Source organism: Leuciscus leuciscus, assembly GCF_965113295.1.
Source record: "Leuciscus leuciscus genome assembly, chromosome: 10".
Taxonomy (NCBI): Eukaryota; Metazoa; Chordata; class Actinopteri; order Cypriniformes; family Leuciscidae; genus Leuciscus; species Leuciscus leuciscus.
Window position 1 is genome coordinate 4876677 of NC_138734.1, and position 144179 is coordinate 5020855.

General features: G+C 38.3%; 1 protein-coding gene and 1 long non-coding RNA gene across 2 annotated transcripts; one reads left to right on the forward strand and one right to left on the reverse strand.

The window, feature by feature from the left end:
• Positions 1-26084: 26084 nt before the first annotated feature.
• On the reverse strand, positions 26085-32188 carry LOC309507878. Its single transcript, XR_014209273.1, has 2 exons — positions 32051-32188; positions 26085-29573 (listed from the first exon to the last, which is right to left on the reverse strand). It is a non-coding gene; the product is annotated as an uncharacterized lncRNA (long non-coding RNA).
• clmpb (CXADR like membrane protein b) lies at positions 32156-117913 on the forward strand. The gene is made up of 7 exons (XM_082182264.1): positions 32156-32634; positions 94437-94594; positions 101300-101495; positions 104255-104422; positions 106746-106868; positions 109928-110069; positions 111205-117913. Exons 1-7 carry the CDS (start codon positions 32604-32606, stop codon positions 111542-111544), a joined length of 1158 nt encoding a protein of 385 aa, XP_082038390.1. The 5' UTR covers positions 32156-32603; the 3' UTR covers positions 111545-117913.
• The last annotated feature ends 26266 nt before the right edge of the window (positions 117914-144179 follow it).

The following is a 144179-nucleotide window of genomic DNA, read 5'->3' on the forward strand; positions in this document are numbered from 1 at the left end:
CACGATCATATGTAAATTGCATGAGCTTATTACATTCATTAGACCAAAAGATCTGAAAAATCCCATACATTTACCCACCCATAGACCCTCCCCTCGAAGAACGGACAGAAGTGGTTGAAAGTGGACAAAAGAGACGGATTAAAACACCAGGTGTAAACGGGTATGTCTCCCTCGTCTACTTTTGATCCGATCGGCCAAAACGGATCTGAATACCAGGTGTAAAAAGGGCCTTAGATTCAAAATAACTATTTTGTTTAGACATTTATGGTTCTTTTTGGCATCGAGGGAGCTTAACAGCTGATGGTCACTATTCGTTGTATGGAAAAGAGCTGTGTGAACTTTCTGCTACATCTTTAGTGTCCCATACTGTCATCCAGGTTTAGATGAGTAAATGATAATAGAATTTATATTCCCAGGTGAACTGTTCTGCAATAACACCACAAGCTTGAGCAGTGTGTTCTGGAAGCAACACGGCTGCTAACAAGGTGAATCACACTGAAACATTCATGGAATGCAAACATTTATGTCCACAGACATAAATCAAAGTGTTCTTTCTGTCTGTATCTCAGTCTCTCTGTCATTAAAGCTCTCTTCTTTGCTCATTACGGCATGAGGAGATTCAGTAGAGGCCTTGTTAAAGGCAGGAGATGTCGGCTGTGAGCCGAGCCCCAGGCGTGAGTTAGTGCGCTGTGTGTTTGCTCTGGCCGTGAGCTCTGTGTATTTACTAATATTAGTGGAAGTGCTGGAGGCAGAAGAAAGAGAGGCCAGGGAGGGCAGCTATTTTTACTAGTCAGTCTGTGCCTTGTTCCTGGCCAGTCCCTGCCCACGCGTGGCCATGTGTGCGCTCACCTAGTGGTGCTGCATACAGTGCAGGGCAAAACTCCTTCTCTTTCTGTCTCTATTGCTTTGTGTCTGTCTGTCCACTGCCTATCCTTCCACCTCTATCACTTCTGCAGTCATTTAATGACTGAAAAATTGACTGATTTTTACAGATTTTTACACATTCTGATGAAAATGTGAGTGGTGCTTGCCTATGCAGAAGTTACTGCCACGGTATTGTGGGAGGTTGCAACCCAATCTCATGGCAATTTGTACGTATTGTACGAGGTGGCTAATTCATATGAATTCATATCTCACTAGTATGAATTCGTAAAATTTTTGCTAAATCGTACATATTTTACGAGTTGCCCAATTTGTATGAATTCGTACGAATGACCTACCCCTGACCCCGCCCTACCCATCACTGGGGTTTAGACAAATCGTATGAGTGAGGTCGTATGAATTTGTAAGAATTTGCCAACTTTTAATCACTCGTACAAATTCGTACAAATTAGTCGTGAGATAGCGTTGGTGGTTGCCAGGGTTTTTAATAAATTAAAATATATAAATATATTTCATAAATATATTTATTTTTTCAGTATGAATAAACAAGTTACCATACACACAACAAATTGGATATTTCCATGAATATTAGATGATATTGATAACAGGGTTGTTATTGTTAACAAAAACTTCAACTAAAACCATAAAAAAATCATTTGTGAAAAAAAATAAAAAAATGGTAACACATTATTTTACTGTGTCCTTGTTGCATATGTTATATGTACTTACCATAGTAATAACAGTAAATTATGCATAATTACATGCAACTAACCCTCAACCAAGTCCTAATCATACCCTAAGCCTATAGTAAGTTAATTAATATTACTCAGTACTTAAATGTATAATTACACTGTAATAATGACACCATAAAATAAAGTGTAAAAACTTAAAAGAAAATGTTAGAAGGAAAAAGCTTATTTCAGATGACAAGTCACATTTTCATTCTCATTTTCATGAAGTGTAATACTTCGGTTAAAGGGTTTTGTTGGAATTCTTAATGCTAAATATGAGCAATAGTGGTGCTTTCTAAAAATATATACATGTGAAAAAAAAGCCTGAAGTTACTGCCTTGTGCCTGGAGCTATTTTAAGACTTTTGCTCTATGTGCTTGAATTGGGCTGAGGTTTGCGAAACAAATGAATGCCGCTGCTCAGCCTTTAAATAGCTTCTTGCAAGACCTATGCAAAAACAAATCCATTCATACAGTCAATGATGTATAGTCCTCATTGACATTGCAGTGGTAATGCAGGGGCGTGATGTTTCCTTCTCTGGGCTGGAGGAGATGAGTGTGTGAGAGTGTGTGTGAGTGTGTGAGAGTGTGTGTGTATCAGGACTTCAGAGAGGGGAAATAACACAGTCTCTGCTCTCTTTTCATTTTAACATCATTTCTCTCTATAACTGCTATCCAGCAGCGAACACCTCCTCTCGCCACTCTGTCATTTCTTTCCTTTCCTTTCCTTTCCTTTCCCATCCCTCCTTCCTTCCTTTCTTCTGTTTCTTTTTCCCTTTCTTACTTTTCCTTATTACTTCCTTTTTCCTTCCATTTTCTTTCCTCTTTCTTTATTATATTCGTTCCATTTCCTTTCCTTTTCTTCCTCCTTTCTGTTTCCCTTTCTTACTTTTTCTTTATTTCTCTATTTTTCCCTTCCATTTCCATTTCCCTTTTTCTTTTACCATGTCTTTATTTTTCCCTCCTTCATTCCTTCCGTTTCCTTCCTTCCTTCCTTCCTTCCTTCCTTCCTTCCTTCCTTCCTTCCTTCCTTCCTTCCTTCCTTCCTTCCTTCCTTCCTTCCTTCCTTCCTTCCTTCCTTCCTTCCTTCCCTTTACCGTGTCTTCCTTTTTCCTTTTTACCTCCTTCCTTCCTTCTGTTTCCTTTTTCCTTCCTTCCTTCCTTCCTTCCTTCCTTCCTTCCTTCCTTCCTTCCTTCCTTCCTTCCTTCCTTCCTTCCTTCCTTCCTTCCTTCCTTCCTTCCTTCCTTCCTTCCTTCCACCATGTCTCCCTTTTCTTTTTACCTCCTTCATTCCTTCTCTTTCCATTTCCATTCCTTCCTTACTTCTTTCCATTTCTTTCTTTCTTTCTTTCTTTCTTTCTTTCTTTCTTTCTTTCTTTCTTTTTCTTTCTCTTTTCTCTTTCTTTTTCTTTTCTTTCTTTCTTTCTTTCTTTCTTTCTTTCTTTCTTTCTTTCTTTCTTTCTTTCTTTCTTTCTTTCTTTCTTTCTTTCTTTCTCTGACCTCCACATTTGTTTCTTCTCCTCTTTGCTAGGCCTGATTTCATTCATTCATGCTTGTAGTAGTTCTGTGTGTCCTTTTCATTCATCTCCTTTACCTTCTCCTCTTTTGTTTTCACAGCAACCTCTGAGTTCCCACACTGTTTTTCCTCTCTCCTTTCATTCTTCAGCCTCAAAAATGACTCATCTTTCAATAGAATTTCATCAATACATGCTTCGGCTCGTGGAGATGTCCTGTGCATAATCTTGCTTCAGTATCCCGACTACAGGTGTTGCTGGACCATATCTTACATCTCAACCCCCCTAAATCTGTGGAAGTATTTCTCATTAAATTATGTGATCATGTGACCTCTTGTCACCTTTGATGAAAAAAGTGACTGCATTAAGCTAATATAAATTCAACAGCATACCCTATGTCTACATAAGACGCAGAGCCTCACCAAAACGCCCTTTTGCACGCTGTTATAGCAGGCTGTCATCCAATGATGATTCCGTTAATTAGTAATGTACCTAATTTAAACATAAAATATCCAGCGTGCTACTGCTGGACTTCAGCACAACAGCAGCAATTAAAGCACCAGCTAAACTATGAGCTCTGGTATAATTGTTCTTCAGTAAGTCAGTTATTTTTAGTACTCTGACATGTACAATTATACTTTGCATATGTCATTTTCTCTGTTGTTTTGATGAAGGGCTGGAGGTCACCCTGCCAAACATGAGCATCTGTGAAGTTAGCTGTGTTGTCAAGGCTACAGCATGTGGCGTGTCAGCCTGTTGCGTGAACATCCTGTTCCCTCTTTCTTATTTCAAAGCTAGCTCAGCTTGGGATCAATCAGGTGGGTGTATATATAGCACATTTTGGCTATATCTGAAGTAAATGAACTAGCAATATTTAACTATGTATGCATCTAATGCACTTTTGGCAGCAGATTATAGGACACCACAACCTTGGCATGCAACTATTGGTTACCGCCTACAATTACCTCACCTCACCTTTTGCATCCACAACTTTGATGCACTCACGGCTTGCTCCACTTCACTGTCAATCCCACAATCCCTCCATAAGCCTGGAGCTCATCTCCCATAGAGAACGAATTGGAAACGGCTGCTCATGCTTTCCTCACTCTGCATCAATGGACACATACTGTTAGAGGCACTAACAAACCTTTTCCTTCACGAAACCTAGAGCATGTATTGTTCGAACACAATCAGTGGCTGCTGATGTGTCATTGGCACGATGGAGTGTACGGCTCTCTCATCCAGAGTGTTGGACCCTGTGTGTTCTCCTGTAGAGCGCCTGCAGTCGGTGATCACTCACGCTCTTCAGCCAGGCTGGAGGGAGACCGCATTGCTGGCACAAGGCCAGTACTCACCTACTGTAGCAGCGTTTGTGGAAGTGTGTGTGTGCCAGGTGAACAGGAGGCTGCATTGATATAGAAAATCTGCAACGAGTAACGGCTGTGTATGAAAATGATCTTTGCTTGTAAACAGATCACTTTTTGAATTTTTCTGTCACTTATACAATAGTTTGGAATCATTAATATTCTTTTATGTTTTTGAATGAAATTTCTTATACTCACAAATGTATCAAAAATAGAGTTAATAATGTGAAATATTATTACAATTTAAAATATATATTTTATATTTTGAAAATTTAATGTATCCCTGTGATGCTTCGTTATCGTTATTCCAGTCTTCAGCATCATATGATCCTTCAAAAATCATTGTAATATGCGGTTTTGCTGCTCAAGAAATACTTATTATTGTTATTATTATCATTATTATTATAGATTATTATCAATATTGAAAACAGCTTCTACAGGATTCTTTTATGAGTAAAACATTCAAAAGAACAGCATTTTTTTAAATAGAAATATTTTGTAACTGTTTTCAACATATTTATATATATATATATATAATTATTATTATTATTATTATTATTTATATGCATGACCATACGATACACATACACTATACCATACATTAAAGAACATGACAAATAAACAAATCTACACAAAAACAAATACACTTAACTGTAAGCTCACATTATTTAGCATCTTAAAGTCATTTAACATCTGATTTATCCGCACCTTGGATTATATGCATTATAATTTAATGTTTCATGATCATCTGTCCAGGAACTTTAGAAAAGGGCTCCATATTTATTTATTTTTTTTCAAAAGCATGCAGTCATTTTATTTCTAAGTGAGGCAGTCATTTCAAAATTATAATATTAAGAAATGTTTCTTGAGTAGTAAATCAGCAATAAGATTTCTGAAGGATCATGTGACACTGAAGGACTGGAGTAATGATGCTGAAAAGTCAGCTACGCCATTACATTTTATATTACAATATAAAACAGTTCATTTATATTGTAAAAACTTTTCAAAATATTACTGTTTGTGATCAAATGCAGCCTTTGGTGAGCATAAGAGACTTCTTTCAAAACATTTAAAATATCTTAATGATTTCAAATATGTGACTGGTAGTGTATTCAGCAAAAACAAATACTCAATTTATGATGTTATAAACAATTCATGCACAGTTCATTGAGCCTGCTATTGAAACAAAATCCCCAAAGTAGTAATTACTCACTTGCAAGAAATAGTTTCTCTTATCCCAATATATAAAGTTTTAGAGTATACATGACAAACCCCACGAAGCAGAGCGTCTGAGAACAGCCCTGCTTTCCTCTGATGTGAATAATGAGCAAAGAGACGGCAAGCGTTTAATGAGAGTGCTCTGCTCTCGTAACGCTCTATGTCTGCTGGCATGCGGAGATGTCATTTGTATTTTATGAAACCCAAGTGTGAATGTCTGAGAGTGGCTGATGGAGTTTTTGGCTCAGCGGGCTCAACGAAGGCCTCTTACTGAGTGGCATAACTAGGATGCCATCCTGGGGTGGGCAGCTAAAGTCAATATCAGCAGAAACTGGGCAGGGAAAGCAGTTTTGATGTTTAAGTTGTACAAAACAAAGTCACGGTGCCAAAAGGTAGTATTTTTGGGCCATTGAGAGCCATTCAAAAATCAGGTTCAAATGAGTTCAAGTTAAAAGCACAAGGTGTGTGTTTGTGGAGTGGCTTTGAATGCGGCCCAACCAATCAGAATCAAGAACCAGAACTATCTTTTTTATAAAGCATATTTTATTTATTAAAGTGATTCATTGGATTATCCAGGCATTACCCTGTGGTTATTCAAATATAAATCTAAAGAAATCAATTAATTTCCAGCAAAAATACTTAAATCTTGATGTATGTATGCTTTATGTAGTATAAATATGGCCGGTCAGATCTTCAAATTATCCTCGAACAGCCTTTTATTCAGTAAAGATTCAGACCCACGATAACAACTTTGCAATTCAGATAAGGGCTGCTTCATAACAGGCTGTTATTTTCATTTTCTTTGGAAAATTGTGAGAAGCATTAAAGTAGAACAAGACTTAGCTCTTACAACAGTTCCTCAAAGAGCGCTCTCAGATCCCAGCAGGAGAGCTCCACTTAAATGAGTGCTGAATTTCAGCCTGCAAGCTCTTCTCTCTCCATCGCATGTCTTTAGAGGCTCTTGCCTCGATTTATGCAGCCCAAAGCGCTATCCTGCCCAGTCCTCTCTTCCCTACTTAGCAACCAGGCTGCTATTGTCAAAATCCTTACCTGTTTGATTGGAAAACATGCCTGCAAAGTCGACATGTTCACCTCTTATGGGCAAAGAGCCACAATAGCTGTCACAGCTGTTGGATTTCAGTTTTATAAAAAGAGAGTGGTGAAATGCATTAAGCTTCATCTAGATGGGGAGAAAAAGAAGTCAAGTCATGAAAGTTCAGAGACGTTATGGGTGAAATGCAGGATAAGAGAGAAAACAAGAAAAAAGACTGATGCATTAAGAGAAATAGAAGGTAAAAGATGGAGGAATTAAATCAGAATGGCATCTGAGCCGACATGAGGGGACGCCGTGGACTGGAGGGATTTGATTTACCCCTCCATCCTGCCAAACGCCAGAAGTATTGCTGTTAAACGTCCAAAATTCCTTACAGAAGAAGAAAATCTATGGAGATATCTTTATTTACTTTGGTGATAAATGATACTGGTTCCAGAACCGATAGTCGGGAAAAAAAAAGAGGCAGACTTGTGTTTGAGATAAACGGTTATAATCCGAAGTAGGATTAACGATAGTGTTTTTCTCCCATCTGATAGGCAATCCACATGTTCTCTGTTCACAGAGTGCTGTCGAATATGTATATCACAGAAATCTGACACGTTTAGGATGGCACTCGTGTGGCGAATGAGCTCGGAAGACCGAAGACTGCCATTATCATTCAACCGACATCAAATAATACCGTCTGAGCTATTTTCCAGCACAAAGCCTTTGAAACAACCAATTACATGCACATTATCTGTCAACTGATTCACATTCAAGTGTCACAAATTGTTCATATGCGCCCTTATCTCTGGGTATAATCTGTATGCGGTCTCCAGGAGAGTCTGTGAGCGAGGGCGGATTTATTGATTTTTTTTTTTTGGTTTTAATGTGTGAGTGCTGGAAGCCTGTGGGGAGACTCTGGACTCTCGGCGTAATCTACACACGGCTGCTGAGAATGTTAAATAGCGAACCTTGAAAATCTTTTTTGCCTGGAAAGACCCAGCAACCTTTGGTATTTCCACAAAAAGCCATTCTTTCCTCTTTTAATTGTCTGTTGACTGCGCTTTCAGAGACTGTGAGGAGGAATTCATGGCTCCTTGAATCCCAGACTAGAGGAAATCTATTTTTAGCTCACTGGCTGTTACTTCACAAGAATAAGCTCAGCATACAAAGGGATTGCGAAGCATCGGCTCTGCTGTACGTTCATTAGGAGCAAATGTAAAGCGTATAATCTTCTATATCATATGCTGCAGGGCCGTCTAATGAGTCTCTGCAGTTGTGTGAGTGTTTGAAGATAAAGTATCTTTTAATCCTGTTGAGGTTTTGATGGACTGTCTCTTTTCTTTTGTCAAAGAAATGCCCTTGCTTGGCTTAACTCTTTACATTCTTTATTACACTGTAAAATAAATCAGTTAAAAAACAGATACGTTTATACTTAGTTCGTTAAGTTTATGGACAGTCCCTTATAAAACTACACAATGCAAAGTGTAATTCAAAATGTGGGTAAACACCTGTGAAAAATCAATATGGAAAATTCCTTTGGGTCGTATTTTTTAATGACTTTACCTGGGGCATTTAAACGGCTACTTGAAAAAGAATAAATGTAGGGAGGGACGTGATTGTGCCTGTGGGGAATTGATTGGATGGTTGTGGTTTGCTATTGGTGGATCTCATGTGAGTGACAGGTTGCCCCGCCCTCGTCATCAGAGAAGAGAAGAGATGCTGCAAGAGGGATTGAAAGTTATTTTGATCACGATTACGAAGATTACGAGGCACATGCCTTTAATAAAACATAATGTGCATGGATAAATCATTTATTATAAATACTGCATTATAAAAAATAAACAATAAAAAAAACAAGAATTGTCCATTTTGATTTAATTGTGAATCGATTTTCCAAACATTCCTTCTGTCCACCATTGGTCAGATAAAAATAATTGTACCTGTGTTGTCTCTTCCTTGTTTCCTGATGATGTCATCTGTGTTGGTCTGCGATTGAGAAAGTAGATAATTCAGAGATGTTCTTATAATTGGGAGAAACCGGGTCTCCATGGCTCTAGCATTGGAGAAACTGCAAATGTCAACTTGGTTCACATAACCCATATTACATCATAGCCTTGATGTCATTAAATTGAATTAGAAGTGCCATAAACTGAATTCTGTGCATGTTTTTCATGGTTTTCTAGTGAAAGGCACATAGTGCACAATATGGAGGAGGAGGGAACGCCAGAAAAGGCTCCGGGAAGCCATCCAGAGCAGCAGAAATAACTGTGTGACATACAGTACACTGTTTGATTTATTTTTTTGTTGTTGTTTTGAATAATGAATAATGAATACATTTCTGTCATGAGTCAACATTTCTGTCAACACTCTCAGAGTGTTTGGGATGGTAATGGGTATGACAATAGGCTTGTTCGAATTCATACAGCACAGCTCAGACCGATCGGCGGCTGACTTGAAGCAGTGCATGCTGGTTAGAAATTTTGTCCGACTTGAGACAGCAGCGACGCCACATGACTGTGACGTTTGCCATCAAAGTACCGTGAGAGCGATACCGCTCCGGGTGTATGCGCTCAGAAAAAGCGCATGTCAGAACTGAATGAAATGTTTAACCGGCAAAGCTTTATAGCAAATGCGAATAAGTGCAGTTTCCCGTGAATGTAACTTTACCGCTGCATTAACATTTATTTATTTATTTATTTATTTATTTATTTATTTACTTATACAGGTAAGTTGTGATGTGAATGTTTGCCGAGTTGTACAGTTACAGGTCACGATCAGGCTATATGGTCGGACCATAGTTTGGGGGCCCCCTAGTGGCGGCAGGGCCCTAAGTAGCCTCTTAGTTCGCTTACAGGGAGGGCCGACTCTGTGTACAATATAGCGTACATGAATTGCAGATCTATACAGGTGGAGCGTTTCTGACAGCATGCTGCAACTGCTAAGGCAAATGATAACCAAGTATTTGAAGGTTGAGCAGTGAGTTCCTTGGACTCAACGAGGACACATTCAATTTATCAAAAGTGACAGTAAAGACATTTATAATCACGGTTCTTTTAAACTTCTATTAATCAAAGAATCCTGAAAAATCCAAGAATCCTAGGTTTCCACATAAATATGAAGTAGCTATTTTCAAAATCAATAATAATGATAAATGTTTCTTGAGCAGCAAATCAGCATATTAGAATGATTTCTGAAGGATCATGTGACACTGAAGACTGGAGTAATGATGCTGAAAATTCAGCTTTGATCACAGGAATAAATTCAAATTTACTTGAACGTATTCAAATATATATATTTTATTATTATTATTGTAATAATATTTCACAATATTACAGTTTTTCTGCATTTTTAATCAAATAAATGCAGCCTTGGTGAGCAGAAGAGACTTCTTTCAAAAATGTTTAAAAAAAACTCTATAACAGTATTGCATATATATTTTTTCTTAAACATTGGATAATAATGAGGATGTAAATAATATTAAGAACTATTCTTTGTAACTATACATATGTGCTTTGTCAGAATTGGTGTGTAGTACATGGATATAATTATATAAATATATAATTATCGTAATTATTAAATAACAAACAAGAATCAACACATGTGAACCTTTTTTTATTTTCAAATATTATGTTTTAGTATAAGTATCTTTGTGCAAAATTGTGCAGTATTATTTAGAAATGTTTCCCCCAACCAAACTATTTGTATTTACAAGACTACAAATATGTAAAGGCATGAAGAGAGCAAATTTACTAATGCCGGACATTGAGTCTGTGGTTACGTTTTTCATATTTGAGAGGGAGAAATTAAACTATGAATGGCTTCTGATTTTGTCTTAAGGCAGGACAAGCACCAATAGTTTAACATTTAAAAAAAAAAAAAAATCACTTCACCTTTAATTAATACTCTATTCGCTTTAAAAACTGCATGCATGTAGCGCTCAATTTAGCCTCTTTCAGACAATTATTATTTAATGTAATATTATTTAGCCTATTTAATATAGCCTAAAAACCCATGATACATTACAACATACAATGTTCCCTCTATTGATGAGATGAGAGAAAATGATGACATTTCTCCTGTTGGAATTATGAGGTGAGCAAAGGTGAACCTCACAGTTATCTGTAAATTCTGCGTGACCGTGAGCCTTTACACACGGAGATATGAGTCGTCTCATCTTCTTCACTTCTTTAAATTGAAAGCTGGCCCTTTTGCCCGGCTCATCACACTGCCTTTGTGCACGGGGTCGAAACTCTCAGAAATGCAATCTCACCTTTAACCTTGGTGATTCTGATGGTTAAGAGACAGCAGTAAAGAAAAGTGCTGTCTGTGCTAGTTTAAGCGAGAAAGCGGCGACATGGACAGGTGATTTCCAGTGACCCCAGAGAAAAGCTCCAGGGCAGAGTACTGCCGTCCACACTGTCCCCTTCAGGTGAATCATATGAGGAAACCCCTTGTGACCTCAAATAACAACTCTGCTAGTTTTCTTCAGTTTCAGTCATGGGCTTTGCCAAGTTTGAGTTTCTTATTTGAAGCCATAAATTACACGAGTGCTTCTTAGGTTTTGTTGACTGGACTGAACCGCCTGGCTAGTGTGTAAATCACAGGCATCTTATTCTGTGGTCAAGGCTGAATGGTTCATTTAGCCATTTGATTCATGACGTGACTGATAAACCAAAGCGATTGGTTGTGCTTGAGTTTGCCCTCCGATGCTGACTTGTTGATTTAGAAGCCTTTCCATCCTCCTGCAATCCCACATACTTCACTCTTAAAAAAAGGTTCTTTATTGGCATCTATAGGGAGGAACGTTTTCATAGTTCCTATAACTATTGGTGGAAGTTCCCTCTTTCTGGCATGTTCGCACCACAGCAAAAAAAAAACTGTTGAACGAACTTGATTAAATTAAGGAAAACTTTTCCACGAAAATGAATGACATTTTTCCAACAAAATCTAATTTGTTTGAAATGATTTATTGTAATCTTGTTGTATGAACTTAAATTAATTTAGTCATTCTTGCTAGATCAAGTTTTGTCAGGTTGACTACATTTAATTTTTGCCCCTGCCTAAAATCACCAACATTATAATTTTAGCTGATTTGACTTTCAGTCATTTCCAATGATAAGAGCTACTAGTGTTCAGTTTAATTAAAACCACTTTTTACAGAGTAATATTGAATATTACTTATGCAGGTCTGCAAAAGAGGTTTAATGCATGTATAGAGTATACTGAGTGCCCACAGCCCTAAACTAAACACAGTCGCCACTCTTCTGCATAATGGTAACCACAAAATTCAAAAACATTACAGAAATACCTCTAAGTTTCTAACATAACTGAATATGAAACACTAACATTAACTAACAACATCTTTCCATTTACAGAAAAAACACATAAAATAACACTTTAATCCCTAAATTTACCCTCCTAATGCAGTCCCTTGCAGAGCATGCTGGGAACTACAGATCCACTGCCCAGTTAGTTGTCAATAAAAATTATTCATGTAGTTTTCACACAAATTAATTAAGTAAACTTCAGTTTTAAATATATTAGGTTGATTGAACACAATTAAATTAAGTTGTGACAAAATATTAAACAATTGTGTTACTTTTGCTTATTTTAATTAATTAAATTTAACAAGAGGCAAAAATTCATTTTTTGAGTGTGGGAAGGATTTTAGTTATAGAAACGCCTTTTGGGGGGACTAAATTAGTTCTACCCTAGCACAATAGGAACTCCCAGTGCCATAAGTGTATGATGACTGGCCGAATGTATATGCGAAACACCGGGACCAGCCATTTTTTAAAAGCTTTACATAACTTACACCACGAATAGCTGAACCGGCGCAGAAGTCCGGGCACTTCTTAACCTTTACCCTACGGAGGAAATCGCCTCGGTTACGACTGTAACCTCGGTTCCCTGAAGAGGGAACGAGCGTTGCGTCGAAAAGCTGACGCTATGGGAACGCTTTGCGTGATGACGTCTTGAAGCACATGTAAAATCAGTCCAATGGTGTGGCGGAACGTCAGAGGCGGGTGACGTCACGTACCAGGAAGCTATAAAAGCCGGCCCGAAACAGAAAACGAAAGCTTCGTAAAGTCTGAAGTCGCGCTGACAGGCATGAAGGAGATATGGCAAGGCGACGCAACGCTCGTTCCCTCTTCAGGGAACCGAGGTTACAGTCGTAACCGAGGCGTTCCCTTTCAAGGGAACTCCCGTTGCGTCGAAAAGCTGACGCTATGGGAACGTCTATACCAACGCCTCCATAGCTACAAATGTCTGTCCTGTGTGTAATCATGTGAGCAGCACTAAGAAGACAAAACATGAGACCCTAGAGTAGAGTCTAAATCCAGAGAGTAGAACCTGACGAAGGTGTGCGGTGAGGACCAGCCTGCCGCATCACAGACGTCCTGTAACGATACTCCTGATATAAGGGCCTTAGAGGCCGCCATACTCCTAGTAGAGAGCGACCGGACAGCCAAAGGAGAAGGCTGTCCAGCCGCCTCATAAGCCAGTGAGATAGTCTCAACCACCCACTTGCTCATCCTTTGCTTAGACACTGGACCTCCCTTGTTAGGGGAGCAAAAGTCACTTTTACGCCACAGGGCAGCTCTGTGGACATACGCGTCTAACGCCCGAACAGGGCAAAGCAAATTATTCGCCTCCTGGTCCGATTTCGAAAGGGAGGAGGACCTCCAAGTGCCACGAAGGAAACGAGATACCAAGGGGTCTTTCCCCACAGACATTCCACCCAAAGGACTGTGGTAAGCACCTATGGCCGCCACATAGACCTTTAAAGTGGACGGGGTCAGACCTGCAGTGAACCGTTCCTGCAGGAACTCCAGCACTGTACCAATTGGGCAGTGGACTGGGTCCAACCGACGGTCACTACACCAAGAAGTGAATACTCTCCACTTCAGGGCATAAAGTTTCCTCGTGGAGGGAGCTCTGGACTGTAGAATGGTCTCAACAACCTCGGTTGAGAGACCTGACTCTATGAGCTGGGCCCCCTCAGAGGCCAAGCCCACAGGTTCCACAGTTCTGGCCGAGGGTGAAATATCGAGCCCTCTGCCTGGGACAGAAGGTCCCTCCTGACGGGTAACTCCAGAGGATGCCCGTCGAGGAGGGACACAAGATCGGGAAACCATACTCTGCCCGGCCAGCGCGGGGCTATAAAAAGCAGGCAAACCCGGTCCCTGCGAACTCTTTCCAGAACTCCCGGGAGCAGAGCAACTGGGGGAAAGGCGTACAGACGTAGCCTCGGCCACGTCTGTACCATAGCATCCAGTCCCAGAGGAGCTGGATGCGTGAAGGAGAACCAAAGTGGACAGTGAGACGTCTCTCGAGACGCAAACAGATCCACTTATAATTTCCATATCAGCTCCACCACCTCGGGGGTGGAGCCACCATTCCCCGGGCCTCGGCCCCTGTCTCGACAGAGTGTCTGCTCCTATATTCTGGACCCCGGGGATGTAGGCTGCCTTGAGTGACAGCAACTTCCCCTGGGACCACAAGAGGATATGGCATGCCAGCGCAAACCCCCTTGATATAGGCGACTACCGACGTGTTGTCCGTATGTACTACACATGGTGTCCCCTGAGACCTGTGATAAAGCTCCTCAGAGCCCGGAAGACAGCTAACATCTCTAGGCTATAGAATGCCAGGAACGATGATGGTCTTCCCACAGACCTTGAGATGAGCGACCCTCAGGATCGCTCCCCAACCCGTGAGGGAAGCATCCGTCGTTAGCAGTTTGCGACGACAAGGAGCTCCCAGCACTGGGCCCTGGGACAGGAACCAAGGTTTCTTCCACATAACCAAGGCACGTAGGCATCACCGCGTGACCTTGATTGTGCGAAATGGGTTGCCCCTCGGGGAAAAACCCTCTGGTCCTGAGCCACCACTGCAGGGGCCTCATGTGCAGCAGTCCAAAAGGTATCCCGTTGGAAGCTGCTGCCATGAGACCCAACAGTCTCTGGAACTGTTTGACAGTGAGTAGCTGGCCTAGCTTTACACTTCTCACAGCTGCCAGGATGGAATCGAAGCGTGGCGATGACAGGCGCGCCTGCATCGACACTGAATCCCAAACCACGCCTAAAAAAGTGGTCCTCTAAAATGGAGAAAGCACACTCTTCTTGGCGTTCAGCCGTAACCCCAACTCTTTCATATGGGCGAGAACAACATCTCGATGTTGAACCGCCATCTAATGCGACTGAGCTAAAATCAACCAATCGTCGATGTAGTTCGTGATGCGAATACCCCGGAGGCGCAGAGGCGCCAGAGCTGCATCCACGCATTTGGTGAAAGTGCGGGGTGATAAAGCTAGGCCGAATGGAAGAACTCGATATTGGTATGCTTTGCCCCCGAAAGCAAACCTCAGGAACTCCCAATGACACGGACGGATGGAAATATGCGTCCTTGAGGTCTATCGTGACAAACCAGTCCTCGGACCTGATCTGTGGCACGATTTGTCTCAAGGTTAACATTTTGAACTTGAGCTGCATGTACTCGTACAGAACTCGAAGATCTAAAATGGGACGCAATCCCCCGTCCTTTTTTGGAACTATGAAGTACCGGTTGTAAAACCCGGTTTCCCTATTGGAGGGGGGTACATATTCTATGGCCCCTTTCTCTAACAGAGTGTTTACTTCCTGTTCCATAACCAGAACCTGCTCGGGGCCCACCACTGTGGGCAGGACCCCCATAAACTGCGGTGGGCGTTAATAGAATTGTATCTAATACCCTTTTTCCACGGTCTGCAGGACCCAACGAGAAACATTTGACAGTAGCTTCCACGCTGTCAAAGATTCTACTAGAGGTACCAGTCTCTCGAGACTGGTTTCTGGATTTTGTTGCTGTTGAGTAGTCGGTTCGTCGCCCTGTAACGGCGCACCGGCAGGGAACGACCAAACAGACTGCTCCAGCACCCTCCTCAGAGGGGGCGGGCATCCCGAGGCCACTACGTTTCCGGGTGGACCTTGAGATATGTGCTCGCCGGAGACCGCTGCGCCCTGTAACACCGGAGGCGGCAGGGTTGGCAGAACGGTCCCCTGAGGGCACCGAAGAGAGACGGCACCGTATTTTTCTCCTGCTGTTGAGTAGTCGGTTCGTCGCCCTGTAACGGCGCACCGGCAGGGAACGACCAAACAGACTGCTCTAGCACCCTCCTCAGAGGGGGCGGGCATCCCGAGGCCACTACGTTTCCGGGTGGACCTTGAGATATGTGCTCGCCGGAGACCGCTGCGCTCTGTAACACCAGAGGTGGCAGGGTTGGCAGAACGGTCCCCTGAGGGCACCGAAGAGAGACGGGCACCGTGAAAAGAGGTGTTAACCGCTCTGCTTCGGGGGGACTACCCTCATTTGTCCTGAGCCCTCAGACATCAGGACTTTTTCCCAGCAGCCTTCTTGGCGGTAATAACGGTCCGCAGATCCGTTTTACCCCTCGAAGACTGCTGGGTTTGAGAGCGCCCTCCGTGTCCCCGAGATTTTTGTGGGGGAGCACGAGAGGACACACTCTGTTTTTGAGTGGCACGATGTTCAGCGCTCTTTTTAGAGGAGTGAGGCTGCTCCCGCTCAGCAGCCTCAATGAAAGAACGGCGGGGGAGAAGTTTTTGTAATGCAGCTGCCTGTTTAGCAGCTTCCTGAGATTTAGCTACCGCACTGTTTACTGCATCACCAAATAAACCAACAGTGGAAACCGGAGCATCTAAGAGAACGTGCTTTTCTTTCTCTTTTATATCGCTCAAATTGAGCCACAGATGCCTCTCAGTGGCCACCAGGGCTGCCATAGACCGCCCGATTGATTTAGCGGTCTCCTTGGTGGCCCTGAGAGACAGATCTGTGGCTCTGCGTAGTTCAGCCACTGTGTCAGGACCAATTCCCCCGCCCTCCTCTAAATCCCCCAATAATTCTGCCTGATAGGCTTGCATAATAGACATCGTATGCAGACACGCTGCAGCTTGACCAGCGGCTGCATACGATTTATGAACCAGAGATGATGTGAATTTTACTGGCTTAGAGGGAAGTGAAGGAGCTTTCAGGGAAGATGCCGTTGCTGGAGAGAGATAGCTCGCAAGCGTCTCCTCCACCTTCGGCATCTCCCCATAACCATATTCTTTATATTTGTGAATGGAAGAATAGTGGGATGTTTGTGGTGCATACACTCTGTATGAAACCGGTTTTCCCCACGATTTCGACACCTCGGTGTGGAGATCGGGGAAAAACGGAAGGCTTCTTCGCTGAGGCTGTGTACGAGATGGCAGGAAGCGTTCGTCGAGCTTACTTTTCGAACGAACGTCCTGCCTATCCTCTGGCCACTCAATAGATAGTCTGTCAACTGCTCTAGTAATAACATCGAGCAGTTCCTCAAACGCATGAGACTGAGGTGGCGAATCCTCAGACTCAGCTTCAATACTCACAACATCCAACTCCTCAGAGCTGGACAGTTGCAGTATTGGTGCCTCCATCGGGGGGGAAGAAACCGCAGCGCGTGCTTCCACACCCTGATGAGAGGCACTGGATCTATCAGAAGGATGTTGAGATAAGGCAGAGCCCGTCTCAACATCCACTGATAGATCCATTTGCGAACCCCAGGTCTGTGATTGCCGCCGTGCCTCGGCAGCGGCGGGACCCGAGCCCTGGGGAACGCGATCGGGATCGGATCACGATCGCGGGATCGCGATCGTGAACCGAGCCAAGCGGGATCGGAGCGAACGCAATGGAAGCGCGTCGCAATGCACACAGTCACCACCCTCGAGTGCTGACTGGGCATGCTCCTCACCCAAACAAACAACACAAAGAGTGTGAGTATCACCTCCCGTTAAATAACGCGGGCAGGGATGGACACACACTCTAAACTGCTGCTTGCTCGCCATACTGAATATATATATATAATATAGACAGACAACACCAAATAACAAGGACAGATTCAACACAGAGCGCAACTGAAGACTCAGAAAGCTTTCGTTTTCTGTTTCGGGCCGGCTTTTATAGCTTCCTGGTACGTGACGTCACCCGCCTCTGACGTTCCGCCACACCATTGGACTGATTTTACATGTGCTTCAAGACGTCATCACGCAAAGCGTTCCCATAGCGTCAGCTTTTCGACGCAACGGGAGTTCCCTTGAAAGGGAACCAATGCAACTTTAAAGTGGCCAAGCAAAACACGATTAGGCCAATGTATTTCTGCTCAGCTAGCGACATTGCTCATCAACCACACGGAAAACGCTATAATTTTTTTGATATACCGTTTACTTTGTTTTGTTTTTAACAGTTCTTTCTAATAACATGTTAGATAGGACTGTTAAATGGATCGGAAACGAATGAAAATGGAGAATGGGAACGCCGTTTGCCCAGACTCTGGCATTGTCAGCGCTGTCAAAATAAAAGTCCCGCACAACAACCGTGGCTGCGTTTCCCAAAAGCATCGTTAGCCAAATACAGTCGCTTGTTCTGATGAATTGTGTTGTTAATGATGGAAATTGCGACCATAGTTGGCTTTGGGAAATGCCCCCCAGAGCGGCAGGGTGTGAGTAATGGACTGTGTCACTTATATAGGCGGTGTAAATGCAACCAGGAAAATCTAGGGCTCTAGGGGAACATTTTGTTCTCTGGCCATCTGCCCTAGTTCCTATGACGGAGTTCCTATAACTACCTGGTGTGAAAGCCCCTTATGGTTCCATGAAGAACCTTTAACATTTTATAGCACAAAAGGTTCTTAAGAAGGTTATTTAGATTATTAAAATGTTCTTCACACAAAGAAAATATATTTTAAGAACTGTTCACAGAAAGGCTCTTTGGGGAACTGAAAATGCTTCTGTGGAATCACCTTTATTTTTAAGAGTGTTCAGAAAATAAGGTACATTCACTACATCCTATGAGAAGGATTTTAGTCATTTCAAATCTAGGTATGATCAAGTTGTTTTTACTAGATGCCATTTAGGTCATTCAAGATTCACACATGGTTATTTATTAAAAGGTGAATAACCACCATCATGCCTTCCGTGTCAAACTCCAATGACAGTTAAAAATATTTGATTGGATGTTTAAATTATGTATATATATATATATATATATATATATATATATATATATATATATATATATATATATATATCAATATATATATATATATATATATATATATATATATATATATATATATATATATATATATATTGATATATATTGATATATATATATATAAAAAAAGTATCATTCACCTGTAAGAATTGTTGTCTTATATAGGTTTTTTTCTTTTTTTTTTTCTTTTTTAGTATCTGTAAGACTTTTGTTATTTACTTTGTTCCCTCCATGAAGATAGCCTTGCTGCTAACATGACATAAAAAAATATGAAATACATAAAAAGGGCGGTAATCACAGCTGTCTGTGATTCAAAGATTATGACATTTTAATTAACATAAGCAGAGTTGCTCTCATCAGTAAACGTATTCATAAAGGACAGAAATGCTTTATAACTGAAAGAGGATTTGGGAGAATTCTTATCAACACACCAGCTAAGGAATCAATGTGTTCAATTTGCATCTAAATCCAAGGCTAATCAACTAATTAATTTAGTCATTCATTTGGTTCAATAAACTAGCCTAAGCTGTACAGTCAGTCGCTGCTGCTGCTCAAAAGTTATCTTAGGAATAAAAAGCTTCCAGTTTCCCAATTACCCTCATACACTCGGTTTATTTGCATGGGGTTGAGGTTTTAGGTTTCGCAACCTGCACTAAAAAAAATATTTCGCCCGAAATTTAAGACCCATTTTGTTTACATAATTTTAACATAAACAAACTAATAAACGTACTAATAAACTGAACATGGTTAAAATATGACCAGCTGTGAAATAAATACTATATATACATATGATATATATCTTTCTTGAGTGTTGTTTACATTTATTAATTTAACAGAGGCTTTTATCCAAAGAGACTTACAATAATACAATAATACAGGGATACAACAAGCAATTCATCTAAAGAGGCAAGTGCTGTTAATACAAAGATTCAGCAATCCTTCAGAATAGTTCAAGCTATGAGGGCTATAAGAATATATATATATATTAACTTTGTATTCAGCAGGCTGCAGTTAAGGGCTCACAGAAGAGATAAGTTCAAGCTGTTTCTTGAAAATGGTCAGGGATTCGGCTGTACGGATAGTGTTGGGAAGATTATTCCACCAGCAAGGAACCGTGAACGAAAACATTATTGGCTGTGATTCTTTTAATTGCGAATGAACTCCCAACAGGACATCCCCAGAGGCGCGCCGGGACGGGGAGAGCACTGGTTTGAGTCTGGTCAGGGTTGGAGTTGGGAGTTGATGGCGAGATCTTCCACTGAGGCTGTAACTCAATTTAGCCACAATCTCAGTTGATCTCATCTTATTAGTGTCTCTGTAGTCTCAGTACGCTGAAGCACTCTGTTCACCATCAGGTACTGTAGAAGGAATGTAAAGAGAGCGAAAACATGACGGTGGAGGAGAAGATGCTCATGAACTACAAGAATGTTCAAATAATTCAATTTCAAATAGGATGTGGATATCACTTTATGAATAATGGGAAGGAGACATAGTGCATAAATTGAATATAATGTAACTGTTTGATAAACACGAATAATAAAATGAGTACAATATATATATATATATATATATATATATATATATATATATATATATATATATATATATATATATATATATATTATACAATATTTAAGTTACTGTAACAGAAGTTGCTTCTTTAGCCTCTGTTAACCTATTAACCTTTTAATAATACCACGATTTTTAACAGTAACCACAGCCATACTTTGTGCAGACACACTTTTTGAGAAGAGTAAGAATATGGATTTGGTATTAATATACTGTTGAATATAATCTGTAGCTGCTGCATCTGTTGAAAGCACACGGTCTTGATCACAACCTTTAAGCTGTTCTGTTACTCACAGTAAAGTATCTTCATTTACAGTACATCAGAAACAAAGACAACATCCACATTTTGTTTGGCATTGGTTTTCTGTTTGATAGTTTTTGTCCTCATGCTTCATTAGCTGGGCTTTCCTTTCCTTTCCTTTCCTTTCCTTTCCTTTCCTTTCCTTTCCTTTCCTTTCCTTTCCTTTCCTTTCCTTTCCTTTCCTTTCCTATCATTTCCTTTCCTTTCCTGTCATTTCCTTTCCTTTCCTTTCCTTTCCTTTCCTTTCCTTTCCTTTCCTTTCCTTTCCTCTCCTTTCCTTTCCTTTCCTTTCCTTTCCTTTCCTCTCCTCTCCTCTCCTGTCCTGTCCTTTCCTTCCCTTTCCTTTCCTTTCCTTTCCTTTCCTTTCCTTTCCTTTCCTTTCCTTTCCTTTCCTTTCAATTCTGTTCCTCTCCTCTCCTCTCCTCTCCTCTCCTCTCATGTCCTTTCTTTTCCTCTCCTTTCCTGTCCTTTCATTTCATTTCCCCTCCTTTCCTTTGCTTTCCTTTCCTTTCATGTCATTTCCTGTTTTTTCTTTCCTTTCCTTTCCTTTCATTTCCTTTCCTTTCCTTTCCTTTCCTTTCCTTTCCTTTCCTTTCCTTTCCTTTCCTTTCCTTTCCTTTCCTTTTCTTTTCTTTTCTTTTCTTTTCTTTTCTTTTCTTTCCTTTCCTTTCCTTTCCTTTCCTTTCCTCTCCTCTCCTCTCCTCTCCTCTCCTCTCCTCTCCTCTCCTTTCCTTTCCTCTCCTCTCCTTTCCTTTTTATTTCCTTTCCTTTCCATCATCATTTCTTCCAGCCTCTTGGACTCTTTCTCTCTCTTCATGTAGTAATGGGAATTGGTCCAGAATAAAAGGTAATGAAAGCACAAGGTGGACTTTGATGTCAATGTGTCTTTCTTAGAATTGATCTGACATTTCCAGTCCCACACTCAAAGTCAGATTTTAAGCCGATGATCATCTATAAAAATGTTGATATATTGCATATATAATTTTAATTTTGGACCCTGCAGCTTGACATTACCTCAACATACATTTTGGGTCATACAATCTTTCTCTTTACTAAATTAAGTAGACTGATAGACAGACCCTTTCCAAAAAATTAGAATATCATGGAAAAGTTTATTTATTTCCATAATTCCATTCAAAATGTTAAACTTCCATAGATTATAGATTCAGGGCCCACAACTTAAACAATTTCAAGTATTTAGTTGTTTATTTGTACATAATTTGGGCTTCCAGCTCATAAAACCCACGAAAACAGGATTTCAAAAAATTTGAATATTACATGAAATCACACAGTAATTACACAGTGATACCATGGTCATTGAACCAGGTTCTGGTTATTTTGTTATTTTGTTTTGGTTGTGGGCAGGTGCAAATCCTGCTGGAAAATAAAGTCAGCATCTCCATAAAGCTTGTCTGCTGAAGGAAGCATGAAGTGCTCTGGAAATGTCCTGGTAGACGGCTGCGTTGAGTGGACAGCGCAGTGGACCAACACCAGCCGATGACATGGCTCCCCAAACCAACACAGACTGTGGAAACTTCACACTGGACTTCAAGCATCTTGGATTGTGTGCCTCTCCATTCTTCCTCCAGACTCTGGGACCTTGGTCTCCAAATGAAATGCAAAATTTGCTCTCATCAGAAAAGAGGACTTTGGTCCACTGTGCTTTATTAAATCCAGAGTCAACGCAGCCGTCTACTAGGACATTTCCAGAGCACTTCATGCTTCCTTCAGCAGACAAGTTTATGGAGATGCTGACTTCATTTTCCAGCAGGATTTGCACCTGCCCACACTGCCAAAATAACCAAAACCTGGTTCAATGACCATGGTATTACTGTGTAATTACTGTGTGATTTCATGTAATATTCAAATTTTTTGAAATCCTGTTTTCGTGGGTTTTATGAGCTGGAAGCCCAAATTATGTACAAATAAACAACTAAATACTTGAAATTGTTTAAGTTGTGGGCCCTGAATCTATAATCTATGGAAGTTTAACGTTTTGAATGGAATTATGGAAATAAATAAACTTTTCCATGATATTCACATTTTTTGGAAAGGGTCTGTATATAAAATGATACAGGTGATGATTTTATATTAAAAGGTGCTAGATGCAAATGTGCAGTGACCCAGACCCTTCTCTATTAAAATGAATAGGAATGCTCTTTACTGATCCATAAACAAACAAAATGATGTGGATCAATAAGCCATGTGGCTACCGAGGCCTTGAGCCGCTGTCCATAAATCTCAGAAGGCCACCCGTTCATTAAATTATAAAAGATCCATGAGCCGTGAAATTCTGAGGCCGAAATATGCCAGTGGTGCCTAAAAATAGACTTCTACAGACTTTTCCGTCCGTATTGTTTCTTCAGAAGCCTTTTATCTTTGTCTCAGTCCCAGAGGTCACCGAAGACATGCGTTCTCCTTCCCTCAGTGCAAATGTGTCTCTTTTCGTTTTCTTGTCAGAATAATGCTCACACGTCTATGAAAGATGTCACGGAGAGAGGTGTGTGCGTGCTTGAGGAGACAGAAAGTCTTCGCAGCGGCACGACCGGCTACTGACGGTATACTCGCATCTCACAATTAGCATCATGAAGCCGCTTGTGGCATGTAAGGAAAAAGGGCTCGAAACTAAAATAGATTTTTCTTTTTTTTTAAATCATTCCCTTTGCACTTAGGAAAGATTATATTTTCATGCGTGGAAAGAGTTCCCAAATATTACTTACTCATGAAGAGGTCTTCTTCTAAACATTAACACAAAAACGTACCCTCACAAGTCATTGCTTGTATGTTAAATCAGAAAGCAATTGACTCACTCTCCCTTTTTAGATAGACAGAAGGCCAGAGTCATTGTTTAGTGCTGCAATGTGGCACATTGTATTCCAAACCAATCAGTTTTAGAAAGCTCTTTCCACCCGGATGAGTTTTTGGGACCTGCGATATAAATATCAACCATCTGTGTGACCATCTGCATTCAGATGCTACATCAAGTGCAAAGGCCAAGCCACCCAACACCCGCATATTGGTCCTCCATTTTGAGGCCTGAACTATTTTCATAGTCTCTGTTCCTGCTTTTCCTTGAGGCAGGATAATCCAAGACTTATTGGTTTTTATTCGACTGCACTTTAAGACATCATACCTGGTGCTGAGTCCCATCTATACGTCCAGTGAGAGTGCAAATAGTTTTGTAACTCAACAAAATGGAAATACAATAATCCATACAAATTCTGAAGATACAATCTAAATCCAAATTTGATAGTCACAGATTCAAATCAGCTAAGTACATGCTAAAATGGCAAGTATACAAAGTTAAAAGTGATTGTGTCAGTACTGTTTATCTGGTACAAAAACACTAATATTCCCTAATTTTCAATTAGGAATCTAAACCTGAAAACTGAAAACATGGCAAATAGAACCATTTAAATGCAGAAATGAAGTAAAATACCTTGGAAGGAATTCTAGTTGTAACTAACACTCTGGTGCTGCTCGCATGGCTACTTCAATAAAATGAATGTTTTAGTTCAATAATGTTTTTTATTTAATATTTTGTATTTTTAAGGGGATTTTATGGTGATATTTTTTAGCATAGATCTGAAAATGAAATTTCCAACTTAAACTCTCCAACTTAAAAAACATAAATATTGTAGTAGTTTGCAGTTTAGTTTCATTTTAAAGAAGACACATGGCAGATTATTGCTGAAGTTAAAAAAAGAAACACACAAAAAAGTTATAGGCGTTTCAGTGCATTATTATGACAAATACATAAAAATAGAATTTTTTAATTTAAATGAATGAATATATTTTCCAAAACATGTAAAACTGTGAGAAAATCAAAGCCATAAATCTAAACAAGTTGTGTTCCAATTTTGAGGTTGATATCTCAAAATATGACCTTTCAGTAAGATTTAGTTTTTTGGCGCAGTACCAAACGCTTCCACTAGATGAAATTTGCTTCACATTCGTTTTTAATGTGCTCATTTTTTACCTCGAACAGTACAAGTGTGACTATTTTTTCGGGACCATTTAACCTTGACAAAGTAGATGGAGTAACTTTTCTGTATTTACGGTTATGACAAAACACGCATGGATGAGTGACATATGTGCGCATTTTCCAGTGAAAAATATCCCGCTATAACACCTATAACAGGCTTACCATAGTAAATCAGGGTAAGACAAAAACATGTTTTGGAAGAAGGATTGATGATGTATTGACTCATTATTTACGTTTTGTTAATTTTGAATAACAAAAGTTGCGTAGTGTACCTTTAATTTTTTTTTTTTTACTTCCCAATGCTACTTATGAGTATGTTCGCATATACTGTATATGATGGCATATTTAGTTTGTAACTGTGAAAGCTATAAAATATCAGCAGCTACTTTCATGTACCATTGCAAAAAAATGTCTATGTTTATTTTCTATGTAATTAAATATTTATTAAAACATTGACTTCTTACAAAGACGTATTAAACATTGGTGTTCCACAGAAAAAAAGAAAAAAGAAAAAAAAGCACACAGGTTTGGAATGATGTCAGGGGGAATAATTTATTTGTTATTTTTTTCAGTTTTTTAGGTGAACTATGTCTTTAAGAAAGCAGGAGAGCTACTTCTAGACTACATCTACTAGATTTGAAAACTGATTTTTGCTAAATATCTCACCATTCACTGATTCGTCCAGGTAGCACTCCCTCAACATTGTATGTTTAGACTAAACGCGACTGCTCTCATGTTATGCCAGGACAGCAAATGCGAGTGTATAACTGTCATCTTTGCAGGACTGTGATATGAAGAGTGTGCAAAGTAACAGATTTTAGCAACAGTGTGAAAGTGAAAAGCACATAACAGGCACAATACCGGTATACACATGAATATCTATGGGTTCAGTGTGTGTCACATGACTAAACTTATGTCATCGTTTTTAAATACCTTAGTTTTCACAGTCCACACTACAACACGAAAACTGCGTTTTCAGATTTATCCACTTTGGAGAGCGTTTTCAAAAAACTTAAAATGTTATCTCAGTGTGGACGGAAGGCCAAAACGGAGAGAAAAGATGCGTTTTTAAACGGAAACGTATTAGTGTGGACAAGACGCTTAGAGAGTTACTCCTAAACACTGACGCCTTAAAGGGTTAGTTCACCCAAAAATGAAAATTCTGTCAGTAATTACTCACCCTCATGTTGTTCCAACCGCGTAAGACCTTCGTTCATCTTCGGAACACAAATTAAAATATTTTTGATGAAATCTGAGAGCTGATCACTTCTCCATAGGCTGCTAGGTGTCCCAAACTTGCTGGCCCAGAAAAGTTATTAAAGAGATCGTTAATATAGTCCAAGTGACTACAGTGGCTCAATCTTAAGTATATCAAGCGACGAGAATACTTTTTGTGCGCAAAAACAAACAAAAATAACGACTTTATTCCACTATTAATTTCCTTCTCTCTGGGCCTCTAGTTGGTTCACGTAGTGTTTTTGCGCAGCGCGTCTGTGTTACACGTCACCACGTAGGCTCACTATTGGCCGACGCTGGTCATGTGTGTAATGCGTGATGACGTATAACACAGACGCGCAGCGCAAAAACACTACGAGGCCCAGAGAGAAGGAAATGAATAGTGGAATAAAGTCGTTATTTTTGTTTGTTTTTGCGCACAAAAAGTATTCTCGTCGCTTGATATACTTAAGATTGAGCCACTAGTCACTTGGACTATATTAACGATCTCTTTAATAACTTTTCTGGGCCAGCAAGTTTGGGCCACCTAGCAGTCTATGGAGAAGTGATCAGCTCTCAGATTTCATCAAAAATATCTTAATTTGTGTTCCGAAGATGAACGAAGGTCTTACGCGGTTGGAACAACATGAGGGTGAGTAATTACTGACAGAATTTTCATTTTTGGGTGAACTAACCCTTTAAAGGCACAGGACTCCATAGGAAATGAAATAATAGTACTAAATGTTAACAAATAGTTCAAAAAAGTTGTGTTGAAAGTAACTACTGAACAAAATGTTTGATTTGCTAATGAGAGAGTGTCCTTGGGTCTGTCACTGTTAGAACAAATTCACTGTATGTCTGTAGTCCTGTAGGGAAATGAGAGAACAGAAATGAGCTTCTTATTCCTTACAGCTTAAACAAAATGAAAGGGAACTTCACAGAATACATCACAGACTGCTTTCTTCCAACAAAACTTTCTTTCCTTCCTATGTGATTAAGAAGATGGAAAACAATTTCCCTTGCAGACCATAATAAATCCTTTCCAAAAAATAAAAAAGTCCCCTGTGACAAGAGCTTAAAAATAGCCTCCGGTGTTCAGTTCATGTTAAATAAGGATGCAGATGTAGATGCCGAAATAGATACTTGTGATATGTGATGATCCTTCGATCCTTCTAGCAGTTATTCTACTGATAATGGCCAGATGAAAGACAATCCTGAGAAGAACTGAAGGCAAGGTCAAAATTAACCTAGTATGTGTTTATGTGGGTGCATACAAACTCTATCTATGTATTCACTCGTGCGGGCCAGATGAGGAAGTTCAGGCCTCTTGCAGTTCTGGTAAGTTGATTTGAGAGGTCAGTGCTTCTTTATGAGTCTTGAGACATGCACACCGCTGTATTCTTCTCTCTATTCAGCTTGTTTGCCTGTCTCAGCCTGTTCTTGCTCAAACCTTCCATCTCAATTCTCATAGAAACAGAATAAATAAATCACCAGCCCAAAGTGCCGTGAAGGGAATGTGGTAGTGTGGGATGCAAACGTTTCTTGTCTCGTCACATTCAGTTATAAATAGGCTTGGGTATCATTTTAATTTTACCGATTCCGATTTTGATTCTGCTTATTGATTCCAATTCTTATTGATTCCTAATTTCGATTCCATTAAGGTAAAAAAAAAAAAAAAAAATTGATATCATTCACATTTAATCTTATTGCAAAACATTTAATTGTAGCTGACTATCATGAACAAAAATCAACAGGCTAAGAACACTTACATAAGGAACTTTTGCCTGTGGTTTTAAAATACCATAGAAAAAGAACTAGCCTAACTAATATAAATTTCAAGCGTTATTAAAGACAAGTAAACACCCAGTAATTAAAAAAGGACAAATAAAAACTAGCAATCGCAACAAATAGATTCAACTAAACAAAGATATACAATTGAGATAAACAGTGTTTTAAGATTTTCAGGTATTCAGGTACATAAACTGTAATCAAATGTTTTTGCCTGGAGACGGGCCTCGGGGGAGCTTCCAGGACTATGTGGAGTGGGTGCTTGTCCACAATGGTTCCCCTTTACCATCATGGAGAGTGAGGAGAAAACCAGCATGCCAGCCACAGCCACCTTTCCAGTAAGGAAAATTCCTGAGTCTGTTCCAGTGAGAGAAATTCACCAGTCAATTCCAGTGAGAGAAATTCACCAGTCTGCACCAGTTAGAGAAATTCACTAGTCTGTACCAGTGGGAGAAATATGGCTGCTATATGTCTCCAGCCATCGTGGCCGAGCCTAGTGTCAAGTCTACAGAGAAAAATCCTTCATGGTCCCCTGAGCTACCTGCACCGCCCAGGGCCCCTGAACTGCCGGCTCCGCCCTGGAGGCTTCCTGTTCTACTAAGCCACGGCCTCGTCAGCCTCCAGGATGTATTATGGCGCGAGGACTCATTGTCACTTTTTGAGTTTGTTTCTGATCTGTTTTCCTGTTCTGTCAAGTCAACTCACCTTTGTTTATATAGCGCTTTTTACAATACAGATTGTTTCAAAGCAGCTTTACAGTGATGACTGGAAAATAATGCAATAAAGTTTGTTTCTGCTGTACAGCAGATCTAGAAGAAAATAGCGTCATAGTCCAGCTTAAAGGTGAACTAAGTAACTTTTTTTACCTTAACTGAACAGCTTCGGAGTCATTGGAATGGTTATATTACTTATTTTGGGTTGAATGGTGGTCGTTTCGCACCCCCCTGGTGCCCGTGAGCGGAAAATACGCACTTGCAACTTTGAGCCGGCGGGCCGCCGGCCGCTGCGTCAGGAAGTCTCGCGTGATATCAGGTCTCGCGATGTAAACAATTGCTTTACGGCCAAAAGAAATCTGCTAAAATGCTGTCATTATTGCGCTCCCTCACGCTGTCCGAACCCGAATGAAGAAGACGTTTTAAAGAATGTCCCATCTGCTTTGATGTCGTTGATCTATAGCCTCTAGTGTCTGAGAATCACAAACAAGTTTTTACAACAGTGTTGTCAAATGTCTATTCCGAAGCTGTGGGGGGAGCTCTAGAGAGAAACCTGCGAGCAAAAAGCGAGAATACAGCGAAGAAATCCCGAAGCTACTGAGTGCTGCTTTAAGTAAGTGATGGTTCATTTCTGTAGTAAAAAAGTTAATTAATTAATTTAGTTCATTTATCTATACAGCCGCTCTGGCGAAAACAGTGATGTCATCATCCAGGTCAGTTCAGTTCTCATACAATGGTGTCAATGCAGGCAGATTAATAATATTGTTGAATATTAAGTGTCCCCAACTTAGCAAGCCAAAAGCTAAAGGTGACAATGGCAAGGAACCAAAACAGAATGGAGAAAAAAACCTTGGGAGAAACCAGGCTCAGTCGGGGGGCCAGTTCTTCTCTGGCCTGAACGAACAGTGTATGATTATGATTCAGGCTGCATTACTGGTCAGAAGTCAGATTGGATCAGAATATTCAGAATATTTATCCAGTTGGTTGAAGACGTCATCACGCCGGTATGGAGACTTTGTTGTTGAGGTTTGTTGAGGATCAGTAGAACTGGCTGTTGTGTCGATGAGGCCTTCACAGTGGAGAGTCTAGTTGACACAATCTCTGCTGACACTTCAGAAATGCGTTGTGGTCGTGTCTAGGCGCAGGTCCACCATCTGATCCGGATACGGCCTGATACGGCTGACTGCAGTTGGGATAAACAGAGAGACTAATATTAGCGTAGATGCCATTCTTCTTATGATGTAATGAGTACATCGGGTGTTATAGGAAGTGTTCCCGGTTTCGGTTGACCTAGTTTATGCAGCCTAACAATCATTTAACGGATTTCAATAATATAAATTTATAATTTTCTATGTGTATGCCAGGATAAAGCGATGTGTGTTTAGTCTAATTTTAAACTGACAGAGTGTGTCTGCTCCTCGAACAGTGCTAGGAAGACTTTTCCAAAGTTTAGGTGCTTAATAGGAAAAGGATCTACTGCCTGCAGTTGATTTTGATATTCTAGGTATTATCAACTGGCCATAATTTTGAGATTGCAATAGACATAACGGACTATAATGCGTTAAGAGCTTGCTCAAGCACTGGGGAGCTCAACCATTTAGTGCTTTATAAGCAATCAGCAATATTTTAAAATGTATACAATGTTTAATGGGAGAACCGGGATAATATAGTCATACTTCCTGGTTCTAGTAAGAACGTAGTGGCTGCATTTTGGACCAGCTGGAGATTGTTTATTAAGCATGCAGGACAACCACCCAGTAGAGCAACCACCCAGTAGAGCATTACAATAATCTAGCCTTAAGGTCATGAACCCATTAACTAACTGTTCCGCATTTGACATTGTGAGCATATGTCGTAATTTAGATATATTTTTAAGATGGAAGAATGCGATTTTACAGATGCTAGAAACATGGCTTTCAAATGAAAGATTGGTATCAAAGAGAACATCCAGGTTCCTAACTGACGACGAAAACTTGGAAGAACATCAATCAAGTCTTAGAAAGTATTCAAGGTTACTACGTGCTGAGGTGTTTTGTCCAATAATTAAAAACTCTGTTTTATCAGAATGAAGTAGTAAATTACTAATCATCCAATTTTTTATATCAGTTATGCATTCTGTTAATTTTGTGAATTGATACGTTTCGTCAGGGTGCGAAGAAATATAGAACAGAGTAAAATCAGCATAACAGTGAAAACTAACGCCATGCTTCCTAATTATATCTCCCAAGAGTAGCATGTACAGCAACGGTGAAAAGCAACGGTCCTAGTACTGAGCCTTGCAGTACTCCATTCTGAATTTGTGATCGGTATGACATCTCTTCCTTTACTGCTACAAACTGATAACGGTCCGATACGTATGATTTAAATCATGCTAATGCAATACTGTGAATGTCTGTGTTTCTTTGTTAGCTTTCTAGTTTGCTAATTAGTTCTGTCCTTTGCCTGTTTGTTTCTATGGTTACCGATTTGATTTGAGTTTCAGTTCAGAAGTGTCTCGTTAATTAGTCTCATTAGTTCCTCATTTTGCTGTGTATTTAAACCCTGTGCGTCTTTCAGTTTATTGTCAGTTCTACGTTATTACTGCGTTGGTTATTCTGTTCATGTTCCTGTTATTCCTGAGTGTTTCGTGAAGATTTGAGTTTGTTCCTGAAATTAAAGTTAAAGCTGCTGCAACTTATATGCTGGAAACAACGCTGACAGATACTCTGTGCTTCTAAAAATAAAGTAATATAAAATGTTATACTATACTATTTCAAAAAGCTGATGTTGCTAATTATGACCAAATTATTCATGAAGATTCATAACATGATTGGAGTGAATTCTATATGTAGCATCTTCGTGGAAAATCTCCATTAGCAACGAAATGATCAACTATATTTCATAATTAGGAGGAGGCTGAAGATGGAATAGCAATTAAGTAAGAAATTAAGTATTAAGTAATCATTTAGTAGACATGCATTTATGCATTTATGCACTTATGCACTTATCCACACCATTGATTAAAAACAGACAAAGTATTTTTTAGGAAAAACAACCTAAAACATTTTAGGTAACACTTCATTTTACATTTTACTATAGTAATTACAAGCAACTAACCCTAAACCCCAACCCATATTTGATTAATATTACTCACTTAAATGTATAATTACACTGTAACAAGGACACAATAAACAGTGTAATCATATTTATTGTATTATATTGATACATTATATTCAAATCTATTATAATATATTCCGTGTAACCTGCCAAAGTTAATATTTTTGTTGTTGTTGTTGCACATGATATTTGATATTTGGAAAAACTGTACAATATGGTTTAAATTAAATGAGTTCTAGTAACAGTATAATATTTATTCTAATTGTATTATATAAATACACAGCCATTTAACAGTAATTTTCCAAATATTGTTATTATTCATTAATTATTTATTATTATTTTATTAATTCATATTATTATCACACTTTTATTACATAGGATACGTATAATGCACTATATTATAAAACATCGTTGATTTTGCAAGATCCTTTTATAGCATATACCTGTACTATAGGGCCTATATTGTGAAGCAACAACAACAAAAAATACTCACGCACATGAAATATTAAGAATGACGTGTCGTGTATGCAGTAACACTATTGTTTGTTAACATACTGTTCTTACACTGTGGCTTTTTGCATCCGCTTCCATCAGAGCACATGTGCTCTGCCCCTCTCCATCCAGACAGTGCGAGACTAGTAACTTCAGACTGTAGAGGTCTCCATCCTTCAGCATCCACGCGCTGTGCATTCTTCTGCATCGGCCACAGACTCAGAGAGAAAGAGAGAAAGAGAGAGAGGGAGGGACGGACAGAGAGAGAGAGAGAGAGAGAGAGAGGGAGAGGGGACACCGCGTAACGGCAACCTGAGACGCGTGTCCTCCCTCAGTGCGAACGGGAACTTAGATGATTTGATGGTGAAACCGATGGAAACGTGGAGATGATGTTCCAGTCCTTGATGATGGATTCGTCTTTCAGCATGTCCAGCTATGCTGTCCTTGTGCTCGTCTCCTAATAGACAGCTGATTCATTTCTCTCCTCAAGTACTTCTCCTTTACTACAGCTTTTGTGATTGAACACTTGAGACGGCGTGAAGAACAGTGAAGGAAGCGGGGCGCATTGTTCATTTTTTTCAATTATCATTATTATAAAGGACTTCCAGCTCATACGGGATTCGTGATGTCTGCAACATACCGCTCCTTGTTCCTTTGTAAGTAAACTGAGTTATTTATTCCTTTAGAGTATGGCATGCGGTTTCATTTTTTGAAATCTAACCTTGTGTTTTAATTTGTCCGATATCGTTAGTAACATATTATTCACCTTCATCCATGTCAAATAAGTTTGAGCAGTGTTTAACCTATAAGCAAATTTGTTAATCTAAAACAAATTTAACCTATAAGCTTTACAGAATAGTCAGAAGTCCTGTTCATAACAAGACCCCCACCCAGTGGAGTAAATCAAATCCAGATGCTTTTGGTTTTTGGGTTCTGATGAGTTACACCCTTCAGACAGACAACTCTTGAAAATAAGGGTTCCAAAACCAAAAGTTCCATGGATAACTTTTAATTCACTAGTTCTTTAGAAATCCATCATGTTCTGGTGCTTTAATGAACCCAGAAACCAAAATGCTGATCCAAAAACCTAGTAATGAAATCTCAAGGTCTGAACCAGGTTAGAACCCAGAAAGGGCATACATTTTTTTTTATATATTTTTTTAATTTATTTTAAAAGAGGATTTTATGACGAACTTGAGGATCTTTATTTTTATTTATTTTTAAATATTATTCCATCACTGTGTTTGTGTCTGAGACCCCAATAGCATTAGTATAATGGGAGATACAGTTGGCTACAATGTGCATTTATGGAAACATTAAATAATAATGCATGCTATGCATCATCCAAATACAAAACAAATGTTAGCATTTGTTAGTAATTACATTTGGGCTACGGCACTAAATTGAACGTTCTTTGCAGAGCGGAACAAAGACAGGACACGCCGCCCAATCCAGATCTCTTAATTTGTTGTGACATCTGATGGCAAAAAATAGATCCTCATGTTAAACGTCCAGTGATGAGCCGGTGGCGCGAGCCGCTGCTGTCCGGTGGGCATGGGGGTCTCGCGTGTCTGCGTGTGCTGGAGGATGTGTGAAAGCATGCATGCATCCATGGGTCACATTGGGAGTCCTCCACCGTCTCGCGCGCGGTTCATTGTCCGATTCTCGGGCGGCACGCACGCACGTTTGTAACGGGAGTTTAGTGTGCGTGACCCATCGTTTATTATAATCACTGCGCCAAACTTTGTCCCATCTTTCGTGTCCTCTGCGCGAATATATGATGCAGTATGAAAGCGGTGTGTGTTGAGTCTAGTGACTGGCTATTGTGCTCTCTAAATATGATAAGCTGTATTAAAATTCCTCGCGCATTCTCCGTGGCGTGTTGAGAAGGTCAACGCTGCTGTAACACCCGCGACAGAAGCTTCAGCTTGCCGAAAACATCTCCTCACACTATTATTTCATATCAGCATAATTCATGCTTTCATTGTTTCTCAGAGGTTTCAGTAAAGTGTTTGGGTCCTGCCAATATTCCTCAGAAATTAGTTTGTTTTGAAATTCTCTTACACAGGCTACCATAAAGAGTTCGTTAAAAAAAGAAAAGAAAAGAAAAATGGTTGGCTAACATACAAAAATACCAAACTATTGTTTTGGCCAACTATTAACAAATGTTAATAAATAGTTCAACCTTTGGGTTCAGATCTACTTTCATTTTATACTTGAAAGATAGCGTTGGTTTAAATGTTACCCAGTAGGCTATGTTTGTATTTGCTTTTTTACTCTAAACTTTAAACTATACAGCAAAATATAATGTTACAGCTAACATATCTGTCTTATAGGAATATAAAATGTCTGGTAACACTTTACATAAGTGTCCCTGACTTAATTTGCAATTAATTGCATACTTAATATGAAATGATTGCTATAGCCTAGTAATTAGTTAGCCTTTATTTACATTTGAAATGTTTAATATCTACACTGCAATGTAAAGTGTTACCAATGCATTGCTTATAGCACTGAAACTGTAACCCACACACCTATGGGATGCTGCTACTTGGTGTAATCCCATTATATGGTAATGGAAAGATGGCAAGAGAAGACAGAGAGTGTTTTACATGCGCCCTGACACGTGCATCAGATCATGGGAAATATTTTTTTTAATGTAAAGAATAAAATCCTTCATGTTTGCATGTTTGCATTTGCTTCAAATTAAGTAAGATGGTTATATCTAAAATATACAGATATACAAATTCAAACTAATAATTTCTAAGCATAATTATCTATTTAAATGCAATATGAAGGGATAGAATCCCGTTTCACTTTGAGCACTCTTGAAATATTGATTTATCAATCAGGTTACTGCATTTTAAAGGTCATGATTATTAGCTATTGTTTGTCCTATGATTTTTTATTTATTTATTTTTCTTTAGGCATTGAATGAGCCTTAATTATTTTCAGACATATTATTAGATCATTTTAATGTGTTGTTTGGTTAATGATTATCTACTTGGTCTGTGTTGTGAGAGAGGAATGGATTGAGAACTGGCACTGTGCTTGTAGTAGATCCCATTGGCTTCTGCATTAAATTAGTTTAATGAAATAGCCTTGTAGTGTCATTATAAGTACATTTCTTCAAGATTGTATAACTCCATTAATGAAAAAAAAAGCTTAATAACTGGTATGTTTGGCGTGTAGAGCTCATTTCATTGCTGAATATCCTCAATGATAGAGTGAATCAATGTTGCATAATGGAGTAATTTCCATTTCATTTGATTTGATGCTTTCGAAGATCTTACATTACTTAAGTGTAGCACCCTGGAGGAAAGTAATATTTATTTAAAAGTCTTTTTGCAAAAATGTGCTGCTGCTACTCTCTGGAAATGAGCTAAAAAAGGAAAATAGCAACCAAACTGTGCAGAAATCATGATAATAGTCTAACCCCTCTTAGTCCGACTGAATTGGATGGAAAATGTTAAATGGGAAGTCTGGGAAGTAATAACAGATTGTAATTTACTTGTCAGGAATGTAATGGAACCATAATAAAGAACTTTCTCCATGTCACGTGATTAACGCTAATCCAACATCGAGACTCCATGACGTTCACACTGTCAGTTCTGGGGATTGACAACCGCATTTACTTACAGGTGTGAGTCTCGAAAAGTCCCAAATACTGTCTAAATGAACATAGGAGTCAAGCCCGTATTCTCTTACCAGTAACTATATTGACAGTGACCATATCAAAGATGGCGACGTCCATAAAACGTAAACGTTTTTATCATTTTTGATATGACAAGTCCAATCAAGCCACGAGTTCATCCCATAAATCTTCATCAGCAGCTTTTATATGAGGGTGGAAAACTGACGGGAGCAGCTCTGGTGTGGAACAGTGACTGGATATAAAACGTTCAGATGCAATATCTCCGTCACTGTAAGTTAGCGAAAGCAAAAACACGCACAAAAACACGCAACACACGGTAGACATACTGTACGTTTGTGCAGTGCAGAGCGACTCTTTTGCAGTGTATGACGTGACAGACAACTAGTTGTCCTGTCCGGTTCCATTCACACAGCGCAGGTTTTCTGAGAATGCAGTTGTGAGTCCTGAAAAAATGGTGTGGGTTTGGTTATAGAATGCGGTTGTCATTCCCGTAAATAACTGAACTGTGTGTGAACGTAACCATATTAAGGACTCAAATACAGGACGGATGAAACCTATGCCTCTTTTTACAAGATGTAATATAAGTCTCAGTTGTCCCCATGGATGCGTCTGTGAAGTTTCAGCTCAAATTACCCCACAGATAATTTATTATATCATGTTGTAAATGGCCATTTTTTAATGGAAGGAAAAACATGCTGTTGTCGTGGATGTGTCTTTAAATGCAAATGAGCTGCTGCTCCCCGCCCCGCTTTCCAGAAGAGGGCGGAGCCTTTACAGCTCGTGCCTCAGATACTCTGCCAAAAACTAAAACATCTGTTTGGTTTTGATTATCATCTCTATCGCAGTCATGCTCACGTGACATGGCAGTTCTTCATCATCATGAAAGTGTATTATCTGCATGTGTTTCAAAGCCATATCAGTCTAAACTTCTGACATAAGATTTTCTGAGCACACACATCCGAAACACGCACAGTTCTCTTTCACGTGTTATTGTGCTGTCAAATGCACACAAGGATATGTCAAACAAAGTTCATATAAACACAGTCGGTTGTGTCTGTCAACATAAACAGCAAGTAAAGAAATCACATGTGTATATTAGAGTTTCTACTGCTGTTTATGCCGTTAATATGAATTAAACAATAAAAGAAAAACAGAAAATCACTCACTGCTCTTGATTGAATATCTTTAGTAGCTTTAATAATAAGAATACATTTCTTACTTGAATGCTGCTGTTAAATGCTCTGGCGAGGAGATAAACATGACAGACTGTGTACAGCTCACTGTGGGCGGGGTTTATGCTAATAAGGTGGAGTCCTTTTAGCAGTCGTGGGAGGGGCCTGTGTAATGTGAGGTCACAAAAGGTAGAAATGCAAATGGCTTGTTTTGAGACACTGCTTATGATTTATGGGAATTAAAAAAAAGAGGAGGGGGTGGATTTTTACCAGTAAAGGGTGGTTGTGTACACACTGCCAACACACATGTATGTGCAAACACCATGTAAAAATGAATTTTGCATAATAGGTCCCCTTTTAGGACTCAAATACAGGACTGGATTCTGTTGCTGTGTGAACGTGGCCTGACCACTAGAAATGTGACTTTTTTCACAATGCAGTGAATGAATGCAGTCATCAGCCTACTGTTTTGGAAATCAGGTTGCCATTAGTTACGCTAACACGAAAAAGTGTTAAATAAAGTAACTCGTTTTCTCATCCTGTGCTATATTTGGCTGATAACCACAGGCAGTAAGAAGATCTCTCATATCTGAAAATGACAGGACACTGCAGACCCAGAGGTTTTAAAATGACAGCTCGATGCGCACGCCCCTGAATCACAGGAAATGTGCACAGAATGAATAAGCATGCGAAACACTTACAAACTTTTACGATTAAATGCTGCGTAGTGATGAGATCTTTAGCATTTTAATGTTTTTTTACCATTTTAATACATTTTTCTTCTAAACATGGTCAAACTGAACGCTCTTATGATGTATAATACATTTTAAGAGGATTGTTGTTGTTTTTTGCAATAAATATTTATGAGAAAACTTTTGCAGACTTTAATTTAGTATGTGCAGATTGCAGAATGATTTGAGTGTGTCCGAGTGGCTGAAATTTTCATCTGGAGATTTGGATTTTTTTTGGTTTTTTTTGCCTTGTTTACTGAAGCTCAGATGTTTGGTTAGGCAACATAAATAGCATTGCAATTTTCCCGAAGTGGTTTGGGTGTCTGGCTCTGCAGTGACATAAACATTCCTGACGTTTTCCATCAGGATATCATCCAAATCAAGTCTATCTGCATTTAGGGCCTCACAAAAACACAGTGCTCCAGGTCTAACCTATGTTTTTCCTCCTTGTCTTGGCCATTGGATATTCTTTTTTGCCATGGGATAATACGACAGGTCTCTACATTAAGGACTCGTCTTTGAGCTTCTAGTTAGCTGGTGCAGTGCTGTTTTAACAACCTTCTCCTGAAAGACAGTGTGCTTGTTTCTTGCTGCAGCACATCTGAGGTGACATTGTCTCAACTCTGTACTGAAATTCAATATTCTCCCTGTGCTGTCACGCAGCCGCTCCTCACAGAGCAGATAAACAGCTTGAAGAGTTCTCCAGATGTGTTATTCTACTCGTTTGGCCTTGAGGAACATGTGGTGCTGTTTCTTTTTGTAAATATGCTGTGACTCAGCCTGTGGGAGGTGCTTTATCTATGTGATTGATGTTGTTTTAATGGTTGTGTGTGTCATTTAAGTCAAAATATGTCAAAAATGATTTACAGTATAAAATATATAAAAGTTTCTTGGGGTCGGTAAGATTTTTTTAATGTTTGCATTCATTTGATCAAAAACAGTAAAAACAGTAATATTGTGAAATATTATTACAATTTGAAATAATTGTTTTCTAATTTGCTATATTTTAAAATGTAATGTATTCCTGTGATGCAAAGCTGAATTTTCTGCATCATTACTCCAGTCTTCAGTGTCACATGACCCTTCAGAAATCATTCTAATATGATGATTTGCTGCTCTCGAAACATTCAATATTATTATCAATGTGGGATTTTTTTTTTTTTCAGGATCCTTTGATGAATACAAAGTTAACAGAAGGAACTCAATTTGAAATATAAATCTTTTTGTAACATTATAAATGTCTTTACTGTCACTTTTGGTCAATTTAATGCATCCTTGCTGAATAAAAGTTAATTTCTTTTGACCCCAAACTTTTGAACATTAGTGGGTATATATATACATATATAATTGTTTGGGACAGAACTACATCTGTTTGTCCAACCAATTGTGGGTGTATAAAGAAATATCATTCATTAATAAAAAATAAATAATAATAAAATACAAATAAAAAGTCATATTCATACAAGGAGATATTTGTTTCATCATTCCTGGCATTTCACCCCCCCCCTTCCCTCAGCTGCTGTCTCATGTCTATAGACTATAAGAAAATGTTAGCTGTATTTGTCTTAAATATAAAAATAAAACTCTTAACTATGAAGAAAAATGTAATGTTTGCAACAATGAAAAAAAATCAAAGGAACCCACAGTAAACACCAGGCCACGTTTGAGTCGTTCTCTAGCCTATAAATCTCAGACTCTTTTGACTCCCTTGGCTAAATTACTCCCAGATTACTTTGGAGCCGCTCAACAGGAACTGCCTATTTTCCTTTACGGCTAACCTTTGACAGATGTTCATGAATGGTCTGGTTTGACAATAATTCAATCCAGCTGCTTCGTTTTGTAGCAAAGCCCGGCTCGCTTACATAAGTCATTGGTCACGAGCGGCCCCCGCCCCTCACTTAGCCCTGATACACAGGTTTTGGCTTCTAGAATTGCACGGCCCAACAGGATTTTGCTAATCGCCACCTCCATGCTTATTTGCAAGAGAAAGAATAGAGGATTGTGTGCATTATTTGATGCAGTAAATAACTATGAAAGTCAATGGTGCAAGGGCAGTTACTTTTTTCCTGATTCCTGGAAGTACTCTGTTTGTAGGGAGTGTAAACAGTTTGATGAGGGTCCTCAATGAGGAGCTGAGATTAGCGCAATGATAAACAATATAGCCAGAAGAATTGCCAATGAACCAAACAATGAACACTGGGGAGAGAAGGCGTGTAATATAGGCTACATATGCAATACTATATGTTTACTATAATATACCCATGAGTATTCATGTAAATATAAATGTATTCTTATCCTATTATTAATTGAATTAATATAAATGATCGTATTTGAAAGCGCTAAACACAGTGACAAAGTCTGTTGCGGTGTTTAACATGACAATAAATGTTATATTATCGGTGTCTTTTATCTTATTTAACCATAATCACGATAGTTGGATTAAGTTTTGTGTCTTGTGCACTTTATACTCATGAACAGTCTCATACAAACTACACCTATAGGCCTTATGTGCCGGAGAAACGAGCTCGCAGACATCTTTAGAATTATGTCTTTGACCTTCCGTTTTTTCGGTAGCTCTGTATATTTCAATGGCCGCTATGGTGAAGTGGATTTGTAATGTTTGTAATGTAATGTTCATTGTAATGTTTGAAGTGGATGTCATAACAAATGTCAGCTAGTATTTTAAAACAAACGGTTGATTTATAAATTCATAAGATCTTACCGTCATGCTGTGGAAATACAAACCGGAAGACAGAACGACGAGCACGGAGCTGAAAAGGGGCGGGGCTACATAATGTCTATAGGCCTCAATAATGATAATAATCATCATCATCATAATAATAATAATAATAACAATACTGGAGCCTCATCTCCTTTTCATTGCCCTTTCTTTTACTCAAACTACTCAAGTTGGAGTGCTGTGAAATGACTGGTAAATTTCCCTCTCCACTTCATGTGAAGTGATGTTGTTTCCCTATTCCCGTTGTCGTTTGCAGTGTCCTTCGAACTGAACGCTCCCTTCAGACTGGAATCTCAATTAAAATCGTCATGAAACTAAAGTCGCAACAGTTTTTCCTTCCCTATTATGATGTATATCAAAGTTAAACGGATTCTCAAACAAGAATACATGTAGGGCAGGACTTAATTTTGTCCATGGGGAATCATTGGATTGTTGTGGTTTGCTATTGGTGGATCTCATGTGAGTGACAGGTTGCCCCGCCCTCACTCCTGTAAACACAGGCTAATCAGAGAAGAGAAGATATCGCAGTCGAGTATCGTGTCCAGTTTATGTAAAGAAACAATGCTATCAGTGTGTACAGTTATTCCTTAGTGAATTCCCCCTTTTGTGTCCGCATGTATTCTCTTTCTTAAAACATCCAGAAAGAGCAAATAAGAACAGTGTCTCAGCTTTTGCATCATGTTGATAGCAGTGATTTCATCATGGATGTATACTGACTGAACACTCCCCGCCTGAGCCAGAGGCTTTGCTTACTTCCTCTCGAGAAAGGAAACAGTACCTCAGTGAAACCATGCAGCATGGATGAGGCTGGCGTGCTTGTCTATTCTGAGCTCAAGCAGCTTTTGATCTAGACTTTTTGGGGGGAGGGAGGGAAGCAGGTATATTTCCATTTTCAGTGAGGAGCAGTGATCTGTCTATTCAGAGAGACAAAAAATAAATAAATAACCCGATTGCTCTGAAAAAAGAAAAAGAAAAAAAAAAGCATATCTTATCAAATTTTGAAGAGTGTACATGAGGATCATAGATATTAAAGTAAGTGTTTGCTCAGGAAAGAATACCCAGGAGATAACCTGCTCTATTCTGAGAGTTTCAGCTTTGTTGATCCGCCGAGGCGGTTTTGTTGGAGTTAGAGAAATGGGTTTGACTAGAGCTGTGATGGCAAATGTTCTTGGGTGTTGTCACCAGTCACCAGATCACATACTATCACGAACATGATAGTTTTACCACAATTTCTCAATGATTGAGTGATGATTTTCAGTCTTTAAATGAACCTTCTTGTATCTTTTGCACCCTCTGTCCAGCTGCGAGCTCAGATAAAACTTTTCAGAGAGTGTCCTGGCCGCTCTTTTCCATACAAGGTAAATAAATGTCAATGTCAAGCTCCAAATATGACAAAAAACAACATGTAGTTATCTTACAAGTTACTCATAATCACAGTGAACCGGAAGTTGCGACTGACTTCAGTTTTGTGACGTATTTTGTGAGTGGAAAATAGAGGGTGTGGCTTGTTTTTTTGTTTTTTTTTCCACTGGGAATTGATTGGATCTAGAAAAGTTGGCATTCTACTTTCTTTCCAGGAAGGGGAATTACATTTTCAAATTTTGATCAAAGATAAAAAAATATATATATATATATATATATATATATATATATATATATATATATATATATATATATATATATATATATATATATAAGACTAGTAATGTGCACTCACAAAGTTAATATGGACAAAATTCTGATTTCATGCTGACTTTAATTAGATAATCCAGTATTTAAGTAAAAAAAATATTGAAAATCTTCCCATCTTCTGTGTCTGTGTCTTTTGCATACATTTAAGAATGACATGTCAATATGCATGCACCAAGTTCTTTGTTCCTAATGACAAATTGACTTAATTTGATGTCAAAATGATGTTTCTTTTAAAACACTGATGGATGGTGGCATTTTCAGGGTGTGTGGTTATCTTTTAGAATTGTGTATTCTTTTATTAAGCTTTTATTTCCTACTTTGATCTGATTTCATGCAGCAGTTGTTTGGCATTCGTAGGCATAATGTGTTTTTGCACTGATGCCCTGTACTAATTTACATTTCTCTTTGTTTCATCTGCTGCTTCCCACTGTGCTTTTGTATTTATTTTCTGATAAGATTGCATGCACCTGCAGTGGTGTCTGATGCAATGATGCAATGTCTTCCAAATGAGTTGTTCCTCTTTCTTTTTTTTTTTTTTGCTGCATTGTTCAACAAGTTTTTTGTATATCCATCCAAATCCACTGATAATTGCTATCCGAGAGCCGTGAAATCAGAATTTGACAGTCTAAAGAGGTTGCTTATGTTTTGATTGCTTAATGTTTTCATAGCCAATGCACAGAATGCCTCAAAGCAAGATATTCTATTACAGCAGGAAGGGATGTTTCATCGTTAGGCAGGAAAGCATCTTCTGTCTCCCACCAGGAATTCATTAGCATGCGACTCCTGCTTTGTTTCCATTGGTTTGACAGGCAGCTGTAATTGAATTGAATTGATTATAGATAGATAAATATCTTCTCCACTGCAGACGCATGTTTCTCCATGCGGAGCGCGGCCTTTAGACTCTTTTTTGCTTGTATCTTTTTCTCTTTGTTCTGGGAAAGGCTGGAGACTGAATGTGAGGGGAAATGTTCCACGTCGCTCTATTTAGACACCTGCTGTTCCTTGCAATTTGAAACAGTCTATTAGCTCTGCTAGCAGGCCACTCCATTTGCTGTTTTGTTTGCTCTAGGGTCTCACTTCATTTCCATCGTTCTAGCCAAAATCTCCTCCACCTCACTTTTGCTCATCCTTGACCACATTGTTTCTATCTGCTGGTCCACAGGGTTGCTCCGAACAACAGCCAATTCAGGTATGATCTGTTGAAAGGAAGCATTTGAGTCATTCCATGTCCAAACCATTCAAAATGAATGAGGAATTTATTATTTTATTATCTCATGTGATGAGAGTGTATTATTCTTTAAAGGGGTGGTATAATGCCATTTTCACAAGATGTAAAATAAGTCTCTGATGTCCCCAGAGTGTGTATGTGAAGTTTTAGCTGAAAATACCCCACAGATATTTTTATATAGCATGTTAAAATTGTCACTTTTTGAGGGTGAGCAAAAACGTACCGTTTTGTGCCTGTCCCTTTAAATGCAAATGAGCTGCTGCTCCCGGCACAGGGGGCGGAGCTTCAAGAGTTTGTACTTACACAGACATGCACTGAAAATTTCAAAAACCTTTAGCCTTTTATGTTCAAACCGGAGTCAGACAAGGATGGAGAGACTCTAAGTGACAACATGTACTGTAGAAGCAACAGGACATTTCTGAATGGTTATTTGATGAATTTATGTAGCTTATGTGTAGATATCTTCTAGTCATTGATTAGCATATTCTGTCTTGATAATCTATAAATCGTGTTCAGGGGGCGGGGTTTATGTAAATTTTAGGGTTGGCGATGTCACTAACCCTGGAGGAATGTTGTGTAGTCTCTACCAGCCGTTTGTTGAAGTCCTTAAAAAGCTATTTCTTTAAAAGAAAATATGTCCCTTTGCTTTGAACTTTGAGTGTTGTAACTTTGCAGATGTTGTTTATGCTCAAACAGCAACATTACACACTAACTAAAGTTAGAAAAGTGGAATCATAATCAACCACCCCTTTAAGTATTTTAAGAGTAATGCAGGTGTGGGGAGTAACTAAAGTAAGTCAGTAGTAAGTCAGTTCTTACAGAAATGTAGGCTACTTCAAAAATCACATTGCAAAGTGGAAAAGGAATGTGTTTCATGGAATGACTCATTTGTTGTTGGCGGGTACTTTGTTTTACCTCTGAAAGGTCATTAATTAGTGGAACGGAACGGCACAAACGGAATATGATTGCAACGATCGGTTATTGAGCTGATTGATGAGATGCAGGCCAGGACTGAGGATTTCACAATGCTGTTTTCTAAACTTAGTTAAGTTGATGTTTTTACTTCCAAGATGATGACTGTTATATTCACAGTTCCCTTAATGGACCTTTATGAATTTAGAGACAGACATTATAAATGAGACAGACTTTAATGTTATTTCATATAATCGCCAGTGTTCATACTTTCTGAGGTTTGATAATTAAATGAATGCAAACTGGATTTCATTCATATGTGTTTCTTTTAGACAAGTTCTTCATAATTTACTCATAAATGAGTCCCAGCTGTTTGGCTTATTTATCTCTATCATTTTTCCCTGGTAAAAGTTGTCGCTATTCCAGTTTAGTTTTAAAAAGGAATTTGTTTTATATGATTGGCTCTAGTATTTTGAATCTGTTTGTTTTAACTTATGGATGTTTCTGAATATGATATTTTGCATTGTGTCCATCAAGTTCCAAACAGGAAATAATTAAATGAGATCAATTATATTTGATTTGTAGTTAACTTTATATATTATATATACTCTTTTATTTGTCACTTATATAAAAGTATTCAAAATATAATATACAGTTTTGGCCATAAACCAAATACAGTAGTGGCCAAAAGGAAAATGGACATCTTCTCCCTTTATTCAACTACTATTGAAAATGTGTCAAAGATTTTGTAAGCATGTTGCAAAGTTGTGCTTGGAGTCAAGTGTGTTATTTGTGATAACGCAATGAAACATGACAAATTGTGCTGACATGATGTTTGGCCAGGCTGTCACAAAAAGAAGTAATGAGCACAAGTAAAAATCTGTAGCTGTAGCTTGCATTTTTTGCCAATTTTAGTGTTTTGTTCTTCCCTCATATTTAAAATATATGAAAAAAAATACAACATATTTTGATGGATGGTCACTTTTTTGTTCCTCCAAGTTAAATGGATTTTATTTGGAGAAATCTGGAGAGCTCCTAAATGGTACTTGTACAAGGAAGTAATAGGCTTGGGTGATGAATGGCTTAATTATCAGGCCTCAATGTCAGACATTTCGTTCTTCATACTAGAGCAAAAACATTGCATAAAGGAGTATCGCTGATCAATCGCAAGCCTGTCTGCAATTAACTCCCTAATGCGCCTGATTACACCGACTCCAGCGCGCCCGTTTAACTAAGTGCCTCAACCTTTTAAACGGCCAGCCGCTGCACACACTCACTGTTTGCACTCTAGATTAAGCCCCTTGTCCAGGAGCTTTCACCTTGAAAATACGGTTTTGTGCACTACTCTGCTGTAAAAAGCACTCACCTTCCTTCTTTATTCTTCGACAATGGTTTCAGAACAGATGGCGTACCCACCGTCATTTTTTTTACGAGTCGTTAGACTTGACTTGTTGATGAAATGGAAACCTTCCGCTACCCAGCTAATGCAGAAGTGTATCTTTACAGTTTAATATATCTTCCGTGTCCTTGCACACCAGGTGCAGGAAGCGCTATATAGCCGACAGCACCTCTGTATATTACACAGCACCTGATGGAGGTGATGTCGGGAGGACTTCGCTGTTAGTGTCTAAAACACAGCAGATTTACTTAGAGATGCAGCCAAAGCCTTTGGCTGTTACTCTGTTTGGTTGAAACATGCACACTCCCACATTGAGACCTTGAGACTGGGTCTGCGTATGGCATAACAAGCTTACCGCACCTCAGGGATCAAACATTAAAGCCGTCCTCTTCCTGAATCCCAGCCTGCAGCCATATTCCTCTGTACATGCTTAATTGTTTAGTCATTTTCGCCTCCCTTGCGTCTCTTTACAGCTGATTATTTATGATTTTCATGTAGGAAAGCTGTCTCCTTAAAAGTAGAAAACAGTACATTTTCAGAGGGAGCTATGCTTGGACCGGATGGAAAATAAGCAGTGCAGTTTTGCGAGTCGGAAATTCTAAAAATGCATAAATGTATTTGCACACAGTGGGTCTCGTTCACTATTAATTGCACACAGGGGTTCTTACAGTATGTGAGCAGAAGATATTCTCTTGGAACAGGTGCGTACGCACATTGAATCTTGGCCTTCTTTTAATGTTGATGAATCCAGATTATTCTAAATGCCGGTGCGGTAATCTCCATATAAAGGCTTTCCACACAAACTCTCCTGTTCAGCCATTTGTCACTCTCTGCAAACATTTCCTTACACTGTCTAAAGCTGTACTCTCGCCTAGACTACACATAAATAACTGCATTTTTTTGTTGTTGTTGAAACTTTTCCCAGATCCAGATGTGCTTTGCTAAAATGTTATATTAAATGTAAAATGATATATATATACACTCCAAGGCAAAAAAAAAAAAAAAAAAAATGGACCAAGCTGAAAATGGCTAAACACTAAGCTTTTCATTGCCATAAATTATTGGTCAGGTAATTAGCAACAATTCAAATGAACTACTTAAAAATCCATTGCTGTCTCAGAAAAACATCAAAAATAGAATGAAGTTTTGGGCTGAAAATGGGAAGTTTGATTCAGAGTGGTTCAGCAGAGTTGTGTGGAAACACGAGTTGCATGGTGATACTCCAGAGCGGTGTCTTCGAAAATCTGGAGAGAAATATAATAATAAATGCCTCTCTACCACAGTAAAGCATGGATGAAGAGGTGTCATTGCGTGAGGAGCCTTTTTAGCTGCTGGTATTGGAGTTGTCACTGTGAAAAGTCTTTCAGTGCTTTGGAATTCAGCAGAATATTGCAGAATGACTTGTTGCCCACAATTGAAAAGTTATCTAAATATGAATGGTGTTATTTTCCAACAAGACAATGCTCCAGTCCAAATTGCAAATACAACCGAGAAGTGACTTGAGATCAAGTCCATCAGGCTCATATTTTGGTTGGTCAGATATAGGATGTAGAGTATTCTGATTTGGCTTGATTTGTTAGTCTTGGTCCAAAGAGACTTGGTGGGGTGGAAAATGGCTGTGTTTGCAAAATGAGGCTTTCAGAATAATTAAAACCCGGGCGAGGACTGCAGTAGACCTTAAACAATGCTTTACAGCTTCAGTAAACAGTCTTATTGACTCTGACTTTTTGATATATTGCAACATATGGAGCACCAGTGCCAGCTTTATTATTTTCAGCTCCTCGGGAGTCCATACATCTGTTAACTCATAGTTTCCCTGGTCTTTGTTTGCTCTTAGGATCTTGCCTATTGCCTATTGCCTTGATTATTCAAAACCAACACATTGTGATGTGAAAGGGCATGTGATCTCTTAGTCGGTTAACCTTTCCTCTTGGATGCTCTTTTGACATTGAGCAATGTGGTGGATTCAGCTCTTCACCAGGCTCTGTGCTAATGAGGCAATTAAATCCCTGGTGTCGTGGTGCAGAGGGCTGGGAATGAGGGAGGAAAGGGAGTGTGCTGTCTCAGCAAAGACCAGCCCAGAGCGATGCTAAATTCCATCTGAATGCAGAAGCGGAGCCCTGCTGGGTGCTATGCGGTCCCGTCACATGTCAACGTAGAGTACTTGAATTGAATCGTGCTAAAAATTCAAATCCGTCTAATGGTTTGCCGTTTTCCTTTTTCTTCTGAAATGTCCAGGCTTATTGCAATGAGATCTGATTGTTAGTCTGAGAAAAAGCCCTGGTTAGCATGCAAATGATAATATGATGGCTTATAAACTTCAAATCTCAGACCTGCTAGAAGATAAAGCAGGTTAGAAAACATAGGAAGAGGGATACCATTTCCTTGGGATGACTTTTTCCAGTAAGCAACCACCCAGAACACCATGAAACCGCATTTAAATACAATCAGAGCACTGACAACTACCAAAAGGGCCAAGCTCCACTCACAATCTAATTTAGAAAATGTAGTTGACCAATATTAGCTCACACAAGTAAATGAAGATTTTCAACAGCAAACAAGATTGGCACAATTTGGTTGGTGCCGCTTTGCATGTTTTTTTGCTGATTGACTAAGGTAGTTGCTAGTTAAGGGTGAAGTATATAAGTGTGTTTACACCGTTTTCAACTGAAAACAGAAAACTTTGTATGCGTTTCGGCTGTTCATTTACATGACAATTGCAAGGGGGCCTGGAAACGTGTCTTGAAGTGCAAGTTTTCAAAATGATGCCTTTACCGTCTCCATGTAAACAACAAAAACGTGAATGTGTAAAAACGGTGACATCATGCGCATGCGTAGTGCATGTTCACGCATGTATTATGTGTTCATAGGTTGCTAGTTGACAAAGTGGCATCGCCAACTACTGGCCTGGAATGCATAATACAGCCTTTTTAGGCTACGTCTTCATTATTTCGGACACATTTGAAAACGGCGTTTTCGTTTATAAACACTCTCCGTCCACACAAGCGTTTTCGGACGTTTCATTGTGGATGAGAAACCTTTGAAAAACGCCTGAAAACGCTAAATTCACCTTTACTGCGCATGCGTAAAACCCCATAAAAGATCACTGATATGATTCAGATGGAACAATAAATAATGAACTTATCACGCAATTCTTCTGACAGGATAATTTTATTTAGTAAAATATCTCACCATTCACTGATGCGGTCCAGGTCGCACGCAGACACCATATGTTTGGTCTAAAACGCAACTGCTGTCATGTATTGCCGCAGGACAGCAAATGTGAGTAAATTCTGTCATCTTTGCAGGACTGTGATATGAAGTGTGCAATGTAGAATATTTATGAGTGTGCAATGTAGAATATTTTTAGCAACAGTGTGAAAGTGAAAAGCACATAACAGGCACAATACTGATATAAACATGAATATCTATTGGTACAATATGCGTCACATGACTAACTTTACGTCATCGTTTTTAAATACCACCAGTTTCACAGTCCACACTACAACGTGAAAACGGCGTTTTCAAATGTATCCACTTTGGAGTGCGTTTTCAAAAAGCTTCGTTTTCATTAATAAAAATGCCGTCTCAGTGTAGACGGAGGGACAAAACGGAGAGAAAAATATACATTTTCAAACGAAAACATATTAGTGTGGACATGGCCTTAGTCATGAACGGGGATCGTTTTGACAACGTTGTCGTCTGTTTTTAGTACATCGTTTTCGTGGAAACATACCCTAAGATTATGTTCAAATAGATTCACTTAACCCAGTTTACTACTATTTGTTTGCCATTCTTAGGTTTATCACCCACAAATGTGTAAACATCGAGTTCCCCAGGCACCATCAAAACATTGAGAGGGTCAATCTCTTTTCAGCTCAACCATTGCAAGCATTTGGGGCGTGGCTACTGTAGCAGGCGGAGCCAGGGAGTGTTTAGCCGATGTGGGACCATGGCTGATGCGTAACATGGGAAAAGACATTCAGTTTCAGTTCAGAAGTGCAAGCCAAAATTTGCTGCATTTAGACCTTCTAGACATGAACATGAAAATTAGCCTACTTTTAAGTGTTTGTGAGGTTTGACTTCGGTTGAAGCAAACTCCCATGCACTTTTGATTTTGGCGCCACCCTGAGAGATCGTGAACGGGATTTGTGGGAATAAAAAATAAAAAAATAGGTTTGATTGTCAAGTCACCTTTATTTATAAAGTGATTTATACAAAACATATTTTTTTCAAAGCAGCTTTACAGTAATAAACAGGAAAATAACGATCCATCCTGCAAACTTCATCAAATATTGTATCAGACAAATTCTATTTCTGCCGTAAAGCAGCTTAACAGAAGATAATAGTGTCATTATACCTATATAAAGACCTAGATCTGTCAAAAGTCACCGGGTGATGCAAAATGAAGCCTTTTGTGTCACCCAGTGAACTTTTGCTGGCAAATAAACAGGGATTTCTGGGTGCAGGTAACACATCATTGACATAATTTACAAATACGACCAACAATACAAAGCTGGTTGAAAATTAGCAAACTTATCCTTTAAGCTAGGTATGAAACTTAGTGGACACTAGCATCCAAAACATTGCTGGTAAATAGCTATGCTAGTATATTTGGTAGACTAACTGGTGACAACTTGCTTAGTAATGTAGTTTAAACAATTCCCATAGGCACTGAGCATCACAGTTGGTGTTTGTCTGCCGAAGCCAGTTCAGCACAGCATCTCCTCTGCCTGATTGCTGTCCTTGGGTCTGTGTGTATTCTGCTATTTAGGAGCGTTTGACCCAGGCAAACACAGCCGAAGCATCTAGGAAGTGGTCAGTGAGCCCTCCGCTCCTCGAGGAAAGTGTTTACCTTTCCTTCCCGCTACCTACATGACTTATTCATAGCACAGTGCGAGCCACTACACTTCAGAAAGAAAGCGTATGCCCATGTAAACCGCAGCGTCTGCAGTGGGCAGGGGAAGCTATTTTTTTTTGAATTTCATCTTTTGTTACTCACCTCATTCTGACCTCTACAGCACTTTAGCTCCTTGACAGAAGTATTGCAGGGCAGTTTCTCTCCCATCTGGCCTGATATTATTCATAGTTTGATTCTGATTGTTTACGCCGCGTCGCAAGTTGAGAATTGTGGAAATAAAGTGCCTCCTTTTGTGCAATTTAATTAGAGTGACAACAATTAGCTGCTAGCAGTGCGGTTCACTGTAATGTTACGCCATGACGGGGTTCGCATTAGGGCACCAGGCTAATGTGTTTAAAGCAGACACAATTAAAACGAACGCGCCGACTGATAACGACAGGCTTACAGCTACTCTGAAGGAATTACAGAGTATAGCTGTCTGTCTTATAATGTGCAGCTTATCCGACAGATTTGCTGGCAGAAATGAATGGCTGGTGTGGCGTATGTTTAGGCAGCGTCTCGTGCTGAGTGATGCAGAGCACGACTCATTATCGCCATACAGGTGGGGTCTGGACAGTACGCCGCGGGACAACCTGTCAAGAAACGACAGAATTGTTGTCTGTCTCGCATGTCACAAGACTGTGTTGTGATATAGTGTCTCTGCAGACAGTCTCTAGTGGGTAAATTACTTGATATACATTTTTGAATCTGGATCTAATGTTGTTTTAAAGTATTTTTGCATTCTTTATTTATTTTTTATTCAGATTATGTCAGCATAATCTTTCATTATTCTTTATTAGGAAGAAAATAGTTTATTGAAACTACTTCACGGCATAACATTTGAAAGAGTTTTGTTTCTGCAAAAGTTTCCACAAAGTCATATGGTGCAACCAATATGCAGAAAAAAAAACAGGAAGGCTCTGTAGTCAATAAATCTCTTATACATCAGATAATTTAACATTATGTGACAAGGTAAGGTTAGTTCTGGTTGTAAAACAACATGTTGTGAGACTCTCCAAAAAAGTATATTTATGAATTAATAATTAATTATTTAACTTAGAAAATATATTTAACAAACTTGTTTATATATATATATAATTAGATAAGATGTGAACACTCGCGTGTATTTAATGTGTGGGGGAAGTGTTGATCTTTTTTACTTGATGGTTGCTCCAAATTTAAACTTTTATTGAAAAGGATATAAATGTTTTTTTAAAGCCACACAAAACCGAAAATAAATACAAAGAGTACATTTCTACAGTGGAAAAATGTCCATCTAATTCAACGTAAATATTTAAGGATAATCAATAGGGATGTCTCGAGTCGATCTCAAGGATCGGTATCTGGGCCACTTACGCATTTTTTAACTGACCCGTATCGGCTATCCTAAGCCCTATCCTTTATTTTACGTCAGCTGTCATGCCAGTGTCGTGCAGTAGGTGGCGGTATGCACTTTCAAGTAGGTTTGCCAACAGCCATTAAAGGTAAAAGAAGAAGAGTGAGAACCAATGAAGTCTGATGTAGCGCGTCACACACGTTCCAGCTTCTGTATTTAGCATATATGATATGCACGGTTGAAACGAATCATTCGAAATCTGCCGTCAGACTATCTGAGATGTACTTGCCATAATGCTTTGCTAAGGGTTGCGTCTTGCTTTTGACTTGACCGAAAGACTGGCATTCTGACACCGCAAGCTTCATGCTGTCTAACCTTAAATCCAGTTGCTATATTATTATTATTCTGATTATTGTATATATAAAATGCAAGCTTATATCAGTAGTCCCATATTCATAATTGTGACCATTGTTATATTGGAATTATGCTATAGTTATAGATGCTCCTTTTTACATTTGAGCTCCTGAGAAACTCTCTGCACATCCCTGTATACATTGGATGGATTTTAATAACTTTAATGTGCAAATACCGTATCGGAAAGTAAAAAAAGTATCGGATCAGGACTCAGTATCGGCAGATATTCAATATTCAATGACTTGAATTGGATCAGGGGAACAACAAACTTGATCGAGACATCCCTAATAATCAAATTTGCTGCAAATTTTATACGTTAAAATTTTAAAGTAATTTTAACTTATTTTTTAAAATCTTGTCTTGATGAATCTCATGTAACTTAATGTTTACTAAATGTAAATAAAAAATTTTTTTACAGTGTAAGATCTTAGAACAGTTGCTATTGAGACATTTCTTTATCAAGAGCACTCTTATTTTTCAATGACACACTTCAGTCTCAGTGTGCACCTGTTTCGGGGGCAATAAGAAAACATTTCATTTAACTGAAGCTGCTTTGCTCTGAAAGAACTGTATAATTAGCTTTTGTCTGTTTCCTCAGACCCATGCTAGGCAACGAACTCATCCTTGGTTGCCTGTAGCATCTCATGTATGGTGTGTATTGATCTTTGGATCATGTGACCTGAATCAATACCCAGAAATCACTGCCCTGTATTCAGTGACAGAGAGAGGACGGAAAGGCGGTCTGGCTTCTAAAGGTCAGCTTTGGGGCGCAAGGACGGGTCCTTGAAAGTGCTCTGGTTTGCAGCGGCTGAGCACATCAATTCTATCATGGCAAGAGGAAGGTCATCCTTCCAGCACGGATGTATTTATGGCCCTGTAGGGCATACGGGGAAGCTATTCCCTCTAGAGTTTCACAGAAACATCCGACGCCATGCCAAGGTTCTGGTGTGTAGCGTGGCTGTGTTGGCCTGTTTCATTACAAACGACTTGAATTGAAGTTGAAGTGCCTTGGAGAGTTAGATGTACTGTATGTCTGGCTTTAACAGTGTAAGACATTACTTGCTCTTTGGGTATGTCAAGACCTGACTTTGGAGTCTCGGCAGTAATGAGTGATTGACATGTGCTTGTTAGCAAGATCTAACAATCAACTGGAAGATGGATCGACAACATGGCACCTTTTTAGCTGGAGCATCAGTTACAGACACATTGAGGCATGAAGGGGATGGGAATATTGACCAGCTGGTTACCGCTCTACACTTCTGCCTGGAAGCATTGAATTCATTCTAACAACAGCATCCTCACGGTTGTGGGGAAGTAACATCGCTAACGTGTCCTTTTGAAGTCAACGTGAAGGAAAATGAGACACATTTAATGTCATCCTAATGCATTTTCTTTTGTGTTGGACAATTCCATCAAAATGTAGTAACTAGCTCGTCTTCTAAATCGACTGTCCTCCGTAGGTCGCACAGGTACAGTAAATGGTTAATGTTAACCAACAGCCAAACAGATATTTAGCCTATGTTTTAGGTCCCAATCTGGTATAAAAAAATAATAATGGGCAAATTTACATTTATACATTTAAGTATTTTATATTGTTAGTAATATTAAAAGATAAACATTTACTAGACTGATATACTCAAATAATTCATACATAATTGTTTTAATTGTGTTAAAGTGTATCAAATACACGACAAAAACCACAGAGCTTTGATCATAAAACTAAAAAATTAAATATCATCTTACAGACATGGAAGATATAGAGTGACGACTGATATTTATACCCATTTTCTCTAAGTATAGTCTGCCATACTGTTATACAGATATCATTTACACTACAAGATATTCAAATTGCATCTTACTTTTTGGTCATATAATTAACAACAACTGCACCAAATGGCATATTTTTGTTCAGTTTTGGCTTCTGAATAAAATTGAGTTTTTTTTGTTTTTTTTTATCCTAGAGTATGAGCTGCATATTCTCACAAACATAACACCGTGTCCTAACCAGACTCGATGCCGTGATATGCAATAAAAGGTATCTTTTTTAGAAACGGTTTCTATTTTTCTGCGACGTTGAGGCTGGAACAACAACATACAAAGTATGACAATGATAATCAGTACTGGCACAGTAATGTGAGTTTTTATATATAATTTTGGATATTTGAATATCAACAATGGATAATTCACCTCAGATCCTGAAAATAAACAAGAACGTTCAAACGGCTTGTCGCTGGGATCTTACCGCATTGCTTCTGGTCAGGACACGGTGTAAGTGCCATGAAAAAAAAACACATTTGCAAACATTTTCTTTTATATTTTGTCTGAAGGTTCTGAAGCTGTTCCATTTAAAAAAAAAATCTATATTTTTATGACTATAATTTCATACGTAAGACTTGAAATGGTTAACTCGAATGTCTTTCCTTCAGTGCCATTGAACCTCACCTTGTATTATTCCCTGGCATTTTATTCTATATTTAATCACTTCCCACTATTGATTCAGAAGGATATTCCTGCAGCATAGAGAAAAGCATTTAACCCATCGTGTCCGGCAGGCAGACATTTTGATTTAGCAATCGACGCATTATCATGTGAACTCATTAGCATGCATTGACCACAGGGCGAGCACATTGGGTTTTCAAAGCCTCTATTCATTTTTCGCTCTCTTTCTCATTTTTGAACTAGTTTCTGCTTATCACAGGTGCTTTTGGAGGTCGTTCGTGGATTTAGCAGCAAATCATTACCTTCCTGTGAATTGATTGGTAGAAAGACCTCATCATGAGGAGTCCCATGTGTACATGTGTGTTGTGGCAGGAAGGACACAGTTAAATTAAGGGATTGCTGTAGTTTGCCCTTTACAGGCTCCCGTGCTCAATGACTGCAGGGTTTCGGGTCTGACCTGATCCCCCCGTGTACTTAACACATCATGCCGTGGCGAATACCTGTCATTTCAAGGGTGCCACTCTTCAAAATATCCACATTAACACTCCTGTGACCCTCACAAACACACACACACACTATTCTATCACACTCCTCACTCCATCAATCTGAAGGGACAGCCCCGATTCACTCTCTGAATTGGTATTGTTCCCTTTGACTTACACCTGTGTGAGGAAACGTTTCCATCATCCCATTTTCGTGATCTGGAACATGCGGCCGCCTCTCTTTCACTCCCGCTGTGTGTGATACGTGCTGCTGCAGGGGGCTGAGCAATGAAAATGATGATGATGGATCCTCATAATCCAGAGTCCTGCCTACCAGAGCAGCTCACGTGGAGGAAAACAGGTAACACAGAGTCAAGGCTGTGTGCAGTTATACGTGATCACACACACACACACACTGTAATTCTGATAATTTGATCAGAAAAATTAGTCGGTACAAAGAAAATGACTATCTGAAAAGTTTTGTGCGTTTGTGTATGAAAAGATCTGTGCAATGTTTCAGATTAGGGAAGGGCAATATATCTAAATATCTAATATATTTGCTCTTTACTTTATTGTCCTCGAAGGGCAATTTGTTATGTAGATGGCAGTATACATACAGTAAATGTATAGCAACACAACACACTGTAACACAAGTCATTTAAAAACAAGATCGATACAGGATTAAAAGTATTCTTATATCTATTTGATCTCTGATATGACTGAAAGGGGGACTATCAGTCTTGGGTTTTCTTCTGGGAACGAACATCTCACAATATTCCTCATTTAAATAATTCCCACCCAAGGCATACACAGAAAAGTGGGCGGGGCTTGGTTGAGCTGCGTCATTAGTGTGTTGAAACTCTCGGTTATGGTAAGGGTTGTGACATTTCTGAAACACGCTCAAAGCGGTTGACCGATCACAACACACTGGTCCAGCCAACCAATCAGAGCACATTGTGGTTTTCAGAAGAAGGGGCTTCATAGAGACAGGAGCTAAACAGAGTGTTACTGACTGGGAAGAGGGGGAAGCTGCAACAATGTCAAATATGGAAAAAATAATGTGTTTTTTGAACATTCATGCATGGAAACCTATACTAGTAGAGCCCGAAAACTAAGTACTAGTACTTTGTAAAAGGACATAATAGGCCCCCTTTCAATAAGCCTTAAAGAAACTAATCATTGCAATATTAAATATGTTGCTTAAATTTATATCAAATTACTGTGAAAATATCCTAAGTATATCATATATTGCCCAGCTTTAGTTCTTGTGTGTTTGTAAATATGTGATTGCAGGCAGTGTGGTAACCTTGGGATGTCACGTTCCCCACAACCAATGTGTGAATCAGCAAGACCCAGTCGCTGGAGAGAAGCGTGTGTGTGTGTGTGTGTGTGTGTGTGTGTGTGTGTGTGTGTGTGTGTGTGTGTGTGTGTGTGTGTGTGTGTGTGTGTGTGTGTGTGTGTGTGTGTGTGTGTGTGTGTGTGTGTGTGTGTGTGTGTGTGGGCACGTACAGGTGCATGATATGAAATTCACTCCTCCTGTCTCAGATGGGATGGGTGGGCCAAGGTCAGTGCTAGTTTCTGAATGCTCAATGCCCTTTCCTCTTCACACTGTCCAGAGGAGACACACTGTAGGGGATGGAGACAGAAAATGAGGCAAAGGAATGAAAATATAAACAGATCTGTCCATCTATCTATCTGTCTATCTGTCTATCTATCTATCTATCTATCTATCTATCTATCTATCTATCATGAAGTCCTTCTTATACCCCCTTTATCTCTTTCTTTCTGACCTCTCTGTCTCATCAACCCTAAAATTTTCCATGTAAGCGGTAAAACAGCTTATTGGTCATAGATGCGTCGTTAAAATCCTGGCCTTCACCAATTTTATTACTTCTGCTCAGAATTCAACCTCAAGTCAAGTATACACTTCCTGGTTTAACCACACATGCACATTTATAAATTTTCTCTCACCCACCCTCTTGCTACACAAAAGATCTGAATTGATCTGGATTCAATTGCACAGTTGTGTTTAGTTCGCCAGGGGAGTAACTTCAGAAGACTTCCTTCCTGCCGATGAATCAATACTAGAGAGCTTCGCCAAGGTTCGAGAAGCTATGAATTTCCCAGGCTTTCCCCTGATCCGCACACACGTCTGAACGCTAATGCGGCTGACTTTTTGTACATGTTGAAACAGCTTCAAGAATAAATAATGCACACATTTTTCTTCAGTGAGTTCTCCCTTCCAGACGTAAGAGGCTCCAATGTTTCAGTCATGTGTAACAAAGGGGTGAATAACACATGCCATTGGCTTATCGAGAAACTCAGTAATCTTTTTTTATGGGGTGGCATATGTCACTTCATTCGATAATCCACAATGCACTTAAAGTATAGAGGTCATGATACGAGCTGGAGGATCAGTGTTTTAATCCACCCGCTCTGTCAGTCATCTTTCTCCACCGAAAAAATTTCACTAGTATAGAAATGTAAGGAAAAAATGCCCATCTCAGGAACACCAGCATGTTTTATATCAATGTTCTACACCAGGGGTTCCAAAACTTTTAAATTTTGCCTAATAGTCAAATGACAAGTAGGAAAACAGAAATATTTTGCCATTACAAAAACTACTGTCAGGATTTACTAAATCACACGCAGTGAGAAATTAGCGATGAAAAGGCGAGGACATGGTTATTTTTGCGGCTGATCTTATTGGATATGCATTTGTAGGAGTTTCCCTTTCAGACGCAAAATGTATGGGAGAAGAGGATTTAAATGAATCACGCAACGTGACTTACTTAGGTTTGCACTAGTCTAGTGGTATTTTCACCATTATTTAATGGCCAAAAAAAGCATGTCTTAAGCTACTTTGCGCCAGTGTTGTTGTAGATCACTTGCACCTGATTATCATTGGCTCTGCTTGTTTGTGATTATATGGGCTTATCTTGTTTGACTGCTTTGGTCATTATATGGAAATGATCCAGCCGCGTGTTCTTTAATTTGTGCGTCGTCTGTAGATCAAGCACAGAACTTTCCACTCGCACTTTTATGGGATTGCGCACTCATTTTCCCTGTTAAGTAAATATGGCCCTTCATTTTTTTATTTTTTTTTAGTAAATGTTTCATTTTGATTGGGCTACACAACTTAGCACTAAACAATATTTAGCAATTATTTTGTCAAATATGGCGATTTTAACAAAAACATGACTTCATCTCTTAAGAAAATGTCTCATATTGCTGCTGCTGAAACAAACCAAGACCTCTTTTAGGGTCTGTACTCTAATTATAAAAATGAAGACAAAAATACACTACTGTTGTAAATTACAGATGTACTGAAAAAAAAATTAATATTTAAAGTTAACATGAAATTGAAGTTGTCCTGTCTTTTTCTTCCCTATTGTGATGTATATCAAATGAAACGGCTTCTGGAATGAGAAAAGAAAATGTAGGGCAGGACTTGATTTCATCCTCTGGATTTGATGGATCCAGGAAGGCTTTGCTAACTGAATGAAGGCTACGGAGCCCCTAAGTGGACATGGTGGTGGAAAAAAATATGAGATGGGAGAAAAAAATATTAAGTCAGTGCTTTTGCCTTCTCTTGCAAATGTTTGCATTCCCCCGAGAAACTTTGTGTAAAACTTTTGTGTCCTTTGTGAGTGAACGCAAAGTTTTGGGGGGAAAGCAAAACATTTTCCTCCCATCTCATATTTTTCATATTTTTTCTCATCATTCTCATATCTGACTTCCAGTATGCAGTTTGTGGAGGATATCCAGTCTCACCCTCCACCGAGACACACGTCATGAAGAGAACAGATGCCGTTTGGGGGGGGAGGGGAAGTTAACGTTTATGATAAAAGATAACAAGTGCACATGAATATTTAAAAAAATGATGTGCACATATAAATCATTTATGATGAGCACTGCAACATTCTGTTAAAAAAATATATATTAGCTTTACATCAACTCACAAACCCCTTGCAGTTCCCTCACGAATCCCCATTTAGGAAACCCTGCTGAACCCTAAGCATGCCGCTTACTGCCTAGTATTTTTTTAAATATTATGTGAAACAGAACAGCATACATTATCTAACAACACGCTCTTGAATCTGTAGTATGCAACATTACTGTCACATGACCTCATCACATTGCATATTCAATTATTCAAATGGAATCTAGTTATCATGCAGGATATGGTGCATTTTATGGCATATTTGTGTAAAATGTTTTGACTTTTGGCAGTCCAGTGTGAAGAGTCAAGATAGCGTCAGATATTACCTCCAGTTCATTTGAGACACTGTATAGTGAGCACTATTGTACACTGCATTTTTTGCTAAACGTAGCAGGTTGTCTTCATACTCCATGCATACAGAATATTTACGTACTGTGCACATCATGCATTCTGTATACTGTACTAATTATAGTACAGCAATTCTAGTATGCTATTTGGAACTTAGCCTAGATATTACATATACATATAGTATCATCTCCTCGGTGGTCTGAGGTTTAAAAAGGTAATTTTGTGGTCCTAAATTTGCATAGTTGCATAGTGTGAGAATGCAACCCACCTAAAAACTGATTGTGTGTGTTTGTTTCAGTAGAGGCATGCATGCTGTTTACAGTTTCAATCATAGAAACAGGGAGAACAAAGAGTGCATACGTGTGTGTGTGTGTGTGTGTCTCAGTTAAGTGGGAGTTGTCAGTTCAGTCAGTCAGTCGTAATGAACAGTGCTGGTGCACCTGCCGCCTCATGCTGAGCCATTCACAACAGATACACAGTACAGGAATTACGTGGCCATCTCTCACAAACACAGATCGTCTCTCTGGTTGGTGTGCTGGAACTGTTTCATTAGAGGACAAAAGCTGAGCCCTTCAAAAAAAGAGCTGAGCCATGTTTGTGTGTGTGTATGTGTTTTATTCCCTCTCCGTTCACCTAAATATCAGATATTACAGTCACATCGCTCCGTTCTTCTGCCTGTCTCTGGGGGTTCTTCAGAGAACATGGGTTTTTCTTTAATTCGGAGCAGACCTTTGATGTTCCTCTGTGTTTTTCTCTTCTCTTTGCTCCATATTTTCTCCATCTCAGCTGTGGTACTAACAAAACAAACTTAAGATGCTGAACTCCCGCTGACATTTATCCAGAGATGTATCAGAATGAATGCAAGACAAAGACTAAAAGATCTAAATTCTTCGATATTCACGCTTTTGCCAAACAGAAAAGACAAATCTCAAATATCTCTCCTTGACATCAAGGTGATATTTTGTCTCTTCACTGCAAAAATACATTTTTGTGGTGTAATATCTTACTAGTTTTTGTCTCTATTGTCAGACGTCTCCATACAAACTCAAACACTTCTAATCAAATTCCTCCAAAACCAATTGTTATGCTATTGACATTCATTTTATAGCTCTGTTATTACTCTATTTTTTATACATTTTTGAAGTTATACCCCCCCCCCCGTATTTATTGTGTCTATTCCGCTGGCTGACGACTTTTATTCTCTGATTAAGCCGCTTCCTTATTTGCAGGAAAATATAGTGTGTGAGGAGTGTGTAATTACATCTTTAAAAGTAACATCATTAACCACAGTAAATAGTTAAATAAATTATAGAGGCAGGGTGCAGACGTGAGTAAAGACTTTATTGTGCGCTGGCTCCTGGCTTTTTTTGTGTTGCAACGAGCCGTTTGTAATGATGGTGCGATAACGAAATGTCCCTCGGTGGGAAAGCGATCGTATCGCTCGTTTCTCAGGGCAGTTGCCAGTCCAGAACATTTCTTCGGTCACAGAGTTCAGTCTTTTCAGTTGGTCGCCTCTGCAGATACACGGACCTCGGCGCTTCACGCGCTAATGAAAAGCTATTTAGCAATTCTTAATGATAGCGCCTCCGAGAGCTCTCCGTCTCCCTGTCCTCCTCTTTGTGCGATTAGCAGGAATGCTAATTTGTCTCTTAACAGTCTGAATGACCTCTTTTCCTACCGCACTCCGACTCATTCATATTCTCTCAGATCTCTCCTTCTTACAAATGGTCACAGGTACATTAATCAGGAGTAGCTGCAAGTTTGAGCTCCTCAAGTGCTCAATTAGCTTCATGGAGAGACGCCCCGGGGGATTCATTCACAACGGTGCAATTTAGCACTAAATGAATTAGTGCGGAACACTGGAACATTTTGTTTAGCGCTGTTTGTTCACTCATTTCATAATTCTTAAAAACCACCACACATGAGTTAAAACAGCAAGGTCTTCAGTTTGCTAGAGAAATCCCTGTAGTCATTTTAACAGCTTTAATATTTCCATTTATTGAACCAGATGCAAAATGCTGTATTTTTGGAAACAAACTCTTTTTGCAGTGTTTCTAAACAGAGAGAGTGAGCTGGATTTGCCATTTGCTTGGGCCTCCAAAATGGGTGGGCTTATAGGGACATTTCAGTCAGGACCACTTCGCCAAGTATATCAATTATTACAATTATAGCATATAGTTAGTGTTGGCGGTATGGTTCTGTTCTGGGCCTGGACAGAGCGGGGAGGGCAGCAAGTCAAACCCCCCTGAAGGGTACAGAACAGAACAAGTATATGCATACATAATTACAATTCTCAATTACATGAGTTGTAAAAATACAAATACATGATAGAAAAGCTTGCAATGTATAGAAGAAAACAAAATAGTCAGAATGATTAAAGGTTCAGTTGGGTGGAGTTGGGGTTGGAGGAGGGAGTTTATGCCATGGAGGAAATGCTGAAGGAATGGGAATTTATATGTGCCATTATACGTGAATTTACATTACAAGCGATAGATGTCGACACCATAACCGCCAGTTTCAACACACTAATAACAAAAAAACCTCAACCAGGTCTCATCCTTTATTTTGCATTTACTTTGGGTGGGAATTATTATTTAAATGAGGAATTTTGAAAAACTCAAGAGTACAATGGAGGTGATCCCTGGACTAAAAAAACAGTGACACTGATATAGAGAATAACTCCTGCTGGAGGGACTTTGTGCAAAAAAAAAAAACAGAAGTGCAATAGATCCTCTCTAATTAATACAAGTAATTAATAGTAAAAAATTTAAGAAATAAAAAAATTTGTCCTGGAAAAGTTGATTGAAGAAATATGTTTTGTACTCTGTATATTCAGATATGAATTAAGCACTCAGAAGAGGAGTGACTGTATTTCTCTGCATTGTATATGTGACTTGGGCTACTTTTTTATCTGATGTTCTTTCAAGTATCCCAACACACAGCAAACAGCAACCGTAATGTTCCATCACTTAGACACACTGTGGGAAGGGTGGCAGGTCACCTCTGTCCTCACTCTCACTTAATGGAGTGTAATCCAGCCTAAACAAGTACATCTGTGCGCCTCTACTTCAGCGACTTCCGAATCAATCTGATTGTATTTGCCTTGGACCAATCTACAGGAGTGTGGGGTTGGGGAGGTTCAGCAGAGCACACAACCCCCGGCTGCTGCTTCACCACAGAATCATTGTGAAGTGAATGATAACGAAATGATAACGGTGATGAAAAGATTAGCATAAGACAACACAGAAAGACACCAAAGAACAAATTAATTAACTATTTGTCTCTCTTCAATCAGACAGAGCGTGTTGAGAGAGATTTGTTTACAAGCGCGATTAGTGTTCAGGTTGGTGAATCAGTGCTATGATTGGTGAATCCACATGTGATTTGGTGGCATATATGGTAAATCTATTTGTATATTGGGCAGGATTAATGAGAGTGGTGAAGAAGCTTGAATGTTATGATAGAAAGCAAAACAAGTTCACTTTTCTTTCATATAAAATATATAATAAAAATGAAAGAAAATATCTACAACTATATATATATTCTTATATTTTAAATAGCATGTGGTAATTCATATTTTATCAGGATATACATGCTTTTTTATCATTAAAAAATACAAAACTCAGCTTGATGTTCATCAATACCTGTGGGAATCTGATGTAGTATTTCTTCCCAGACTTCTCTTTTTTTTGATCAAATGATGAAATATGGAATGTATTTAGTTTAGTTGGGCCTATCATAAATGAATCTGATTTAGTGAGGACTTGCAGACTTTGATAAGCTATGATTTTAGCCTGAACTGAGATATAAATAGATAAAATGATTTACCGTCTTTCATGTCATAAGAAAGAAGACTCTCTGGCAAGATGAATTCGTGTGCAGACTTCAGGCAGATTGTCGTTCCTCCTCATCATCATCATAATGCGCTAATCATGGAAAAACTGGAAATGACTGACGTGGAATGATGAAAACTGCTGGATGATTTTACCAGGAATTCCATTTGTAGCAAAACAACTCCTTGAACAATTGCCGCCTCTATGTAGAAGGAAAGAGTAATGAACATAAATTGCATGGCAATGTAATTTCAAAGAAATTACTGCTGAAGCTATTCACCCCTTGAGGAATTTTTGAAGCTCATCACTGTCAGTGGAGAATGATTCAAAGTTCACAAAATTACTAAATGTGTAAATTGACAGTCATTTGTGTGTGAGAATGTCTGAGTAAAATGAGGTATGCTTGGCTTACTCTGTCAATTTTGTGTGGCATTTGTCCTCAGAGAGAGCTTTTCATTGGTTCATTGCTTCTCTGTATATGATTTTTTTATTTTAATTTTTTTGCCTGGATCATTTAGAATAACAACTAGCCTTCCAATGAGACCCTTCAGAATCATACTGTCTTATTGGTGGGAGTGAATCATCAGAATGCCCTGGTCCACCCTCAGCCAATCAAATGACCCAGTGTTGGCTTTGAGTCCTAGTCTGGGATGAGGATTCAATGTGCGGTTTGGACACCAGATGTCTATAGTGTGAGTAGAAATGGTTGATGGGAGGGGACGAGTGTACTCAGCCCTGTTACTCTCAGTCCCAGATGTGAGAAGGTTTGGCACAGCTCACTATGTTTTCTCCTTGGCACAGCAAGGCCTTCTCTCTGCCTGAGCAGTGCAATCTAGGAGATGCCAACTTTCTCTCAGTCCCTCTGTTTTCATCCTCTCATCTTCCAAATCAGGTTTCTCCTTCACCAAATCAAGACTTAAAAGCAAAAGTAATCAAACCCCCCTCTTTTTCAGATGTGCGTCCATTTCCTTTCTAAAGACAGGGTAACTTACCGAAAGGCGACTCTTAATTGGCACACAGTGGATCTGCTTCTCTTAATGACTGACCCATTCAGGGACCCTTAGAAATATCCTTTTATTTTAAATGATGGCTAGCTTTTTCATCTGTGTGATTAAATTGGTTCAGGTCCTGTCAAGTCCTGGTGTGGCAACTGAATTAATCAGAAATGAATTAAGATTCACCGTCACATCACTAATAAAGCACCTTAGACTGCCTGAATGTGATGGAGCTGATGAAATGCTTGTTAACAGTGATCACCTTAGATAACCCAAAATCTGATCTTTGTCACCTGGTCATTGAACCCGTACAGAGGGTCAAAGCTGACCTCCCGGGGTCACAGGACTCGGAGTTACTTAAGCACGCCTGATAAACGTGGAAGCCCCTGTCCCCAGTGATAAACAGTAGCCATTTATGTCACAGCACGGAGCCATTAGTCCTAGCATCTAATATGAAGAGAAGGTAAAGCCTTGTATTTATGACCAAACCTCAAGAACTTACTTTCATCCCCCATTTGATTTCCACCCTTGGTAAGAGCAGAGGAAAAAAGATGGCCACCCATTGCATGTTAACCTTGTGGCCTCACTGATTCTGGGAGGGTTAAGCAGTGCGGTATTTACGATGAGAAAGAGACCCTTGGGCCTCGGGCGAGGTGAGAGCAGGTCTGAGGATGAAAGCTTGTCACTGATAATGGTCCACAGGGTTACGGGAAGGTCCCTGCAACATGCTACGCTCACTAGCTTTTATCTGCAGCTCTCAGGGGAACATCTCTGTGTGACAGCTAATGAAAGAGTGAGAGAACGAGGGTGGAGGAATGTTCAGAAGAGACAGATAACGGAAACAGTGAAGATGAAGAGAGAAGCCAGTAATCAAAGATGACATTATTAAGCGTGCATCATGCTTTATACCTGCCTGACCAGTAATATATATATATATACAGTTTAAGATGATAGTTATGTTTTGCATCATGGTAACTGAATTATATCTGGTCCAACTGGTAATTAGCTGGTTCAACCTTGTCATTATCTGATCCTAACTGGTCATTAGCTGGTTCAAGCTAGTCATTAGTTGATCCAAAATGGTCATTGGCTACTTTAAGCTACTCATTAGCCAATCCAAACAGGCCATTAGCTGGTTAAAGCTTGTCATTAGCCGGCCCAAACTGGTCATTAGCTGGTTCAAGCTAGACATTAACCAGTCCAAACTAGTCATTAGCTGGTTCCAGGCCACCATGTGCCAAGATACAGTTTGACAACATTTTACTGGTACAGAATGTCCACCCAGTAGCTTGTCTGGTTTGTAATTGCATCAAGATGGTCAGCTTGGACCATGAAGAAACCAGCTAAACACAGCTAAAAAAAAAAACAGCTACAGTAGTAGATTAAGCAGGATTTTCCAGCATTGATCAAGAAAGCCCAGGCAATTTTTTTAGAGAATTCACCCCTGCTTGTAAATGTATGTAAACTGTAATTGTATTACTTTTTGTAATTGGATTGACTATTATCCTGAAACAAGACCCAAGTCTGGTGAAGAGGAAAAATATAGATTCATCGAATGACTAATTTAATTTTTCAGACTATATCACAGCCAGACATACCAAAACCAAATGGTCCCCAGATTTAAGAGCACAAATATCCCTTACATCCACACTAAACATTAGAGCAAGGCGGTTTTGACTATGTAAAGTCGGATTCCTTGCGGTCCCATTTACCTGTTTGTGGGCTCTTGACTTACTGCTGATGCCAGCGCTCCATCTGTTCACTCTACACAGAGAGAGAAAGAGAGCAGAGAAAGAGATTGAAGAGAGAGAGAGGAAGATAGAAACTGGCCTCTTGCTGTGGCTCACCAGGCAGCAGCTAAAGAGATGGATGGTTGTGAATCCAAGGAAGGGCAGCTGGGAAACTCAGCCTCAGATGACTGATGGGAAGGTACATTATTTTCTCAACAGGATTGTAGAGGGAAATGTAGACTATGGTCGGTGAAACAACCCATGCAACTTACAAAAAAACATGGTACTGTGATAGAGCATCCATTGCACTTTGATATATGCCATGATACTTTGATATATGCCTGTACTTTGTACAAACTACACTGTCCGTTAAAATGTGGGGGGAAAATTACCTTTAGTACGACGGCATGTTGCATGGTGGAACAGCATGTTACTGGGCAAATGACAGACTTCTCTGGTGACGTATGGAGGACTTCTCCGATCATTTATAAATCATTGAAGCTCACATTCATCTGCCTCCACTTTTGAGTGCAATCTTGGATACAACCAAGTCCCCGCCCTAACTTTTTTCCCCCCATAATCTGTTACACTCGGATGAACATCGAAATACGGAAGGAAAGATCTTTCACTGCTTCTGTTTTGAGACTTTAACGTATCAGTATTCACCTTTTATTGGTAGACAATATAAAAGACATAGCAAAGGGGCCAACACTGATCCAACAAAACCCAACAACCATTGGATTTCTGTGTGTTGGACTAACCTTAAACTAGAAAGTACAGTGATTACAGCATTGTGGCAAACTTTGGGGAAAGTGGCAGATATGTTTAATCAAACTATATGAACAGCGGGTGAGTTTTAAATTGAGTGCAGATATTTCGTCGTGGAAGTTCGAGGAAAATGGGGATTTAAGTTACAAAATGGTAGAATTTCCCTCACTGGATTGCCAAAGTCCTGCTTGGATTGTCAAGTTGAATTGTGTTCACTGAGAAGACATCGCACACTTCTGTCTCATTTCTAGGCCCTTTTGACCTGCAAAACTGCACATACATGCAACAGACCGTGGCTTAGAGTAAGTCATCCATCACAGGACAGCAGTCGATTCTGTTCTTCCACTCCTGCATCATTGACATGCACATATTTTATGTTCTATGCAATAAATAATCAGATTTCGTTTGGTTATTTTTGTCGTGCACCGCTCATTCCTTTTCCATATCTGTGCAATCATGTCTCATCATTGCTGTAAGAAGTGAAGCCACTTGTTTTACTGTGAGCGCAAATCAATAAGGCAGTTGTAATTCCCATAACTTGTTTAAAATGTTGTGGCTTTTTAACTGCCTCCATTAAGGTATGTCAGTTCTAATGTGCATGCGTGGCAGCAGTTATTGTCATCCATTTATAATGAGTCTGTTCCCCAGAGTTGCAGCGTGGAGAGCAAACTCCTAAAGCGCAGTCAAGCAGATCGTCCTATAGGACAGAAGAATCTGCTCTGTGTCATGGTTAAGTCACAAATTTCGCTGAGACAGAGCAGCTGCTGCACTTGAATTAAGGAATCCAGGCTGCTGATTTGGTGCTGGTCTGCCTTCTGAACCAGCAAAAGTGATGTTCATCAGAAAAACCTGGTGGAACAGGTGGACCTGCTGGTTAAGCTAGTTAAGAAGTCTACTGGGGAATCCAGGAATTCCTTTTCCCGTGTCTCCAGCAGCTTTATGCTGGTTAGCCGATGGAACAGCTTGGAAAACAAGTGCTCGCTAACAATACCTAGATGGTAAAGCTGGTGAATCAGCATGGTATTTCTGGTGAAGCTGGTTGACCAGTGTAGTCCTGCTGGTTAAGCTAGTTAATAACGCCAGCATCATTTCAACAGGGGTCAGTCAGGCCTGGAGAAACTTTTATTATTATTATTGCTGTGATTGCTCTTACATTTACATGTATCCATTTTAACAGATGCTTAAATCCAAAGTGACTTTAAAAAGAGGAACACAAGCAAAGCCAACAATATTTGTAATATACAATGACAGGTTTATTAGACCACTAGATTAGGAAGCAAGCTAGAGAAGAGAAGAAAGGCAGAGAAGAAAAAGTCAAGTTAAATGCTGTATTTCTCCCCCAAGTTTATGTTTTAAGTGTGAAAATACTGCAGAGTTATGACAACAATCCAAAAATGTATTGCATATAATGCATTGGTTGAATTTCAAGGTTGCAAAGTCCCGGATGGACTGCAAGTTGTGTAAACCAGAAGAATTCATGGAAAAAAGGCCTTTTCTTTTCTCATGTATTCCTCTCTCCCTTCGCCTACCTCTAACCTCAGTTTCTTTCTGTGGGACGTGATTGATATGAGCATGGAAAATAACACATGACAAAAGTCCCGGCTGATTGGACTTATCTCTCGCTCTCTCTCTTTTTCGTTCTCTCTCTTCCCCCTCTTCCTTCAAACCTTTTCTCTCCCATGAAAGGCAAAGGCTTCCCATCATGCCTGTATATGGTTCGAGTAGAGAGGAGCTGTTCAGCTGTGTGACAGGAGTGTGTGTGTCTGAGACTTAACAGGAAATGTGCTGCTCTCACAGCCACCACGTTGTTCCCCTTGACAGGTTCAGGTCTGCTTTGTTTAATCCAACAACTCTTGCTGGCAATGGGAGTGTTTGTGTCAGTGCACATGAGGGTGTTTTCAGTATATTTTTGTAATGCTGAGTCTTTTAAACGACTTTGTAAAATTTGTGTTTTCTACAATGTGTTTCGTTCAGGTGACTGTCTGATGTGTAGGCCTCAGTATTGGCTGTACTGGTCTATATATAGTCTGGTACTGAAGATGTGAAGACTGGGCCCTTTCACACTCCCACCTCATTTCCTACATATAGTCTCCGTTAAGTTGATAATACAGTCCAGGATATTTTATTCTATAAATAATATTTGTTCCAAGATCCTTACATGATTAAATAAAGGCATGATGTGTTTAATTCACATTTATGGATACTGGAAAAGAAAAGGTAACTGTCACGGCTAAGTTACTTTTTGGGTGCCATTAACCTACAGCTGTGGAAACTTGAAATTGTTTTGCAAAGGTGGAAATTTTACCATGGAGTCTTACTTCAAATTGATCCTGCAGTCTTCAGGCCTGATGCTCTTGCCTGTTTTAAAGGCACTGCCATGACTACATGTAAAGGAGACATGTTTCTCAAAAACTGTGATTAAAAAAATAATTGGTTTAGCTGACGGTCTGACAAAGCTGCAGTATTTGTTTAGCCTGATTGCTAAGACTTGATTTGGTTAACATAAAAGTAATTATTCATAATTCTACTACTGCAAAAAACTACTACTACAAATACTAATAAAAATAGACTCTTAGAAGCAGCATGTGACCTCTATTTTAATCATAGCAGCGGTGACATTTTCCTTTTGGTTTTGTCATCGAAACATTCACCTCAGCAGGAACGAGTCAGTGGAGTGTGACGCTTCACTAAAAAGCCCAATATAGAGTTTTTTTTTTCAGTTTTTTTTTTTTTTTTTCCTTATTTGTCCGTATCTCATGTTGCCTTTGGACACAAACAATGGTGCCATTTGAGCAGCCAATTAAACTGCGCTGACATTCAGAGTATGTGGGCAGAGTGACATTAAGATTAATTTCTTATAAAAGCCAGTGACATTACGCCGCTGATCACTCGCTGAGAGCGCACACACACCTTTACTCTGGGCAAATACATGCCTGGTCTGGAGTTTAAGATGAAGTTCTTGTAAATGTCATTCTAGTCTATTCATCCAGTGTGCATGTGTAACAAAATTAGATGATCAAACGGTGCTTTTGTTCTTTCTCTTGTCTTTACACTATACTTTCATTCCTTTGACATGCAGTCATACGTGGGAGACATGAAATCCAGCATTACTGGAAAACTAGTCCCTCCCGAACAGGGCTGTGGATAGCAATGAGCTTAAAAGGAGAGAAAATTGAGACTTTTGCTTTTCAGTATGTTTGAAGTCAGTAGCTAAAGAAGTTTAGAAGAAACATCTGAGATAAAATACCTACTGTAAAGGAAACAACAGTCTCCTGAGCTATGAAAGCGCAAGCTCTGGGCAATAAAAGGTTCCTCTGGGCAGCACATTTTTTGTTTGGCAGTGTTCTCTGACACTCATTGTCCGTATCCGCAGTTTGATTCACGCAGTGTGACAGAAAGTCAAGATCACCCTGCCCTTCACGCTTATGCAAATATCCCTGCCTTTTTGAATGACTGGCAGTTTACTAGTATCCCACCGTTATCTGGACCAGGAGAGACACTTGGGCTTGAAGGTCATATCATGGATTGTGTTGCTCTTTCCCCAGAGGCCTCAGCACAGCTCCGGCCGATGGTGTGTGCACGTGTGCAAACATGGTGGTATAGGCGTGTTTGCTCTAGGGAAGCCTCCGCTGCTCATTAAATCATGCCTGCTGTGTCTCCCTATTCTGGGTAATCTCAGTGTGATTGTGAGCATGAATTGAGGAGACATGTTTCTCAAGCCACAAAGTCAGCTACATCAGAGCGAAAGAGAAAGAGAGAGAATGAATGGAGCGCGGGCATGTTTACAAATGAGACGGATTGTAAGCGAGAACCCGAGACCTACAGAAAGAGGGTGAAAAGAGAGACGGCTAATGAAAAAGGGCCGAGATAACGACGTACAAGAAAATTGAGTCTCTTGTAACACATAGCTTCTCCTCTCACGACCCCATTAGCGGACTCCTCCACACGAGGAGCCTTGTGACGTGCTGCACAGGAGGCTGTCCGTGCCTGGAATGATGGAAACACAAATACCGGAGCGATGCTTGGGCCGCTGAGCAGATTAGGCCCAACTAATCCACCGGGAATATGGGTAATCTAAATTGTGCTTTAGGAATCATGTGATTAATATGAACAGGAGAAGGGATGTTGGGGAACTGACAGATTCTGCTGAGATCGTGCCTGTAAGGGTCAGAGAAATCTGAACACATGATGACTTGAAGATCCTATGAATTTGCTCGACCATTCGAAAATTGGTTGGTAAGAATTTTTTGTTTTTGAAAAAAGTCTATTTTTCTCATCAAATGTTTTCTATTTGAAAATATTTGAAAATTTTATTTATTCATGTGATCAAAGCTGAATTTTCAGCATCATTACTCCAGTCTTCAGTGTCACATGATCATTCAGAAATCATTCTAATATGCTAGAAACATTTCTCAATATCAATGCTGGAAACTTTTGATGAATAAAAGTTCAAAAGAACTTTTCTAATAGAAATATTTTGTAACAGTACACATGCCTTTACTGTTACTTTTGATTAATTTAATGCATACTTGTTGAAAAAAGAATAAATTTATTTTAAAAAACAAACTTTTCAATGGTGTATGTTTGAGGCATGACACCACTTTTTATTGTTAGTCAGCGGCTGGCAATATGGGGGGGGGGGGGGGGGGGGGGGTCATTCTCATTCTAGAGCACATTTGATTGGACAAAAATTTGGACACGCCCTTCAGTGCATGATGAGTCATCAATATTTTTGGTTCGTTTTCCAGTAAGAGTTTGTTTGTAACTTGTTTGTATTTTAATTAACTGTACGCTATCATATTGATTACATTTAAAGCTAATAGACATGGACTAAAAGCCACAAAACTTCATTTTTGTTTTCATGGCGTCTCTAATCGCCCACTGGGAGTGTTGTCAATGTAGTAAACTCAGCCATGCATGTTCAGCCAAAAGTAATGTTACTCAGTGTTGACACAAATACAGTCTGGACCAGAGGAGGGAAGAATGTACAACACTCGGCTTGTTTGGCAGATTTTCAAGACGGATTCATGCGACTGAGAGGGAAGGTAGAGAAAGAGGGAGAGCAAAAGAGGCAGATTAATCTCAGAGTAAATGGTTCTGTTGAAATGTTGCATCTGTTGGTGACGACAGTGCGCAGATGCCTATGAGAACCAGGATTTGACTCTAAAGATAACCCATGGTGTTTGAGGAAAACATATGCATTTAAGTATTATGACGCTTAATATCACTAAACACTTATATAATGTCATAATACATTAACCGTGCAGGATGCACTTGATAAACTGTATGAAGGACACAGCGAGAGTCTCCAGGGTTCAGTTATCTGATAGTGTTAGGGTCAAACCTCTCGTTCTACTCCTGCACTTATTTTGCTATGAATTAATAAATATCCTTTGAGACTATTCTGTATGATTCTGCCTCCTGCTGAGAAGGAAGTAAATAGACCACAATACCCACAATCCTTTGCTTAGAGTACTGGAATTTCATTGCATTCAATCAAAAGGCAGAACTCCTAACTTGCTATTTGTAAAAGTGCACTTGAAGCTACTTGATGTTGGACATCCAGCTTTGAAACTTTTTGAAAGAACATAGTATATGTTTTCCCAAAAAAAAAAAAGCATGGGTTGGTATGTTGATGCTAAACTTAATTGAAATCGTATATAAGAATAATTTATAATTATAAAACAATTACATTTGTTAAAGACAGAAAATAACGTTTGCCTGTTTTGCAATTTTTTTTATATTTTTTAAATAATTTAATGATAAATAGTCAATTTAAAAATAAATAATAAATGTACAAACTACACATTTAAAATTAAAATGCTAACACTTTACAATAAGGTCTCATTTGTTAACATTAGTTAATGCATAAACTAACATAAACTAACAATGAGAAATATATTTTTACAGCATGTTTTCATTTTGTTTTCATGTTCAAGTTCATGTTAGCTAATGTAATTAAGTAATGTTAATGTGACACCTTATTGTAAAGTGTTACCATTATAATTATAAATTCATAAAAAACTACATATTTTTCTGTGGGCCAGTAAAAATGATCAATTCAAAGTAGTGTGTGCGCATCCAAACATAACTTAAGCAGGTCTTGATCAAAACAAATCTATGTCGAAAAAGTGAAGAAAAAAAACTGCATTCTGCTATTGCTGCTCTCATAAAAGTTATATTGCCATGTTTTGTCCAGACAAGGTCTTTTTTATTTTCTTAATTCTTTCTAGTAAAAATGCTGACAAGGCAAGTAGAAATCTGAGCTACTGGCCCAACTGGACAGACAGAAAAAAGACAGAAAAAATCTTTACCGTTGAGATCTGTCAAGTATTATAAGGTGTGCGAAACAAAATAAAAAATGAATTATTTGCGTTGTTGATACAGACACACCAAGATAAACTAGCATTTTCTTTTGTTTCTTTATATGTCGTTTCTGAATGCAGATCACCTTTATCAACGCCGGTCTCATGTAGATATATCCCACTCTCGAACTCTATGAACCGCAGCACATCCATGCGGATGACATATAGACGATGGAGTTAAAGGGAGGTCTCAAACATACAACATTATTGGATCTGACTGTCATCGCCATTTCAGTGCGGTCCAAATCCGATTTCCTGCCTGTGAAGCAAGACCTGCTCTATAGTTGTTTATTAGAAATCGCTATAAAATGGTGGAGGGAGAAATTGCTTCACAAAGTCGGTGGGCTTTTCTGGAGGGGGATTGTTTTTTAACCTCTGTGTTGGATTCAGGAAGCCAAATGCCTGTCATTAATCTTCGGACAAAGCTCTTGCATCAGCAGAATCGAGGTTTGAGCCGGGGAGGGAAAGGGACTGTGTCCAAAGATGCCTTATTTTTTTTTTTTTACTCACAAAGCCAGCAGTCGCCACACCAGCTTTAGGCTGCAAGCCGCTGCACCGTATTTTTACTTTAAAATTCAGCCAAAAACATTACCCTTGGGCTGATACATAAAAGACAAGGCATTTAAAATGTCTAGCCTTAAATAAGATTCTTCATTCTGTTGCCAAAAATAAACCTCATTTATGTAGGACTCCAGGGCATGCTTTCTCATGGCTGAGAGGGGGCTTGCTCTGATTAACGTAATGCACTCGCTCTCTTTCTCTTGCTCTGTCTTTTACGCGCATTTACTTTCTCTTTCTTTCTGTTCTCTGTCGCTTTTTAAGGCTGTGGAGGCATATTGAAATGAGTAGATTGAAGGTTTGATTTATATTACGCTAAATGCGAAACAATAAAAGCAGACAAAAGGAATGGAAAGTGAAGAGGAGACATATATCAGGGAGGGCAAAGACAGAGTCTGATAGGAAGTGATAATTATGTTTTCTTTTATCTCCCAAAAGCCAACATTACGAATGCATCTCAAATGCGATCATCTGTAAATGTATTCTTTTTCATTCCTGCAGTACATGAGCACATGAGCTGCGTTCATTAATAATCGAGAGCTTCGTTTGGTGGAAGATGGAGGGAGATGTTAGCTTTGTTCACTGATCTTTTTTAGTGGTGCCACAGGGGAAGCAGGCTGATCCCGTGTTATTGCTTGACGAGTGCAGTTTTTCTAATGTGTTGGTGTGTTTACTATTGAAGCTGGAATTTTGAGCGAATGGCTTTTTTTAAAGCCAGTAGCCTTTAGTTTACATTTACATTTATTCATTTAGCTGACGCTTTTATCCAAAGCGACTTACAATTGCTAATTATGTCAGAGGTTGCACGCCTCTGGAGCAACTAGGGGTTAAGTGTCTTGCTCAGGGACACATTGGTGTCTCACAGTGGATTCGAACCCGGGTCTCTCACACCAAAGGCATGGTGTGAAATTGCAAAGGCAATTTAGCGTAATATAAATCAAACCTTCAATCTACTCATTTCAATTGCTCAGGGACACATTGGTGTCTCACAGTGGATTCGAACCCGGGTCTCTCACACCAAAGGTATGTGTCTTATCCATTGTGCCACCACCACCCCCTACAGCGCAACTGTAGTTGCGCATAGTTTACAGCGCAACTATGAATTGTTGTTCGCTATTGCCAGTTGTTTGCAAGTAGAGGCTAAGATTTGCCTGGTCTGCATTAGCAGAATATGTTAGTTAATTTGTGAACTTGAAAATATTATGCATATTCAACATGTATACTCATCATGGGTCTGTCCATCTCAAATGGTCCAAAAACTTTATGCAAATTCTTGTTCCTTAGACTTTCAGCTGAAATTGGAATTGATTGATTGATTGATTGATTGATTGATTGATTGATTGATTGATTGATTGATTGATTGATTGATTGATTGATTGATTGATTGATTGATTGATTGATTGATTGATTGATTGGTTGGTTGGTTGGTTGGTTGGTTGAATGATTGGTTGAATGATTGGTTGAATGATTGGTTGATTAATGGATGGATGGGAAAGCTTAAGAATGCATTTTTTTAATTCCCCTAAATTTTGGGGTTGATTATCTCTGTAAATGTTGAGTTTGGGATTCTGCTGGTTACAGAACTAGGGCAAGTAGAAATCTGGGGGGAAAGCCTTCTTTAGTCATGTGCTTTGACAAATGAACGGCTGTAATATATCATAACAAAAATTCACAGTATTTTATAGTTTTTAGGATTGATATACAATAGCTTATGCTTGTCAAGTCACAATAAGTTGGCATAATACTCGGTATAATTCAGTATCGTTGATGGCCATATATTCACTAGCAGGAAGGTCACTAATGAAGAGTTTTGGACTGCTCTAGTGGTACTATTAGTTTATCAGCATTATAAGGACTTGTTTTCTGCATGCAACTCCAGAGAAGTCAAATGGCATTCATGGCTCAAATTACATTTCAAAATGGGCCAGAAGAGAGCATCCATGGACAAAATAGCTATTGCTGCTATTGAAGTGAATGGGGCAATGTGTTGTATAGGCCCTGCATGATAGATGCTGTGGTCCATTTACCTGGAAGAGAAAACCTCTGTTTATTTAGTTGACTTTTTGAAGTACACTAGCATGTAATGACCTCAAAGCTAACAGACATGAATAAAAACCCACATAATGCTTAAGGCCCAGCTATGATTCATAGCAGGAGGGAAGAGGGATGAAGGTGAATGAGAAGCAGCCCTTAGTCCTATTAAGTTGATTAGAAGACTAATTGGCCTACACTTGTATTGTGGGAACAAGTCTCCCGTAAAACAGTTTCTCCCAGCAGGTAGAATATTAGCAGGACTCCCTCTCCCTCGGCATGATGGGAACCACATGCGCAGATCTCCGACTCGCTGCTTCTTTGGGAAAACTCCTTGTCTCTCTGCTCTGCTTTTGTAATGAGTCATTAGCTTTAGTGAATGGCTCTTTGGCACAGTGGCATGAAGGACTGTGATCTTTATTGGATCAAGTGCTTGTGGATCTGACGTGCTGGGCTCACTTAAGGGGTCGTGACTTGTAGCACTCCTCCAAAACAACAGCAGGTTTAGTGCACTGTGTTCCTCATGACAAAGCAATGCCTGTGGTTTTCTCCAGAAACAAATGTGAGTAACCTTCCATTTACAAGCCAAATGTTGCACACGTTATAATGAATAAATAGAGGCAATAAAATGGAATACCCAAGTGTGGTGAATGAAGCATGGTTAGTGTGGCATCAGGCCATGAAACTCTAGATGGCTCAGGCTGATAGGTCCTTAACTCAAACTGCAATCTCTATAGTGCACAGCTGATTGGTTCCTGCTGTATCAGTAGCCAATGAACTCGCTGCTTAAACTTCAAATACTTGGTCAGCATTTGCTATAGCAGTGCAGCGCGGTTTCAGAAACCCTCCACCTTCCCCAGCTCCACCTGTATAGATCTGCTACGGGTAATTCATGTACGCTATATTGTAAAGTAGAAGCATGTCTTACTTGCTTGTGTATGTATTGGTTGTAGCAAGACCTGGACTTGCTCTGCAACAGCAGCAGATCTATTCCGCCAAGACCAAATATATCAACATTGCATCATTGTCATATCCATTACCATGCCAAACACTCTGAGAGTTATCATGATAGAAATATATATATAATATATATTTATAACACGGAGAGAACATTTCTGTTAATCTGCCAATTTAGACTAAATGTCGGCTGACTGATCGGACTGACTAATATATTGATCTATATTTTTTTTCCATGAGCACATCAAACCTATTTTGTCCATGCGTGTTAGGTACAGTAGATGGCTGCGTCTCTATGCTGTGCTGCAGCGGCTGCATCGTGACATTGCTGCAATGTCATGGGAATGTGCATAGCTGGTTGGTACGAGCTGCACAGTGTTGCTGCTCAGACTAGCTGTGTAAGTAAGAGAGAGAAAGAGTCCTGGATCCAGAGAGGGAAAAAAAAAAAACACAGCAGTGCTTCCCTAGAGGGGCTGTCGTCTGTGCAACGGCACTGCAAACAAGACTTCCAGTCACCCACACCCAACCCCAGCGCTGCTGTTCTGTGTGCGCAGAGCTCCGGCACCACGCCAGCCTCCACACAGGCACACGTGGCAGCCGCCGACTGGAAAAACCAGACCTCCACTCTTTATTTGTTTTCTTGTGTCCTTCAGGGAATGTAAAGACCAGAAGGAAATAGGCCAAGTTGCTCAATCCATTGCTATTGTGGGTTTCAGAACGTCTGCTAGTCAGACTTTGTGCCACAAGGCCAGAGAACATGTGTCCCGAGGGTGACGCTTTGTTTGGTAAGAAGAAAAGGAATTGCTGAGGTGTGAAACGACTGCACATTTGTACTGAATGGCATTTTTATTCACTGCCGCTGTCGTTCTAGTTTAAAGAAACTTTGTGAAAATTTGTGCTCAATTTATGGAAGTATTTCATCATATTATTTTCACCCCTTGGCCTACATTTCGCCTTCATGTCAGTGCATTTAGGGGGGAAAAAATCCACAATGCATCATGCAGCTAAACCAACTTTTTTAATAAACTTGTGAGACTGGGGGCGTTGTAGCACCCTAAATTTCTAAAATTGATGTTCATTCAGTATATACTCACTGAAGTACTCAAACTACCTGAGAAAAAAGTGTGATTGTATCACTTTATGAGAAAAAGATGACAGACATTGGTACAGTAGCCGCCTGGTATTGTATGCTTTCCTTTCTATTTGAATGAGTTTCGAAACACGGATCGACACAGTTTTGTGGATTTATGTCTAGCTTGTTAATTAATGTTGTTGTTGGGCGTCTAAGTTGACTCCCAAAAACGGCACACATACAATGAATGGCTTTAATGCTAAAAGATGGCAAAGAGTCTTGAAGTGTCTCCCCTACAACAGCAGCAATGTTTCCCAGTTAAATGTGAAGGCTGGTTTGTTTTTCAGTGTTTATCATCCTCTCAGACTAGAATAGAAGGTCAAGAGGGCCATTCGAAGAGCGAGAGAATGCGAGAATGAGCCTCGATGGCTCGCTCGCTCTCGCACTGAGGAATCAAAGTGGCAGGGACGTCAGTCAGAGAGCAGAAGTCTGCCCAGAGAGACAGAGTCTCCGAGTGGCCTTTTAATCAGCCTTTAGGGAGTGAAATATGAGTCCGCCACACCCGCCGCTCCAGCGCCTCCTTCATCTGCTTTCAATCTTCTCTGCTTTCCTCCTCCGGATGTGGACGCGTGGGCATTCTTATCAGGGACAGAGAGGGAGGCAGTAGCGAGCCGGGACTTGTGCGGTTCAATGAGAAGAAGAATCACAGTCAGAGGGGGTCGTTCGCACAGATTGCGTTTTGTGTTGTCTGGCGTAGGACAATGTGTTTTTTAAAAGTTGAACTTCTTTAAACTTGATGTCCTGGCATGCGCACAACGGGAGGATTACAAAAATGCATTCTGTGTGAACGGCCCCTTAATGGTTGAAATATACTGTATAAATGAGGGATGCAAAGGATCAGAGATTAGTCTTCATAATATACAATTAATTGAGAATCATAAAAGTTATTTTGTGCACTAATCTTTCATATTTTTATTACATGGCATTTTTTCACATACAACCCTTTGTGATAAAACAGAATAATATAAGTATGTAATGTGTTTAGGCAAGTAGTGTTATGTAGTAGTACTGTCAGCATGGTATACTGGTGTTAGTAGCATGATACTTTGATATATAACATGATATTAAACTATTACCATGTATCAAATTACCATGTAGAAAATATCGGTAAATATGGTATTACCATGATACAGCTTCAGAAAACTGTGCAAAAATAATATCTTTGGAGCTTTTGTGAGTATAATGATAGTATATATTACCTTTGGCATTTTCAATCTAAAATAATTGGGGTTAAAATTTTGAGTCAGCCATAAGTTTGGGGTATAAACTAAGTAGAAAAAGAGGGTGAAAGAGTGTTAAAGTATTGAGTAGTCAGCGATACAGATGGTTCCCTGCTCTATTAGTGAGCATCTTTGCTTTAATGGGACCTTCAAATAAGCCTCTCTTTGCCGTGGCAGGACAGGTGGCAGTTTGTCACTGTCACACTACCTTCACATCAAAGACGCGCTCATATGTGTAACACATAAAGCCTTGACACCAGCTCAACTCCAGGGGCACAGCTGATGCCAACGAAACCCAGCGATTGAACATGCCTCATCAATCTCGTTTGCTTTCTTCTCCCAACGCCCAGCTCCCGTTGCAGGAGAGGATCTCGAGGAAATGATCCACAGATGAGTGGAGGAAGTCAAAGACAGCTTCAGTATTTCCCTCATGCTGGGTAATGGGAACGCTGGTGCTCTGTCTGTTGCTAATTAGCCAGTTAGATGTGCAACATGTGATCTGTCCTGTCGTGTTGTCATTGTGTCTCACTCTTATGCTGTCAGGGTCCAGCACAGATGGGCTTCATGAGGCAGGGCTGCTAATGTGGTAAAGGCCATCGTTATTACGTAACACACGACTGTCAGTCAACTAGAGCTGAGCTATATACTGTACACTACTGGTCAAAACTTTGGAAGAGTTATTCTTTTTTTTGTTTTTTGAAAGAAGTCTCTTATGCTTAACAAGGCTGCACACTGCATTTTTATAGTAAAAATGGTAATATTGTGTGTTACCCATGAATTGATAACATTAACTTGGATTTAGATTTTGTCTTTTATTCCTCTTGTGCTTACAATGCACACATTTAGTTGTTGCTGTAGTTTAGGTGTAGTGTAGTGTATTCATTTGCACATTTATGTGGTCAAACACGCTGGGAATATATCGTTTTAGATTATAGTTTCATCTGAGATTGTTACAGAAATTCAGCAAGTATCAACATTAGAATTACATGGCTTTCTCCTTCCCTTTTTTTTTCTACCTAGGCTTGTTGCCTTGGCAATTACAGAATCAACATCCTTAAAGGGACAGCACCCAACATTGTGAAATATTATAATATTTTAAAAGAACTGTTTCCTGTTTGAATATATTTTCAAATGTAATTTATTCCTGTGATCAAAGCTGAATTTTCAGCATCATTACTCCAGTCTTCAGTGTCACATGATCATTCAGAAATCATTCTAATATGATTTGCTACTCCATAATTATCAATTATCATTGGTTCTCAATAATTAATAATAGTTCTTATTATCAATGTTGAAAACAGTTTCTACTACATAATATTTTTGTGGAAACTGTGATGTATATTTTGTCAGGATTTATTTCAAATATATATATTTTTTGTAACAATATAAATACCTACTGTCACTTTTGATCACATTCATGTGTCCTTGCTGAATAAAAGTATTAGTTAATTTGTTTTACCCCAAACTTTTGAGTGGTAGTGTATCATGGATTTAATATTTCACAATATTAAAGTTTTTACTTAATTTTTTATCAAATAAATTCAGCCTTGGACTGGTCAGCATAAAATACTTCTTTAAAAAAATAAATAAAATAAAATCTTAATAATTCCAAACTTTGAACAGTAGCTTGACATTTGGTCAACTTGAAACAGTAGTACGGACATTTAAATTTTTAATGAAAATTGCCACACTTGGCATGTTGGCATCCTTGGCATGGCAAGGAAGTATGTTCCTTGGTCATATCTAAGTGATTATGCAAATTAATCATTGAAGTGTTTTGAATCAAAGTTTAAACTCAATCATGGAAATAAACTCAAGCAGTTTTTTGTTACTTAAATATATTTATTATTAGGAATAAATATAGCATACGAAAGGGCAAATTCAAAAGTGCATTCAAATAAAAAGTGCATTAATTTGATATAATCAGCAAAATTATCAGGAATACTATATAATGAAAATATTCTATTATATATTTCCCAGCCATAGACTCAATCAGATATGAATGATGGGACTTACTGTCAATTAGCTTTTATGTTCACACATTTTTTTTGTATTCACCTTGTTTTTTATTTTATTGTTTTATTCCGTTGTTTATGAGCCGTGAACACAGTGCCATTGACTCATTTTTAAACCCTCTGCAGAGTATTGAATTACTCATAATATACCGGTGAGAGAGAGACAGAGAAGCAGTGGTAAGGATGATAGTATTTCACGTTTGCATTGGTCTGCATGCATCCATCAACCAATAGCTGTGAGATGCAGATACATTCTCCGACTCCACTTCATACACCTAGTCAGCTGGATTTCCCATAATGGACATAAAAAAAAATTGCAGATTGTAGCAAAATGGGCTCGACTGCACAAAAGCTTATTAAGTATCGATCCAGGGAGGTCACTGCTGAAATTCAGCTCCTACAATGTGTGACAGGATCAGACGCCGCTGGCTAGAAATGGAAATGAGACGCTATCAATAAAAAAGCGGGAGGTGTCCTTCTTTCTGGCGTCTCAGATCAGGTGGAACGCTGCCCACTGTGGCTTTAAACGTCAGGTGGGAGATGGAAACAGAACGGCCTGTGTCAGTGATTCGAGTGTTTTCTGTGCTGGGTAATGAATCCGTTTTGTGACCGATTCTGCTGAAGTCATGAAAAAAGTTCAGAGATGTTCAGTAGTAATATTTTTTTGTGCCGCAGACAGTGCTTGCACTTTTTTTAGTCAGAGAACTGAGAGGCCACCTTCCATCTTTCCTGACAGCAAAACTTTATTATGATATTGCAGCCAGGTCTGAACTTACCCAAAGGAGATTTTGTATGGCTCAGAGATTGCAACAAAAAAAAGCCTTAGGAGAAATAATAAGAGACAAAAATAAGAGAAATGTTGACACAGAGTAATATGAATGAGGATAGCATAGCTCAGATAATTTGGTTTCAGAAGGATTTGATGAGAAATGTTTGAGGTCATGTTGAGTTCTCTGACTTGAGTTCTTTGAGAAATTCTCAGAACAGTTTGAGACAGACATTGATGAACCTGTAGATGCATCTGAGAAAGGTCTCTATTTGATCTAGAAATAGTTTGCCCAAAAATCATTCACCATCATGATTTTTGAAACCTTTCTTTCTTCTATTGAGCATAAATGGAGATATTTTGTTTTGTATGAATATCTGAACATGCAATATATCAAAAGAAAGAACAGAGCCTCTGCTTAAAAGCTGAGACCTCGTCCTGGGTCGACATTTTTTTGGCAGTTTTGATTTGTATGCTGTTGAATGTTTGATGATCACATTATTTTACATGTGCGTAAGCAATGCTTCTATCGCTTGTTTCTGCTTCTTTTTCTCCTGTGTTTTAATCCAGAGACTCAGTACTCTTTCAGAAGATGTGTAATAGCGCCCCCTACCGTATAACAGTGTAAAACTTCGATTGCCAGAAATGTCCATCAATGGCAGGGAAAAGAGTTAAAAGGAATCTTAGCTGGCAAGCTCCAAAATTATGAAAAAAGCACCAAAAAATTTAAATGGTCAATATGACTTATATGCTATATTTCAGTGGACAGAATTGTTTTATTCTTCTTCTCTTTTTTTGTGAGCTATACCTTGCAGGGCTATTATATTTAACTAAAACTATAGCTAAAAAGAAAATATAGGTAAAATAAAATAAACAATAAATAAATATTAGATGAAAAACATACATTTCAAATGTTACCATAACCTTGAGTTAAAGCATTAAATAACTAACTAGAAATAAGTTAAAAACTAAAACTGAATTATTTACTTAAATAGTAATATGTAAAAAGAAGCACAAAACATACTACAAATTTAACTCAAATTAAAATGAAAAAGTAAAATATCAAAATAACAGCTAATTCAAAATATTAATAAAAACTATAATTATTAATACTGAAATAATACTTATCTCATCTAGGAGAAACAACTGAAATATTAAAAAGATATCTGTATTTTTTTCTTTCTTGTGACTAGGAAAGAAATTTCTATTCCACCTTCAAAATGCATATATGCAGATTTATTATGTGTTTCACATTTTACAAGTTTTCTAACCCCTCAAAACTGTATTTTAGCTGTCAAGTAAAGTCCAGGTGAGCAGGAGAGTGTGTTTCTCTCTCTCTCTCTGTCCCTCAGTCAGTGTCCTCCTCAGATCCCAGACCATCTGTTTGGATGTCACAGTCAAGAATAAACCTGAACTTTGCAGGGACAAACGTGTGTTTGAGTGTGTGAGAGAGAGAAAGAGACCAGCAGTGAGAAATGGAGAGGCTGTTGTAGAGCTTTCCTTCATCAAGTAAGATTCCAGTAATGGATATTTACTTCTCATATTCACAAAATCAAATGTCTGCCAGGGAAAATAACAGACTGTCATCCTGAGATTGGTGCTTTACTGAAAACAAAAGTGCATAGATATCCTGAAAAAAAGTGCCTGTTTTTTTCACAGGGAGGAGATGAAAGGAATGCGTTCTTTCTAGAAATTACTGTAAGCTTAACGTTTACACAGATGATGAATATTTGGAGAGTCAAGGATCTACACATAGCTATATTTCTTCTGTCCCACCCACATATGTTTATATCGTTTTCTGAAATATGAGAGCTAAGTAAGCATATATGTTTGCTTTAATAGTTTTGTATTATCCCCTGTGAAAAAGAAGTACACTTTAGCATACTTTTGAAAAGACTACTGAGTACTGACGAAAATATACTTGAATGTATTTTCTATTGAAACGTGTGTCATGTATTTCCAACGCATTATAATTAAAATTACACTTTGCTAATGATGGTGCAATTTAGTATATTTACTTTAAATACACACTACAGTTACTCCGTATGTTAGTCAACACTACAAAATAAGTGTACTTTAAAGCATGACAAAAGATTATTAAAACGTGATTTAAAACGTTTGACATTACAAAGTGCACTTTGAAAGTATACTATTTTTAAGTATACTTAAGTGGCCTTTTATTTCACCAATATTATATTATCTGCAAGACCTTTTTTCAAGTATATTTTTAAGATTTGAAGTACACTACAAGTGCACATTCAATACAATTAAGGACACACAGAGTTGTGGGGAAACAGTGGTATTTTCTGTTTGGAAACATCATCTTGTTCAGTCTGTAACTCATATGTTTGGTCATTTGGTGCAACCAAAAAGACACGCTGCGGCTTTAAAATCTGTAAAGCCACGTTGTGTCGACCAGCCATTATTTGGCGGCCATTTGTTTCAAAGCTTTCCTAGCCAAAGGCATCCACAGATTAGTCTCCGGGTTTGACAGAACGCTCAAAGATTCATAGGCATAATTAAAATGTAAATGCCGAACATCCATTCCAAAAACGTCTAACCGGCTTTGAGTGAAGCGTCAGCCGAACGACCGTGGGCAGGGAGCTCTGCGTCTGGGACGGGGGTGTGAAATGTCCTCTACCCTTTTCCATTTTGTCATGAGCATGTTTTAGGTCTGCAAACATAGAGAGACGGAGGCAGTGTGCCAAAGCATGATGGGAAATGTGACGGTGTTTCTGGGAGCGTCGTATATGAGTAACCCTCGTTCTCTCTTCTTGAGCACAAAGCAGTCCGTGTGACGTGAATCTTGACCACATGTCCAGGTTTTCCATGATCCAGCTGCATTCCAGAGGGGACAGGATCTACTGGAAAAACATGGACTCGTTTCCTAGATACAGATTGAATCCAGATCAGATTAATATTTGATTATTTCAGTGTTTAATCAATACGAGTGATTTAATGTGAGCTTAATGCATTTTGGCAAAAGTATTGTGCCGTGTGTATTGTGTTTTAATGGGAAGCAGATGAGGTCTGGAAAGTTCCAGCGCAGAAAGCAACGCTCTATGTGTTTATAATTTATGCAGTACAGACTGTTTGATAACTTTATTCAATTTCTGTATATATCCTGTTAGACAGAGGGGGAACCGGTAAATATGACATTTATTATGGGTTTATGTGAGGAGTTTCAAGTTCACTTAAAACAAACTTAAAAGTCGTTCTATTTTTTGAAGCCTAATAAATGTTTAAAAAAAAAAAATGTATAGCTTTCATTCAATTACACTGTAATGTTTAATGGCTATAATTAATGTTTAAAATTGGGGATGGAAATCATTTTCATCGAGACATCAGTAGCTGTATTAGTATCATTCATAAAAAGATTCCATTAAACAACTGTTTCTCAATTAATTTGGAGATTAACTGTGAAATTATTACATTATTATATATATATATATATATACTGTGTTTTCTGCCCTGTTGCTCGTTCAGATTGTTTGACCTCTTGCATGTTATATGAATTACAATTCGGGATTGTCCCAATAAAGCTGCATTTGGATCTTCAACTCAAGTCTCGGAGGAGTTCACAACAATTACAAAGTGCACTTTTTAAAAGTGTACTTAAGTTTGTAAAGAAACCTTCTTGAAAGTGGAGTTTTATTTAATTAATATTATAGTTATGTTTTAAATAAACCATTAAGATTTGAAGAACATTACAAATGTACAACTCAGTGAGAGTAACTATTTTTAAATTGTGCCCCAAACAGATAAAACTTGTTTCAGTGAATTATCAGAACGCCTCAACATACCTTGTGAAACCAAGATAAACGTCCGGTCATCCTGTAGTCCGTCATTCCCATCATTACCGCGATCACAATCCCCGGTCGTTTCTCAAGGACGAGCTCTGCTGGTATTAGTGGAGTGTAAATGAGCGGACCCAGCTGAGGTTACAGTGACCACCCATGACATGAAGAGGATTATGGGATATTATCTCATCAAAGGACTGTCCTTAGTCTGAAGGAATTGTTGTCCAGTCAGAAGTAGCTAGCATGTGTGTGTGTGTGTGTGTGTGTGTGTGTGTGTGTGTGTGTGCGTGCGTGCGTGCGTGCGTGCGTGCGTGCGTGCGTGTGTAAACCATAGCAGACGTTTGGCTGATGAAATGTTTTTGATTAAGGGTGTGCCTGCTGGTATAGATTGAAGAGAACTTGAAATGTGTATTTTAAAAATTGTGAAGGACGATGTTGGAAGCTAATAAACTTCCGAACAGATGAAGGCTACAGATGATCTCACTGAAGAACAAGTCTTTAAAACAGCAGATGGAAAGTCTGTTTGTGTGACTTTATGCTTCTTCTTTTTTTGCATAAAGTGTGTGCACAACTTATCATATCTGTCCATGCAGCACATTCAAAATCATCTGCACCATAATAAATTATTGATTATTATTTTGTTTTTTAAATCAATTTATATACAGTACATTACTATTTTGTAATGTTTTTGAAAGAAGTCTGCATTTATTAAATAAAAAAAAAAGAATTATCATTACAATTTATGAAAATAACTGTTTTCTATATATATACTGTATATAGTGTATATATAGTGTATAGCATTGGTTTCTCCTCACACAGACATGCAAGCCCTGTTGTTGATGAACTATATTTCTCGCCTGGTTTTGTCATAACCTCTAAAACACATCCAGCCAAGCTTCCAAAGGGCGGATATAAGAATGAGTTTTGCCTGTTAATTCTGCCACCTGTCTGGAAGTGCTGTAGTGCTCTACTGCTCCGGGGGCATGAATATTTCCGTTTTCTCATCTGCAACGGCACATTATCATGTGTCAGAGAGAATCAGATGATGTGTGCTACATGTCAGCAGCGCCCATGAATTTATTTTCATAAATGAATTGAATTGAGTTCAGTTGAGATGTGAGACAAGGCAAAGCAGCATCAGCGGTCTGAGGATGTTTCAACAGAGTTCAACAGCTTGTTTACACTACTTACTGCACTATGTGTGTTTGTTTTCTATGTACAGATTGAACACACACACATATATATGTATATAAGTCACTTTTGCTTCAGTGTTCTATTTGTAGATAACAATGTTTCTATTTATTTTACTTTCTGAACTTTTTTGGACATTGTCTACATCTACATTGTCAGTAAATAAATATAATAATTACCTATAATAATGTTGTAATAAATGGCTATAACTTGCTTAGGGATTGTTAAATGTTGACAAAATTTCATCTGGAAATCTAGAATATCCAAGTAAAACTTTCTAAAGGAAAAAATCCAAACTTCAGGATGTTTTGTTTGAGTAAAAAAAAAAAAAAATTGCTGCCGTTTTTCTGAAATCTGGTAAATTCATCCATTCTAAGACAAAATAAATGTAAAATTGTGAATTTAAATGAGCTTGATTGAAACTTCAAGTTCTCCGGTTTAAAATGATATATGGCACGTGATGCCGACTGCTATAATGGGTTAGAAAGACAAAGAAAAGAACAGGCGAGTCAGGTGCTCCACAAATGTTCTAGGTCTTTAAGGGTTAAAGGGACCATGGTAAACAGGATTGTCCTTGCTCTTGTGAAATAAAGAGCTGCATGTGCTATGTAGATGTACTAAACAACGCAAACCTCCCTTCCCAGTCAGAGATCGTTCATGAAAACTGCACCACGAGTCAAAACAGTTTGGTCTTGACATTAGATCGGGTGACTGAGCATCTTTGCATATCATTGCCTATTCAGTGTTTAGAAACATGACCTGCCAGTGTAAACTACAGCAGTGCATGCGGTTAGCCAATCACAGCAGATGTAATTTACATATAAAGTCTTACACATATGAAGTCTAAAGTACAGCACATAAAACAACCTGTTTAAGTAACTTTCCTGGCTAACATTATAAGTGAACTTTAAGGAATATTATTATTAGTATTATTATTATTGGTAACACTTTATTTTAAGGTGATGTAGTTACATGTAACTACATGTACTTACCATAGTAATAAAAGTAAATTATGCATAATTAACATTTCGTAACTAACCCTAAACCAAAACCGGAATCACTTTATTTTACAGTGTCCTTGTTGCATGTTATATGTACTTACCATGTAATAACAGTAAATTAGGCATAATTACATGCAACTAACCCTCAACCTAATCCTAATCCTGCCCTAACCCTATAGTAAGTACATGTAGTTGCTCAATATTACTTAGTACTTAAATATATAATTACACTGTAACAATGACACCTTAAAATAAAGTGTAACCCCAAAACTCTATAGTAATCATCATCTTAAAATAAGGTGTAACCTTATTATTTAGTAACTAATATGTATTAGTAACAGTAAAGACAAAAAGTGACAGTAAATACATTTAAAAAGGTTACAAATGATTTCTATTTCAAATAAAATCTTTTGTGTTTGCACAAAAATATACAAAACTATGCTGCAAATTCAGCTTTGCCATCACAGGAATAAATTTGGTTTAAAGTATATTAAAATAGAGAAGAGTTATTTTAAATTGTAATTACTTTGGTAAATGGTAATGGTCTTGGATATTAGTGAATAAAAGTAACCACATATAACATAGATTCCCGAACCATATATATTTTTTTATATCTGAGATATTTAGTACATGCTGTAAAAGTACAAAATGCTTAGACAATGACTCTCTTAACAGCCTGTTAGTTAACAGCACGTATTGATTATTCTGTTAAATTCATCAGGAAGTCAGTTTCATTGTGTGTTACTTTACATGCCAGCAACTGTCCCTGAGTCTCCAGCAGACAGACAGCTCACGAGAGATCGCGGATAACAAAACCAGCAGCATTAGGATGTGTAAGCTCTGCTTGATCTGTTCTTAAAGTAAGACTCTTAGAGGTCAAAGGTTACAAGTTTAGACCATATAGTTAATTCAGATAGACTTAGGTTGGACATAGTTTGACTAGTTTGATTTGCCTTTGTTCCGGTTCACTGGGACAGTGAATTTCTTATCGCATGTGGGTTAAAGAGGGATTGCATTGTACTGAATCTAATTTAAATTCTGACTCGGCTAGACTGGAAGTTTGTGTGTTGGCTAGTGCTTCAGATTGAATTATGAGATTATTGCTTATTAGCAGTCATTGTTTTGGTCAGCACGGAATCTCCTTTACTGCCTTTGTGCTCTGAATGTAATCCAGGGATGGATGTGGTCGTAAATTAGATTTGCAGGCTCTTTTTTTTTCAGAGTTGAGGGGTTAAGGAGTTTAAGGACGAGATTTCGAGGTATCGGTTGTAGACGGTGTGGTGACTAGCAAAGGAGATGCTTTTCATTGAGTGTGTGAGAGGGGTGAATCTAATGGAGCACAACTCCCCCTAGGGCATTTTCACAGAACTCTCTCTCTCTCTCTCTCTCTCTCTCTCTCTCTCTCTCTCTCCTCTCTCTCTCTCTCTCCTCTCTCTCTCTCTCTCTCTCTCTCTTAAAATCCATTTCATTTCCATTTTCCTTTGTTACATTTCCTCTAAAGAGGTAGTTTAGTCTAAAGGGAAATTGAATGCAGTAAATTGACAATTTAAAACATCTGCAGCAGAAGTGGGAACACAAGCCAAAGAAACCAGAAGCTTACCATACTTGCCTTTAAGACTCTTTAGCTCATGTCAGGGCTTCACACATAAAAAGTGTTGTAGATTTTTGCCAAACTGTCAGGTAATGAGATAGTGTACACCGAAAATATACAGTAACAGTGAGAATGTAGCTATTTATGCTTAAAGTTGACATGAAACCCTGATCTCAATCAATTTTACTTCCATAGTGTAATGTATCTCGGTGTGAAATTGGATATTTCAGAAGGAAAAGTGTAGGACTTATACAAAGGAATTAGACTTTTGATTCAAAAGTGTTTTTTAATTACCAGAGCCAGGGTGTTGATTAAAATCTTTCATCAAAATGCAAAAACTTTTCAAGACAAACTATCTTTTTCCTTGTGCCAATAAATCGTTCCAAATATGATGAGAAACATATATTAAGAAAGCTCAAAGGGTCCATTCTGATTTCATGCTGACACTAAAACAGAAAAATTATCAGATTCCTTAATTGGGATGAATCCATCAATGCATATTTTGCAGAATCGGACCAATCGCCTTTCCACCATTTTGAATTTTGTCATAAACTGTATTTTTTTTTATTTTACTCTGACATATTGGCATAAAATTTGGTAGACATCATCATAAACATGTCCTGAAGGTGCCTGAAAAGTTTTAGGACAGCGCCACCTAGCATTCCGAAGAAATAAGGATTTTTACCGAAATGCTTATAACCTTTGAAAATGTTGTTTGTTCTTGATGTTGATCCATTCGTTGGTTTATTTCTATTTCAAAGATATCTCATTTGACATTTGATTGCTTTGTTGCGTCATGGAAAGGATAAAGTTTCCAATTTCAACATCACATAGCTCTTCATTTCAGCCTGAATTGAAGTATAAAGCAGACCAACATGTGAAGCAGTGCTATTAAACAACCTGGCTGCCAGTATGCTGGATATTTTTGCTGCTGAGCTTTACCTTCCTTGAAGGAGGATGAAATTAAAACAGCTTTCATTCTGTTCTTTGATATCTTGCCAGCTTGTTCCAACACATTATTATGTCCATCCGTAACGGTAACAGACGAGGAATGACTCAGCAAGCTGAGCTCCAGTGTGCCTAAGGAAATATGCCGTCAAAGGTCTGAGCAGAGAGATACACCTCTCACATCTGGGCCTGGATGTGGGGAGAGGACAGGAAAGATAGTTATTGCATAGTTTAATCACATATTTCAGAGTTCAGATGTGTGTGTGAGAGAGAGAATAAGGACATTTAGCATTTATCAGCACAGCTAAACCAGTGAGAACGTCCCAGGAGACCCAGTCTGGCCCGACAGAATAGTGTCTGCTTCTTTCTCAGCACAGACAATTCATCAATAGTGGGTCAACTAAATTGGTTTTTCAAAAACTGATGCCAATATGCTGGCTAAAATAATGCTATTGTTTTATATTAGCAAAATACATGTACACAAATTTGTTGAAGTCTAATGAACAAGTATTCAAAATCATTCAATATTTGAAAATATATAATGCATCACCAATTGAGTTGACTGTCACTATATCTTGAATCTTTTGTTAATCAGCCTAGCACGCACAATTATTGGCCGATGCCTATAATCTCAAATCAAAATATTTAAAATATTAGTAAAAAATTAATGTTTTAAATATTTATGAACAGCCACAAGTCCCAAGTTTCTGTAAGTCCCACTGAGCACCTAAAGAAAGCTCTGGTGGAGCGTTTGATGGATAGAAATGAATGCAAATAGCTAGTTAGTTTAAAATATCCTAACTTTTCAACCTTACCTTCACAAACACTTGCGTTTCTCTTTTGCCATCTTGAGCCGTAGCATCCCCACTGAAATCAATTGACTTCAGTGTTTCTCACACATGCCTAACTGTGGAGATCACACCAGATGATGGAGTATGCAAGCAATGCATTAAAAAATCATGAGCAGGGCTGACTGCAGGGGAGCTTCATGCTGCTTTTTTGCTGACTCATTGTTTTAGTTTGGCAGTTCACGCGAAGAGACAAAGAGCCATGGCAGAGCAGTAATTTCTCTAATTCTTCTCACGGCCTACAGCCTATTGAGATCATAGTGCTGAATCAGAAACACAACTTTAATGAGAATGACTTGAGGACGTACCCTGAAGAGACCCATGCAGTTCTCTTCTGGGTTTTCTCATTAAACCTCTCCAGCATGGCTGACTCAGTGCAGGTACTACATATATGTCAACATTTCCACTTTATGCTAATTCAGTTCTTTCTGTTTGAAGAATAGTATGTGCAGGTACAATATGCTGTAGAATAGATTAACCATACGTTTTTATTTATAGAAACAGAGAGAGAGATAGTATACAGGAGACGATGGGAAACATCATTTGCCTGACTCAAACTCAAGCTAACTCATGTTAGCATCAAGGCTCAAAAAAAAAAAAAGAAGTGTTTGTGGCTTTGCACATTAACTTGAAACTATGTTTGTTTGAATCTGAAATGCTGACAAAAGTGTCAGACTCAAGTTTTCAGTCTAGCTAATTAGCATTAGCGTTAGAGCTCAATGTATTGAATCTCATGTTCTAACCGTTAGGTCTGGTAAACAATGGCGGGTCCAACAGGGCTAAAGGCTCCACGGGGTAAAAGGCTCCTTTGATTTTATTTTCCTCTAAACCACTAGATGGCACAAAAACTTGCCGTAGCACTTTCCAAAACGTTCGCTTTTCAAGAAACACGTGGATTTTTGTCTGATCCTTGATGCGATCCTCAACAGCGCAAAGTTGATTCTGCGCAAATTTGATTGAATATTTTGTGTTTTTTTAAATGTTGTAGATTTAATTAGCAAATGAGAATATATTCTGAGACAAAGGTCTTGTTAATGATTTTCAGTTTTGTTCAAGCTAATTAAACCAACAGTTTTTCAATAACGGAAGAATATGTAAAAGTATGGTATTTGGGGTAAAAGGCGCATCTGATGTCAGATCTAAAGGCACAATAATTAACTTGGTAATCAATATCTGGCTAACTTTTCCATTTGTTGACATGACATGGCTAACCATGGTAAATATGGTAAATATCATATATTAAGATGGGTGTCCACCTTCGAGATAATCACCATATTTATAATGAAACCATCATATTTAAAAAATATGATTTTAATCATATCATATCATAAAATATGATTTAATGTTACTACTGTAAATCTAAATTAAATGATTATGGGATCTCATTCAATGCTTTCAGAATCTTTACTTTAAAATAATTTTGATTATGTATTTTTTAAATATATTTTTATATTAACATATTGTAATGACGTTGTGGAGGTCTCCTGGCCGCACGCCCTGGTGATCCCCAGGAAGATCAAACCATAAATCGCATTATGCATTACATCCCGTTGATTCTGTATTATGGCGCAGTAGGAACAGTGTTTTGGCACAGGTGGTGTCTCATGGGTTGCAGACAGACAGTCACTCATGCATGTCAGTCAACTAATCACGAGTGCTTTGTTAGCGACACGTGGCGCATGCATTCTTACCATGACGTGGTGATTGCCAAATGAGCAGAGCCAGACAAAACACACTTAAAACTGCACGTCCATCAATCCCAAGTCTGTGTTTAGCAATACAACTCATTCCCTTCCCTATTCCCATGGGTTGAAGAGCTAAAATGAGGAAATGTCATAATATTTACAGAAGCAGGATGAATCTGTATGCTGGCATCATTTTAGCAACTGTTGCATAGGTGAAGAGTCTGCAGCTATTTGTGATATTCGACCGCAGATTAAGTGTAATGTTATGCTAATTCCAGAACTCCATAAATATCTGTTGTATAAGAGCGGTGAAGCTGTGAGTTATGCTGCATTGTTTGGATTGCAAGCTCCTCTCACCAGGTGGAAGGAATTGCGCATCTCGTCCTATTCCTGCCTCATGGGACCTAACTAGTCTGCAAATCCCCACGACGCCTGTCTGTAATGCTACTCAAGCCTCCGGCAATGTCCAACAGCCTCAAGTAAATTAGCCAGGATCCCTGTGGCGGGAAGAGCTATAGGTTCATAGAGTCTGAAATAGTTTACTTGATGTGGACTTGCCATGTTGTGGTGCATTCGTAAATGTATAAATCGGAAGAGTGTGAAAATGGGGTTTTGGGACTTACTAACCTTCCAAAGTTGTACTAAAGTATTGTTTGTGTTGCTACAGTGTCTTGTTAGACTGCATGATAAATGCTGAAGCCCATGCCAGTCTTGTAGTGGAACTTGATTTTGTTAAACCTGTTTAGTACAAAAAAAAAAAAAAAAAAAACTTTCCGAAGTGAAACATTTAGTGAGAAATAGTGAAAGTGTAAAATTTTATCCATCACATTTCCAGCTGAAATGACCACTAGTGGCAGTAAAACACCAACAATTTTAATTCCTTTTAAAACAAATTATAATTACAGGGGAAGAATTTAATTTAACACATTTTCGAGAGGTTACTGGCACAATACTACGTTACGACCTCAAAACACTTTTACCATAGTGCATGATTCGTGAACTAATACATTTGGACATTTTCATCACATTCACAGCTCCATATGTGTGGCTTTTTCTAATGTAGTAAACTTGCTCTGGTCGAGGGACAACATTGCACTTGTGATGTGAAGAGCTCGAGTATGAGTCCTGTGAAACACGAGTCACAATAAAAGAGCTCAAAGACTTGTAGAAACAAACTCAAATTGAATGTTTGCTTCAACACGTGTTTTTATCTCACATTGGCTTTTTTAACTCTGTCAATTATGATTATGGTAAGGTTTAGTGTAGCTGGTACATTATTTCTGAACATGATAGAGCATTAACCTTTTAGCACCACTCGCCAGACATTTCCCTTCTGAACTGCTGGGATACGTACAACAACCAACGTAATAAACCATTGCCAGATTCACATTCATCTGTTTCATCTGGATAAAACCGGACTCCCTTTAAGTGTCACTCACTGGACAAAAAAAAAAGTGTCACACAAAACATGCAAGGAGGAACATTGTTTTGCAGGCATGTTTTTCATTGAGACTGGGTTGCAATAAAACCTGGAACTTTTTTAAAGAAAGTAAATAATGTCCTAAATGTGGAATTGTCCACCAGTCCATTGCATGATTTCACAGACATGCTGTGTTTGTATCTTTCTCTACAGTGCTGTTGAGTTTGCTCTCGACTGGGGCTCAGACCGAGATGAAGAGGGTTGTCGGGGACAACGCCACATTGCCTTGCCATCACCAGTTCTGGCAGTCGAATGGACAAACACTGGACATCGAGTGGCTCCTGCAGAAACCTAACGTCAAACAGCGCGTGGTAAGAGATCTTTGGCTTTTTTTTTGGCCCTCTCTCACAATTTGTCCTCTCTCTCTCTCTCTCTCTCTCTCTCTCTCTCTCTCTCTCTCTCTCTCTCTCTCTCTCTCTCTCTCTCTCTCTCTGGATACAAGTTTTGTTTTTGCGTTATACTTCTCATCTCTTTTGTCTGTCCTCCTGGTCTCCAGTCACTTGGTCTAATCATGTTATATTTGGATGATAACTGTTTAAAAAACCTGAGTTGATTTTAGCCTTACAGATAGTAGCCAGAAAAATAATTTTGTATTCAGAAAGGTCAGTGCTTATGTCGGCTAAATTCCAGCCGAGTATTTTACATAGTTTGGTCAGGGAGTTGTATTGCTCAAATGAGCCAAACTATTATTTTTTTTTTGACAAGTTGTAGGGCTAATAATTTACAAACCTTATTTAATGATTTGTTTTCAGACCTGTCTTCACTCCTGTGCTGATAATGTCTTTTTGCTGTGTTAGCAAAATACATACAAAAAGTGTGTATACAGCCCTATTGTTTTCTAAATCGAAAACCAACAAAATATAAATAACTATGCTTAAGTAGTTTGCTTTTTCCTGTGAGCTTTTTGTTTTTCTATTGAATTTATTTTTTGTTGAAGCTTGCCTTTTTTTTTGTCAGATAAATACCTTAACCAAGTTTAGTGTTTTGTTCTTCCCTCATATTTAAAATTATATATATATATATATATATATATATATAGATAGATAGATAGATAGATAGATAGATAGATAGATAGATAGATAGATAGATAGATAGATAGATAGATAGATAGATAGATAGGCCTAGATAGATAGAGAGATAGATAGATAGATAGATAGATAGATAGATAGATAGATAGATAGATAGATAGATAGATAGATAGATAGATAGATAGATAGATAGATAGATAGATAGATAGATAGATAGATAGACACACACACACACACATTATATATATATATTGGCGACTACTGTGTGTGTTTGTATACTGTATATAATCCGAATAATAATTGTTTTATTAATAATAGTTAATAATTTGTGTGTCATTTCAGATACCATCATATTTTTTCTCCTTTTAAAGTAAACAATAAATACCATAAATAATAATAATAAAAAGTTTTCATAATGTTGTCATAACTCTTTTGGGACAAGTGAAAGTCTCCTCTTAATTTTATATTTTGTGTTTGTCAGTCGGGACAGACATATGATCTCAACCTTGTAAACTATACCGTCTAGCAATCTCTCAGAACACCATAGCAACCACACAAATAACCCAAGCAACCGCTAGTTATGACCGTCATCTCTCTGTGACACAGCCGTCCCAGTTTCAGAGTCTGAGTCCGTCACGGGTCTAAATCAGCCGTTTCCACACATCTCTCTTTGAAATGCACACCCGTCCGGTACGCATGTATCAGGACACCTAACAGACGCTTCACCCATCTCTCTTTCTCCCTCGCTCTCGCATAAACACATTCAGATAAGAGCTTCGTCTTATCTGCCTGAAGTGGGAATCTTTCACTGTGAAACTAACATTGTTTGAACACAGCTTCAAGTTTAGATATCCTTCATGTAGAAGCGCACAATAATTCATCAGGGGGAAGTCAAAAGGCGATATACTTTCAGATGAATTAAATTATCTGATTGTGATAAGGATTTTTATTCCCCCATGCACATGACAGACAGCGATCTTTCCTTTGTTTGAAAGTATACACAGATCTGTTGATATAATCAGTTGAGATTTCATTTCTGAAGAAAGAAAGGCTTATAAAGAAATTCGCAGCACAGTCTTTGAAACCTCTGGGACGGCTGGCTCATCGCATGTATTTAACGGAAAGATAACAGTTGAGACGTCATTAATTAAAATCAAATGTCTGAAAATGTGATTAGGAATAAAACTGAGCCTCTGGCATAATAAATAAGTCATTCTTTTGTTTCACTGGAAGGCTTGTGTTAGAAGCGTTCAGCTTGTCAACATTTAGCCACAGCTTGTTTAGCAATGTGTTGTAGACTCTAAGGAGATGTGTTCACACACAAGAATGCTACTGATAATGCATTCAGTGGTTTTGCATGTTTAGCATGGCCCCGTTTGCCCCTGCTGGTAAAGTGATGGGTCGGGTCATGAACGATTCGTTCATTTTGACTCGGGACTACCGAGTTGTCTCAGAGAGTGATTCGTTCATTTTGTGTTGACCGCGCATGCGCAACATCCTATGTGTTCTGTACAGGAAACCGAAACGATTAGTTCCTCTCTCGAGTCTTCGGGTTCGGGTCCGATTCTCTCGTTCTTCCCGTCAGTCCCATAGGGAATATGCTGTCAGTACCGGAAAGAGATGATTAGTTCATCTCTCGAGTCTTCTGGTCTGATTCTTCTGAGTCTTTCATTCTTTTGTCACGTGATGAACGAACGACTCAAACCCAAAGACTCAAAAGATGAACTAATCAATTCTGTATCCGGTAGCGACTGCATAGTTCAGTTTATGAGGATGTCACGGGATGATCGAACGGCTCAGATTGGGAGGTGAGGTAAACTAACACACTGCATAGCCTGAAGACCAAGATCAATTAATTAATTGTTTCTGTTTCTCATAAGTTGACCTTTTCCTTGCATTGCAATTTTTTTCTTATTCTAAATGCGATCAACATTTGATGTGTTTGGGGAATTTGGCTAACGTAACATTTTAAAAACATTCTGCTGAAATTAACGAAATTACTCGAAAAAAGATTCGTTCATTTTGATGAACGAGATTCAAAGATCCGAGTCAGTAAAATTATCCGAACTTCCCAATACTAGTAAATACTAGCCTGGCTAACGTCAGACCTCTTTCTCATTGAGACGTGGTCTGGGAACCACATGTTCATTTTCTCGTATTTGATGCGTGGTTTACGAATGCCCAGAGCCGTTTATTGGGCGCTACGAATGTCTATCAAATGCGCCTGTACGTAGCTCATAGCCAATCGTTTCAATTATACCAGATGACGTATGTAGAGCGACAGAAATTCGATGAGGAAGATGACGAAATAAACTTGCGTTCTAAACTACTTAGAACACTATCTAAGGCTGCATCGAAAGGTAACTTCACGTCTGATGCCATGTTGGATCCATAGATATAAACAAACTGCTTCGGTGTGTCGCGTAGACGTCGTCATCGTCTTGCTGCTTCCTCCCCGTTCTGTGATTGGTCCCCTCGCTGAGGCGAAAATCTGGTCCATGGAATCCAGGCTGCCTAGCAGCGTGAAGAAAATCGCGCTGCGCGCAAGGCAGCAAGTGGAAACCGAGGCTAAGTAAATACTGTAACTGCACCATATTTTTTTTAAAGTATTCTGACTGAATAAAATTTCTACAAGATTTCTATGCTCACTAAGGCTACGTTCACACTGCAGGCTGAAACGACCCAATTCCGATTTTTTTGCCCCTATGCGACCTGTATCTGATCTTTTCATGACAGTCTGAACGACACAGATCCGATCTTTTCAAATGCGACCCAGGCCACTTGGGTATGTGGTCCCAAATCCGATACATATCCGATCTTTTCAAATGCGACTTCAGTCTGAACGGCCAGGTCGCATGTATCCGACCCGCACGTCATTGATTCGCAAAAAACGTCATAATCCTGCGTTGAAGTAGTCGTCGGTTTGAAAACGGACTGCATATTCGTCGAGCTGAGGTAAATCTGCCGAACGGGTCGACCTCGACGAGCCCGTTAATAAAAAATAAAAATAAAAAAGCCCACGGCCATTATATATACGTTATGTTAACTTATTTGTGCTGAATCTGATATTAGATAGGTCAGCGGCTGCTGTCTGGCTCTTGTGTAACGGTCGCTGCGCACGCTCGTGTGGGTGTGTGTGTGTGTGAGAGAATCACAGTTAAAGTTTAGCTACTTCCGCAAACAACAAGTGACGTCGTTGACCGTTGAGTACTCTTCTGCGCATGCGGGTCACTTCTGGGTCATTTCAATTTTTTTTAAAAATCGGAATTGAGCATTAAGCCCTGCAGTGTGAACGTAGCCTTAGTCTGCATTTATTTTATCAAAAATACAGTTGAAAAAAAATATTCTATGTGATTATATTTTAAAATGTAATTTAATCCTGTGATCAAAGCCGAATTTTCAGCATCATTATTCCAGTCTTCAGTGTCACATGATCCTCCAGAAATCATTTGAATATGCTGATTTTTGTGGAAACCATCCGTGACACTTTTTTTTTCAGGATTCTTTGATGATTAGAAAGTTCAAATGTACAGCATTTATTTAATCTATTGCAGCAATATAAAAGTCTTTACACTCACATTTACATTTACATTTATTCATTTAGCTGACGCTTTTATCCAAAGCGACTTACAATTGCTATATATGTCAGAGGTCGCACGCCTCTGGAGCAACTAGGGGTTAAGTGATATTTTGTTATATTATGCTAGAGGTTGTTGTTGTAGCTGATTTTATTTAGAGGGCTCTTAAAATTCTGAAACAGACAGATTTGAACCTGTCCTAAATATCTGCTTAAACCAGCCTAAACTCATTTGCTAGTCTTAGGTGGTTTAAGCTGGTCTCCCAGCTTGACCAGCTGAAAAGTACCCAAAAACCCTTTAAAACCTGCTAACAGACCAGACAGAGTGAACATTTTGACCAGCAAACCTGCAATGTATACTTGCTTTTGACTTTGCTTGTTTGTAGTATTTGTCGCATGTAAATCCATACAACATCCATGCAGCTGTAACTGAGATGAACGGAAATATACTAACAAAGCTCTCTCCAGCTATATTACACCTATACACTTGGCTAATGCAAACAAGCTATTTCTTTGAAGTGAAGCCATAACCTGTGACTCAGATGTTCCTCTTGTTAGAGAAGATTATTCTGGCATCAATTGTAATCTAAATAAATAAATATGACAAAGAGTATCATGTCATGACTGTCAGTGATACTGGATGCACACAAAAAGAATCACAGATGTCTTGGCCAGAAATGCAAATGAGTTTTGCAGTGTGTGTGTGTGTGTGTGTGTGTGTGTGCGTGCGTGCGTGCGTGCGTGCGTGCGTGCGTGTGTGTGTGTGTGTGTGAAACGAGCAGTCATCGCAGACAGCTTTGGCAGGTGAACCCAACTGCAGGTCTGCTGATGTGTCGTGGCATCAGCGTTTAGTTCTTAACCCCAGGCATTCAGGAGGCTGTCACAGTCAGGCTGTGTGTGAATGTGTGTGTTGGCAGCTGTGTTTGTGTGTGACAGCCATTTAGCATCACAGGTTCTTTAAATCAGAAACCTTTTGTCTTTTGCACAGAGTAGTAAAGTTGTCGCGAAGTAACCATCAGAAGAAAAATAAAGAAGAGAAAATAAAGAAAACAACCAGATTTGTACATTTTCTGAAGAAAATTAAAGTGCTTTCTAATGCAAAGTTCCACGCTACAATGCTAGAGTGTTGCAGGCAGTTGTCAGGACGTTACTATGAGTTTCTTGAGTGTTTGCAGAATTTCACTCTTTGACTGTTAATGTATTCTGGGTGGTTTGGTTGTTTTTTGGGTATAGTTGCAAGCATTTATGTGTTATTCTGAGGTGTTGCTGTATTTTTATGAGGTGTGTGTGGCTACTAGAGTTGTAAGGGCACTGCTAGTTGGCATTTCTATCTGTTTCTGAGATGTTCTTAGTGTTTTTAGCATTTTACTATGTGGCTACAGGGTTGCTAGCAGTGGTTGCTAAGATCATATATGTATATATGTGTGTGTGTACACAGACGCCTCATTAGCGGCCGTTCAATGGGCCGCTATACAGTACGTAAGCCATCCGCCATATTGGAATGGTCAAAGCTGGTCCGTGAACATTCGAGAGCAAGTTGACTGAGTGTCTGCTACTGTATTTAGATGCATGTACTGTATATCTATATTTGAAATAGACTTCAGCAGAGAATTTTTTCTAAACTAACACAATACATCAAGACAGTGTCAGATAACACGACAAGTTACCATAGTAAAAGTAAAAACATCAAAAGTACCATGGTAAAAACATGTAATATTGAGTTAATACATATAACACAAACCAACATATGAAAGGTTATCCTACTCCTTCGGGAATTTAAATCTCGGTGGTTTCACAACCAGAAGCTGCTCAGTTTTGTGGCATCATTCTTACAGTGAGTGACAACACGCTGACCGTTCCTAGATGGTTCCTCAACGTGTTTTGAGCGGTTCAATATGGCATCTGCGCATATATCTATTGTTTTAGGTGGCTGGCAAGGCATTGCAGTGCATTTCTGAGGTGTTCAGAATGTTTTTAATGCTTTGCTATATGGCTATTAGTGTATTCTGGATGGTTGCTAGATCATTTGCTTGTTTTGGTTAGTTGCAAGGGTATTTCTGTTTGCTTTTATCATGTAGCTACTAGATTTGCAAGGTCATCGCTAGGTTGATTTAGGTGGCTGGCTGCCAATGTATCTTAGTGATATTACTAATTAGTCGAGCTTGTTTCTATATTAGTTAATAGTAGTAGCTGAAGTGTTAATGTAGAACTACTCATTAGTCCTGCATTACTTCCTGCACAGTTACTTATTTATGATGGACCATTATTCTAAACTGTTACCCAAAAAGTTTCTAGATTTTTTTAGCCTGTTTTATCGTCCCTTTGGCTTCAACTTAAATAGATGTCTGATTCCACTGATTTCTTTCATTTATATGAACGCTCTTTCTGTCTCTCTCGCCGTTACATTTCAGATCATCACATTCTTCAACAATGAGGTCTACACCCACGACAACCATGCCAGTCGTCTGTCCTTCGCGAGCGACTACCTGAACGGAGACGCCTCTCTCCTCATCAGTGATCTGCAGCTGACGGACTCTGGAGAATACCACTGTAAGGTCAAGACTGGCGGCAAATACCACTGGAGCCAAGTCAACCTCATTGTGCTGGGTAAGGCTCGTCTTCCTGGAATCAGCTCCCGACCATTTCCTCCATCAGCCAGCCTCACAGTGATTCAATTTGATCATCATTCAGATTACAAAATTTGGCCATCATTGACGTAATCTAGAAATATGATTGGTTGCATTTGCTGGCCAGTCACTCTCAACTCTGGTGGCTGGATGTGTTTGCTTCGCTTTGGATGGTAAATCGAGAGGATGCTAATTTGAAATGGTGGGATGAGAGAACATTGATTGAGCTCTATCTCTTAAAAACAGAAGAGGCAGAATTAGGAGCTTATGTGATTTCAATTCTTCTAGCAAAACAGTTTACTGTCATCCCAAATGAGGTTCAGATGAGCTTCTCATGATTTGATATTTTGCTATGTCTGGTTTCCATTATTAGACCGCAGGGTTTCCAAGCCGTCATTCAAACGCAGTATCTCTGACACCACAGCGCTCAGCCAAGAGAAGAACTGGAAAGACAGACGTTTCTTTTTATTTAGACTCATCTCTATCATATGCTTTTGTTGCGTAGTTCCTATTTTCAAGGACTCGCAGCTTATGCCAAGCAGTTTGAAGTTGTATATCACATCCTAATTTTATTTCCTTAATCATTTTATTACCAGATTAGTGCGCTAGCCACAGAGGGACAGGATATTGGTGTAAAGTTGAAAGAATGAGAAAAAGAGAGATAAATGGGAGGATGAATTGATGTAAATCCAGCCTCCACCCTAGAGTTTCTCTCATGTATTAGCATATCACAGAAGATTAGCTCAATTCTGCCTTCCCATAATCCTCATTCTCCACCCCCTGTTTCTCTCACTACTCTTCCTTTTTCTTTCCTCTCCGTCACTCTATAAACACATGACAGCGAGTTAGTGTTCACATAAGGATGTTATTTTCAGCCTTTATTTTGCCTTTATCGAAATTTGCCGTTGAGAGTGGACAGGAAATGACGCACGCGCATTAATCATAATTTTTATTAATTGCTTGCAGCTACTGTGAATGATGGTCCCTCTAAGCTCTGCTTGTTTCCTGAGATTTCTTCAATCAGAGCTAAATGAATGGGCATTGTTTCAATTGGAGTCCATCCGCATGTTCATTGATTTTCAGCATGGAGCATAAGCTGTGAAAAATCTTGTTTGCTGATGATTTTATGAGATGAGTCCCGCATCCTGGAACCGTACAGTTATTTCAGGCACCAATTGGAATTGCAGGAATAATAACCATATTGTTTCCAATCATACAGTCCACACAATCCATAGAATTTTATTTTACTGTCTTGTCTTCTTGTGAACTTGTGATCTCAACAGAACAAGACTAGATATATACCATTTTAAATTAGTTTTTATTTTTTATATGATCTGTTTTCATTTAAATTTTAGTTAAAGTTTTAGCGATTTTGTTGTTTTTGTTTTTTAGACGTCTATATGTAGTTCTACATAAAAATGAGAAGTGCTGCATTAGCAACTAGCTGAAATGAAAAAAAATGAAATAAATTTGTTTTATTTTATTTCAGTTAATTAAGGTTTATTTTATTTCCACTAGCAAATGTTTTTTTTATTATTATTTTTTTTTTAATGGTTGTAATTTTAGTTAACTATAATAATCCCGATTCTGTAAAAATATTCACATATACAGTGAGACACAAAACAAGACAAATTTTTTAGCATTTTTCTAAAGTTATTAATGACAAATTATATTATCAGCACAACAGCTTGAGTAACGAATGAACGTGAATTTCATATTTATTTGTTGTTTTTGTCATAACTTTTCTTTGTTTAAATTTAAAAAAAAAAAATTCTCTAAGTTGATTTATTTTATTTTTTTTCTAAAAATAGATAATGTTTACATTTTTAAAAGAATGCCATGGTAGAAAATGGCACTAACTCTGCACAAATGTATAGAGTGTTTGATAGCTGGCTCGGTTCCTGCATCCGTCTGATGTGTTTGTGTGTTTATAGCCTGGGTCAGGATAGGGCCAGAAAGGGCCACAGAGGTCTACAGGCTGTCTCCCAAACAGTCATTCAGCCTCCAGACAGATCCCTCTGGACAGGCTCATCTCACAGACCCCAGAACAGTTTAGAGCAGTGCTGCGGTAAGCGGGAGACCAGTGGGACTGGTCTGAGGTCACTTGGTAACTGTTGTGAGGCAGTGTTGTGTTTGATTTGGCTTCAGTGTGTACTCAGATCTGCTGCGTTAGGTCATAGGGGAGATCAAGCCAGTCAGTGCACAGGACAACAAATCCTGACCTTTGCCCAAATCCTGACCCTTGCCTCCCCAAATGTCACAATTGTGATGGATTGCCTCTTTGATATTGATTTTCCTGCAAAAAAATAGGCAGTGTGCTGAGTTCGCAAGTTTTAGTATCATATGTAAATTCAAAATACTGCTTCAAAGTGTCAAACAATATCGATATAGATAGTTAGAACACATCCATACAGATTAATATATATAGACAAACATACAGAGAGAGAGAGAGAGAGAGATCACTTATTACAAGAAAAAATCTTTGTTTCATGTTTTGTGCTAAAAATGTACCATCTCTGATTTAAAAGCACAACCATTTTTCTGGATGCCTGTCATTTAACCACTAGGTGGTGTGACCCATCACCAAAAACCTGGGCTGGTAACTGAAAGGTAGTTGGTTCAAACCCCACAGAGGTTGATACGTGAATCTGGAGCTTGTTTCTATAGTACACTGCTTTGGATAACATTAAATGACTGATTAGTTAACATTAACACACATTTGTGTTTCCTCGTCTACAGTGAAGCCCTCTAAACCCCGCTGCTGGATGGAGGGCCGGCTTCTGGAGGGCAGCGATGTGAAACTGAGCTGTAAGTCTTCAGACGGATCTGACCCCATTCAGTACAAATGGGAGAGAGTGCTGGATAAAGGCAAGAGTGTGGGAAAACTGCCTCCCCTCGCCCTCATCGGTGAGTCAAACACCCAAACGTCCCGCAAACCAGCATATCGTACCTTACTCTGGACAGAAAGGGGTTTGTACAGTTACTTGCTGCTAACTGTCTCAAATAATAGTCTTAAATGTCTTTCAAAGATCTGATGCCATGAATCTCACACACTTTGACAAATGCATCGCCTAGTTCTTCCACAGAAGTGCTGATTGTAGCAGATTAAACCTGTGAATGTTGACTCCCAGATGCTGCGTGTGGAATTATAACAGATTTCAACAGCTCTAGGGATATTAGCCCACAATATGCATGATAGGGTTGTGCGGTATGATGATATACAATGTGAAATGTGTCAACCGGTAGAGATTTAGCCATATATTTACAACACAAGCAGAAGACTATAGCCTACACTGCAAACTGAATTCAACTGATCTGCAGTCACACATGCCTTCAAAATAGATTTACTTGTGTTCAAAAGTACAATTTTTTTTAACTTATTGCTATGTTTTTGGAAAGAAGTCTCTTATGCTAAACACACCTCTAATGCTAAACATAGTCAGACTACATTACAAAATTCAGAAAACGATGTTTGACAGCCTTTGGCTGTTGTTAGAATTCGATCTCATTGGTTTCTGCTTGGGAAAACAAAACAACTTAGCGAAAGTGCAAGAACTACACAAATTCGAGTGTAATGTGGCTTTGCAGATGGGACAGAGTAATGCATCTTTTCCAGAACAGTTTCTCCTGCTGACACCAGATCATCAGAGCCCCATATTGTTTTACAATCTATTTAGCCGTATGCAGTCAGTGCTGCAGGAGAGATGAACCGTGCCTTCGCCCGAGCTCTACAATTAGCCACCCTCATCAATGACCACCTGCTCACTCTAATAAGCTTTCCTTGGCCGATAAACATTCCACCACTCCTGAATTCACTGCAGATCGTGGATCACAAGAGGGATGAGGGGACTGGAATGGGGGGGATGAAAGAGGAGGCATTGCATCCTGGATGTGTAAATGATCCAGGCGACTCAAATCACTCTGGCTGACAAACGCGCCTCGGTTGAAGATGCAAACGCGGTTCCTCGGGTCTCAAGACACGAGCGCTTCCTCACAGGCTACAGGGAAACATTTACTGTTCATCTCATCTACTGGAGCTCCAGCAGAACCATGAATCACCCTGACACACACAAACACTAATTCATTCACATAAACGCACACACTTTACTGGGTTTGCTCTCACTTCCTTCTCTGATTAAAACACTCTGTTTGATTGAAACCTGTAAAGTAGTGTAGTAAAGGAAGTCGTAAAAGACGGGTAACACTGCTAGCACTGTTTTGTAGGTTCAGGATGAGTCTGGAACTGGAGAGCTGCTCATACTATAATCCTGCTTCATCAGCATTGTGTCCTTGAGCAATGCACATAACACAATACACAAGAAAACTTGCAAAATATGACATAAACACCAATTTCTAATTCTACTTGGGAAGTTGGGGAGACTGGTGGCAATTGTATCCCTTTAAAGTCACAATGTAACAGAAGTAGCAGCTGATTTTTTTCTTTGTATAGTGACGCTCATCTGAATGAAATGGATTTAAAAAGAAAATAATGTCGGGTGTGGACTTGAGCATCAGTTGTAGATTGGATGGAGGCAGAACTGAATGTGCAGTCAATTGTAGGAAAGGGGTGGGGTTTTAGTGGATTAAATGATTGGAGAAGTCCAGCATAATCATTTTTCACTGGAAGATTTTGATTAAAAATGACAAGGTCAAAAAAAAAAAAAAAAAAAAATCAAACATATGCATGGATGAATCATTCACTCTATTTTTTCTTTTATAACATTTTCTTTTATTAATCTAATCTTTTGATGTATCTGTTATACTGTATGTGGCAAAAATAAATGTTACAATTAATAGACTTATAATAAAATATATATACTGAATTGAATACAAGAAGTCTGTTACAATTGTCCGTTTTTGTCTTAGTGGACATAGTGTACAACATTATAATTATGTAAAGGAAAATCAAGTAATAAAGTTAAATAATTCAGTTTTACAGTTTTTTGTGTTTTTTACTTGTGTTAAAGATAAAATACGAAATAGTGTCTAAATAGGATTTTTTTAAATGTTATATTATATAATATTCAAAATGTTCACATTCCTTTTTCTAATCAGAGAGAGGACATTATTTGCTGTTCATGTACTGAATAATTGTCATATACTCTGGCTGTGTAACTGAAGAAATTTACAATGTACAATTGCCAACACGTCTGCCTAATTACCTGATAGACTGTAGTTGTACCTCAGCTTATATATGTACAGGTATATAAGTATGTTTTCCTGATTTCAGATCTGAAGAACCCAGAGATCGTGACCTTGAGGAACTTGACGCAGGACAGCTCCGGGGTCTACAAGTGCACCGCCAGCAACGATGTAGGAGAGGAGAACTGTATCATCGAGGTCACAATGCAATGTGAGTTCTGCTCTGAGGTCAGCCTGTGCCCTGGGTGTAATTAGTGCGGATGTTATGATACTCTGATCTCGGATCAGTCGGTGGTGAGGCTTTTAGCTGGAGCTACAGCCTCAGTGTGATGGATGGAGGCTGTTTCCACACTGCAGAGAGCTTGTATTTGTTTATTATGGGCATCATGGGTATGACACCATTGCTTTTATTGTTTTGACTCATGCAGTTTAAATCAGTGTTTCCCAACCCTTTTTTTTTATTTTAATTTTTTGCCACGGCACAATTTAGATAAGTACAAAATTCCACAGCACACCACTATATTAAAATATAATGAAATTTCACAAACATGCATTGCTTCACATGGCATATAAATCTAGATATTAGGCTATATTAAAAGTACAAAGACCTCTTACAGTATATGTCAAAAGATTAAGGCAAAGTTGATTTCTCATGTCATGAACACTTTAATATATATTTTTAAAATAATATACTGTCAAATAAAATACTATTATTATTGGTATGACACCATTGTTTCCATTGTTTTGACAGATTTAATATTGGCTAGATTTATTTAGTTAGTTTGTTAGTTAGTTAGTTAGTTAATATTACTATCTTAAAAATACATTATTTTTCTGTTTTGTTGTCTTAAAAAAAAAAAAAACTATTTTCCATATTCTCTATGCACGCATTCTCTCACACACACACACACACACACACACACACACACACACACACACACACACCACACACACACACATATTTTCTTTCAATGTATTAGTAAAGGCATTGGATGCTTCCATTTATTTGATCAGATTAATGATAATTTCTATCACCATCCCCTACCCCTAAACCCAGCCATCTAAAAAATGTGCAAAACACTAGATTTTAATTAAAAAGACATGTTTTGGCCAATTTATAAGCCTCTTTTATTAATGAGGATCAGTGAAAAGTCCTCACTAGTCGGTTGTCATAATAGTTCACTATATACAGTAAGTAGGGCATTTGGCCCTCACAAGTATAGCCAAACCTGCCCTCTCTTTCTCTCTCTCTCTTTTACTGAGCACTGGGAACTATAGAAAGCCAGAGTGTGGCCATTTGTCATTGGTCTTGCTCAAATAGCCATCCTTCAGTGTTTGTGTGTAATGGTTTTGGAAGAAGCAGAAGAATTTAATGTTCACCAGAGGAGAAGATGGAGAGAGTTATATAAACTCTTGACAACTGTCCTGCACTTAGTCCTTGTGCAAGTCTTTCACAACACAGGGAATAAAATGTGAAAGAGTCGTTTTACAGTTGTGGCTGGCAACGTTTAATTTGGGTCTGACTTATTCAGTTTTACTCGCAAGATATCTCATGACAACACTAATATCTCATGAGAACCCTAATAAAGTGTAACTACCATATGGGTTCCCCTGCTAATATAATGTTTAAACAATTAACAAATCAAAAGCTCTTTGTCAAACAAAAATACGTGGTGCACTTAGTATTTATTTATGTTGTGCTGGCCAATATGGCAGTCACCTTAGACTGAAACACTGACACCCAGTGGCATGAATGTAGTGGCAAATCATGCAAAAGAGTTTTGAGGTACCATTGGCATTGTAGAAATGTGCTATTAGTAGTCAGACATGATTCATTTATTAATTGAGCAAAATAACCAATTATAGGAGGGTTGCTGAGATAAAGGTACTAATATTTGACTGGTCAATGTCACAGCAGTTGTTGCAGCAGGATTTATGTGCAGCAGTCACATATTAATTAACATATTATTAATCCAAAATTAAAAAATAACACAAAAACTCAATTAATCCAAAATTTTAAAATAACACAAAAACTCAGGATTCCCATAAATGTCAGATACCAAAAAGCAGGAGCGGAACAGCCAACAAATGTAGATAATAATAGACTACTGGAAACACAAACTGAGGGCTGTAAATACACCAAAGAAACACTAGGGGCTAAATAGTTAACAAGACACAGGTGAGACACATGAGGGCAAATCAAAAACTGTGGCAACAGAAGGTCATCAACAAAGAAACTAACACAAAGATAGAATATAAACTTTTTAATTAAATAACTTGATAATCAATTAAAACGGAATTTATACCTGTTTGATATTACGCTGTAGCCACATGATGATGATTCAGCTGTAGGCGCCATCTTCTGGTCTGACATGGGAATTAATTTGGTGCGTGACTCTCACAGTGCATTATGGGTATTCTCTAGACTTTGAGCGTACATCTGTTGTACAATTGTTATTGTGGTGCATTGTGGGATTCAATGAGTGCACTCGATAACGTCTACTATGGTTTCAGACACCACTACAAGCTGCCCCCTCAAATAGTGCTCTATTTAAGTGTAGGGTGATTTAGTCCAACTGAAGCAATATTATTAAGTTATTAAGTGCTAATAACTTATGTAATTTTCTTGGTTAATTACAATATTTGTACAGCATTGCATGTCAAACAGATATTATTTGCTCCTTACTTTCAGATACAGATTTTGAAAGCCAAGTTGGTGTACAAAAAATGTACGTCCATGTGCAATGGTGTAACAATGTAAATGTAATATGTGATAAAATGTAAAATGGCTTGTAGACATTCAGCTGAAATTAGGTTTAGAATATAATGATTGCTCATTTTATGTTGTAGCAAATCATTTTATTATTGATGTACATGTTGAGGGCTGTATGGATTATTATAATTTATTTATTTATTTTTTCATTTTATTATAAATTTAAACTGAGACACAAGTCATTTTACCACAGTTTAGAAGTCGAATTATTCACTGCTTTGCATCATGCCTATAAACACCCCTTTACCAGGGTAAAATTAGATTTATGTAAATGTGACATTTAAAATAAAATAAAAACAATTCCACTCAAATTGTTTTCCTGATAGTATAATTTGTAATGATTTTTTTCTACTAATTTGAAACATTTCACTGGTGTCCTCAGGCTTTTGCACCCTAATCTAAATATTTTAGAATTCTTGTCATCATATGAATGAGGAAAATGCGATATGATTTAATGACGTGTGACAATATGACAAAAATGTCCTCTGTGTGTTTAGATGTGCGAGGCATTGGTGTGGTGGCTGGCGCTGTGGTTGGCGTTTCATTCGGCGTTCTGCTCCTCATTCTCATCATCTGGCTGGTCTTCCGCAAGAAGGAGAAGAAGAAATATGAGGAGGAGGAGACCCCTAATGAGATCAGGTGAGATCTCAGTATTGACTGTGTTTGTATAGTTCCACTTTCACTCTTAATATTACCTATTTGAGTATGTTTAGGATGGAACATGCACTTCATATTGTCTTCAGGTCAATCTTTATAATACTACATCAGACAGCTGTTACTGTATTTAGGCCAATAGTGACAGAACTTTACTCTTTCTGCTCACATGAATAATGCAGCCACAAACCATGGCTGTATCTCTGAATTATGAACACACAAACAAACATAAGCTCTACATGGGGACCATTCTCGTGCACATTCACACATGTCATCATGATCTCTTGCTATGTTCAGTTTTGGAGTAGTATCCCAGTTTAACAAGTTTAGCACATTTACCCCTGATTTCACAGACAAGGCTTAAAGGTGCATTGTAATATTTAGGAGGATCTGTTGACAGAAATGCAATATAATATACATAACTATGTTTTCAGTGGTGTATAAAGACCTTACATAATGAACTGTTATGTTTTTATTACCTTAGAATGAGCCATTTCTATCTACATATACCACGGGTCCCCTTACATTGAAATAGCCATTTTGCGCCACCGTGTTTCTACAGTGGCCCTAAACGGACAAACTACTACAGAGCACGCTTCGTCACTATATTGTTCTTCGTGCAAAGAAGCTAGCTAAAGTCAGCGAATAAAACACTGGCACAATGATGAACAAGTAACAATAATATTAGCAATAACATATAGTTTTACAGAATAATAAAGTAAACATAATTTCTTAATTTATCTTTGTAATGAAACCTCACTGCTTAACTGGCTACTCTCTGCTGTCTCAGACGACGACATCACTTCCTGTCGGCCACCGTACCTTCGGTTGGTTGAAATTCGCAACCTCACCACTAGATGCGCTAAAAATCACACACTGCACCTTTAAGCTAGTCTCTGACTAACATGCATGTTTGAGCTGTTTTAACTGAATGAAACTTGCATTGACATACAGTATCTTTAAAAAAGTCACTGCCATTTATTTGTCTCAAGACGCACACCAGATTATATTTAAGGCAGGTTCAGACTACAATGGATATACTTGAGCTTTTTATTTTTATTTTCTATTTTAATATTGACTTCTCAAACAATGTCTATTTTTTTTTTCATTACTTTCTTAGAGAGGACGCAGAAGCTCCAAAAGCTAAGCTGGTGAAGCCCAACTCCCTCTCCTCGTCCCGCTCCGGCAGCTCCCGCTCCGGTGCCTCCTCTACACAGTCCATGGTGCACAACAGCGCTCTCCGAAGCCAACGTCCCCGGCCACCCGCGGTCGCCGCTCTCAAGGAGAACGGACAGCCCCACGGCTTCCCCCAGTCTCCCCCGGCCTACACGCAGGTCGTGCCCAAAACCCCAGAACCCCCTGCCACCCCGAAGTTCAGACCCCCAAATCCTCCGGTGGGCATGGCCATCCCGGCGGGAGTCATGGTCCCAGCTCAAAGCAAGGCCTTTCAGACAGTGTAGAGAGTAAAGGAAACGCAGCCTGGTGCCGGCCTCTGTACAAGACACCCACAGTGACTCTTCCAAAAGTTGCAACTACGATTGGAAAAAAACCTATAAAATAAAAACATAATTAAAGGATGTACGTAAAAATAAACTCATATATCACAAATCTAAAAAGTTGAATGCATATTTACAAGGGAAAATACAAAGTGCTTGCCCCCTACTGAAGTATTAAAAGAAAACAAGACAGGAACTGAAGAACAAGAATGTTTTATTCTCATTCTTTGGTTCTCTCTGCTTCTTTTGATCTCATGGTGCAGTCTGACCCTTTTTTTTTTACTTTATTTGTTTCCCTTTTTGAACTCTTGAAGGCAGTGGGGTGGAAAGATTTCCCCAAGTGCAGTTTATTTATTTATTGAATCAGAGAGGTCAAAGGACCATGGGCAGGCTGGGATGATGAAACACGATGGGGAGGGGAAGGTCCAGCGACTTCCCATATGAAGAGAAATGGAGGATATTACCCGAGAACCTGTTGTTCCTGTTGATAGTGATGGGGGCGGCTCTGGGAATACGAACTGTCCATCTCATTTGCAAAGTTCTCATTCATTTTCTTTCCAGAATACAATGCACACATTGACTGTGGCCCAGACTTCAAAATCAAAGGCAATTTTATTAATACCTTAACAATCTATTAACAAGAAGAAAACTTGAAGTGATTGGAAAACATGACGCCTCAATGGAAATTCCAGTGGATGACAGCATGTCATTGATGTAGTGGCATAGAGAGACTTCAATGGTTCAGTTAACGCAGAACACACTCTGGGGTCAATTCCCTAAGTGGGTGCGCTATACCTTAATGTGCTATATTTCACAAAAACCACCCGCTGTCCAGTTTAACTGTATTTAAATGGTCGTTGTCATTCGTTGTTTTTTTTCCGCAAACCCAAAAACAAAAGTAAATTAGGCTGATTATTGTTCCTTTTCACCAAAAATCTATGCTACTGTGTTTGCCTGCCACAAAGTTTTGCTATTACCGTACTGTCTACAGCAAGTAGACGGTAAAAGAAATGTATAGGAGATTTTGTCTAAGCAAATTTTCTTACAAATGACACCAAATGATGATTAAATGACGGAAAAGAGTATTTTATCCCAAAGTGTCATGCAGTCAGGCGTACTTTAATCACCATTTCAGGTGCCTAGAGTTGCTGTATGTACATTCCCAGTTAGGTACGCCAGATTGCAGTAGTCTGCTGTATCCTTCACAACCTACCACTCAGAAATGATCTGCGTAATTACAGCATGCAAATATTATGTGATTTGCATAACTTGATTAGTGAATTGAGTGTTAAAACAACGTGGGTGCAATTGATTCTGTGTGTCAACTAGGTGTACGTGATTTCACAAAGTAGAACATGTTTCTGGATCAAAATCCTTGTTGATGCTGGAACAACATTCCAATCAGCCAATCAGATTTGGGGGAAGTTTACAGTTTATGTCAAGTTTAGGCTTACAACCAGGGTTAGGGCCTTCTACACCATTCTTATCCCTGAAATCAGAGGGAAATGATTGGTGAACAAGTTATGGGTATGGTTAGGGTTAAGTTAAGGGGTAGGGTTAGGATTATGTTTTTGGACAGGAATGTTGATCCAGCAACACATCTTACTTGGCAAAATCATGATGTTGATCCTGGAGCAACTTTCCAATCAATCAGATTTGAGAGACAATTTTATAGTTTGTCAAGTTTAGGCTTACAACCAGGGTTAGGTGCTTCTACATCAGTGTTATTCACCCATCATTTCCCTTTGATTTAGAGATAATTTATGGGTAGGGTTAGGTTTAGGGGTAGAGATATGGTTAGGACAAAAATTCTGAACATTATTGTTAGGGTTAGGGTTAGGTCAGGTTCCTGTTGATCCAGGAACATGTCTTGCTTGGCAAAATCATGGTGACTATGTCAACTACACTGCACTGTTACACGCTGATATGAATTTTTGCATCTGTGTATATACATGGAGTGTACGTACCTGACAGAAAGTCTGCAGTCTGGTTTCAGATGTCATCCTCACCGCTTCAAGGACAATTTCAGTTTGTATTACATACCGTCCGCTGTATATTCGATACAGCTCTATTTCCAATGATACTGAAACCAAAATCTGTCACGAATACTATGAATGTGTATAAATCAATGATAGTTTTGGTTTTTATTTATTTTTTCCTTCTTTTCTAGAATACCCAGTGGTACTATATAATAGCATTTGAGGCACAAGTAACTTTTTACTATAATCTCACAGTACTGTGGACTTCAAGTAAATGAAAGGGAATGCCATAACAGGGAGTTATGTACAGAGTGTGTGTGAAATTCGTGTGTGCGCGCATTTGCGGTACTCTCCTTCTAGTTCGTGTATGCACCACGGTACCGTCCGAGGAATCTCCTAGGACCCTCTAACAACAGTCTCGAGATGGCTGCCTTTTTGTGCCAGCCGTCCCACGGCTTCCTCCGCCGAGCGCTGTCAAACCCCTCTCCATTAGCGGTGTTGTCTAAGCCCCTGGGAAGACCTTGCCTGGTTCATTTGTGAAATTTGAAATGGACAAGTTGCCTGTTTTGTGTGCCTTCACAGAGAATTCTTCCCCTGAGATTGCTTTTGTCCTTCGCAATGTACCAGACAAAAAAACAGGAAGCCATGTGTAAAACGGCTCCAGTCAGTGGAGGAAGAGCATTCTGACACAAAGAGGCAGTCCAAACGCACACGAATAATGTACACTCTGTAGTCATGATGCTGTTTTATATTGTACATACAGATAAATATACGCACACAATATTCTTTAAGTTATCTGTTGAAGATTGGGGTTATAGGTCATAATAAAGATGTAGATGAGGTATTATGCATTTTCAGAGAGTAATAATTGGTCATTGTAGCCCCTGACCCGCTAAGCTCCCTTTAATAAGTAAAATCATTTCCTTCTTAATGGCTACTTGTATATCTGCCATTGATGGACTTTAAGAATATATCTAAGACAGGTAAAGCCATAAGACGTGAGCGAGCATACAACACAATTACCCAACACTCCGTCCTCATACGCCCGTGTCAATGTTCTCGGGCCACTTTCGTTTTCACAAGTGTATGTGCCAAGCGGAATAACCTTCGTCATTCTTATTGGGTTGCAGTTGCATTTGAGTCTGTAATGTAGCCGAGTGCTGCCTATGCCAATTCACCGCCTTCCTGTTACCTTCCCCAAACAATTGTGTTTGATACACACCTAAACACTTCTTCCCAAGTGTACACAGTCTAACACGACCTCATAAATAGAGACGTGCTCTCCAGAGCCACATTCTCCACAAGGCGGTGTAGGCGGTGTTGCTGGATGAACTGTTGTCAGTAAGTGTGATGGATGGGCTGTCATGCAGTGTGAGGAGTGAATGATGGGAATTGGAAGGAAAACACATGCAGAGTTCTGTGGGTCCAAACCCTACTGAGACTCTACACTACCCTTTCCTTCAAGCAGAGGCCAAGACGAAACCCATCCAATTTGGGCCTTCACAATATGGAGGTTTTTGTTGGCAGTAACTCTCCTTGTCTAAAATATTTGCTCTGTTCCAAAACCTAGCGAGCTGCCTTGCTGTCTACTGCCTATATAGGTAGCTGGCTCAAACGTTATCATCTTAATAGAGTGCAACAGTGCCCTCACACTTTCAGCGGCCTTGGCTCTGGAAGTATTTTTCCCATGGGAAACAATGCTTCCCTGCCATTGACGGAATTTTACGGCTTTCCGTGTTTTCATGTTATATGGTAGGGACGCTATTACTAAAAACTACAGAACCTTCTGATCAACACACAGGCAGAAAAGGAGCTGAAACAAGCGATAAAAGCATTGCTTATGCACGTTGTAGTCTTTGAAAAAACACGATTTTTTTAGCTTTTTGGTCAAAATGTTGCTTTTTTTAAACATTCAAGTGTTGATATAAAAATGCATGAAGATAAAATAAAATGATCCGTATGCTTTCGAATCGCTCTCGCTGTACATTGATGTTATACACCAATCGGTCTGTATAATTGGCCGCTTCAAGTCGAACACACCTTTTGTTTGGTGCAATTTTCTTGTAGCGATTCTCTGACTGGTGGAGCTTTCTTTACAGAATCATCACTGTAAAAAATGTCTAACCCTCCCAAATAAAAAATTTCAAGTGACCGATAACATCTACATTTTTCAGTTGGCCCAAGTGCAATTCTTGTTGCAATAGTCTGTTAACATTGGCTCAATGAGAAATAATACGTCAGACTAATTGAAAAATTTAGATGTTATCAGTCACTTGAAATTTTTGACTTGGGGATGTAATTTTTTTTTACAGTGATGGGTAATGTAGTTTTTTAAGACAAATTCCCCTGTTAAAGGTATAGATCAATCAAAAAAGAAAAATCTGTCATCATTCACTTATCGTTCCAAACTGTATGACTTTCTTTCTTAAAGGAACATAAAGGAACATATTTTGATTCATGTCAGAAACCAAATGCCTTGGTTCCCGTTGACTTCAGTTGTATTGATAAAATAATAAAAACACAGCCATTTCTCACAGAAAGTCATACAGGTTTGGAACAACATGAAAGTGAGTAAATGATGACAGAATTTGAATTTTTGGGTGAACTATCCCTTGATAAAAAAATAAAAAAAGTTATCATTAAATTTAAATTTCCCTTTGGAGAAAATGAATGAGATTTTTACTTCCAGAACCCAACTGTTGCACTTTATTAAAATGCAACCTCACAAGACTCATGTGGAACAGTCTAGAGAGGAAACAAGTAATTTACAATGTTTTGATTTCAATAGAGTTTGGCGTTAGCATTTTGCTAAGCTAAAAACACAATACTCTTAGTGTAAAAATAGATAGCACACACAAATAGTTTTTAATTAGAACTTTTTATCGATACATTTTTGGTATTAAATTAATTACTAATAGTAATTTTTCACTCTTTGTCTGCCATCTTGGATGGAATTTTTCACTCTGGTTCTTGCAATGCATCAAGGTGATTGCAATATAAGTATACATGAAATGCTGCCTTGCTGTCTACTGCCTACATAGGTAACGGGCCTTTAAAGCAGCATCCTAACTGAAACTGAAGCTCAGTTAGAAGTTAGATTTCAGTTATTAATCAATATATTTCTTATTGAAATGCATTATAAGGATTCAGGTGATGTTGCCTTAGAATTGGTCCAAAAAAGTGTATCTCAGAACCTTTGAAACAGCCTTAAATGCTTTAAAATGCTGCCTACATGGGCAGCTCTCTAGGTTTTGGAACAGAGCCATTGTTTTATGGTCATTTTGGTCTTTTTTTTTTTTTTTTTTACAGCACCAAAACTAGCCAAGATCAGACCATTATATTACTGGGAAACCTGATGGAAAGCTGCTTTCCAGCAGTTCCGTTCCTATGTTTTGGCACTTAAGGTTATTTTTATTCCTTTATGGCCCCTCCTGAGGGCCTCCTCTCCTCCCAACAAGAAGAACCGGTCTATTTCCTCAGACAATTAATCTTTAGTGGCTTTTATTTCAACACTGCTAAATGTGGCATTTAGAAACCATCTCAGAGCCGCCAATGCATTCTAGTGTTGCTCACATTGCATGAGGGCATTCAGTTTTGAATGGGAGCTCAGGCCAGGAAAACTGTCAAGGTTTTTTGACATAACACTCTTATTTAAAAGACGTACTTGACTATCTATGTAGCCTGATCATTGTTACCCAACATGGTTGTTATTAAAATAATGTTGGATGTCTAAAAAAGGCTCCTTCGACTCCTCTTAGAAACTGTAGCAGTATGTGTTACTATGAGGAGTGGAAAAAGGGAATTCTTTTCCATTGGAAAAGCAAAGGGATTGCATGTTATGGCCTACAGGTCAGATATTGGGAATGCTTTGCTTCTGTGTTCATACCTGTATTCGGCTGAATATGTAAGTGTAAATATGACCAACATCTTCTCTGTGAGTTTGTCTTCTTTCTTTCTTTCTTTCTTTCTTTCTTTCTTTCTTTCTTTCTTTCTTTCTTTCTTTCTTTCTTTCTTTCTTTCTTTCTTTTTTTGTTCACTTTGCTTTTTTTAACATCTACTGTCCTTTCCTTTGTTATCTTGAGTGTTTTTTTTTGTTATCATTTTATCGTTGTAAATGTGGGAACTTGGGCCTGTATTTGCCCGAGAGTCCCTGTCTGCTGAGAATGAAGGGAAAAATGCTCATGATCTTTCTTTCTCTTTGTGCTTGCACACCTTTTGAGTTTTGTAAACCAGTTTGTTCATTTTGAAGAAGATCCATTCTTGTAAATATGTCCCTCTACAAGTAAAAAAAATGTATATTTTTACGGACTCTGAGTTATTAATACTTCATTTGCAAATAAAATATTCAATGACATATTCAATTTGGCAGCCCGTTATTTGATTAGTCCAAACAACATGCATTTGTTTAAACAAATATGAAGAGAGAGAGAATATGTGTGATGGAATTTACCTTTTTCATAAGCAATCATGTGGAAATGATGCTGGAAACAAAAGAGGCATAATTCAAATATTATTCAAAAATATTATAATTTGATTTGAGCTATTATGTAGACAAAGTGAAATGAGTGAAACAGTTGATGTCATTAGACACTGATAATGTTCCCACACTCCATTTTCATGCATCCTTGATTCAGCAAATTATCATTTAAATGAAGATGATATTTGCATTGTTGTTGTGGCTTTTCCTGCACAGAATTTTTTGATGTGGAACTTTTTAAACCATCAGTCAAAGGCCTTGATTTGCTTGTTAATGTATACAGTAGTGGCCAAAAGTGATGTCCAGCCTATGAAAATCTTCACCCTTTATTGAAATATTATTAAGGATTTGTTCAATATATTTGTAAGCATATTTAATTTTTCATAATGAAATGAAACATGCCAAATTGTGCGGATATCATTTTTGGCCATGCAATCACACAAAGAAATTATGAACACATGAAAAAACAAGAGAACCAACAAAATGCCTTTTTTTGCTAAATAATTTTGTCAGATAAATACCTTATCCACGTTTAGTTTTGTTCTTTCATCATTATTTAAAATATTTAAAAACCATCAAATATTTTCCTCATATTTTGATGGTTCAATCAAACCTGAGGGTCAAATATCCTCTCCTGACATCACTTTTGGCCACTACTGTCTGTGATAAAAAAAAAAAAAGTACATTCTATATAGTATGAATGTGTGTAATGAAATCTGGTCATGTTGTCATTGTCATGTGATTTATGGCATCAGTCGAGTCGCTTGACTGGGATTCACAATTCTCCTGTGGCCTCATGGGATAGTAAAGTGTCCATCAGATGAACACTTCAAAATCTCTGCGGAAGTAGTAGTTCATCTAGGTACTTTTCACCCATACTGTTTTATGGATATAGATATACTACTCTTCTCATGTATAAGCTATTAAAATGAACTTTGGTCACTATATAGCCTACAGTTAGCTCAGCTGGTACATTTGTTGTAAAACTCTGCTCCCTAGTGTTTGAAATGTCAAAGTGTGTCCAAATTTGCAGATAATGCCCATTTTGACAAAAAATCTTTTCTTTTTTTTTTTCAACCAAAATGTCAAACAATAAACCAACCAACAGATATTTAAGATAATTAATAAACCATTGTGTATCTATTGTGGAGGCTGACTTGCATAACTGCATCTCAAATGATTTATAATTCTAGGATGTTTTCCCAGTTCATATACTGCAGGCTGAGTACTGATGATGAACAACATCCTTGTTATTCATACTTTTAATTTTTTTTGTGCTTAAGCCTCTTATATATATATATATATATATATACAGTACAGGCCAAAAGTTTGGACACATTACTATTTTTAATGTTTTTGAAAGAAGTTTCTTCTGCTCATCAAGCCTGCATTTATTTGATCAAAAATAGAAGAAAAAAAAAGTAATATTGTGATATATTATTACAATTTAAAACAATTGGTTTTCAATTTATTATACTTTAAATTATCATTTATTTCTGTGATGCAAAGCTGAATTTTCAGGATCATTACTCCAGTCTATCACATGGTCCTTTAGAAATCATTCTAATATGATGATTCATTATCAAAGTTGGAAACAGTTCTGCTGCTTAATATTTTTTCATAACCTGTGATACTTTTTTAGGATACTTTGATGAATAAAAAAAATATATATATATATATATATATATAAAAAGCAAATGTTTTAAAAATAGAAATGTTTTGTAACAACAATATACACTACTGGTCAGTCATTTGGGGTCAGTAATTTTTTTCCTTTCTTTTTTTTGAAATAAATCAATACTTTTATTCAGCAAGGATGTGTTAAATTGATAAAAGTGATAGTAAAGAAGATTTATATTATTAGAAAATATATTTTTTATTTTGAATAAATGCAGTTCTTTTGAACCTTTTTTTCATCAAATATATTAGGCAGCAGAACTGTGTCCAACACTCATAATAAATCAGAATATTAGAATGATTTCTAAAGGATCATGTGATAGACTGGATGTCACATGTGACACTGAAGACTGGAGTAATGATGCTGAAAATTCAGCTTTGCATCACAGAAATAAATGATAATTTAAAGTAGGCTATAATATATTGAAAACCAATTATTTTAAATTGTAATAATATATCACAATATTAAATTTTTTCTGTATTTTTGATCAAATAAATGCAGGCTTGATGAGCAGAAGAAACTTCTTTCAAAAACATTAAAAATAGTAATGTGTCCAAAATTTTGGCCTGTACTGTATATATATGTAAAGAAACAGCAAAGCTCCTTTCAGTTCGTCTGTTCTAGCACAGAGAAAAAACTAAAACATCAAACTAAGACATTCTCATGTAAACCATGTAAGAATTATGAAACATTATATTGAAACAACTATACACTGTATTTGTCTCCCTTCTGTTTGTCATTCATATTCACATAGCCTGTATGTATTTTTGCACACTTCCTTCTTCCAATCTCATTTCTCTTGTCTCTTGTGACACTTCGGATGATGAAGATCACATTTTGTGACCCAAATTAAAACACATTTCACCGTCTGTAGAGCCGCCTAATTATGCAACAGCTATAAAGTCAAATGGAAAGTTAATGGGATGTTATATTTAACAGCCTTTCTGCATGATCTTCCTTTTAAAAACCTACACACCAACAAAGCTCTGAGACGACGCTCTGCCCGCTCACTTCTCAGATGTGTGCGTTCGTGGCTTCTCCAGTGTAAATGAATGCAGCTCTGTCAGGTGAGGGAAATACAGTTGCTCATTGGGTCGGCTTCTTTTAAGTCTTACGTTTCTAAAGATTAATGGCTCAGTTAGAGTGAGCTGTCACTAGAGACCTGTGGCCCATTTGTGGAAAGTACATTGAAATTGTCACCCTAATTATACTTTTTGAGGTTAGTGACTGATGGGAGAGGAAAGGATGTGGAAGGAAATCTGCAGAAAACTTTGAAAAAAAAAAAAGTTTCTACAAAATGTATATTATATCTAGATGTGTCAAGCGGCACAACCATCATATAAAACGTTTTTTTTTTTTTTAAATAGTAAAATAATAATAATAATTTAAGTAAAATAAATAATAATTCCTGAAACCTTGAATACATGATTTGAGTGTATACACCTTTATATTTATTTGACAAAGTAATATTTCAAGAGCATTCTTCAAAGAGATGAATACATTTATCAAGTTCATGGGGTTTGTTTTATCATTTGACAACCTGCAATAATAAAGGTTTAAAGACTTCCAATCTTGCTTTTTGGTATAGACTCCCTGTCTTACATAGAAAATGTGCAAAACGTGTCATAAAAAAAAAAGATTTACAGGCTATGACTTCCTTTTGCATGGTTTTCGTGTCAAATGACAACTCATGCTCCTATAATGTTTAAAAAACTATTTGCATTTGCTCAAATTAGGTTATTCTTAATTGTTGGTGCATGGGAAAAAATGCAATAATGTAGAAATTACTTAAACACTTTAATTAGGATTCTAGGAAATAGTTGACCAATATCTGCAGGAAGACTACTGAATTTTTTTTAATCTATTTTCGTGAAAAAGAAAGCCTGTAAACTTTAAAAAGTCTTTTTTTTTTGTTGTACACTATTATGCATACCTTAAAGTTAAAATTTGTTTAGAATTTTGTTATTAATTTTTCAAGATTTGCTTTCATTATTTTTCGTCTAAAAATATACATTTATAATGCAAAAGTGTAAATAAATAAATAATACATTTAAAAGTCGAAATAAATAAAAAGCAAGGCACAAAATTAGGAAATATAATATAATGAAAAAAGAAGCGTCTTTGTTTCATTCATTTTCCAATAAATTAAAGTCTCATATCATCCCAGCAAATTTCCAGGCCTGTTTTCACCTCATATATTTCGATTAGGCTACGTAAACTACTTTTTACATGCAGAAAACATGTGTCATCCAACAACATTCCATCTAATACAATACGGTTTCTAGACAAATGGCCTTTGATTCCACAGCCTTGAAGTTCGCTGCACCTGATGCTGACGCGCATGCGCATGACTCTCCTTTGATTTTCCCGGTAATCCCGAGAGCGGCGGATGGATAGAGTGTTCTCCTATTAACGTCGATGAAGACCTGATGAAGGAGTCAGCATCACACCTCAGTTTCATCACTTACTGTCCTGCCATGCACGGAGAATATGTGTTGTTTCCTCTGCAGCGCGAGCTCTAATCTACAGGTCTGAATGACAGCTGCACTACCCGAAACTAACCCAGTTTTCTGCTCACTTTATCCCTGAACTGAGGACTTAAGGAGAGACTGGCACGGAACGACTGGAGTTTGGGATAGATGGCGTTTGGACACCTTATACCGCAGCTGAGGCTGGAGGAGGACAGTTTGCTGAAGAACACTCTGAGACCCTTCACACATGTGCAGAAACACGGCAGCTCACCTGGGAAGAGCAGAAAACAGCACAGGTAAGACAAGGTACACTCGCACTGCTGCAGGATTGTCATATAACGTCCGGATACCCAGAAAAACATGTTTTACATCACTTCAGCGAATAGTAACTAAATATTAATTCAAAATAACAAGTAAATAACATCAAATAACATTATTGTAAGTGATGATAATTATAATATTTGCTTTATTACTCCCCCTGCTCAGGCCTGCAAATGATGGTAGTCAATAAACCAGTATGCTGGAGAACAGTTTATATTCTTGTTCTGTGTGCACCCCGAGAATGTGCTCAGATTAGGGAAAGCTGTCTGAAAATTTCATCACATTTCTTGAAACTCTTCCCAGCAGAGACATGTCCAACAAGAAAATCAATTTGCCCTGATAATCTCATCTTGTCCGGGATCACAAATTACACTTTGAGCCGTGCCATTGATCCTGAAGAGCAGCACTCATGTGAGACACGCTTAAAAAAGCCTTTTAGAGACTTACACCCTATGGTATCGATGCTTCGAAAGACTGTAACATTAGATGTGATCATCCTTTCCAATTTAATAGAGCACAGCTTTTAGGCCTCTTTAGGACATTTTATATGTTTGTTTGCCCACAGAAAAGCAATAACTAGGACTCAATCTGCTCTTTCAGGGACTAATGGCAATTTCATACCTGGCTTTTCTGTTTATCTAAAGTTTTTCCATGGGTCTTGTGCTTCAAAATACAGTATATGGACTGTAAAAGCAAAGGTCACCTCATGGATTTTTATACTGGTGAACAAAGCCATTGTGACAGCAAAATCCAGAGACTCACAACACTGGACTTAAAGGGATAGTTCACGCAAACATGAAAATTCTGTCATCATTTAATCATCCTCATGTCAATCCAAACTTGTATAACTTTATTTCTTCTCTGGAACACAAAAAATATATATTTTGAAGTGTTTTTTTGTCCAAAGTGACATACTCGATAATGTCGCCTTCCACATCTTTAAAACAACAACTACGATATTATTGTAGATGTTACATATCGCACACCCCTAGAAGAGAGTCTACATTGTTACATCCTTGGACATTAATAAGCTACACAATGATTTTATTTATAATTGTTATATACATTACTTATAGTTATTGACTGATCTTTAGTGCCGGCCTGCCAGGTTTCATGCCAACGTTTACAGGCACAGCACTTTGTGGATTAATGCAGTTTTGAAAATGGGGTTAACAAACACAGACCAGTACTTTGCTGTTTTTGATTTAACTATCTAATTACTTAAGGCCAAAGTGCTTCCATTGTAAGTTTAGTTCGCTGCCCATGCAATCTCTCTCTCTCTCTCTCTCTCTCTCTCTCTCTCTCTCTCTCTCTCTCTCGCTCTCGCTCGCTCACTCTCTGCTTTAGGCCTTTTCTTTCATCTTTTGTAGTATGGTGGTCGTACTTTTCACTAACTGTACTTTGTACAGTTTGAAAAAAAAACAACAGATCCTCAAAAACCACGAAACATCTCACATCTTTTCCAGAGCAGGAAGCCAATAGTAAAACCAGAAAGATTTGAAGAAATATTCTTTTGTATTTTTATCATTGGAATTTAAAGTCAGCATGAAATGGAAGTTGCCATAATCTTTTATCCTGACGTATATCCGAGTGAAACGGCTTCTCGAACAAGAATAAATGTAGGGAGGGGCTTGATTTTGTCTGTGTGGAATTGACTGGATGGTTGTGGTTTGCTATTGGTGGATATTATGTGAGTGACAGGTTGCCCCGCCCTCACACCTGTAAACACATCATCTGAAGCCGCATTTCCATTACCCTTCAAATTGTGCAAATTGAAAATACGCCCAATGGAAACACGTCAATTTCGCAAAAACTCCCATTTCTCGCAAAAAAGTTTTTACGCTCGCATGAGGTTTTTCAGGCAATTCGAAAAAGAAATATTTAGCAAAACTGCAATGGAAACAGTTTTTGCACATTTACAGGTCACCTGACGTAGATGACACGGTGTGTTTGGACAGAATAAATTCATAAAAGACAGAAGAATTACAGGAATATTGGATTCTAAACCTCAAAGAAATGCCTCAATCAAGACCTCGAAGCAGAAATGAGGGAGAAACACCCAGAAACACCTCATATGTGCCGCTCCATGTATAAGGGTCTTTCCTTGCCATTAATGATTGGATAACGCACATACGTCTCCTTTGATTAATAATAATGGCCAGTGCGGTGGCTGAGATACATAAACCTACCAACGTCCGTTGCTATGATTTTTGGAATGACTTATCGCGAGAGGAAAAAATGAAATTTTAGTCGCAGAACATCGGTTAATGGAAACGCCGTCATTCCGCAATAGTTTTTTGTCGATATTTAGAAAAAATCGCAAGAGTTTTGTGCAAATCTGTAATGGAAACGCGCCTGGAGAAGAGATGCTGCAAGAGGGAGGGGAAGTTATTTTGATTCAAGATTACGAGCCACACAGATATACGTGCACAGCTAAATAATTTATTATAAATACTGCAATATTCTATAAAAAAATAAGAATTGTCAATTGTCAGTTTTTGTGTAGGCTATTTTGCTTGCTCTTCTTCATTTTAGTGGTTTGGACTGACACCTATTTGTATAAATGCATAATGTTAATAACAGTTTTTTTGTCTTTTAGTTTTGTTTGGTTCTACATCTGACTCATATTATACATATCCATAAAATGTGCATTTTTGGATTCAGTCACTGTAAATGTTCATAGTGCATTGCACCGTGACCGGTTGGTCTTGAACGGAAGCTGTTATGTATTTCTTCTTGGCCCTTGATGTCCTGCCATTTGTCTTTTCTCTGTGGCTTGAAAGCTGTGGCTCATTGTATGTTCCACTTTGCACACCTGCTGTTCCAATCCATCATCTGGACTGCTGTCTGTCTCTCTCGGACTTTGTGTTTTTTCCACCCGCACAAGACTTCCAATGGGATTTCTTGCTTTTGAGGTTCCAAAAATGAAATAAAATCAAAGGCTGAGCTGAAGGGCAGACACTTGCAGGTCTTTGATGGGTTATAATGAAGTAACATTGTAGAGTCATATCCAGAATCTGCTTGTTTGAAAGTGTCGTCTGTGTGAGCTGTGCTTCATACATCGCTACACTGTTTTGACAATAGATCTTATTTGCCTGTGAAATTTCACACTTCTAGATGTCTAGCAGAATGTTGATGCAGCTCTTTTCCAAACATCAGAGAGGCTGTCAAGCTCAAAATGGAAAAATAACGCCATAAAAGTCGTTTATACGTCTTCTGAAGCCATACCATAGCTTTGTGTGAGGAACAGTCTTTTGAAAAGGTGAAATACTTTGATCAAAATATTTTGTTAGATAAAGTTTCGCCGGTTATTTCCTTTTCTCTACAGGCCAATTTAAGTCATTGTTTAATAAATGCATAATAATGGCGTAGCTTTCATACAGCATGTCATGTGACACGGTAACCAGTGGGATTTGTCATCTTCACATAGCATATTTCAAAATATGAATAATTTTTAGGTAAATTATGACCATTAGAATTTTTTTGGGCAGTGTGTTTTCATATGTCCATCTTGCCTATTCACTCCTTAATGGAAATTGTTGTTAGTGTTATAAGATATCAGATTCAGTTATTCCAAAATCAGTGCTGCTATAATTATGTTGTTTTGGTTGTATGATTGGTTGGTTACAGCATTATACTTTCTGAATCCCTAATAATGATACATAATTCCTGTCATCTGCTGCAGGGCTCTATAATTATCCACTCTAAGTCTCAGTTCAAGATTACAGTGCCGAATGAATGTGTTTGTGTGAAATCTGGAGAGTTGAAGGAGAGTGTTTAGGTGGTCCTGTATAGCCTCAGGGCCTTGAATAAAATGCTGGCGGCCGGTTGAGAGAAATCAAGATGAGTGGGACTTTCCACTAAGGACAGTACAGAGATTGTACAGGCACTTCTTAATTTGTATCAGGATGTAAATTCCATGTGAACAAGTATAGCTAGACTTGTACAGAAATAGATTTCTTAGCTGAGGGCTGAAGACTTTGAAGGGCACCTTTCTTCAAGCACAGAGAAGAGAGATAAGAGACTAATAACTCCCTCCTCATGCTTAATAAAAGAAGCCTGTCCCTAGATCTTTTCAAATCCCGTAACCAATATTGTTAAGCCTCTTTGCCATCGCGATTCCTGCAATAGAGAAGAGAATTCTTCAGAGACACTTTAACTCATCAGTATCCTTAGTTTATTCTCATTTCTATTCCAGATCCTTCTGAGCCTGAAACGCCTCCTCTACTCTTCACTCATACTAAGTTGTTTTGCTTTATTGGGACATTTTGCATTTGATTTGTTCTGCCTCACAGTAATTGGTTTTAATTGTAAAGAAAAAGCTCTAGGCGAACCTTATGAAGAGAGCGTTCATTACTGGGTTACTGATTAGCTAGTCTCAGATGGCCTGCCCACAGTCTATTCTTGTTTAACTGATGCATTTCGCTAGCAGAAAGGACCAATTCCAATTTGATTGGCTGGCCTGGAAATAAAGCATGGTTTTGAGGTATTGATTTGGCGTAATGAACACTTTTGAATATGAAGTAGTAACTGGATTTGCCAACTTTTCCAGGCCAGTTGAACAAAGAGACGATGAGTTTGAGTCAACAGTGCGACCAGTGTAATCCAATTCCTGAACAAATGACTCTTATGAGACTTTTACTTCATCAAAATCATTCAGCTCAACCAGTGTGGTTCGATCCCCAAACAAATGACTTATGAGCTGTTTTTTATTTATTTTTTGTGAACCAAAAACATATTGTACTATATGACCTTTTTGTCTGATTCTTGAATGAATGACTCTTCTACCCATAAGAGTTGTTAGTTCGGGAATCAGACTACAGCAATTCTTTCAATGGATCTTAATGATCTTTTTTTTTATGTATTCCTCAAATGTACTAAAAGAATTGTTAATGAGAACCAGATTATTATTTTTTTAAACTCCCTATATGCATATAAATAAGATATGCTCATATTAGGCTGCTTTTGCAAACTAAATTTGCCTTGAAAGTTCAGCTTGAATGCATAATGATCACAAGAACTCCACAGTTTTCCAAACACACATCTGGCTCTCATGATGCCATAACTACACATTTCTATACAAGCAGATTTATGGTTGTTTTCAGCTGAACTCATCAGTCACTCTGGAAAGCCTGTAACAGTGCAAGCTGTCTTCCCTCCAGAATAAATGAGCTTATGAGAGAGAACTGCTCTCCTCCAGCAAGCGCCAGGGTAAAATAACGTTAGCTCAGCTCTCATTGATATATGCTTTGATTGATTTGATTTGATACTTGAGGGAGAGATAATATTCAGTGGGTGGATTTTGGTTATCTTTTAATCTTTTTTCCCTCTTGCAACACAATCATTGAGTCTAAAGTTCTTCTTTTTATCTTTTTAAAGCTGGTTGTTTAAATTGACCAATCAAGCGACTTATTAAAATTTCATTCAGTTCCAAGGGCAAAAAAAAAAAAAAAAAAAAAAAAAAAGATTATGGAAGAAGGAAAAAATATGTTCTTTGTGGAATCATTCACTGCAGAACATGAAATCCAGGGGGAGGAGTCGGATCCAGATCCAACTCCTCCCACCTTACATATACCTAAACCTACCCATCTCCACCCCCTGATCCCTAAACCCACCCCTAAACCTACCAATCTCCACCCCTTATATCTGGATCCAACTCCGCCCCCTGGATCTCGTGTACTGCATTGAGGTGCTACTGAGCCTGCTCAAGCCAGTCAAACTCTAATAATTTATACAGTATTAATAATAATCCAGAGGAGACTTTGATAAAGATAAGCGAGACTAGCAAGGAAAGGGCATAAAAAACATGGACTTAAATGCAACAGAAGTTAGCTCATTTGTGCCACCTTTACTTAAAATGGTAGTACAACAACTACTGATTCCAGTAAAAATGGCCTTTAAGTAGCCCAAAATCTTAATTATTAAATGCGTTTTCCAACTCTGAAGCTTGTCACAAACATAATAAATATTTTTTTTACTCATTTGTGATGCGACAGATAAGACATAATTTGCTATATACAGTACGTGAAATTATGTATGAGAACAAATCGAGGGCTGATTTATTTACCGATACAACAAAACACATGTGACAATGCAGTTTTTTTTAGGGATGATGTCATTACGCACACCATTTTAGCGGTAAAAGGCCAATTGGATGGAAACAGGCTGGAGACAACAAATTACGCAATCTTTTTTTAACACATATTCACTTTTTCGATAACAAAACAGTCTGTGGACAGTCTGCACGCCGGTCTGTGGAAATACAGTTCAATAGTAGCTTTCATTGGCCAAGAACCACCCCAAGAAGACATTTCTGACCGACGTGCAAAGCTACCAGTCACAGTTTGTTTTGTTCAACGTTAGGCGCGTGTAAAGTAAATATGTAAAGTCGATGTCCCCACAGACCGGTGTACAATTCATTCAAGAATGTTGTGCAAGTTTACTGCAACAATAGCCAAGTTTCCATCCACTTTTTGCGCTGTTTTGTTATTGACAAAGTGAATATGCGTTAAAAAAAGATTGCGTAATTTGTTGTCTCCAGCCTGTTTCCATCCAATTGACCTTTTACCGATAAAATGGTGTGCGTAATGACACCATCCCCCAAAAAACCTGCATTAACATGCGTTTTGTTGTATCTGTAAATAAATCAGCCCTCGATTTGTTCCCATATACATAATTTCACATATATTGCATATTATGTTGTATCTGTCGCATCCCAAATATTTAGTTACCGTTGCTATGTCCGACAAGTCAAACCGCTCTCACGCCCACCATGTTCTCTCGCAGTGAAAAATACATCGCGGAGCAGAGAGGAGAAGTCTCAACTTTCAAATTTTATAATTTTTTTAAAGAAATTTAACAATAAATACCGTTTTGTGGCTCTTTAATGTGTCTGACAGATCGCTGTAGAGCCTCAGTTAAAGCTGCTCGTGAACCAACCAATCATTCTAGTTAATTTATAGCATCAAATAAACATGAATGAACATAAGGAGTGTTGTTTTAACTGCGGAAAGACGTCAGTACACTTGTTTTTCAGATCACAGTTTTTCAATTTCAAATCCTCCAACGTTAACTCTATTAACTCTCCTGAATGCTTTGTCGGACAAAAATGGCGGATTCGGCGGATGGCTGATCATGATTGGTCAGATCGCCTGTCAATCAAACTCCCTGCGAGGGGTCAATTGGAATTCGCCAGTTTACTTCTTACTATTTTCACGAATAATAAGCAAGTCACTAAGTTATGAAATATGAAATAAAAAATCACGGCGTAGTGGGACAGCTTGTCTGACAGGACTGCATGTAACAGCCTTTATTTGACGAACCCCATGGGTTTGGACACAGGGCAGCTCATTTGTCCTGTAACCTATGCACAATTTTAGTATCAATAAAAAAGATTAGTACAGTAACATGTTTGGTCATATAGCAACAATCTTTAACGTAAGCCTTGAACATGCAGTCAAGCCAGTCGCGGTTTGACGTGACCGAGAACATATTCAGATCATTCAAACCAAAAAAGTTATTCGTTCTGGTTTCAGAATTCAATAACATCAAATCGATCAAAAACATCATATTGCTGCTAATGTTTTTCAGAGACAGATGCAGCTTTTATTTGTGTAGGCCTATATTTAACCTTTTCAAATGGTCTATTGCTTAACTGATGCCTTCTTGATTCAAAAATTCGTTTAGAGCTTTTTGGATTCAACCCACTTTATTTTTCTATTTTGTTTGATTTAAAATTATATTGCATATTAATAAATTGTATTTCTAAAATAGTTTTATTAACAAGTGTCATGTTTGTGATTTTCATATGTTAAGCCAAGTTCAGACCAAAAAATCATGATTTTATGACATTCATTTTATTTATTCAGAAACAGAAGTAATATGTTGTGTATTTTACCTTTATTTTTGTCTGCTTTGGAAACTCCAACAGCCTTCCTTCTTTTGACAGACTTTTTTTTTTAATTTTGACGAGCTGCAGAGATTTTCAAGCCTTCAATATTTTCCTCTTTGTTTCCATTTGAAACAAAACTTTATTATATATTATTAAATTGTATGCACAAATTATTTTATCCGTTCACCAGATCTGATGTGTGCGTTGATGAATGTTTATATGTGCATAAAAGCCTAAATTCAATCTGTTCTCAAGTAGTGTGGATGGAGATTGTTTCTGAAACGGCAGTATGGACGAGAGGGTCGTTTTCATTTTAAAATGCCGAGTTAAAATGAAAACTCACTAGTGTAAACAGGGCCTCAGACTGGTTTAGTAGGTTACAGTTACAATAAAAATTCCATTTTAAAAATAAGTGACTTCATTTTAGAAAAATAACAGAACTGTACAAACAGACTTGTGTAATGCTCATCGGGAGTTATATACAAAGTCTTTGAGCAGTCAAACAAGAAGGCATGGATGTGGTAACAAGAGAAGAGTCACGAGGCGCTAATATGCCTGTTTACCTCAGGAGGAATATTCTACCAAAACAGATCTCTACTGTAGGCCTCATTTTTCTGTTTCATATCTTCTTCTGTTGACAGCCTGCTGTGAGAACTCAATTAAAGCCCTAGAGGTACGAGACCCAGCGCTGGGTTTCAGTAAACATAATCACAAACCTTTATCCTGCCAAATCTAGCATGCCAGCTTTCTCTGATTAGCTTTTGGCTGTGCCGACTTCAAAGCAACACGACTGTGAATTTTAAATGTTCAACTCTTTCTCTGAGGTCCTCTCGGTGCACCGAGCTCTGTGAACTACAGGATTACCTTTTTCATGGCGACTTAAGGCAGGGAGGGAGAGAGAGAGTGAGTAAAAGATGAGAGGAGGCCAGTGACTTAGATCTTCTGTTTGGGCTGGTGATGGTCTCGTGTGCTGGAGCAAATGGTTATTTGGGGTTCACAGTATTCAATGATTTATTGGACTATAAGAGATTATCTCTTATAGCCTCTCTGTTTTTATCTATCATCTCTTTCTCTCTACTGTCACTTTAATGGCTTTATGACTAATAAGTGAAGCAGCAACAGCAGGAGAAATATTTTTAATCTAACACAGTCTTTGTTACTATGATAGGTGGTACAGAAAGTGCACTTGGCCGTTCTGCAACAAAGCCTTTTAGCCACTTGGTGTCATACTTGCACAAAGAAGAAATGCAGAAAAATGGGACAGGGCTAGTAAACATGTTATTGCATTCAAATATCAAACCAACTTAACAAAGCAGCATCTGCAAACAAAACAGCTTTTCTCAGAACTAACATCATTTTTCTGAGCCTTTTTTTATACAGTAACTTTTGGTTAGTTAATGACTTTTAAACATCTGGGGTCGTATTCACAAAACATCTTGCCAATTAAAGGGATGGTTCGGAGTAATTTCAACCTAGGGTCCTTTGCACCATGACCTCGAGCCAAACACCCCCCCCCAGAAGCTTTTTTCCCTTGGTCGAACATTATTAAAGTTAGAGCTTATTTAGAGATATCAGTCGTACAACTTCTACACTTCTGTACTCATAAAACAAGGCATTGGAAAGTTTGTAAGTACATCAGGAGTTTATTTAAATAACACTTGACTGATGGCTTATGCTACCGTCGAGGTCACTTCCGTGATTTGGGAAAAGCTCGTAAAAGTCCTGGTAGAAAGTGATGCATAAGGATGTAGTGGAACAACGCCCAGTTCCAGGAATGCACAAAAATTTTGTTGGTAGTAGTTTGCAACAATTATAAGTTAACACTAAGTTGTCAACACTTCGAAAAAAAAAAAAAAAAAAAATTTTGGATATATAAAAAAAAAAATCAGCAACACCGGGTGATCCCGCGAGATCCCGTGAGATCCTGTGCGTTCACTAGCTTTTCCCTTACACTTGTGAGTTTTTCAATGGACTTTTATGTGCTTTTCCCAAACCACTGAAGTGACGGCGACGTCTGAGTTAGCGGTAGCATACGCCATCAGGCTAGTGTTATTTAAATAAACTCCTGATGTACTTACAAACTTTCCAATGCCTCATTTTATGAGTACAGAACCTATTTATTGTACGACTGTATAAGTTTGGATCCATTCTGGGCATTATTAGTGGGGTAATTTACCTCCTCTCGAGCTGATTAGATAGTGATCTTCCCTAACTTTGTTTATAAAACCTAATTTGTCACTTAGCCTACATTTTAAAATCTTTATTTGAATTTGGCAACATTTTTATTTTTAAACCTTTATTTAAATATGTCAATATGATACCTTGTTCTACAATATTAGATATAGTAAGTGTGATGACATTATCCATAGCAACAAGGTCAACCACACTATTTCTCTTAGCTGAAGACTTCTCTCTATACTGCTATTTAGGAGAACTCAGTGGTAAAATAAAAAGTCAGTTCTCCTTAAGTTCACACTGATGTCCTATTAAAGTAACCGATGTGCAGGTGTATTTAATTATATTAACTGTCAACATGAACCAGATTTTATACTAATTTTAAATAGCACACTACCATTTAAACTTTTAAAAAGAAGCATAAATACAGTAAAACCTGTATTGTGAAATATTTTTACAATTTAAAAAACTTTTTTCTATTTGAATATATTTTAAAATTTAATTTATTCCTGTGATGCAAAGCTGAATTTTCAGCATCATTTCTCCAGTCTTCAGTGTCACATGAGCCTTCAGAAATCATTATAATATGATGATTTGCTGCTCAAGAAAAATTTCTGATTATCAATGTTGAATTTTTTTTTTTCAGGATTCTTTGACGAATAAAACGTTCAAAAGAACAGCATTTATTTGACATAAAATATTTTGTATCAATGTAAATGTTTTTACTGTCAATTTTGTCCTTGCTGAATAAAAATATTAATTTATTTAAAAAAATTCTTACTGACCCCAAACTTTTGAACGGCAAACTTCTTGTGTGAAATGTTTTGCTTGAAAAGTGTGCTTGTACTACTTGTAATTCAACTTTTGAAATTTTACTTTCATATTTTTTGTAGTGTTCAAATAAATTTTTTATCCGTTATATCACATATTAAACTTTGTAGCAGTAATACACACAAACACACATTGATATTTTTCTGATTGAATGCAATGCATATAGTATAGTATAGTATAGTATAGTATAGTATAGCATATAGTATATGCATATAGTATAGTGTAGTATGTAGTGTATAGTGTAGTGTAGTGTGTCTGGTTTAGTGGGCATTGAGCCACTGCTTCCTGCCGGGTTTAAATAAGGAAGGGTCAGTGTCTCTTAGATCCAGTGTGTAACCCTTCACTCAATTTGGTACAGACACAATTATTTTTGTAACCTGGTTTACAAGTGACTGCTTGTTTCTAAGGATTTGTCTGGGAGGGTATAATTGGGTTCATTTGGCATTGCGACAGAAGATTGTGAATTGATTGTGAACTCTGCACACTGTAAAAGTGCAATCATTACGTTTTTTTTTTTTTTTTTTTTTCTGTTTTGGAAATACTTATAACGTGGAAGGTTTAAAAGAAATAATTTTAGCACAGGTTTTTGGATGTTTTGGATGTTCAGATTGTTCTTTCTGTGGCTGAACTGAATATGCAGAAGACATGTTCTTGCTCATGGTTGTAACAGTTAAGTAATGAAGCAGCTTTTAATTGTGCACATACATCCTCTGATTTATTTGCACATGCACTTTGTACGTGAGCAGTGTAGCTGATGGCTGCTTTGAAACATTGATGACAAATGCCCCCTCATCTGCAAATGTCTTCCTGATCAACACAGACGAAACGGAACGTCACGCTGAGAATGATTCATAACATTCTCTTTATGGCCAAAAATGTCATTCTTTCATAAGAGGCCATTCTTTATTGCCAGAATTACCCGCCCATTATATTGAAAGGCCACAAGAGGTTGATTCACAGTCACGGTGTTTATAAGCTCTTGTGTGACTTTTTGATGATGTCAGCAGCTGACAATGCAATATGATTTCATTCTCCACAAAAAAATAAAAATCAGCTCTTATGTTCACTTTATTCTCATCATTTTTCTGTTGACTTTAACAGCAACCAAGATCTTATATCATATTGATTTCATGCATACTGTAGTACATGGAGGGTGAAGCTCTGTGCACCACCATACCTTTTTTTCTTTAAAAAAAACTGATTAAAATAGATTTGCTGCCATCTTGAGCCATTTGAAGATCTGTCAGTTCATACTTCCAACTGTATGAATTTCACACTTGTTTTCACTAAAAATTCCAGATTAATTATTTGTTATGGTTATGGTAACTGTTGATCACTATCATTTTATTTTGTCATCTGCTTTGGACATGCTAGCCCCTAGGAGAGAATGTGTTGTTTCATTTGTTAAATCATTTCCTTGGTATACCACTGAGCTTAGGGCTCTTAAGGTGAAAATGAGACAGCTTGAACGCCAATATAAGAAATCAGGTTTAACTGTACATAAGCTAATGTAAGATGACCTTTTGAGTCAATACGCTGAAGCACTTAAGACAGCAAGAACAAATTACTACTCGTCTATCATTAGTGATGGTGCTGCAAATCCCAACAAGATTTTTAAGACGATCAACAGAATTCTTTTAAGCCATCAATTTGTTCTTCTGTGCAGGAGTGTAACAAATTTCTTCTATCACATTTGAAGCATCTATAAGTCTATCAGTTTGGTATCTTGCTCTGCAATTCCTGAGACCTATCCAGTTAGTTTTCCTGAAACTGCATTCCCAGTTTTAACATAGTCACTACTGATTGTATTTCAAAATTAGTCATGGCAATGAATACAACTATAAGTACCCTCGACCCAATCCCAACATCTGTTCTCAAGGGGTGTCTCTCTTCAATTAGTCCCCTCATTTGTAGCATTGTGAACACCTCTCTTACAACTGGTATTGTTCCAAAAGCCCTTTGCAGCTATTACACCAGTCCTTAAAAAGCCTGGTCAGACCTATCAAATTATAGGCCTATCTCAAATCTGCCTTGTCTTGCTAAGGTTTTGGAACGGGTTGTTGTGGCACAACTCCACTCACACTTGTCATCCAACAAGCTTTTCTAAACTTTTCAGTCTGGGTTTAGAAAGGGACACAGTACAGAGACAGCCTTGGTTCGTGTTATGAATGACCTGCTTGTCTCAGCTGACTCTGGAGCCTCTACCTTCTTGGTCTTGTTAGATCTCAGTGCAGCTTTTGACACAGTGTGCCATTCTATCCTGCTAAATAGGCTGGAGAGCTGGCTTGGTATCACTGGTACTGTGCTTAACTGGTTCAAATCTTACCTCACTCATCGTTTCCAGTTTGTTGTCTTGGGAAACAACAAATCCGCCATGGTGTTCCTCAGGGATCTGTCCTGGGTCCCATATTGTTTAGTGTTTATATGCTTCCTTTGGGGCAAATAATTAGGAAATATGGTTTGGGGTATCAGTTTTATGCTGATGATACTCAAATTTACATTAGCTCCAAATCTGATCCTACTGTCACCTCTAAAATTATCTCGGCGTGTGTGCAGGAAATAAAAACGTGGATGCATGCACCATTCATTTTTCTTAAATTGAATTCTTCCAAGACAGAGATTCTACTTATTAGCACACCAGGGCTACTCACAATGTGAGAAATTTTAATTTGATTATGGATGAAAGTGTTTTATTTCCATCTTCTTATGCTTGTAACCTTGGTGTGATCTTTGACGCATAGCTTGCATTGGCTTCCTGTGACTTTAGTCAGCCTGTATGCACCTTTCCGTTCCCTTCGGTCTACTGATTCACTTACTCTTCAGCAGCCTCCCTGTAGATTAAAATCTATGGGGGAGAGAGCTTTATCTGTTGCTCCACCCAGGTTATGGAATGCTATTCCTCTTATTATTAGAGATGCTCCCAAATTAGCCAGTTTCAAGAAGTTGTTAAAAACTCATCTTTTTAAATTTGCTTATATAGACTGTCATGATTAGTATTTTACTGTGTTGTACTGTAATGATTATTTTTATATTACTCTTGTACTTCTGTATTTTATTTGCTTTTACTGTCTGTAGCGCTTTGGGTTTTAGAAAAGTTATCAATTATCATCATTATCATTATCAATAAAATGTATTATTATTTATTACACAGATGATGTGAACTCAGATCATATTCATAATTAAGTCATTTTGCATAATTTTTTTTTTATTGCCATGACAGCCAGCTTAAATAATGAATAAGATTCTTTCCTATAAGTCTTCCCTAATGCCAGAAAATTCCCTTAAATCAGCATCACGCTCCATAATTATGTGATCTCCACTAACAATGTGCTAGCGTTTTGAAAGAGGGATGCGTCTGGTGGATTTATTTTACAGAAGTCATCTCAGTACAGGCTAGTTTTAAGTTTGAATACTAATTTATAATCTAATACTAATCTAAACCTAATCAAATTGCTTTTTTAAGTTTGATTACTTAATTTGTGAATGTAATTTTAAAATAAACATTATTGAACATACTTGATATGTTCTGTTTTTATATATGTATGTCTTTTTACTGTAACTGTGAAGCACTTTGGGCAACAACGTTGCGGGTAAACGTGCTATATAAATAAATAAAAGTTGAAGTTGAAGTTGAAGTACTTGAGTGAATGTATCTGGTTACTTGTCTGTAACCCTGTTCCCTGAAAAAGTGGGAATGAGATGCTGCATTTCATAACGCTAATGAGAACGTTCTTTGTTCGACTGGTTGTGAAGCATGTGTGGCAAACACGCCAAGAACTTGGCTTAAATAACTTCTGACAATGACGTCATTGGAATGCTCGCTCGTGAGAGGCTATAAATTAACGTGAAACGGACGCGCATTCAGGTTATAACTTTGTCTGATAAGTGTGGCAATGAGGCGCAGCATCTTGTTCCTGCTGTTTCAGGGAACAATGTTACAGTCAAGTAACCCTAGATGTTTCCTATAAAACTTTCCCTGCTGCATTTTATAAAGCTAATGGGAACGAGAATACCAACACTGCCACACTGGAAAGTGTCTGGACCCCTCAAGGTTGTGTAGTGTGTGTGCACAAATGTTGGAGAAGACTCAGACATGACCTTGGGAGTTTGACTCAAGGACATGCGAGTGATGAAGCTAGAGGCGAAGCTTGACCCTGCACCTCATAGGCTAGAGCAATGGCATTCCTCACCCAATGTGACACCGTTTGTCTGGTGGTGGCCGCCTCCCGGTTGCGGCCCTCCATAGCAATTTATGCCACTGGCTGGTGTGGTGCAAGTAAGTCCGAAGAGCACAAACTGGACACAGTAAGAGTAGTGAATGGCCGTCGACAGAAGGCTTCAAGAATGACCAGATGCATGGTCTTGAATGGAACTTTAGGAAGATAGTCAGGGTGCAAAATAGCCTTGACCAATCCAGGGGTAAAGTCTAAGCTGGATGGCGAGACAGACAGAGCCTGCAAATCCCCAATTCACCCCCCAAAAAAACATATTTAGAGTCAGATGCTTGACAGGCGCTGACTCTAGTGGCTTAAAAGGGATCCCGACCAGCCCCTTAAGAACTAAGGCTAAGTTCCACGAAAGGACTTTTACCCTGACAGGTGGCCTCAGCCGCCTAGCTTCACGAATGAAGTGAGCGATCAGGGAGAGCAGTTTGCATCCACCCAGAGTAGCATCTGTTGCACCTGCCTGAACAGGGGGCGCAATGCAATAGCCCCTGAGATCTGGGAAGAAGTGTTTTGCTAAAAACACAGCCCTCATCTTTAGGGGGTTGATGTGCCAAGAGAGATGAGGGCCTTGCCAAAGACCCTGAGCTGGACGACCATCCATGACAGTGACATGGCATGACAGAGTGAGGTGTCAGTCGTAATGACGATGGCAAAACACCCCTAGAGAGGGACCCAATGTTACAAACCGGGGCTCCTCCATATAGAAAGGGCACAAAGCACTCGGCATGTGCCCTTACCATAAACATGGATTTTAGTAGGAGATGAACCCCTTGTTTTGAGCCACCATAGCATGTATGTAAGTGTCTCATTAGCATTATGAAACTGAGCATCGATCGTAGCTTTTAAACAGGGAAACACTATTTAAAATTTGTTTTAAAAATTATTTTGGCAATGGAAACTGATTAATCAATTTGCCTTAAGCTGCTATGTCTACGTTCATATCACTTCTAAAAAATGCTTTTAATATTTTTTTTTACTTCAATGAATCCAGTTAATCTAGATGGCACCACGCTTTTTATGTTACCTGACAGAACTGGCAGTGTTCTCCCAGAAAAAAAAAAATGAAAAAAAAATCCATATTGATATCTATATTCATATTTAATGCAAAAATCTTTGGTAAAAATGGATTTAAAACAACGTTATGGCTAATGTGATGAGAAAACACACCCACCTACCGGAACTGCATTGGACATGTTGAATAAGGTGATTTACAACACAATTGCTCAAAGACTGAGATGGAAAACAGGACTAAAGTAGATTCATTATTGTCTATCAGTATTAGCCACCCACAAATCACATTCATGCCAAATTGTGGATATTTCATTTGATATGCAAATCTATCACCATTCTCCTGTTTGACAACAATAAGACAAAACAACAGACCAATGCTAAAAATAACAATCCTGTAATAGCCAACAGCAAATGAAAGGCATTATGTTCATCACCACATCTGAAAAACATGTTTAGCATGCCCTTTTAAATGTACTGTACGAGGTTCATGTAGGTCTGTTTTGTCTAAATGTTAGCACACAACATTTTTGCTACAGACATGTATGATGCCTCAAATCCTGCAAATCATTGAGAAGAGGTATGCGCTTGCTTTTTGAAACAAACATACGTACAAGTTCAACAAAAGATCGTCATAAACTTAAATTGAGGTTTCCAGAATTTCGCATACTTCCCTTCCCTACTATATTAAACATTATGTGAAAAAAGAAGCATGCTCGAATTCACAGTACTCATAAAAGAGTAGGCAAAAAGTATCTAGTTAACCTACTACTTTCTGCGAGATTCTGAAGTTCGGATACGATGGAAACTTTACTATCCCGTGATGCCACGGGAGAAGATTAGTGAATGAAAGTGAAGCTGGTACAGTAGGTCACATGACAAATGTATTACATCTGGATTACTTTTATACTACACACATTCATGCTATATAACATACCTTTTTTAGTGGTCACAAAGTAATTACTGTACTTAACCCTCTGATGGTTTACGGGTCTTTTTGACCCCAAATGACTTTTGCTCAAATTAAAAAAAATGTTCCCTTTGTCCAAATGGTATGAAACCTTCTACGGCTCTTCACACTTTCTAGATCTACAAAAAAATTTAATTGGAATGATATCTGTTTTTATGTTAGCGTGACAAAAATTGTGACACTCGTGGTCTTCGGGGTCTCTGGAGACCCCGCAATCAAAATAGACAAAATTCATCATCAAAATCAGAAACAACGCAGAACACATCGACAGAAATGGCACAAATAAAGTGGCACACTTCCACCAATGCAAAAAACATCCACAATGCTAAATTATTTTGTTCACAACACGCGTACACACACACACACACACACACACACACATAGAGGAATAAATTTTTGAGACTATAAAAACTGTTCTCTTATCATTTGTCAAATAAAATCATCCAAAATGCAGTACCACCACAAAAATCAATTGGTGACACTGACACATTGAAAATGTGCACACACACACACACACACACACACACACACACACACACACACACACACACACACACACACACACACACACACACACACACACACACACACACACACACACACACACACACACACACACACATGCACACACACACACAGGAACATTTGTAGGGCTATAATTTGTCAAAATTATGGGGGGGGGGGTGGGGGTTCAGTACAAAAAAATGCTAAACTTTGACAAAAATATTTTATTTTTGTTATAATTGTGATTTTATAATATTTAGATATGAATCCAACTGAATCCAACTTGTGAAAAGATATCTTTCAGGTAGTCAAATAGCAAATAGCATAATAGTGGTTAAAGTGATTTTTTTTTTTTTTTTTTCTGCATTTTCCAAAAATGTTACATTAAACCATTTAAAATGATCCATGTTATCCCCATGAATGAAAGTTAGAAATCTGGGTCTTTTATAAAGTGAATTTTACATCAAATGCTGTTTTTTTGTAAAAAGCTTATTTAAATAAATATTTATTTATTTATTTATAGAAATTTAAAAGATATCATAAATTCTCCAAAAACTGCACAAATGTTGAGTAAAAACATTAACAAACAGAATAAAATTACATTTGTAAAAAAAAAAACTATTATCTTGTTACAAAATTAAATGTTATTGTCTGGGGTCTCTGGAGACCCCAAAAAACACGAGTGTAGACATAAATAAAGACCATCAGAGGGTTAATCAAAATAAGTACCTACTCAAGAGCCAGTACCTACTCGGATGCAGCCATAGTCTTTAACTTAGGCTCTTTTTACTTGAGCCAGTAAGCATCAAAATATATGTAACGGACGTAGGCCAGTGAGAGCTGTGCGTGTAAACCTCACTCCCTTGATCTCAGCTTCTGGATTTTAACGCCCTTGTTAGCACACAGACTTCCACGCCGGAGACCCCCGGTTCGAAACCCGCTCAGAGGGGTCGAGTAGGAGCGGTTACATATAGCAACCTTCATGAACACCCTAGCAACCGCATAATGACTTTTCATGATTTTACTCTTAGTAACTACATAGTGCTTTGACAATTCACTCATATTTTCTCCTGCATTCTTAATCAATAGCATTATTCCTTGCTGGCTTATGCAACTCATTCTATGAGCAAAGCATTTAAACAGTTTCAAACTTATTTAATCTTACAAAGTGTGTTAGTCACTGTGGTATGCTGTGTTATTTGGCATTTATTTTAAAACCATTATTCACACTCACCATGAAAGTCGCCATGGATAAAAACGTGTTTGAATTGCATCTGCTGTAAATTTGTTTCAGTGGAAGTGAAAGCATGCAATTAGTAAGATGTCTTTTTCAACAAAACCTCATGTTCCTGTGCTGTGTATGTGTGAAAACTTTTCTATCACCCTGCCAGATTTCTTTAGATATTCCTGTACTGCATGATGTCAGTTGCTCTGTCAGATCACAGGAGTCAGTGTATAATGTCAAAAGGGGAATGAAAGAAATGTTAAAGGCTTCTGAAATAACTGAATTAACTTTCTTATCATCCAGGCTGATTTCTTTTTCTAAAACATGCTTTTCTGAGGAAGTAGAGAATATGCTCCTTATCCTTCCTTTCACTAGAATATTTGCAGTAGGAAATGGTCTAACTGAGATATAGCTCAAAAAAGCCTGGATTTGCACTTTCTCTATATTAAAAGGGCTTTTGCATAGAACTTTTCATGAATTCATAGCACTCCTACTTAAAGACTGCAAAGATGTAAGCTATGGTTAAACATTACTGGTGTTTCAAACCCAACAGAAATCAGGAATTATTGACGATGGCTGTTAAATGGTCACTTTGGATTCCTTCACAGACTGCTTTGTCATCAAACAGCCCACAGGAATGTACATCAGCAGCAAGAGACCATCTACCAGTCAGAATCAGAGGTGATTGCCATGAGAGCTCTCACCTTTAGGAGAACTATTGCACTTCTTGTGTGTGTATTTATATATATATATAGTGATATTGTCAGCATAATTTCACAGAAAATAGATTAAGTGGCAAATGAATATGAATTTCAGAATGTCTTAGTATGTGGTTTTCCCCCTATTTGTTGTTTAATGACCGCAGCACTCAAGCTGCATGAACTCCTTAAATTTGTGGAAAACTTGATGTTCATGTTCACCAGCATGATTTGAGAATAATCCAAAGAGCATCTTGAACTTTAATGGAAGCAAGAACGTCACTCAGAATATCACAGATATACATGTTTGATATAGATAGAACTAATTGTATAACTTTTTTCTTTTTTTTTAGGCTCCATGCTCTTTTATTCATTATATTTTAACACTGGGTGATCATCTTGAGCTTTATGTGTAATAAAGGTTACTGGAAGATCCAATTTCACCATCATGGATAACTAAGCAACTGACAGAAAGAAAAGTCAATCTTTTTATATCCCATGCATTACTTTTTCACATAGAAGAATTTGTGAGTGTGACCATTTGGATAAATGGATATATCACGGGGTGAAGATGACTTTGACCTCTGAATCTTACTTGCAGAAGTCAGACTGTACCGAATCCAACCACAATTACAGTGTGTGAACGTCACTGCAGAATGTAATGTTTTCATGTTCTTCCTTTCTTGTTCCTAATAAGACCTGTCTGTGCGCATGCAACATGTTAGCATTTTTACATGTATGTTCTTAACCCAATTATGATTAATAAGCCTACAATGTGTGTGGTCATGTAAACACATTAACCCATTTTCCTTAAGCATAAACCCATTTTGCCCGGTATGTAAACAGCTTAACCTTTGTTTGTCGGCTTATTAAAATATGCATGTATGATATGTGACAGGAAAGCATCCTCACTGCAGATTTAAGCACATCATGCCAGAGTGAGTGTTTTGCAGTAGGGGAGGAAAAATTCAAGAAAGGCTCTTTCTTGACCCAAGAATGAAAAATGTGTTTTCAAAAAGTGGTAAAGTCAAAATGCTGTATCTGTAAGTTTTTCTTGCATATCTAGGTCATTAGTTTGCATGTAAATCGGTAAAACGGAATACATTAATAAGCTGATTTTTAATAGATTTCATGTGCATGTAAACCTGCTTAGTGATGACCTTTGACCTGCATGGTTCTTGTCCATGACATGATCATTATTGTAAGAGCTCTCCAGTGAGATGCATGGGCCCGTTTCTAGCGATATCCATAGCAATTGCACTCAGCGATTGCCTGACCTCTACTAACAAGATCTGTCCCAATGCACAAGTTGTGTTTTTAGATTCAATAGTTTGCTTTATTTGTGTGCCAGAATTTTATTTTAATCAAGGCTCACCAAGACACATATTCTGCCATGCAATTAACACCAGCATCAACGTGACACAAGAACTGATCTTAACTGATAAAGAGGACTGTTTTCTACAAAACGGTCAGACACTAGAGGATTACGTGAGACCTTAAGTGCAACTCATTGTAGAAACATCTTCAATGAGGTGCGCTGGGACGATGACACGTTCAAGCATCTTTTCTGAAGCAGGATGGATATCTTTGGCTAAATGCTGCTGATGGGGGAGGATCACTGCTGTTTCGCCAAGTTTGTGGATTACATCTTGTGGCTGTTCAGGTCCTTTCTCACCACAGGAGTTGTCGAGGACAGCGTCACCAACTCCAACTCCCTGAGATATCCATCATCTCCAGCAGCCATCTTCCTGTCCACTCCAGACAGGATCCATCATTCCAGCCCCAGAGTGTCCTGGAGGACAAGAGAAAATTCCGCTGTGGACCTAACCTTGATGCCTGAGCCCACCACAAACCATGTGCGAGAGCTGCCAACACCCTCAGAGCCAGAGCCTGCCAACTTGTCCGTCTCGGAGCTAGAACTGGAAGCCACCTCCGTCCCGAGACCTGAACCCACTGACAAATCCATCTCAAAGTCCACACTGTGGTGGCAATCCTCTCGTGAGCCAGTCAAGGAGCTCTGGCTCATCCAATATAGACTTTATAGTCTTTATAGTCTATATAAAGGGAATTTTTTTAATGTAAATTCAGTTATGATTTTGAGATGCCCTATTCAGTCATTGCGTATCAATAATAGCCTTTCAAAAC

Excerpts from the sequence above, each read along its gene's own strand:
- clmpb (XM_082182264.1), top strand. The coding sequence starts at position 32,604 with ATGTCTGCAACATACCGCTCCTTGTTCCTTT. Across the intron at positions 104,423-106,745 it reads GCCTCCCCTCGCCCTCATCG|ATCTGAAGAACCCAGAGATC; the intron begins GTGAGTCAAACA and ends TCCTGATTTCAG. Across the intron at positions 106,869-109,927 it reads CATCGAGGTCACAATGCAAT|ATGTGCGAGGCATTGGTGTG; the intron begins GTGAGTTCTGCT and ends CTGTGTGTTTAG.